This window comes from Dryobates pubescens (genome assembly GCF_014839835.1).
Source record: "Dryobates pubescens isolate bDryPub1 chromosome Z unlocalized genomic scaffold, bDryPub1.pri SUPER_Z_unloc_1, whole genome shotgun sequence".
Lineage (NCBI taxonomy): Eukaryota > Metazoa > Chordata > Aves > Piciformes > Picidae > Dryobates > Dryobates pubescens.
This window is the reverse complement of record NW_026530690.1, coordinates 55,284-158,708: the sequence shown is the minus strand read 5'-3', so window position 1 is coordinate 158,708 and position 103,425 is coordinate 55,284. Positions and strand designations below refer to the sequence as shown.

Sequence of the window (103,425 nt, the reverse complement as noted above, 5' to 3'; positions counted from 1 at the left end):
TTTCAGAGAGAAATTGCTCATCCTATACAAAACCATATAAACATGGATCACTGCTGACAGAATTAAGCAGGAAAATTAACTTCCATATCCTCTGTGACAAAATCCAACAAAAATCCATTAGCCCCCAAATGATCAATAGGACCTTTCCCTCCCCTCTATTGAAGAGAGCTACAGCTCGTCAGAGGGAGCAGAGTCCCCTCTCCTTAGGGCAGGCTTTCTCTCGAGCAGCACGCGCGAGTCTGGCTGGTCTGATCGCTGGGGAGGTGATCTTCGTGTTCTGGAAGGGGGGGAAGTGCCTGTTGATGGCAAGTGAAGTGTGATCTGTTAGTGACGCTGTAAGACGTGCTGAAGGCTGCAACCGAGTGGGCAAGAGGAGGGAAAACTGGGGGGGCACTTCTGCTGCTGTTCTGTGGGAACTTTGGAAAACAAACAAAGACAGACCTACTCAGTTGTTTCCCAGGCCAAATGAATTCATGTTTTAAAGGTAGCTCTTTGTCCATGGGTGTTGATGTGGTTGTTTCCAGAACAAAGGCTTTGCTTTAATACACAGCTGAGCTTGAGCTGCAGATTTTCTCCTGGAGAGTATTCAGCAGTGAAACGTTTCTGGATGAATGAGGTGTGCCTGTGCATCGACTGTCTTGTGCAACTGACATTTCAATCCAAAGTTACACCCTGAGACACGGTCTAGTGCTGTAACATTTGTCTAACACTTTGTCACCATTCTCTGAGCTGTACAAAAGCCTGCTCTGTTTCTGACTTGAGTAATGAACCTGTGTCCACCAAAGGATACGCCCCTGCACGTGTAGCTGCTGCATTCTCCCACTCCAGGTTAAAGCTCACAGAACTTCATTACTGAAATAAACTAATTGCTTTAATAAAAAAGAAGGACAATCTGAATCCAGAGCTTAGCTTAAGTTAAATATGTGTACAGCCAGGGCCTACAGAAGTTTCTCCAGCTGTCCACTGCAACGGGTGGTTGATTGTTTTTATGTAGCTCTGACTTCTGATGTCTGAACTCTGCTGCTGGCTTACCCAGAGTGATCCTTCTCCAGCACCTCTCAAAGGTTTCCAAAGGAATTCCAGTGAATCTTGGGAATGGGGACTGAGAAAGGATCCAATTATTAAAGCTTGGAAGCTGCCCAGGGAAAGGCAGGGGAATGCTTTGACTGTCTGCTTGTCTGTTTGCAGGTGCCCTCCTTCGTGGCACAGGAGCAGCAGGCTGGTGGGTGAGTACTTGCCCCCCTGGCAGGGTTTGAACTGACAGTGGAGTGTTGGTCAGCGCTTGTGGAGTTTCTGCTGCCAGAGAGCTGTGGTGCGCGTTGGTTAGTTCTGGGTTTGGAGCGTGGTCTGATGGTGCACAGTCTGTCAGCCTGGACAGGAGCTGGTTCACCTTCGAGGATCTTTACCCAGGATGCTTGAAAGGTAACTGTGTGAACATAGTAAAGAGAACATCACAGAGCTGTCACATCACTGACAGCTACCTGTGGCAGAAGAGTCTGTGGAGGAAAACTCTCCCTCCTCAAAAAGGGAATAATGATGTAAAGGCATTTTCTTATTGCCTTTAGGAACTGCTTTAGCTGTTTTAATCCCTGATGTTAAGGGTGAAGTGCAAGAGGCATCAGTTTCCTTTGACCCATATGCAGATCTGAAACCTGCCTGTGGTCAAGATGCTGAGCTGGTGTTCCTGGATTGCACTGTTTACCACTAGAGGTCACGGAAGCCAGTGACCTTCTTACCTAATGGTGAGACTGGGAAGACATTGTCCACATACCATGAGTTAAGTTTTGTCCTCACTCTAGCTCAGGTGGAGTCTTTCAGGTTCTCAGTGAAAATCTCAGTGGAGATTTTCAAGTTCTCTTTGCCCAGGAGGAAACATTATTACGGCTCTCAAAATGCAGCTACTTGAACAGCAGGAGGTATTTCAGTTGCGGTATTGCTTCTCTTGCTCGAGCCATCTCCTTTTGCAGGCTAGTCAAATCACAATTCCTGCTGGATTGGAGACACATCTTCCAGAGAAGCAGTAGGAGTGGATTTACCTTCTGTAACTCCATAAAGCTCTGTAAGCTACTGCCTCAGTAAAACAACCTTTCATCTCGAGAGTCCTTAGGCTGTCTCAAGCTGCAGAAGCCCATCTGCACTCTAACTCTTCACTACTATAGTTCAAGGCTGGTTTTTTATTACCTCTGTAGTTACTGCTCATGCATCAACTACTTTCCTCATTCTGTCAGCTCATTAACAGTTTTGGCAGCTCTCACATGCATGAGGCTTCAGGGCTGAGTTCACCTTGACACATATTCCTGACTGTGCTGAGTAGAAAGTGTTCCAGCAGTGCTCTTTCCTTGCACAGAATTTTAATTCGGGCAGAGCAGGAGCTGCTCCCTTTGTGGAGGGTGGCGTTTTGAGATCCAGGGCGTTTGCTGTGGAGAGGTTTATAGGCCCTCAGGTGGGGGAGGAGGGCTTGGTAATTTGGAGAGTTTGGGATTTGTTGGTTTGGTTGGTTGCCTTTTTTTTTAAGTTTGTTTTTTGAAGTTCAGTGATTGCAGCAGTCTGGGAATGAGTAACACCTCCATGGTCTGGAAAACAAGCAGTTAGTTAATTTCTGTGGTAGCACTGCTACAGTGTAGTCATACCGGGCTTATCTCAAGAGCTAATTAACAAAAAACCCAACCAAACAAAGCAAGCTGCCTCCCATCCTTGTTGCTGCCACACACAGCGAGCAGGAGAGCAGGATCCGTGTGGGTGGGTGTTGCCACAGCGACCAGCCTCCGCACCTGCATCTGCAGCAGATGCAGGGGAAGTGCCTAGGACTTCCCCAGCCCTTCCTCAGACAGAGCCAGTCAGTTGCCAGCACCCTGCTTTCATCCGTCAAGGGCAGCTGCAATTAGTATGAAAAGTCTTCAACCTGTTAAAAAATAACTGATCTGGTACTGCCTCTCCTTGAAGTGCTGTGATCTCGGGCTGAGGTCAGCAGGTCACAGCCAGCTCCTCAGGTTCCCCCCCGGGGCTTTTCCTGAGGCTGCCCTCAGAGGGGCAGGTTCTGAGCACTAACCCCACAGTGAGTACTGTCCATGGGAGGCACGGAAGTGCCAGTGCCAGGCCCACCTGCTTGCTGGAAAGTGGCTTATGTGGGACACAGCAGGAGAACCCTGCCTGCAACGCTGCATGGTTACCAGAAAGGTGAGTGAAAGAAACACTCCTGTGAGTGCACCAAGTCGGTTTGGACAGGAGAGCTGGATGTGCACATAGGTGTGGTCTCCACTGGTTGAAACGTGTAGCATTTTTGTCGTCCTGTAAGCTATGAGATGGGATGTTGTGTGTCAGAGGGGTTTAAACTGCTCTCCTTTTACAGAATCCACATCTGTGCACCTCACCTTCTTCCTGCTGCCTGAGCATTCATAGGTTTAGCAAGCAGCAGCATGGTTGTTTTGAGCAGCCCTAGGACTCCTTTAGATGCTCTCTTCATCTGCTGAGTTTCCAAGGTCTCTGAGGTTCTTTCTCCAGCCGTAATGCTTCTGCCCAGTGACGAAACACTGTCATTAACATCTTCCCAAAAGCTAACTTCAGGAAGGGGGGCGAGTGCCTCAGGCTGAACAAAAAGTCTGTTTCCAGTTCTCTGGCAAGCCCTCCTGTGTGGAAGGAGGCTCGTGCAGCTCAGGCCTAAGGAGCTGCCAGCTGGTGCTGTACTTGTGCTGGGTTAACCAGGGCCGAGGAGGAGGCACAAATGGGCACCCTGCTGTGGCAAGGAGTGGCAGCATGTTCCAGAGCATCCTTCTCTCTGTCTAGAGATACTCCCATCTGAACAGGACTTTGGAAACTGCAGCAGTTCACAAGGAAAGCTCTTAGGCTCTGGTCTGCAGTGCTCTGCAGCTCTGCTGTCTTCCGCAGAAGGCATGTGATTAGACAGCTCGGGTAGCGTTGGTCGGTGCAGCCACACGCTCTCTAGGGGGACAGCAGCAGTGTGCAGCTGCTGGGTGCAGGCACGCTGCTGTAAGGAGTTTCCCTCCATCAGACAGGGCACTCGGGTACTCGAGCCATGTTTCGTGGCACCCTTTGCCCTCAGCAGGCTGCAGTGGAACCCGGCCCGCTCGGAGAGAAGACTGAAAGCCAGGTTTGTTATCTAAAGGTTCCCAAGAGAAGTAACAGCTCTTTCTCAGCTAGTTCTATTTAAAGTTGTTTTCCTTTTAGACTCATTAGTGACAATATTTTCTTCGTGCTCTCATCTTGGTGCTAGTCAGTAGTTGCAATAAAGTTAATATATAATAATAGCTGTCTTGAGAATGATATTAGCAATATTTTTACATCTACAAGTGATACTGAGTCATCGGTGACAGCGGCTTCTCAAATTAGCAGATGGTGGCTCTATAAGAAAACATGTTTTCCTGCCTTGCTCCTCAATTTCTTCCCAGACTGAGCAAAGATAACTAGGTAGGAGCATCTGCTGGTGTAATATTTCCTGATAAACTCCATCTGCCTGCCAGATCTGAGGATGTTCACACTATGGTATCTAGGAGGTGCAGAAGGTGCGGTTGGAATTTTGATGTAGCATGCACTGCAGCTGGTTTTGCTAATGCAAGATGGACATTTTTGGACAGCTCTAAGAAGTGATCTAAAGTGTTGTGAGTAGAGAGATGATGCTCAGCAGCTGCCCTTGCTGCCCCGATGATGATCTGCCTGCATGCAGTGCAAAATGTCCCCTTTTGCCTCATCTGAAGCCAGGCCGTTCCCTGTGCGTTGGGCTTGTGCTGTACCCTGGCATTTGAACCTGGCCCGCTGGCATGGCAACCTAAACAGGGTTTAGGTCAGGCTTTGCTGTTTGCTGTGCTGCAACTTGCTCACGGAATCATTTTTACCCATCTCTAATGGACATTTTTGTTGCAGAATAGATCCAACGGCGAGGCACGATGAGGAGAGACTCGCAGCAATCAATAGGATTGATAAGCAAGCTTCAGCTTTGTTGTTCCACACTTCATTATTTATAGTCTTATACACAGCTAATTTTAGTCTAATTTAACACATGCTATTGGTTCCTCTCTAAAAGGTTACATCGTTTTCACTACTCTGTGGAATTTTCCTACTCAGTCTAATTGCTCTTTTTCCCAGCTCTTGTCTCCTCCTTATCTTGTTTGCCTCTTCTCAGGGGCAGCTTGGCCTCAGCATCCCAAGCAATCAGAACTTTTCCACAACTCCCACTCCATTGCTATATTTTCAACAGGAAGTCCTTCAAGGCCCAACTTGCACAGGTGTTCCTGGGACTCATGTCCTTTTTGCTTAAACCAATCCCCAACACATTTTGATAAGAAATAAGGCTGTGAAGGTACGTTCTCTCCCGAAATCATAAAGGGCTTTGAGGTGGCCCCTCCTGCCAGCCCCGGGTCAGCTGTGGGTTTGTGCCCACAGATGAAGGCACTGCTTGTGCCGAGGTCCCACAGGTGCAGGTGTTGAACACAGTGCCTGCTGAGGCTGGGGATGGCTCTGTCAAGTCCCGCTAGCAGAAGCTCTAGTTCCGGTATTCCTCCAAGTGCGGGAGGACCCCCAGGCGCACACAGAGTAAAGCTGTAATTCTTTCTCTTTAATTGTTCAGCTCTACTGCTAAATCCTCTTGGACACGAGGCTGGAAGCCCTCTCCCGGCCTGTGGCCGCCTGACGGCACTTGGCTGGAGCAGCCACCAGATGTCAACGTTCTGCTGCAGCTCCCTGTCCCCAGCTCCATCCCCCCAGCATCGCTTCTGCGGCTCTGGCAAGAACCCGGGTGTTCAGCGTGTGAGTTTGCAGCGCGGGACTGGGAGGGTTGTGCTGTGTGAGGAGTGCTTTTAAGAACTGCAGTTCCACTAAAACGACTCTGATATTAAAGATCTTCTCCCACCTAAATGCTTCTGTGGCTCTAAAATACCATGAACAGGAGGTCTTTGCACAGACAGACCCTTCCAGAGTGTCCTCAGGGCCACTGCTCCCAGGGCGCCAGCATCTCCTGCCCCTAGGTCACACCCAGCAGCCCATGAGAAGGCGGCAGTACGGGGGCTGGTGTGAAGCCACGGCTGTTGAGCCCACGGTGCAGGCAGGCGCTGGTGAGCGAGCTGGGGGCATGTGGAGCATCATTTCTGAGAGGCAAGGGGACAGAGGCAAAGGAGCCCAGGTCTGGAATGGTGGATTAGCCCCCCAGACAATGCATGCAGGTGCTGAGGAGCAGATGCCCTGTCTGTAATCTCCCTGAGCAGCCAGCCATTAATGCAATCTGATCAGGGTCTCCTCTTGTCACCAGTGCCAGCAGTGGACAGTGCTCAGCCACCAGGTTGCATGGGAGAAGCAGGCCGAGTTTACAGGGAGGTGACCAGCTCGGGGTGCGGGTGCTGCCACCCCATTTCACATCCCACAGGCAGACCCTTGCCACTGAGATAATCACCCTGTATCTGTATTTTTTATGTGAAACAAACCAAAACAGTCTCAGCACCTTCCTCTGGGTGAGGGCTACAGACACGTCCTCAGAAGCGTTTACAAAAGAAGCAGAGATGGGCGCAGGCTCCCCTCCAGCCAGGGTGCTGGGCAGGGCAGCACAGGGGCCAGCTCGGGTCTTGCTCAGTACTGTGTGGCGGATGAACCTGCTGCACAGGCAGCACTATTTGCAATCTGAAAGGACAGTGATAGCATTTGACTTTGCTAGGGAGGAATCCCTTACTCCCTGTGCCAACGGCAGGGAATTAAGCAGTTGGAGGAGTTCAGGCATCTCCGTATTTCCTGAAAAGAATCCGTGGGGAAAGCGATGTAAGAGCAAGGCTTCTGAGGGGCTTGACTTTGGGGTTTTTTATCGTTGTTGTTATTAACTGTTTCACATAAGCAGGATCTTGCCAATATGTCCAATATTCTGGATTTAATCTGGGGGTTTCACTCCACATACTCAGTGTTTAACACTCAAATGCAAACTGTGTGTGTTTCTCCCAACTCTTACCAGAAGTTTTGATCGAGGGTATTTCTGGTTTTGATTGGACCCATCACAGGGTTTGGGTGCCTGTTTACTGCTCCTGGAAGGCTTTTCACACAACTCCATACACTTCCCTGCCAAGAAACTTTCCTGACACTGAGTTTCTGCTGTTTTCCTCAGCCCGAGCCCCCTCCTGCCGTCCCTGAGCCCCTGCTGCTGTGCCATGCAGCTCCCACACAGCTGAGATCCCCAGACACCAAAACCCAGCCCCAGACTGGGCAGCAGTTTGTTGATCGCTGCACTTCTGGGAGGGTGTCCAGTAGAGATTATTCTTTTTCCAATACAAAGGTTATGTTGTTACACAAACCACATGGAATCTGTGTAATCCTGACTCATCTTCGGTAGCCTTTGGTGGTGGCGAATCAGACGTCCTTCCTCCAGCAGGAGATACCAAGTACCAGCACTGAGGTCTGGGATTGCTTGAAAGGCTCCCAGGCTGTGCCAGCTGCAAAGCAGCAAGCCACCTTTATTTTATTTTTATTTCTCCTTCAATTGCAGGAGGAACATCATGCACAGCTTGAAATCAGCAACACAGCCTAAGCTGCTGCTGCTGACACCCTCGGCCGCACGGACGGCATTGCCAAAAGAAAAGCAGTAGAAAAATCACTCTTGCTGGGAACAGTCCTGCACCTAACAGAGCTTCTTGCAGCTACAAGTTGTTTAACAGGCTGCTAGCTTCTTCTGATGACTTGTTCACAGTCCGGCTTGGGATGTTTTGCACTCCCCTTTATCCTCATTTTATTACCTACTTATTCGGTCTCATGGGGTAAGCTATAGAAAGGCAGCAGCAGAAGCACTGCTGCTGCCAGTACTGAGTGCCTGGTCAAACCCCCCTGCAGAGGGGCAGGCACACCTTGCTGCTGGTGACAGTGGGTGGCTGCATGTCTCAAGGCAGACTTGCCTGGCCCTAAGGGCAGCAGCGGGAGTCCTGCCAAGCAGGCATGTACAAGCAGGCTGCCTGGCCTGGGTTGAATTTCTCAAGCTTACTGGCACTAGGAGCTGCGCAGCATTCCCCAGCTCGACTGATAAAGTCTTCCAACGTCTGCTAAAGTCCTTCCCAAAGTAAGGATGCACCTGTGCCAGTTACACCTCTCCTCAGTCCACTGCTTGGCTTACCTAGCACAGCATCCTCTTTCACTTTGTACTTTCAAACTTGAGCAGGAAAAACAGGAGCACACAGCCGATGTTGGCCTCTGCTTGTGCAGATTTGCTGTGGCTCTGAAATGGCAGCAGAGGCCAAGCCTAGCAGGATACACTGGTGTAGAAAGACAGCATGTCTGTAGTCACCGTTGCCACAACTGCTGGCATTTGCCTTTTAGGTACTTAATTGCTTGAAGTGGTTTGGTAGGATGTCTACTCAAATACACAAATATTTTCTGTTCTGAGAAAACTAGAATTTGAGTGTTGCAAAAGTACTTCCTGTCCCTGTAGGAGAAGATACAGACAGCCTCAGGAGGTGCCCTGTGGAAACTTCACTTCTAACTCCTACAGGAGAGCCTCATGATGCCAGCCTGTGGACTCTGACAGCCGGTGAGCCAGGGAGTGTTGTACATGACATGACAGCAGATATTACAGTAAAAGAAAATCACCTCCCAGCCCTGTGTTTAGGTTCAGCTCTAGCCTCTCAGCGCTGTGTAAATGCAGGTGAACACACAGCATTCAAATAGCTGTTGATAGCACCATCTGCAAAAGGCTAATGGCTCATTCATTAAGCAGTAGGAGCCAGCACAGGCACAGTCTAATCGCATCTCAGATGATGAATAATTCAGAAATAATCCTTGTATACTTGAATAAATATCAGGAGGAGGAAGGAAAAAACCCAGTACATATGGCATGTTAAGGGAACAAAGCAGCCATTTTTCAGTGTCCCGGGCTGATGAGCTTTGTTACACTGGATGTTAATCACGCAGGTGGCTGATGTGTGGAGAGAAAGCTGACTGAGGCTTCCCGGCCCAGTGTTTGGAAGGTGTTTGCAAGCGGAAAAAGACCGTCGTGCTCGTGGGAGGATCCATTAGCCTCACAATCTGCAGTCTGCATGTGGGGCTGTTGTGTAACTTGCTGGTGGCACAGGGTAGGACTGAGTTTGTGAGGTGATGCCTGGGAAAACCCAGGTCCTGTTCTGGCCGTCTGCAGTGCTCTCCCGTGCTGCCGGGCAAACCGCTTTCATCGGTGCTGCCCCTCGTGCCGCTCCTGCCCGCACACCCACAGGCCTCTCCCCCATGGAACTGTTCCACGGAGGAATGCATCTCCTTTATTTTCTGCCCTTCCTCTGTGATACCTCACCGCTTCTCAGATACTCCCTTTCTTCCCTTTGGACTTGTTCAGGCAGAAGAGCATTCCTGCCACACGGACACCTCCCAAGAGCCGTGGGTGTAGGGCAGCAGAAAGGCCCTCACAGCAGAGCTTGGCACAGCAGAGATTAGATCCAGGGTTCTGGAGTGAGAATTGGGTGAATTTCAACTGCCCCATCTGCCAGCAGGTCAAGCCTTGGCTAGAAGCTGGAGCTCTGGAGCCCACCAGATGGCCAGGTGCCACAATGCTGTAGCACTTCCTTAAGTGTATCACAGGACAGATGTAGGTTTCAGTGTGCTGTCAGGCTAGAATTTATCTCTTGAGAAGTGGTTGCAAATGTCTGTGTATGCGCCTGCTTACTAGAATGAGAGACATCTTCCATTCAAATTCATCCTAGATGTGAATTTTTACTTATGTTAAGATGTATTTTGAGGATGGTTATAGCTTGCTCCCTACAGAGGTCTTTCATCATACCTCAGATGAGACCTCTTATCTTTCTAAGAGCAGTCATAAAGCTTTTAGTCTAAAATATAATCTGAGACATTTTAATAACCAGGAAGGGAAACTGATATTTTTTTCCCAAGAAAATATCTAGAGAATAGTAGCAGCAGTATCTGAAAAATAAGCTATTTTTAATGTTGAAGGCTCGAATGCAGTGCTTAAAGAACCACAGCGTACCAAGCCGAGACAAAGACAAGCCTTCTAAAGCGAGAAGCACAGGCTTCTGCTCTGCTCTGGTACCGGAAGCCTGAGAAAGCAACTGAAGTAACACATAGGGTTTGGCCAGAAGTTGTAAAACTGTGAATCTGAAACAGTAATTTATAAGTGGGAATATGGAACTGGCATTTGAATCTTCTTGCTTAAGGTAAGGATATTTACTGGCCAGGAAGGACATGTTTTGTTACTGAGTAAAACCAACAGACAGAGAGAGGACAACAGGAGCATCATTTACTCCATTTTGTACTGCCTCAGCCCACTTCCACATTCATCCTTGGCCCCAGCACATGTTAGTGTGTAAAAGCTGTGGGTTTAGCTGTTTATGTAAGCTGTACTTGTAGTTAATTTGTGTTTCATACAGTTAAAACAGATTCCTGCACAGAAAGTGTGGGATGAATATGCCGTGGTTTAGAGCTCTGGATTTCAAGACCCTTAAAATCCTTAAGAATTTAACCAGTTAAGAAGTTGTTACCACACACACGTTCAGCATTCCCTGCAGCATCAAAGTGTTTTGAATTGGCAGCAGCCCTTGCTGACTGCTGAGAAGTGACAGTAGGCTCTACTAGAGGTCCTTCTTCAAGAAAGAGAAAGGTGGGGTTAAAGACTCCTGGGTTCCTGGAGAATTAAATATCACCTCCCTGCTCTGTCAGCACAGGTCACCAGGACATCCCATCTCAGGGTTGTTCTGGAGTCCAAGTGGGTGGAATACAGTGGTGGTTCCACCTGTCCTGACTGAGACTCTCCACCGTGAGGATAGCAGTGCCAGAGGTTTTGCCCTGGCTGCTGCAGCCAATGGAGAAAACAGTAATTTCTTCTGCCACTGATTGTGGAAAGGCAAGGGCACCTCTATTTTGGTCACTCATCATCTGACACAGAAGAGCAAGTCCTAGTCTAATCTGGGTTGTCATCTCTGTATGCTGCCATGGAGCTTCTAGCCAGCTGCAACATGGTAAGGAAGTGCTTTCAGATAGAAACAAGAGCAGAGGCTCAGCAGTTGCAGGCAACCAGACCTGTCCTAATTCACCACATCCAATACATCCCGGTACAGCCCCAGCTGCTGAAACAGATAAAGCAAGGGACTCCAGTTCCCGTCTCTGGAAATGCTGGAGTAACCTAAACCCACCACTGGCCTCACAAGGAACTGACACTGTAGGGACACTTGCATGGCAACTGCCCCTTATTTTGTGCATTTGAACCAACAAGCCAAGCGGGGAAGAGCTGCCAGCCTGGCACTGCTCATAAATGATACTTAGAATGTTCTTCATTTCAGATTTTGCAAGTCACTTGTGGTGACAGACTTCTGCCACGGAAATGTCAAGGACACCTGGCTAGAAGGAAACCCAAGTAACTCTGCCTGAAAGGCAGCATGCACCAGGACCCTCATGCCATGGATAAACTGTGAACTCAATTAACATTTCCGGTATTAATACCAAAGAGGCAGCGGCCGTCTCCTTTACGGCGTTGTGCCAGCTGACCACGGCAACGCAGTGCAAGAGACGGGGCTGCAGTTTTCTTTTCTCAAGTCAGTTTACTGGTGTGAACAGGTGTTAGAAACATCATGGTCTGATTCTGCAGGGGGTGCGCAGGTTGTTCAGGGCCCTCCTTCAGCGGCAAAGACCGGTGCAGAGCACAAATACGTTCCTAGAAATGCCTGAACCGGTGTACTGCATTCAAATGCGGTGCAGCCGTCCGACTCCACAGTCGCCACCGCTGGCAAAGGAGCGGTTTGCGGGTGGTTAAGTGGAACAAGTTGGACTTTGTCCCTGCAGAAGTCCACGTGCCGGCACGCAAGCGGTCGGGGCCTGAGCCTGCCGCGTCAGTCCCACCAGCATAGCTCCCAGCGGGGCGTCCTCCTCCACAGGACAATGCGGTGGCCTTTGTGACTGCTGCCTTACTAGTGGGTTTGTAGCATCATCACTTCAACCAGGATACATAGTTAGTGCCTACATAGCCTGCAGAAAACCCAGCTTAGAACATAAACGGGCGTGTTACGTATTCACATGACCCAATGAAGTGACTCACATGTGAAACTTTACACTCTGGACGTAACATTGCACACTTGTAAAATATGCTGTTCCGAAGCAGAAAGGGAGGAAAATTCCTCTCAGAACCTGTAACAATGGCATCAACACCAGGTTGCTTCCTAGCAAACAAAAGGCTATTACCAAATCCGGCTTGTCACAAGAGGTGATGGCCAAAGCCACCAAGCTGTCTTCAGGAAGGATGTGATAATTTCATGTTCGCAGAATCATGGACTGGTGGGGATTGGAAGGGACCTCTGGAGATCATCCAGTCCAGCCCTCCTGCTACAGGAGGGTCACTGGGACCAGGCTGCCCAGGATCACAGTGTGCAGGTGTTTAGGGTCTCTCCACAGAAGGAGAGTCTGCAACCTCTCCGGGCAGCCTGGCCCAGTGCTTTGGCAGCCTCACATGCTCAGATGGAACCTCTCGGGTTCCAGTTTTCGCCTGGACACCACTGAAAGGAGTCTAGCCCCCTTCTCTTGACCCCTCTCACTGAGCTATTGGTAAGCATCTTTTATTTCATGAGGTTCAATAGCATCAAAAGAGGCCAAAATCCTACGGCGAGATTTGTTACGGGTTGCCAAGCGCTGGGATGGTTCATGTCCCTGAGGTGCTTGGTGGGAATGGTGACCCCCTGCCGAGGCCTGGCAGCCACACCTGCCCTAGCAGCCAGGGCAGCATCTGGCCCCCCGAGCTTCCAGAGCAGCCTACTCGCCGGGCCGCGCTGCAGCAGCAGCAGTAAAGCGGCTGAGCCGACAGTACCCTTCCTGTTCTCCTTTGTTGACCGAGAACCGAAACACGAGCGGCGGAGCCGCCGCTGCTCCACGGAGAGTGCCACCCTTCTCGGCCCCACAGATCTGCCTGCACCACTTAGGGGCTCAGCTCCCGGCGCACGGCGAAACCTTCTGTGCCCAGGGAACAGGACTCCCTTGCACGGCCGGGGCGAGCACGGAGGCGCGGCCCGGCCCCCTCCAGCCTAGCGCCCCGAGACGCAGGGCCTCCCGTGGGGCCGGCGTCGCCGTGCCAGACCTACGGCCCCTGCCGCGGGGAAGAGCCGGGGAGGGACTGGCACCGGGGCTGCCCTGCCCAGGCGCCCGCGGCGCCGCGCGCTTCCTGTCGTGGCGGGATTGCCTGGGCTCGGCGGCGGAGCAGGGAACCCCACCACGCTCCCCGGGCTGCGGGAGGCCGCGACCTGCACGGCCCCCGCGTCTGCCCGCGGAGCGCTCGGAGGCAGCGGCAGCCCTCCCCGCCCCCGGCACACTCCAGGGAGCCGTTTCACACGGAATCACACGGGAGCGTCTCCCCCATCTGTGCAAGCCGAGGCACCCCCACCCCCGCCTTCTCCTCAGTCCCGGCAGAGCCTCCCTGCCATTATGTTCCACCATCTCTTAGCCAGGCCGCTCTGCAGGCGGCCGAGGCGGCGCGGACCCTAGCCATGGCCGCCTGAGGCCGCCGGCCGGAGCAGCCGCGGCCGGGCCGCGGGCCCGCAGCAGGTGTGTTTGCATGGGGGTGCGGAGGTTGCATGCGGTGGGGGTCGCCTTCCAACGGCCCGGCTCGGCTCCGGCCCCCGCCTCGTCTGCGCGCAGGCCCCGCGGCGGGCAGGCTGCGGCGGAGCGGCCTGCCGGGCCTGCTCATCTCGGCGCGGCTTGGGCCGCTCCGGGGCCGGAGCGCTGCGAGGGCGGCGGCTGCCGGAGCCCCGCCGGCACCCGAGCACGGCGGCTGCCAGGGCCGGCGGCTTCGAGCCGAGCCGGCGCGGGGTTGGGGGAAGGGGGGGCCGGGCATCGCACGGACGCGGCCGTTCCACCGCCTCGCCCCGTTCGGCCGCTCTCCCCGCAGCTGCAGGGGCCGCGGCCTCCCCTGCCTGGGAGTCCCCCGCACATAGCGCGGACAATTCCTCCCGCCCGGGGCTCGGCAGGGCCCGCTCCGGTAGGGCCGACCCCAGGCCGGGGAGCGAGCGGGCCCGGCGGGGGGTGGGGGGCGCGGGCGCCGCGCTGAAGGGAGGGGGCCGCGGTCCGCCAGCGAGGTGCCTGGGGCCACGGCGGCCCGCAGAGGCGGGAGCAGCCCACCCGGGCTGCGGGACTGAGGGAGGGCCGGCTGCAGCCGCCTGCACGGGGGAGACGGGCTGAGGCAGCGGAAGAACATGGTCGCTTTCCCCAGAATGGGGTGGGGATGAGGGATGTGGAGAAAGTGCCAGATCTCAGCTCTCTCCGCAGGGGAAGGGGGGGTGAAGGGTTGTGCCCGAGACCTCTGCTAACAGTTACAGGTGCAGCCCGGAGAGCAGAGGGGCTGGTTGGTATAGCCTGGCGTGGCAGCTGGCTTGCAGGAAAGCCTTGCTGAAGAGCCATCTCACGGCAGACCCCGGAGAGGATGGGGCTTGGCGCGTAGGCGGAGGTAGTTACTGGTTTGGCCAGTGCAAGGGTGAGTAGCCAACACAGGAACGGGGTGAATGATGTCTCGATTTGGGGTGACTGTCAGCCATGCAGGAGAAAGGCCCTGGGTGGCAGAGGAAGAAGGGGGAGTGGGCCAGGATCAGAAGCGTCAGGGGCAAAGGTGGGCACGGAGTCCTGCTCTGGAGGGACTCTGGCACGGCAGGGAGCTGTGGCCCTGACGAGACACGGCCCCAGGAAAGCATGTGGGAGCGAGCAAACGGCTGCAGGCAGCAGCCATCTTTGCAGGATGGGAGCAGGCAGGCTGCACAGACCGTGTCCTGGCCTCCCCCGCAGCCCTGGGTGTGGGAAGTCGGCGGGGGGAGGCCAGGCGTGGGTCTGCAGCTTGCTGCTTTCCAGTGCCTCAAGGACAGTTGAATAGCCAAATAAAAAGAAAGAAAATAAATCATGAAGGCAGCGGCCGGCTCTGCTGCGAGGAGGGGGCGAAGGAAGGGTTTTGCAGGCATCTCGCTGCTGCGGAAATGGTTTCTGGAGGGGAGGGCGGTGCGCGTGCGGGGATCTTTGTGGCAGCGCTGTGCAGCAGGGAAAATGCCGCCTGGGCGGCCCCAGATGCACTGAGGAGTGGGGAGGGCGGCCGACCGGGAGAAGACCCTGCCTGGCCGCCCCACGGCCGTGGGCATGAGCGGGCAGATGTGACGCTGCCGAGCAGCCAGCCCTTGTGCTGTGGGGAGCAGGGTGGGGGGGCTGCCCTGGGTTAGCAGCCCTGCTCCCGGTGCTGTGGCCGAGCCTGCCTGGTGCTGCAAGAGATCCTATGAGGATTTTTATTGCGGGCTCTTTGTTAGCTACAGACAGGCACGCACACACACACAGCTTTCAGCCAGGTTGTGGGAGGTAAGTGGGGGAGGAGAGGAAGGGAGCGTGTGGGGTGGCACTGGGGACCAAGGGGGCTGCGTGGGCTGGGGCGAGGGGAGCAGGGGCACAGGGCTGCTGGCAGCCCCACTACCACAGAAAAAAAAAGAGCCCTTGCGATTTTCAGGGACTTTTTGGCAACTCAGCGAGGGTTGCCATAGCTTTTTATGTAGGGTGACCAGAACCGGCTGGAACTGGTTTGAGGCAGATCAGCTCTGAACACAATGCAGTCACTGAGCTACTACAGTGGGATAGCTTCCTCCCTTCATGGCAGCCAAAAGCAGAGGAGCTTGCAGAAAGATACCATCCCAAAACAGTATGTGAATGCACACTTTAGACACACAGCACTGGTATGTGGCTAATGTAGTCATAAAGGATTCTGTATATGAATGTACATATTTGCAGTAACTGAGATTACTTTGGCTTTTCATGCCTTTTTATGCTTAAGGAATGGGCAAGAGCTGAGATTTATGACCCTTATTAAAATATTTGTGCTTTGCAAGGGTGGGACACTGGTTGTGCAGTCTATTTTAAAACTAAACTAAATAAAATGAATTGAATGATTTGTAATTGTAGTTATGCTTGTGACTGAGGAATGCTGCTTTGCATGCTGTTTTATTTACAGGGTACTGTCTTGTGTTTTTCTTAGGAGGCGCTGGGGGCGGGGGGGGAGGCTGATGTGCCTTTCTGTAAGGCCAGAAGGAAACAATATTGTTGCAGAATTGTGCATAAAAGCATTGCAGAGATGCTGTAAGGCAAACCCGGTTTCCTTTTCTCCTTTTCTTTTTTTTTTTTCCCTTCTCCTTGTAGGCCTATTGACTGGGGCTGACTTTAACCCTTTCATATTTGCAGAAGTAATGCATCTGTGGCAGTAACTGAGCATTGGCTAAAAAAATCTTTCAGAGGTCAAGGTTCACAAGGTGAGATGTGGCGGCTTGGGTGTGAATGTAACAGTAGCATGAAAGTACGTGTATGTGAGAAGTGAATCTGGCTTCCGACGGCACACTTGGCACGTTAGCAAGGAGACAATTGTTTAGGTGTTACTAAAGAAATGCTATTAGCATCCTCCAGTTTTAATAGGATTAAAGCTGTTATTTGTGAAGACTTACTGACACCTTGGCTAAATACGGTCTTTTCCATGAAATATCCTTTTTCCAGAGGAAGCCTTTTTTCACCATGTAGCGATGGGGAATAGGCCTCTGAGTGACAATCATCAATTGCGGACCGCATGGCAGCAAAGGGTTCTGTGTTGCTACAGTATTGCACGTTGAGCGTTTGCTGCCTAGTTTTTGGAGGTTGCTGGTTCGGCCACGTCTGAGTAACCCGAGATTCTGACTCCTGCGTGAGGTCTGCAGTGTTCAATGTGTGCTTTACAGCCTCCACAGAAAGAAAGGGAGAATAAAGAACATGGATGGTGTTTCTTAACCTGCTGTAGCCCAGGGAGGATTTTGCCGTGGCCAAGCAGACAGGCATGTTTCAGAGGTCTGATGGAGCTTCAGTGGCTTTATTAGAGGCATGAATTACAGTAATGTGCAGTAATGAAGTAAGAGTAGGAAACCGGATGGGCAGCGCATCAGCTCCTGAGGGTTGACCACTTCTAACTCAAAGCAGTGGATAAAGGATAGTTATTTTTTTTTTCTCATCTGAAAAAAAGAAAAAAGTACCGAGGTTTGAGCTGGCATTTGTATCTTTCAGTGAAGGCTGAGGGGTTCAGAAAGAGGGGAAGAAAGAAGTGGCTGTAAGGAAAGGGAAGAACAAAGGCTGTTAGAGCTTACACGTTGGAACACTAAACATTTTGCCTTGGGGATTCTTTTGCCAGAGCTGCTACTTCCTATAACAGGAAATCAGCAGCTCTAGAATCTTGACCATTATGATCTGTAAAACAATCTGACCTGTTCTGGCTGCGTTAGCTGGTTTGGCAATCTGCAATCAAGATAAATATGGAGGCAAAACACTGAAAACCTTCTGCTGTAGTGTGAAATGAGGGTGTTTTCCTCTGTGCTCAGCAGAACAAAGTAGACAGTCTAAAAAGCCTTGAGAGGTTGTGGATTTTGGGTAAGTTGTATGGTGGCTGATGATAGGCAGGCTGCCTGCACCAGAGTGACAGTACAAGGCAGCCTTTTTATTTCTGACTGCAGTGGATTATGTAAGGTGTGTAGATATTAATTGTGGAGAAGTGAAAATAGAAAGCTAGTGTTCAGCCTGAAGTGATGGGGTTTGTGGGTTTTAATGCAGTTACAATGTGTGGTTTCTCAGATTTGATAGGGCAGTAAATAGCTTGTGTGGTGGAGGAAAATGCCTGATAGATCACTGCTGATTTCTGCTCAGATTCTTCATTGTTTGGATGCCGAGGGTCTATATTTGACTGCAGACATCTGTAGCAAAATTATGCTTGCGAGCATGAATTCTTATCGCGTGATAGGAACAGCATCTATTGCTGCTGCTGCTGCATGTTGTTTTCCAAGTGTCAGCTAAAATTCCTGTGCTACATGAGAGCACCTTTTAGATTTGGGTTTTTTATACCAGAATAGCAAGCGGTTTTAAAGGTGTAAGTTCCTGAATTGTAACACAGTTCAGTTTACCTGTTATGGTTGGAGTTTTGAGCGTGATGTGTACTGTGAATTTTTGTCTTTATCAGAGGAGGTTTTGAATTTGCAGGGGTTTTAGTAGCCTGTGAATAGATGCTGGAGTCCACAGTGTTGTTGGTGAGTTTAATTTTTTCAGTCTAATGCTGTTCGTAACTGCTCTCCAGCAGGAGGTTTGGGGGCTGCAGGCAGGCCAGCTTTCCAGCAGAGAATGCTTCTTAGTGCCGGGGAGTCGGTCCTTGGTCTCAGCAGTCGTGATCTCACTTTGCTCTTACCTTTCTTCTCAAGATGGAACGGCTGAGAGAAGCTAATGATTTATCAAGTGCCAAGCCTCTTTTGAATAAGTTAACTAACTTTGGTTTTCTTAGAAGTATGGCTGTGTGTTAAAATGGAAATGTGTCTAGAGTTTGCTGGGAACGTGTGTTTAGAAAGCCCCACCCCTGACCCTCACGTTTGAGGGCCTGTCTTGCTGGTGTTGCTCAGGCAGGCCCTTGCTGGCTGGCAGTCTGCAGCTGCTTCGTGCAGGGTTTGAGCAAGAATTGCCATCCGCTGAAAGAAAGGAGGACATTGAAGGAAGTAGGCAGGAAGCAAGTGCTGTTAGAATGTGATTCCAAGTTGCATTGAGCTGGGAATCTCAACCTTCTGTGCATTGCTGTTGTACATCCTGATTGTTCACCTTACTGCCCCAGCCCATTTACATAGAGAAGTACAAAATTAAGCTAGTTTTTTTTTAAGTAGAGCACAAAGAAAGGTATGAGACTTTACTTGCTTGTCATGAATTAATTTAGGAAGAAATTCTGCACAGAGAGAGTGATTGCCCATTGGAATGTGCTGCCCGGGGAGGTGGTGGAGTCACCATCACTGGAAGTGTTCAGAAGGAGACTTGATGGGGTGCTTGGTTGCATGGTTTAATTGATTAGGTGGTGCTGGATGATAGGTTGGACACAATGATCTTGAAGAGCTCTTCCAACCTGGTCCATTCCATCCTGTTCCGTTCCAATTTCTGGTTTAGGAGAAATTTAAGAATATTCTAGGCCCAAAATCCTAACTGTGTTTCTTGATAAATACAGGTTGTTTTCATTTGGCCAGCTGCAGACAGAGATGGTCTGTCCAGCTCCATATGGTGCAGGAAAGGGGATGCCTTGTTCATGTGCTGGCATATTCCTGTGCTGTGTGCCAGCCAAAGGCTGGTTTGTGGTGAACTTTGAACCAGTTGCATGTGCTCCCTTCCATAGCCTCAGCTATTCCAAGGTTGCAAAATGTCTGCTGAAAACCTTTTTGGGCTAGTGTAAAGAATGAACTTTGAAAATTCTTCTGCAACTGTTAACAGCAAGATTATGGCATCGAGCAGTAATGAAAAGCTACCATTTTCAGTTCTTGGAATGCTGGACTCAGAGTTGTTCTCCAAGGGTTCTTTGACAGACTGGGTGTAGAACGCTGAAATAGCAGGTCTAGGTTGTACCTAACCCACCCCACCCTTCACAGAGATGTTTCCACGAGGCCTGGTGTGGCCTTATCGATACTAGGGATGGCAAATGAGACCCTTATTCCTAGACATCAAAATGCTGCCTGGTGTGAAGGCTGTATTTCTGGAAGCCAGCATCTGGGTTGTGGCCAGTGCCAAGCCGTGGGGCCGCTGATAAGCGCAAAGGAACTGCTGTTTTTTGTGAATGCATTAGACACTGCCGAGCGTGGGTGAAGTGGCCTCCTGTGTATCTGACTTGCCTGCTGAGTATTGCAAACCGCACCGAGCTGTGATTTGAGATGTGGCTTTCACTTCCTCAGGAAGGTCTGGTGGTTGAATTAGCATACTGCTTTTGTCTTTCTGTCACATACTTAGCTTGCAAAGTAAATGCTTAAAAGCCTTAGCTGTAATTGCTAATACATGTGGAATCACTACCGAGCTGCCCAGGATCTCTCTGGTAGGCTGGTGTTTGCCTAGCGCTGGGACGTACGTCGCTGTCATTCTGATTGCATCATTTCAGTCTTCTCTACCTGATGAAATTCCTTGGCATACCAGTACAGGAACTTAACAAATACACTTTTATGCTGGTTAGGCTGATACTGCTCCCAGTGTAGGCATTGTGTTTCAGCATGAGCATGGCGATGTTAAGGCATCATTACATGTGTTTGGAAGCAAAGTAATTACATCAAGTGATAAGGATTTTGTTCTGGAATAGCATGTCTAACCGGGAATTTCCAGCAGTCTAACCATAACAGAATGGTTGTGACATATGGTTATACCAGAAGTGAGACATTACTGCATGCTAGGCACTGAAAAGTGGTGTCTCAATGCTCTTGTTTTCACATTTCTGAAAGGAACGCTGATTTTCATTGAAGAACATTGGCAAGAAATGTCTCTGCCCTAGAGAGTGAGCAGTGCACAACTGTACATACTACAAATAGAGGTTAAAACTGTAGGAAGAGTTTAAGGAAGGTAAAGTAGTGCAGTTGAGAGAACATGAATTCACAGGTAGATGAAAATTAAGAGTTGGGATTTTCCTGTTTCCTTAAATAATAAACAGACTTGCTGCTGAGGGGGGGCTTGTGATGAGCTGCTCTTTGGCACAAGTATGGAGTTAGGCATTGCCCATTGGAATGGGCTGCCAGGGGAGGTGGTGGAGTCACCATCATTGGAGGTGTTCAGGAGGAGACTTGATGGGGTGCTTGGTGCCATGGTTTAGTTGATTAGGTGGGTTGGATTGGTTGATAGGTTGGACACGATGATCTTTGAGGTCTCTTCCAACCTGGTCTATTCTATTCTATTCTATTCTATTCTATTTGGGGTATAGACAGTTAAGTGGGATTTGAAGGCAGAGGGTGGGAATTTACATACCATACGGTAGAAAAGATGAGGCTAGTACTGACAATCAAAGCAGCAGCACGTAGTCACCAGGCTTCTGGTTGAACAGTAAAGATTTGGGTGAGCAGAAGGGTATGTGACAAGAAGGAAAAGTTGGTCAGTCCCTTAAAGGTTAATAATGAAGTGAAAGAACAAAAATAGAACATGTAAGACCATGCTTGTAACCCACAAGCAATAGTTAGAAGCCTTCATGTCTAGGCTCCTTTTCCAAAGAAAGAAGAATGTAGAAAGTCAGGCACACATGCCTTGAACAACGTAAGAACCAACTCAAATGATCATGGTTTATCCCCCAGAACATAATTCACACCTCACGTTTCAGTAAGATGCTGATGCACGCATAGGGGTGGGCATTGTCACCAAAAAGGTTCATGAAATCATGAAGCCTGTTCAGAGTCTGCTATCTTAACACCCAGCGATACCTTCCCATGAGTTCTGTCAACTGCTGTTGAAAAAGCAGACCCCAGAAGTATCACTGCACCTCCCTGACCCATGTCTCTCTTAGCTGTGTAATTCCTATTGGCCATATCTGGAGTTTTCTACCTTCTACCTACTTTCATCATTGAATAACCAATATGCAAAATAATGCTTGAATTTTTAAAGACACTGATTTTCTTTAATAACTTGTCTCGAGTAATTCAAGCACCCTAAAGGTTGCAAATCTAGCAATAAGAGCAAAAGGCTTTTCCAGGCATTCCGGGAAACAGCATCCAGCCAGGCGGAGCAGCAAGAAATGGAGCTGGTCCATGGGATGGAAAGGGAATGTTCCAAAGGGAGACTGTCACCTGACAATGAGACAATACATTAGACAGAGTCAATCTAAGAACTGACTATATGAGCACCCACAGAACTAGGGGTGTGTAATTTCTGCATCATCTTTCCGTTGTTCTTCATAATCCATACTTCAAGTCAGCATTCCACTGAATTTTGTTTCTACCGTTTAGAAACTTTTAGCTTCTAAAACAGTTCTGCTCTGGACAAAAATAGGGAGGTGAGGGTCTTCCAGGTTGTTTCTTTAGTCTTTGTTCAGTCTGAGTGCTGTGATGACAGACCTTCAGTTCTGAAGGTCATCTTAATGGTAGCCCTCTAATGCTAGTTCTTTACACCTCTGTGTGTCTCTTTGGATACATAGAGCTTTGCTCTCAGCACTTTAAAAGCTCTCAAAGTAATTGCAGTTCCTGGAAAATCAGGATTTCCTAGGGAACCAGGAGATTGCCTCATGTCCTGTTCTGAAGTATTCACAGGCATCGCATTGGCCCAGAGAAGGAACAGACGAACAGCTTGTCTGGCAGCCAAGGTGTCAGCTGATTCTGGTGTGGGATAAAAAGCAGAGTTTTGTCCTTCAGGGAAAGAGTTACTGAAAGGTTTTTGGAGGAAGAGAGGAATGTGGCTTCAGAATTTGGCAGTTGTGGTGGAAACCATTTCTGTATTGAATCTTCAAATGGTATACTAGAATAGTGAGGAAGTGATGAGTAAAGGTCCAGCTTACATCTTTGCTCACTCGTTTGTCACAACTGGCAGTGTCTTTTGTCCCTTTTTGTTTAACAGATTGCTTTGAAACTTTGAGGAACGGGAGAGATTCTTCCTAAAGGCAGAAGTAATTCTGTTCCCTCATGCAGAAGAAACCATTCCATTCTCATGCTCTGGTAGAGCAGGGGAGCTGTTCCTTCTGCATACACTTAAAAGACAGTTGCAGCTTTTTGCAGCACGCTCTCTGTGGCTGCATGTATGATCACAGCTCTGCAGACCTCTGAGTTCTTTTGGGATCCTGTCTCCTTTTGGAATCAACCCATGTTTCTTGGGGAAGGACAAATGTATCTCCTTTGCCACACCGTTTTGCACTCAAACATGCTTGGATGACATACTGCATAAATGGGCCTTTACTTTGTTGATTGCTATTGCTGAATGTTAATTAAACTCCAGTATATGTAATTAGAGGAAGTTTTACAGTAGAAGACTTTCTGGTTCGTTCTGAGTGTACACAGTAATTGCAAAATGATACCTGTGAACAGATGTGCAGTCAGAGTGCAAGCAATATCTCAAATTACTAATTCGAGGTAATAATTCTCAGTTTAAAACTGTCAGTAAAGGCTTTGTTTGTGAAGGTTACATGGATTTGATGTGCTCTGGTCTCTGCAATCTTTTCCAGTTAATTCTTACAGGAACTTTCTTTGCAAGTGTTGATATTACTGATCCATGTGGGTTTTGTATTTATTAGACAGCTGCCTTTGTAATTGCAGCCCTTTCTTGAAATCCTTTAGGCAGAGGTGGCCAACCTAAACAAGAGGGTAGACTGAGGACCAGATCTCTGCAGGACTGTGCTTAAGTGTGATGGTCTTGCTTTGGTATAGGAAGGCATCTGCCACCACATGTGCTGAGCACCGTGAGTTAGCTCCTGGTAGTACTGCAGAGTTGAGCTGCACTGGTTGCATGTCTGGTGTCTGTTCTTAAAGCTTTATGCTCATTTTATCCCATTTTCTATTTTCAAATGCACAGGAGCTAGAAACATGCCTTTGAATAAATTAATTTAGAAATTTTATAACTAAAAATCCCCCCCAATAAAACCCAAAATATCAGCTTTATGAAACAATCTTATGACTAGAATGAAAGGACTAGGTTCCAGGCTGTGAAGCTGATGGGGGACTGCAGCTCTTGATGTAGTGATGTGGCTGTACGCTTGCACTGGAACACTGTTCCGTGGTTCAGGCTCTGAGAACGCTGCTTCAGAAGTGGCGTAGCACTCTTTGGCATGGCATGTGTTCACACCTGTGTGTTCTGTGCAAGACGGCTGTTAGAGCTTCAAATGCTGAGATGACTTTCTGTTTCTTTCGCAGATTTGCTCACAATCAAATACATGACCATGGGGGATATGAAGACCCCAGATTTTGATGACCTTCTGGCAGCCTTCGACATACCAGACATGGTTGATCCAAAAGCAGCTATTGAGTCTGGACATGATGACCACGAGAGCCACATCAAACAAAATGCTCACACAGATGAAGACTCTCATGCCCCGTCATCGTCCGACGTCGGCGTGAGCGTCATTGTGAAAAACGTGCGTACTATCGATTCTTCGGAAGGAGCGGACAAGGATGGCCACCACTCCACAGGCAACGGCTTGCATAATGGCTTTCTAACATCAGCAGCTCTTGATAGTTACGGTAAAGATGAAGGGAAGTCACTTAAAGATGATGGGTCAGCTCCTGATACTATGAAGGATTCAGCTTTCAACCAGTTTAGTCCAATATCAAGTGCTGAAGAATTTGACGACGATGAAAAAATTGAGGTAGATGACCCTCCGGATAAAGAGGAGATGCGTACAAATTTCAGAGCAAATGTCTTGGCAGGATCTGTATCTCAGCAGGAATATGACAAGCTGAAGGCACTTGGAGGGGAGAACTTGATTAAATCCGGAATCCCAGTTTCAAGTAGTATAGATAAAAATAAAGCTGCCAAAAGAGAGATGGAGACAAACTCTATGAATTTAAGCGTCTATGAGCCTTTTAAAGCTCGGAAAACAGAGGACAAGTTGCTAAAAGACAGTTCTGAGAAACTTCTTGAAAACAGGGTGCTCGATGGAAAACTGAATACTGAAAAGAGTGAAACAAATCTGGCCAGCATTTCACAGTCCAAAGCCAAGTCATCAGCAAAGCTTTCTTCGTGTATTGCTGCCATCGCAGCACTGAGCGCCAAAAAAGCAGCTACGGATACCAGTAAAGATTTACAGTCTCATTCAGGAGAAGCCTCTCCCTTACCGAAGGAGGTGACTGAAAGTCCCCGAGCTGTTGAAAAGTCACCCGAGTCTCAGAGTCTAATTGATGGTGCTAAGAAGCCATCTCTCAAACCACCTGATAGCCCCAGAAGTGTTTCAAGTGAAAACAGTAGCAAAGGGTCTCCATCTTCTCCTGCAGGGTCAACACCAGCAATTCCAAAAGTTCGCATAAAAACCATCAAGACATCTTCTGGGGAGATCAAGAGAACTGTTACTAGAGTGTTGCCAGAAGTTGATTTGGACTCTGGTAAAAAGCCAGAGCAGACTCCTATGGTAACTTCCATGACATCTCTCTTGTCCTCACCAACTTCTGCTGCTGTTCTTGCCTCTCCTCCTAGGGCTCCTCTCCAGTCCACAGTTGTCACCAATGCAGTTGCGTCAGCAGAGCTTGCACCAAAACAGGTCACTATCAAACCTGTGGCTACTGCCTTTCTCCCCGTGTCAGCAGTTAAAACAGCAGGGTCCCAAGTTATCAATTTGAAGCTCGCTAACAACACTACAGTGAAGGCCACTGTAATATCTGCTGCCTCAGTGCAGAGTGCCAGTAGCGCCATTATAAAGGCTGCCAATGCTATACAGCAACAGACCGTGGTGGTGCCAGCATCCAGCCTTGCCAGTGCTAAACTTGTGCCAAAGACAGTCCATCTTGCCAACCTTAATCTCCTGCCTCAAGGTGCTCAAACCACCTCTGAACTCCGCCAAGTGCTAACGAAACCTCAGCAACAAATAAAGCAGGCAATAATTTCTGCAGCAGCCTCACAGCCTTCTAAGAAGGTGTCTCGAGTGCAGGTGGTGTCGTCTCTACAAAGCTCAGTAGTGGAAGCATTCAATAAGGTGCTGAGCAGCGTGAATCCCGTGCCAGTTTACGTCCCAAACCTCAGTCCCCCTGCCAACGCTGGAATAACGTTACCGACGCGAGGGTACAAGTGTCTGGAGTGCGGCGACTCCTTTGCTCTGGAGAAGAGCCTGACCCAGCATTACGACCGCAGGAGCGTGCGCATCGAGGTGACTTGTAATCACTGCACGAAGAGCTTGGTTTTCTTCAACAAATGCAGTCTCCTTTTGCATGCTCGTGGGCACAAGGAAAAAGGGGTTGTAATGCAGTGTTCGCACCTGATCTTAAAGCCGGTCCCAGCAGATCAAATGATAGCATCTCCCTCAAGCAATACTGCGTCCTGCGTGCTCCAGAGCCCCACAGGAGCTGGCACACACACAGTAACAAAGATGCAGCCTGGCATAACTGGGACAGTCATATCGGCCCCGGCCAGCACGCCTGTCATCCCAGCCATGCCTCTGGATGAAGATCCCTCCAAACTCTGTAGACATGGTCTAAAGTGTCTGGAGTGCAATGAAGTTTTCCAAGATGAGACATCTCTTGCAACTCATTTCCAGCAGGCCGCAGACACAAGTGGACAAGTAGAGTATCATACGTTTAAGTTCCAATGTTTCATCTCTAAGCCTAGGGGACTTTGGAAGTGGTTTACTCTCATTTAGCTGTTAATTATCTGAACCTCCCTGATTAAAAGTATAAATGAAACCCACAAAAAGTCTTACAAGCAGTTACATAGTGAATGTCAACATTTGAAAAATAGTATTTAGAAGTATTGCAGGCCCTGAAGAGTGAGATTGACACTGGGTATTTTTGCTGGCATTTAGCATTGGCTTTCTTGCAGCTGAACATCTTAATACTGAAGTTAGTAATGGCCATTACTAAGAATTTGTAACTATTCTTCCTGTGCTTTGGAATTCGAGTATCCTGTGGAATCCACTTAATTGGCACCCTCATTAGCAGCCCTTCTACCAATCTGATAGTTTTAAGTGATTGGTTCTCCATTTGTCTCCAGTTTTAACTGGGCATTCCTCTCTTCTCTAGGGACTCAGGCAGGAGTAAGTGGCACACAGGACACGCACGCTGTTGTCTTCACAGCAGTGAACACTGGTGCTCACTAGCCGGTCTTGCTTGCTGTGTGACCATTCTGATGTTGGTTTTCCTTTCCTCTTGCCATTGCTGCTGCATTAAACTAACAAACCATTTTAAAATTCTCTACTAATGTATGTGGCCTCATCTGAGAAACACAGTGTGCAATGTATTCTATAATCCCGTAGGAGTTAAATTGTTAATCCAATGGTATCCTTGGGGCGTGCCAATTAAAAGGGATTCTGGTGTGTTTCAAAGCATTCAGTTGAGCCTGACGTTGTGGCTTCTTGCTACATGGGAAGCTGAAAATCCTGCAAACATAATGAGACTGATAAGACAGCCCCAGGAGCATTCCCAGGAATTGCACAGCAATGCACAGGATAAAGGTTAGGAAAAAATCCACTAGGGACAGAGGTGCAGACAGGTTCCTGTCAGCATTCACTCACTAACTTAAGTCTTGTTCTGTGGCTGCAAAGCAGTTGCGCTGCAGTCACCGCTGCAGATGGTGATGTAAAGAGATTTGATTGTGGAAATGATCTTGACTGTATGGATTATCAGGCTCTGCCTCAGCTCCTACTTTACTAACTTGTTAGTGGACGTGGCTGAAAGCATCCAGTGCAGTGCCATGTGAGTTTCAGTTTGTGCCTGCTGCCTATGGCAAGTTTCTTTCAGCTTTTTCTCAGTCGTCAGCAGAATGTAGTCCATCCTTAGATCTTGCTGCAGTTTTGAACAGGATGTAATGAGTATGTGCTGCACCAGCCTCTGGAGTTACTTAGGAAGCAGTAATTGGTTTCTAGCTAATTGCTTTGCTGATGCTTGTTGGCGTTGGAGTTATCCTCTCTTCCATCCTGTAGTGTTGTAGCTTCACTGCAGTGCCCAGCATAGAAAGTGCTTAACTGAACAGCTGGGAGAGCAATAGATGCTGCTTTCTTGATAAGTTATCTTTGTGCTTTTTTTAGTCCCAGGCATGGCTGCTGAAGAAAGTCTCTGTACAGGCATTTATCAATAAATGTTTGGGTGCTTTTTCATTTTTGGCTCCTTGAAAAGCTTGGACCAGCAGTACTCTTGACTTCTGTTTTCCTTCGTAGTGCTCAGCACTGGCTTGTTGTGGTAAAACTACCGATTGGGGAGGAAGAATACAGGAGAAGTTGGTTGAAATTGACATTTTAACCTCAGGAGGAAGGTGGAAACAAGAAAAATAAACACTTGGATTCTACAAGCAAATAATAGTATAAAAGTTGATATTTACAGCTTAGTATTCTTTCCAGTGTCCACCTAATTGCTCTTGAAATTGAAGCTGTCTGCTAGCTTGTGATTTCAGTGAGTCTAAGCACTGAGTTGCTGTTACTTGTCGTCTTAAACTCTTGTTCTAAAGGTAGAGTATTTCTTGAAAACTTAGTAAACCAACACTAGCAATTGAAAGATGTTCCCTATAAAGTTGTTACTTTGCTGTAATATTTTATTTCCATTGATATTCCTGTTAAAGGGAGTGGGGCCACTCACTGACAGGTGTCCTGGCTCAATCAAACGCTCCTCTACTTAGTGGGGAAAAAAAGTAGTAGTAACCCTGGGCTAAGGAATGTTTTTCTGATGTACAGATAGAAGTAGATTGCTCTAACAGAAACTACACAACTCATTTCCCTTCATACTTGGAGTTCTCGTGTATCTCTGTTTTCCACCCCTACCATTTTTAATTCTAACCCTTTGTTTTCCTGAAAAGATTTGGCTTTAAAAGCAGGCAGCTTTCTCAAGCTTTTATTTTGATATGAGTTGGAGTGAGAGAATTAGAAGTATTGCCACCTTAAGCCCAATATAAAATGGTGAGCAAATACGCTGAACGTCAGAATTTCACAATAGATTCTTCTTGTTCTTCTGTCCTCAGTTACAATGAAACATTTTACTGCACCCATCAAAACAGCAAGCCAGCGGCCTTAACAAGTGGCCTTCGTGGCCTTTTGTGTCAGTCTGAGTCGCCAGCGTTCCAGATCAACCTTGCAGGCTGCTCGCTGCAACATCAAGGAGGGAGGCTCAGCTGGGTTGGAAAGTTGTGTGGCTCTGCTGCAGCAGAGCATCCCGCTTCCCTTCTGTGATGCTACTGAGGAGAGGCTTTGGGAGCACTATAAACCCCTGTGTTTCTATTACCGGAGTCAGAGGCTGTTCTGCTGCTTTCTTAAGTAATCAAATAATGCTCCACATTCTGCCTATTGATGCCTAAATGGCAGGAGAGAGATTTTAGGAGTTGGACTGAAGCCGAGCAAAGGCAGCAAGCATTTTTCAAGTAGAGCTGTGGTTAGTCAGGATTTTGCCTTCAAGCCTGAGCTGAGGACCAAAGTTACCATCCCAAACCAGCCCTGTTCAGTTTGAAGGGCAGGAGTCATGCTTCTCGCCCCTGCTCTTTGGTCAGCTGAGGACAAATATTTGTCATTTCAAAGTCAATAGAGTGTATGTGTCTGAAGACTTTGTCTGGGATGGGGCTGTAATTGGGGTGATGGTTGAGAACCCCCGCAGAGAGCTGCCCGCTGGCACAGCCCTCCACAGGGGCAGTGCAGCAGCATCCCTGCAATCCACTCGTCTTTCAGGCTGGCAGCAGTGCTGGTATCAAACCCGAGTTTGAGCAATGCTGAATTTTCTTTGCCTAGCTTTCTTTGTGTAAGTGTTTTGCACTTTGCTATCTTGCTGTCAGGACATCTGAGAACTATGTTTGGATGGCAGCTGTGTTCAAACAGATCAGGCCACCACCTTCACAAAGTAAACCTAAGAAGTGAGCCATATGAGATGCACTTCTTGCTTCTGTGTTAAGACCGTAAGATGCTTCAAGTTAACATTTCCACTTAAAATTACTGGCTTTAAGGAAAAAAAATCAAAAGTATTTGCATGCACCCTCAAAAGAACATTAGCAGTGTTTGGGAACACGAATGGAAACGGAGTGGACAGATTCTAATATACTTGCTCTTAGAAGAGCAGAAATACTGGTCGCGTACTGAGGCAGCCAAGTGTCTTTGGACCTTGATACTAAACAGTGCTCCATTAGAGGGGAAAAAATACCATTTTTTTGCAGTGACTATAAAGGCTTTTTCCTACCATCTTTGGATTTGTTGTCTGTCTCCCGTTGGCTAAGTGGGAACCAGGGGCTTTTATTACTGGAGTAGTTGCAGATACTAGTAAGTCAGACTCCTATAAAAGCTGTTTGTAACACTGCACTATTTCTTCGACAGTGGTAGCTTTGATTCTGCTATTGCACGAGCTGGATCTTACTGGTTTTTGAAGGAGAGTCACTAAATTGAAAGAAGGGGGGGGCTTCTTGTGAAGCACCTGTTTTTTAGTAAGAAACTTTTACCATGAGGAAATAGATAGTTCTTCATTATTTATTTCAGTATTTCTGCATATATAGGTCAGTAAACAATTTATAATGCAGCTCTGGAGATCTTGTTCTGTTCTGTAGTCTTGCAACTCCACCTGCAAGATTTAGGGATAACATTTCTAAAACCATGCAAATCTCATCTTCAAAACCCACCAATGTCGTGAAGGATCTTGGTTTTGTTCATAAATCTTCCGGAGTCATTGGTGAGATTTGTGAGTCTCAAGTCAGAAGAAATGGTACTAACAAATTGAAAAGCCTTACAGAGTCTGAAGAAATGCAGTTGAGTTGAAGTCCTGTTCTGCAAAATTGGTTTTGTGTAATGACATACCAGAAAGTCCTGAGTCGAGTGGCTCTTGGGTGTAGGAAGCCTTGTAAGTCTTTCAGGTATCTGTAGCTGTCGCTGAGACGCGTGGTGTCTGGGTGGGACGCGGGTGAGGTATCCTAGCCTGAGAAGGAGACTCCGTGTGCTTCCTGCCCGATGATGTTTGCTGGGGTACGGGTATTGCCATAAGAAGTCTCCAGGAGTGACTTCATACATAAGTGCACTGAACTAAAACCATCAGGTTTGATTCTCAGGTGGCAGCTAGGCCCCTTACACTAGCAAGGTAATCTTGTGAGGCTCCTAAGCAAAATGTGTGTAACCCAGTGTGCCTCTCCCCTGGTCAGCAGCACGCAAAAGAGCTTCGTTGTGTCAGAACAGCCCAGAATGCCACCGTGCCTGGCGGCCGGTATTTGCCCGTCTGTCCTCCAGGGTTAGTCAGTAGGGCCTGCGTTTAGTACTTGCCTGCTGCTTTTGGTTCAGATCACAGTCACAGCATCTAACGTTTTATGTGATATCTTGCAGTGTTTGCCACAAGACGTTATGTATGGCCGAACCAAACCTTTTGTTTCATGTATTTTGGTTTATCGTTTAGAAGACATGCAATATCTGCCAGATGCTGCTTCCTAACCAGTGCAGTTTTGCATCACACCAGAGAATTCATCAGCATAAATCTCCATACACGTGTCCTGAATGTGGAGCAATCTGCAGATCTGTCCACTTCCAGACTCATGTCACTAAGAGCTGCCTGCATTATACCCGAAGAGTTGGTTTTCGGTCAGTATAATGATTACTTTTGTTGTCAATTTATGTATAATTTATGGTTTTAAAAGTAATGTTCCATTTTCATAAGCATTGTTTGTAGAATACAGCTTCATGGGTTTAAGGTTGTCACGGCAACAGTGCTGTTAGTACTACAGGTTTGGAATAAGTGCCACGATAGGATTCCGCTTTGTTTTGGGCATCTGCTTTTGTACGTTACTAAATCAGAGTATTAGCTAACTCATCCAGCCATGGAATGTCAGAATCGGGGCTTCACGCTGTAGAAGTTCTAGAGAATTGAGATCTATTTTCTTAATTTCAGGTTCTCTAAAAAAGCCCTCTTGATTTTTTTCAGAACATTGTATTTCAGACTCTTGCCTCTGGCAGAACAGTAATTTTCCATATTGACTGCGGAATTTACTCTCAAGATGGCGATGGGCTTACTGCCCCTGCCTGGCTGCTCTGTTCTGTGGGGAGTCAAGGTTCCTCAGCGTTCCATCACTTGAAAATTGCCTTTCTCATTCAAACAGCCTGCTCTTTTGGTTCTTCATTTAGTCTTCAGTTTGCCTTTTATTCTCAGGCTTCCCCGCAAGGGCAGTTCATTGAGACAATGAGCATGAGAGACATTTCGTGGAAATACTAAGTTTTGAAAGGCTCGGAAAATCAGTTTTATTGTAGATTTTTACTAGCACTGAATAGCAGGCAGAAGCAAGAGATCAGCTGAGCAGCCTGGACAGCCAGCCTTTGCTCACCATTCCTGAAACGTTTCCCACTTCATCCTGTTGGACTGGAGAAGAGTGATTTAAAATTCTACCAGTAGGCAACTTCTTGCCCCTTAAGGTGCTACCAGTTCATTGACTGGGATAGCTGAGAAGTCTTATGCCAAGGGAAGAAAGCTTTCTTATGGCATCAAGCCAGCTGCCCTGCCAGTCTGGTTCCAGGTTGAAACCGTGGCCTGACATAGCTCTCAGCATTTTGCACTTCTTTGGTTCTTCTCTGTTACTCATTTCTCCCAAGTCTGTCCTGCTGACGTATTTCTTACATCTATTCCCCTTCCCTCTAGTCTGTCTCTCTTGTGTTTGTACACAGAATCATCTTCAGGGATTCCTGGCCTGCCTGTTAACACTAGAAGACTCACTCATAAACCCTTCACAGAGAATCAAACAGTGAAGTTACTAAACATTTCAAGATGTATCATAACTATGTCAACTTATAATTTCTGTATGTGGTGTGACTAAAGCAGTAGCTGGGAAAACTAGTGTCTGTCTTCTTAGATTCCTCAGCATCTTCTCATCACCATGGCTCACTTGCCTCAGGAACAGCAGAACCTGTCCTGCCTTTCCCAAGGAGCTCTGAGGCAGTTCAGTTTCTTTTCAGTGTTTTAAGTCCCAGCAGCATCAGCTGAAAGTATCAGTCCTAAAGTTAATTGCATCCTCCCAAGGTGGAAACAAGAAAGCTGTTGTAGCAGCCCAAGAAAGGAAGGATCAGAACTGTTTTACCATACAGTGGTGGGTGCTGAGAATCTTTTGTGATGTTGCATCACTAGAGGGGATAGAGGGTGAGATAGGCAGCACAGCTCTCTAGAGGGAACGCGTTAGCCGATCTGTTAATGAGAGGATCGTGCTTTGTGCTGAAGAAGTGTTCATCTCTCTAGAAGTAGAGGACATCTTAACCACAAGGACCATTTCCTTGAGAAAATGCATTGGTAAGCAGAGGCTGGAGAGCTATAGGCATGATTAATAGTATGAAGAACGTAAATGAAGTTCAGGAAAGAAAGGATGACGTTCCTTAGAGGTGGGGTTCCAGAAGAAGGGGATTCTTGAATGCAATGTATAACTGTGTTTCCCTCTTTGTGTCTCTCATCAGGGCAGTAGAACAGGATTAAAAACCAATTTGACGTGTGTGATAACAATCACACCGCTGTGGTACATGCCACAATTCGATTTTGGGAAGGTGGAGGCCTTCTGTGTTTAACTTGCACAGTAATGGTCAGTAAGAGATTCCTTAATTGGGCAGGTCCTTTTGCAGTGTGTTCTTGGGTTTCCTTGGTAGCCTTTAGTAGGGGAGATGTGTGGCACTGGAAGGGACCGCTGTGTATAAGCATTCTTTTGTTCCAAGGTAATTCCTTTTTCTAATCATTTCCTTGTAGAGTAGCAGCGGAAAGGTCACAAATTTTCGACAGAGCAGAAGTATGTTCTTGAAGAACACTCTCAGAATTCCAGTCTGCTAGATGGATCTGATTGCAGTCGTCCTGAGTTTAAATTACTCAGGTTTTGTTTCTAAATCCACGTGCTGATTTGATTCCTTGTACAGAAATCACTGCCACTATGTCCTCATGAAATCTAAACAAGGGAGATGGTGAACGTGTTTTCCTTGCTGGTTTCTGTTTGGGTGACAGTTTCTGAATTGCTGTGGCATACCTTGTGCAATCCACTGCATGTGATAAAAATGCCCTGTGTAAAATCTCTACAAATTTGCAGAGGATTTCAGCATTCCTTTCCCAATCAGTAGAACGCTCCTCTGTTGCCCCTTCTTTCTGTTTGGTTGTCATCCATAAAGATGCGTGCTGACTTACCACTTAGGTTTTAGAATCAAATTGGGGAAGTTGCTTTTTCTTACTTTCTGAAATGCCAATCTCTGTGGATGTTGATTCTTAACTGGGTTATTTACATTGACAGCATAATGCAGTTCTATGCAGTGTGTTTATCTCTCCCACTTGCTGAAAACCCATGTTGATTCCGTTGCATTCAGTATTGCTTTGGGCTCGGCTGAACTGACTCTTTTCCACTCTCTTTGCAGCTGCGTGCATTGCAATGTTGTGTACTCTGATGTGGCGGCACTCAAGTCTCACATTCAAGGTTGTCACTGTGAAGTCTTTTACAAGTGTCCTATCTGTCCCATGGCATTTAAATCTGCTCCCAGCACACACTCCCATGCCTATACACAACACCCGGGTATCAAGATAGGCGAACCAAAGTAAGCAAAATTAATCTTCTGTTGCACTTGCCTGCGGTTTAATGACTTGTGAAATTGCATTCTTTCCTCTGCTTATGATCCTAAAAGTCACCTTTTGTACAGCCAGAGTTTGTCATCCTGTTGGTAACGTGGAGGTCCTGTAATGTTTTCCTGAGGTTTTAGCCAGCAGTTTATTTGGCAAAGGTCAAATTTCCACGAAGGTGGCAGTAGCAGCTCCTCAAACACCATGTGCTACGAGAGGGCAGCACAGTGATTGCAGAAGTCAGGCAGGCAGGCAGGTAGGTAGTGTGTTGCTCGCTCCTTTTCTTTTAGTCTGCTCAGCTCATCTGCATTTTTTACTGTGAACTAAGATAATGTGGTTCAAAAAAGAACTGCTGAGACTCATCAGGGCCGATGCAGTGATTTTCAGATTTTCATGACATCTGGTTGAAACTCTAGGAAACAAAATGGGTATTTTTTTCTCTTTCCTGCTCACAGCATTCAGAAGATGGGTCCTTGCAGTGCCGGCTGTTCCGAGAGGGGTCAGGATGGGTACTTGTGAGAGGCGGTTAAGGAGTGACAGTTGCGGTCTCTGGGCTCACCCTGAGCATTCCTGGCAGGATGCAGTTGTCTGCCAGGACCCTGCTCTTCTGGTCAGGAGCATCTTGCTTAGTGTGTGCTGGTTTTCCTGCAGGTTGTGTTCTCCTCTTTCTGTCTGCTAGGTCCTTTTTCCTCATGAGAGCTGTAGGGTTTGTGAATGGTGAGCTGGGTTTTTGCTTCCTTAAAACGATCGTGTCTCCAGGAGAGCAATTCCTGTGTGTTACTAAGTGAGAGGTGCCAGGCTCTAAACCTCTTCTAGCTTTGCCTCTCCAGATGAAAACAGTGGCATTTATAGAGCTCTTTCCAACCTGTAATCTCTTTTATCTGGACTAAAGCAGAGCTGATTCTGCTCTGTAGCTGGGAAGCTGTGCATAAACACAGTGGTTGACAGAAGATAGTAACAGAGGGCCTGGTTAGGACATTGGTTGCAGGGCCTTTGTTTTAAAGGTGTTGAGCATCCAAGGCTTCTGCTGAAACCAGTGAGAGCTGTGGCTGAAAATCAGACTTCAGATCTCATCAGTGTTAGCATGATGTCTTCGCATGGCAGGCTTGCTCCTGTCTTCTTTCTCCTCCATTGATGCAAGTGAAGTGCTGAGAGTGAAAATTCAAGGGTTTTAACTCCAGGTTGTTTCTCTGGAGTACATGGTAACCACGTGCAGACTCAAAGTAGAAAGCAGATGAGAGAAATAAGGTACCATGTAACACAACCAGATTTCAGAAGAATTTGCTTTGCCAGAGCTGCTTCTAACAATCTGAACAGAAGATTTATGCTTTGGGGTCTTACAGCCTACATGGCAGCGAAATTGCAGCAAACTTCCTGCGTCCGATACCGGATGAAAGTGTTTGTACCCAGTGGAAGTAGTACCCTCTTTTAATGGAGGGTGGCATCTTCAGTGAGGGGCTTTGAAACACCAGCACTTAATCTAACACTTGTTTCAGGTTCCCATCATTTTCAGCAGAGAAAACCCAAAGATTCCAGTCACTATCTGGGCAGGATACTTTGCATGTGAAAAGCACTGAAGATGTCTTGTCTTGTGCTTGAATCTGCACAACTGTTTGTGATCAGCCTCCTAAAAGAAGTATTTTGCATTAGCTGTATTTCCCTGTAGATGTGCTTAGAGCTCTAGTCGTTTTGATGACAGAGAGACACGTTTTGTGTATGAAGGACTGCTGTAACAAATGGTAGAATCCATAGCTGAGCACTCCTTTGAAGAAGTGGTGTTCTTCAAATGGGCCACTTTTAGCCCTTTAAGTACTGGAGTACTGGGATGAGTTTCCCCTACACCTTCTCCAGGGAGAAAAGACCCAGCTCCTTCCACCTTTGCCCACAGGGTAGGTCCTCCAGCCCTTTTCTCTTCTTCGTGGCCCTCCTTTGGTCTCTCTGCAGTCTGTCCATGTCTCTCTTGAATTGTGGGTAGCGGAAGTGGACACAGGTGTCCAGGTGTGGCCTGACCAGTGCTGAGTACAGCTGACAAGAGCGTTTCTCTGTTTGCAGGAACAGGGCTCACAGGGTGCATGGCTGTGTGCATTGCTGGAACTGTGTGATTCGCTATTACATTACAAGTGGTTGTTTCAGAACAGATACACCAAGCTCTTTGGTGCATGAAAAATGAAGTTTGTGTGCAGTGATTGTTAGTGGGTTGAGATTTAACACAGGGAAACGGATGCCTGTCTTGCCTTTCAACTTGATGAAGCTCTCCTGTAGCACACCTAAGATCCTACATGGTTCTTAAGGGAAACCAACCTTTAGACATGATTTCTACTTTCAGTCAGCAGTGTAACATCACAGGCATGGCACTGAGACACTTTTCATGGCTAATACCTTTTGGGTTATCGGAGAAATTCTTGTTTATCAAGCCAGGTTCTGGAAGAATGCTGTTCTGGAGCAAGTCCAGTAAAGGAGTGCTAAGCTGAGTAAGGCTGGAACGTCTGTTGTGTGAAGAGAGGCTGAGGGAGCCGGGACTGCTCATCCTGGAGGGCAGAAGGCTCAGGAGAACCTTGCTGATGTGTAAATACTGTATGTGAAGACATGAAGAAGAGGGAGACAGATTTTTTTTATTTCCATAGTGCCCTGAGACAGGACAAGAGGCAGTGGGCACAAACTGACACGTGAATTTGCACCTGAACACAAGAAGTGACTTTTTTTTCTGTCAGAGTGGTCAGACGTGGGAGCAGGCTGCCCAGAGGCTGTGGAGTCTCAGTCTGTGGAGGCATTCAAAACCTGAGTGGACATACTTACTCCTGGGCAGCCTGCTCTGGCTGACCCTGCTTGAGCAGAGGCTGAACTGCATGACCTCTAGAGCTCCCTTTCCTCATCAGTGGTTCTGTAGTCTTTTGTTCCCTACTTCATATTAAAAAGAATCTGAAGCACATAGTGGATCATAATGTACTTGATTAAATTATGTAACCCTGCAATGATAAATCTGTATAGTGCAGACCTGAAGTCATTCCAGCTGAGATCACTGTCTGGTTCCACCACAGGTGACAGAGAAGGTTTTCTCATTTTTCCTGTCTAATCTGGTTCTCATGGAAATACACATCATGAAATAACCAGGGAATTATTTCTGATTCTGACAGTCTCTAATTACACCTTGCTGACCTGTAACAGGTCAGCATGGCTTCTAGCTGTGGGATCGACTGCTCAGTAGCAGGCTCCAGCATGCTGGGATTCTGGATGTTGACAGTGCTCTGTGAGCAGTGAAGCAGAGGGTGGAAAACACACTGCCAGGAACAAGGCTGTGGTGCGGTCTTGAGCCTCGGCTTGTTTGCCTGCTTAGTAATAAGGCTTGGCACTCCCTGACTTAGGTGCAGAGTTGCTGGTGGAGATGTGAGACAGTGCTACAAGAGATAGGATGTCAGGGTCAGAAGAAAAATACTTGGTGCTCTAGGATCAGGGATTGTGTGTGGTTAGTACCAGCTCTCCAGCTTGTGACATTAGGAGCAGACTCACTGCAGAACTGCAGCAAGGAGATTCTTGAGGAAACTGTTTTGGTTTGGTTTGTTGTTTTTTTCATGGAGTGAAGTGGGCTGGCTGGAAAATCACTGCTTTAAAGTTTCTCACTGGGATGAGACCAAGACAGTGGAGTGTGCGTCCGTGCTCAGTAGCTCTCTGTTGAGGCCAAAGGACGTGATCCCTTCCATAGGGAACCCTTAAACAGGGCATCCAACAGCGCTCATGGGGAAGGTTCAGCTTCTCTGTGCTCTGTTCTGCTGACTTGCTGGGGCAGAGATCCACTGGCTTTTGTCACAGAAGTTGTCTCTTAGGATCTTGGTTAAAGCTAGTAGTGGGATTGGTGGGTTTATATTGATGTAAGGCACGTGAGGCAAAACTGCATTGTGGGAACCTCGAGTTTCTTTCTTCCCAGTTATTGTCAAGCAGCACAAGAGTGTGTAGGCTGTCAGAGGATAAATTTATCTTAGCTCATGTGAGAAACTGGGACCATGTGATGTACCACAAAATAATATTTGCACACTTAATATGCCCAAGTGTATTATGTTTCATTATTTCCAGTATTTGGACCCACTGAGTGGCTTGGACGCCCAAGTAACCTCCCTGTGCTCGTCATCTCGAAACAGTGCAGGGTGATCCTCACAGCCCCTGAACAATGTGCAACTGATAGTTACTTAGAGCGAGGTAGAAAGGACTTGAAACATTGATGCAGATAATGAGAGGGTTGAGGGTTCTGGCAAGCAGGGTTTGTCAGCTCGGGTGTTTTAATGGGCAGCCGTTCTTTAGAGCAGAAAGCACCCTCCAGCTGATGGGATGGGGTAGTCTGTTTTCACGGGAGGTGTGCCCGTCACTGCTCTCAGCACCTGCTGCTGGGTTTCCTCAGTTTTACTTCAACTTTTTGTGAAGTGCTGCCACTACTGATGGATTGGATTTCTCCCTCATCTGATGGTCTATGGCAAATTTCTTTGCACCTGTTCTTTCAGTTTCCAAGTTAAAGACTAGTGTAATGTTTCTGAAAGATTGGAAATACTTACTGTTTATAAATGGATGTATCAAGAGGTTGCAGTTTGAACGGCTAATCTTGCTACTCCCTTTAGTTGCCAGGGAAATCACTCTTAACACAATCTGGCACGCAGATAAACAAAACCAACATGCAACATACAGTTCAAACTGCATTCAGGAGAAGTGGTTACTTGATACTTTGCTTGAAGCATTTCCATCCTGCAAAGTTTCAGCTTCGGAGCGTTAACAGAGTCCAGACTTAGCATTCAGGAGGTTCAAAGCCATATACATTGCCAACTTTAAATTTATCTTGAAGTCAATTGCCAATTACAATGGAATCAATAAATCCCTTAAAACATACTGTCTTTGCTACCTGAAACAGGTATTTTGTCCTCTAGGTATAACGGGAGTTCAGGAACTGAAGACGTTTAACTTCCAGAGGATCCCGAGCAGCTGTTGGTGTTACACATGTGACTGGCATATGTTGTTGTTTTCTGGCTTGTTTACACATTTCAGTGATTTCCACCCCCCCCCCCCCTTTTTTTCTGTTTTTTTCTGCTGCTGCCATAGTTTGAAATTGGAGGATGTTTTGAAACAGTTTAATTTTAACTTGCAAGCAGTGTGAAATGATTGCTTAAACGTGACAGATCTTACCTGTGCTGAGAAAAAAGTTAACATCGTGATTCTTGCCAATAGCTCCTCACCGTGACTGACATTGTTTATTGTACTTCTGTTTTTAGAATAATATATAAATGCTCTATGTGTGACACTGTGTTTACTCTACAACCTTTGCTCTATCGCCACTTTGATCAGCACATTGAAAACCAGAAGGTGTCTGTTTTCAAGTGTCCAGACTGTTCTCTTCTATATGCACAGAAACAGCTTATGATGGATCATATCAAGGTGTGTAGGCATCTTCTCTTGTTTCATTCATAGATACCATTTGTCATGCAATGTATGCTGTGAGAAACACTGTGAAAGGGCAGAGAATAACAGGAAGACCACTGAGAGATGGAGATGTTGTAAATTCCAGGAGAGTGATCTGTGAACAATGTTCTCAAAGGTTGAAATGTTACATTTTGTACGTCCCCAGCTGCCTCTGATGTAACCACTAACTCGGTTTTTCTACATGAGTGTTGATTTGGGTGTACCAGGAATACCTCTGTGCATTGCATTCAATAGGTCATTCTATCAGAAGTCAGGTGTGTAGTGAAGTCAGTCAGTCCAGTCCTGATAAGTATTGAGCCTTATTCACAGGATTCTAAGTATTACTCCAAGTATTATTCCAGTTGTTAGGAGCTGAGGATGCTGAGCAGGTTGCAGAATCAACCCTTTGGTGTTGAGAATTCACCGGTGGAACCGGTATGTTTCTGTCGTAGCTGGTTATCGGTGTGTTTACACGTGCATGCTTTGAAGTGGGTTTTAGTAATAGGCTTAGAACTGAAGAAGACTTACTGTCATCCTTGCTAAGCATGTTCTCAAGAACCCTCAGTCCCCTGGCTGTAATTTGTTAGCTATGTGGAAAACCAGGCATCGTTCTTGTCTGCTAAAACTGTGGTTTTGTGTTTTGGGCTCAGCTATGGCACTTGTAGCCTCAGAAACCTCTGAAGTTTTGTGGAGAGCGAGGTGACAGCTCTTAACAGCCAGCTGGTCTGATAGCCAGTCTGAGACCTGAGGAGGAGATAGGGAAGGGCTGGCCCAAGGTGTTCAGCAATACAAGGACTGCATTTTTGCTTTGTTTCTGAACTAGTTCATATTTACTTAAGAATCATCTTATATTTATGCTCTTTATCTTAAGTGGTCCTGATGCAGCGATGCCAAGTCCTCCTATGTTCTGTTTTCTTTGATCAGTTTGTACTGCTGCCTTTTTTTTCCCTTTTTTAACTAAATTAGTAAATCCATATTTAGCAGTTTATGCCTTATCTAATTAGTTTCTCGGCTCAGGTATTACTGTAAAAGTATTGTTGTAACTGCATTTCACTGCTCTTTGAGACCTGAAAACTACTGTTTCAGGAGCATGATCCCACTGTAACTAGGGCCAGGAGTTATTCGTACATAAATGAGGGTTGCTCAGAATTCTCATTGTGAAATTATTCCCAGTTGCTTCCAACTTGGGCACTGTTTAATTCTCTTGGCTTTAGTGTTTCGTGCCAGTATTTGTACTTTCAACCAGTGCTATTTTAGCATGTCTCACTGTAAATGATTTGGCCATGCCTGAGAAGAAAATGAGAGGATCAGAACACACACGTGCAGTAGCAGCCTTGCTGCTTTTATCCAGGACTGCTGGTGCTGTTACCTTTAGGATGTGTGTACAGAAGGAGGGACAGCAGCAGCAAAGTATAAACTGGACTTCAGTCAAAGGGGGATGGGAAAAAAAAAAAAAAAGGATAACAATATAGACAGAAACAGAAAAGGTCTCAGGGACAGGACAAGAGCCAAGCAAAGGCAGGGCTCAGCCTAACTGTACAGGAAGTAGTTGCTTGGTATGGGTGAACATAAACCATCAAGGCAGAGAACATCTGGATGAAAACAGAACAGAAAGGGACAGAAAGAAGCTCAGGAAGAGGTTATTTAAACTACAGAAAATGTCCTAGAACAATTCCTGCAGATGTGAATGCTTCTTGTTGGCAGAAGGTACGTCTCATTGGCTTTCAAGAGCTCGCTACAAGAAAATGCCTAGCCGCTGGTAAGAGGAGGTGATGAAGGTCTGGGCTGGAGGTGTGACACTCCCAGTTCTGCTGGTGAGAGATGCTGGGATCACTGTCACTCCATGCTATGCTTTAGTGCTTTCTGTTTATTTTCAAACCAGAAATTAAGTTTCAAGTATTGTATTTAAAAGACACTAAGAAGGTTGAGGGCTAACATTTTACGTGCTGACACCTTAATCAGGGAGGGAATCTCCAGGTTGGTCTTCAGTTGTGTGGCAGTGCAGGAACCTCCTTCTCACCCCTACCCTGTGCTGCTTTCTTCTTATCCTGGTGCAACAGCAGCCCACTCCTTTGCTGCACAACTTCAGTTTGTTCTTAGAGCCAGCCAGTTGCTCCTGAGCACTTTGCATCTCAGGTTTTTTAATTGCTGGCTCTGCTGCTTGTGGAAGTTGTCAAATAGAAGCAGTGTTCTACAGGTCAGTTTGACATTTGCTGAGAGACAGCAAGTGGTCTTGAGAGCCACAGGACTCACAAAAGGATTTGATGCTGAAGTACTGTCCTGGTGTATCAAATTGCTGTTCTCCTCAGAGTCAAGAATGTATTGAATGTTTTTTGTTTCTGAGGTGACCTGTAGGAAAAATAATTAGGTTTGCAATGGCTGTGCACATCATGCAGGAGAGTTAGAATAAAGGCCAGTAGGTGAGATGAACACCATGTCATTGCAAGGGACAGGTCTTCAGATGTGAAAGGGACCTTGGTAGTAGATCCATGTTTAACAGTGTGCTCGTGTGCATGTAAGAGACTCGGACACACAGCTGAAGCCCAGGTCTTCCTCACCTAGTCAGTCTTTTGGAAGGTTCAGGTATAGCAGCATCTTATCACACTGGCTCTAGAAACTGGGGAAGGAGGAGATGGAAGAGTTCTTCCCTTCTTACTGACACTTTCCTTAAAGTCTAGAAATAAGCCAGTGATGAAGGGCCACTACCTAGGAGCTGCAGGGTGCTTGAGAACAGCTTGTTAGACACCTCTGAGCTCTTGGGGACCCTGCACGCTTTTGCAGCTATGGCCTGTTAGCAATGTAACCCTAGGGCAGGGTGCTCATAATGTGCCACAGTTTGTTAGTGAACAGACTTTCCTTCCTGGAACTCTTTAATCACATAGTTTGAAATGAGGATGCTCAACTAATATGTTAGGTAAGTAAAGCAAGAAACTAAACATAAAGCACTTCTTGAACCCTTTTTTCCTTCCTATTAAACAGCAGTTTAACCCACAAAGTTGGTTTGTTTGCTTTTGGGTTTGGTTTTGTTTGGGGTTTTTTTGGTGAAAATCTCCAGCCCCTGAAGAAGACTCCTTCAGCTGCAGATGGTGTCTCTTAGCATTGTGGGCAAGTTTCTCTTTATGCTAGGCCTTGCCTTTACTTAATCCTGTTTCTTTAAGTTAAGAATGTGGTCTGTTAATAGTATGACAGAGAATTAAATCGAGACTTCTGATTCAGAGATCTTTGCATTTTGTCAATGCAACTGTCTGTGTCTATGTTAGTTTTATACCTTTTTTTTTCTGTGCTCTCTCTTCTATTGTAGTCCATGCATGGAACTTTGAAAAGTGTTGAGGGGCCACCAAACCTGGGGATAAATCTGCCTCTCAGTACTAAACCCACAACTCAGAACTCAGCCAGTCACAACAAGGAAGATGCAAAATCTGCCAATGGAACAGAGAAGCTGGATAAGAAATCTCCTTCTCCCATAAAGAAAGCGGAGCCTAAAAAAGTCACTAATCTTGGCTGGACGTGTTGGGAGTGTGATAGGCTCTTCACTCAGAGAGACCTTTACATCTCTCACATGAGGAAGGAACATGGAAAGGTAAATGAATAATACTTGACTACAAAGAAGTAAATGAAACCTGAAACATGAAGTCACTTTTTTCCAAGTTCAGTTGTGGTTTTGAAATAATTCCTTCAAGTTCCATCGTTGCTCTTCTCTGTTCTTAAGTGTGTTTCATGCGTCTGTCTGGCTGTGTAGTTTTTGTCATTGTCTACATAGCTCTACTGAGAAAGTCCACATGCTCTTGCTTAACTGTAGGCTTCTTCACCCAGTACCAAAATTTCTTCAAGGTAGAAAGAGTGAAGGATGTTCCAGTATTTCATCCAAGTCATCTAATCTAATCCAGGTTCTCATTTCTTCCTTTGTGCCTTCTCAGTTCCTTCCTTCCCTTGAAAATTCTTTAACTGTTAAGACTCGGAGAATGGAGTCTGGTTTTATTGGTCCAAGGAGTACAAAGCAGTGTTTGATGTTACAGGTAGACGTGCTCTGAGGTTGAACCATCACTCTAAACTTGCACTTGTCGATTCAGCCAACAAGCCAGCAGAGTTGAACAAATGGAATTTTGTCATTTGAGATCATTTATGTCAAGTGGATTGAAAGCGACGTATGGCAGTGCTGTATTCCTGCACAGTCAGCAGTACGACAGCTCGATGTCCCTGCTGCCCCTGATACCTTTTCCAGTTAAATGACGTTAAAAAGGCTGGCAGAGCAGTGAAACTGGTCCTTGTACAGACCCTTACTAGCTGTGGCTGGGATAGATCTTGCAAGCTCCGGCCTGGTGCTGACATGCAGCAGCTCTCTGCTTCCCAGTCCTCTCTTTCGCTATGTCCCAGTAAATGTGGTCTCGTTCCTTCTGCAACTGGGGAGGAAGGAATGGAACTACTGCAGTGTGCCACACTGAAGGCAGAGAGCAGACCTGAAGGGTGGAGAGGAATCATCCTGAGTGAAAATCTGTACTTTTCAGGATGTTAGTATGCTACAATGAATGATAGCATGTTTCCAGAGGTTTCTGTGTCTCTCCAAATTACAGTGCTTATTTCTACAGCTGTTGTGCAAATGTATTCTGTTTATAAACATCCCATGGAACAGCTGAAAATGCTGTACTATGGAGTGTCATCCCTAATTTTCTTACGACAAATTCAAGCAGACAGCACCCAAGCCTGGCTGGCAGGAGCCTATTTCCATGTCTCTCCTTACCTGAAGTAACTCCCACTCCATTCTTTCCGCCTTTCTGCTGTCAAGAGTCTAGTAGCTATACTGCCAGTTCCCCTTGGAACGAAACACCAAAACCTAAGGATTATGTTTCACAGAACTACTTTTTTTCTGTTACCTCCCTCTCCTTTTACAGCTTTGGGGCATGAAAACTAGACAGAAGATCATGTGGCCTCCATTTGATTTCTCTAGTGGCTTCGAAAGACCATTTTTGCATTTCTGTCTATTGAAGTCACTGAAGAACTGTTAATGGCTTCAGTTTGAGCTTGGTGTGTGATTCCTGACGCTTCTGTGAGGTAGTGGCTGTACAAAAACGCCACGAAACACGTTGCAGTCCCGGCAGCATGCCTGCGCACCCGGTACTTATTAGTGCACTCTCGCCTGCTAGTCTAAATTTTAACACCCCAGTGTTTTTACCAGCAGACAAATAAATTGAAGAGCAGATGCATCTCACATTGACAAGATTCTTAAAAACAAACCAACCAAACCTCCATGTGAAACTGTCAGTTCAGAGTGAAGTAGAGAGTGATACCCAGTCTGACCACCTCTACAGCAGAGTGGCAGGAGGCATGTAAAGGGAGGTTGGCAACACACTGGTAATACTTTCTACATACTAGGTTTAAATGTGTATCTTCCTGTCTCTGATGTTTAATAACAATGTGCAATGTTACCTCAAGAACAACCCTTATTATGGAAACTTAGATAGTTGTTGCACTCAAATACTGGCCTAAATGAACAGGCATACAACTCCCAAGTCTGTCGGAAATGGGTGATGAGAAGCAGCTGCTGCATTCCTGCCAGGCCCCCCCAGTTTTGTTAGGATTCAAAACTGTATCCTTTATGGATGCATTAATTGTAGGGAGCCTAGAAAGGAGCGTAAGATAACAAAAGTATGCAACATGGGTCTAATAATTAATTCATTCATTCATAATCTGTGTCTCTGCAGAATGGGAAGTTCGAGTTCAGTGCTCTAACGTGATCGGTGCCGAAGGCTGGAAGCTTCGGTTAAGCAGTTCATAAGCTACTTGCAAAGTCCCATGTCACGCGTGGCAGCTCCACTGGCTCATCTGCAGCTGTTCCTGAGGCAGTGTAGCCATTAGGCAGAATATGAATATCAGGCTCATCACTTAGAGCATTAATGGGAGATGGATGGTTTTCGGTTCCTTAAGCATTTCTGTATGGCTTGAGCTCCTTACTATTTAGAATTGATTTGGTTTTTAATGCATATATCATTATTAATTGATACTAGGCACCAGAGAATGACTCATACCACATGAAAATGTCTGTGTGGGTTATGGTGCATCTCCACTGTTTAGGAATTTGTGACTCCCTCAGAGGGTAAGAATAAGGAAACCTTTGCTATGTAGTGATTTGGAAAACAGGAGCAGATCTTAGCTAGATTCCTCAGAAGAGTGAAGAAGGCTCCGTGTTCAGTGATCCAAGCGTTTAGCTTAATGGCCTCAGCTGGAATGGTAGAATAAAATGACATGATTTGTTTTCTTCAGTTTCCAAAAACATACAGGAAAGAACATATTGACAGCATGAAGGAAAACTGTGATTTTGCTGCTGGAGCAGGAAAAAACAATCCAAGGAACATGGATTTCCTTCTGGTTACTTGACTGATGGTATGGGGCTGTCCTTTGCTTTACTGTCACCTGGCTAGCAGGCAAGAGTCCTCTCTCAGACTGGAACACTTGAAATCTGGGCCTACACCATCCAAATTTCCTTTGGGAGGCTCCATTAAAATCCATTTCTTCTTCAGACCCAGGACACCTTGATTCTGGCAGGAATCATTATACTGAATGATAAGCATGGGATCCTGACTCTGGCAGGATTGTTGAAAAGTAGACTGAACCCATGGAAGGAAGTGGGAAAGCTGACTGGGAATATTTCCATCTCCTTACTCCAGTTTACAAGATGTGTCTATTGAACTGAGTTCTAGGGCTGATGTAAATTAAGGGACAGGACTGTGTGACTCATTCCTGTATGGAGTGAAGTCACACTTTGGGAGTCATTGTTTCTTCAGATACTAGAGCTCCTGTGGCCATGTTCAGCTGGAGTGACACTGATGGAGACCACTCCAGCTTTTCCATCTTCTTTCCTTTTCTTTCTCCACCCACTTAACAGGCTAAAATATAAACCTCACAGAATTCTCTCAACAGACGTCCCTCAAGTTGTCATCAGACCACACCTCTCATTTCCTCATGGCTTTCCTGAGCTCTGTTGGTGTGTCAGTATCTGTGACATTTTGCTTTGGTTCTTGTTAAGTGCTCATCACCCCTCCTCGTACGTGACTGATGAGCCCTCTCAGTCAGCAGCTGCAGGCATAGTTTGGTGATGGGAAGGGAAATGTCACTGTAGTGAGAGCAAAACCCTCAGCATACTGTCTTGACTGATGCAGAAATAACCCATTCATCTTCCACTGAAGAAATTTCACTTCATCCACAGTCTGTGACACCAGTTTACAACTGGTGACAGATGTGTGTGTAACTTGTGCTGATCACACTGCTTTGAAATAGGTCCAGGTCCTCTGGCTTCTGCAGTGTTGCTGCAGGAGCAGCCGGTAAGTGATGTTTCTTTCTAGTACCAAAACGTTCCACATGCGCACTGCTTTTATTGAGCTCTTCTAATTAACTCCTGTGGTTTTCTTCTCTTCTTCCCAAGCAAATGAAGAAACATCCGTGTCGGCAGTGTGACAAATCCTTCAGCTCGTCCCATAGTCTGTGTCGTCACAATCGCATCAAGCACAAAGGCATTAGGAAGGTTTATACGTGCTCGTAAGTTCTGCTTCCGTTTCTTTACAGAGTATAGACCAACAAAAAAAAGCTCTTGGCTGTGTTTCTTGCCTTGAGGCTGTGAAAAGGAGCGTAACCTTCATTCGGATGAGTCAGCTCCTTAAACAGGCCCCCAGAGAAGGCTATCCTGCATGCCTAAACCATGACAGGCTCCCGGGGGTGTGTACATCAGCTCTGCTATCTCTCAGTGCTTTCACAAGCAAATCTGCTGAGCTGAGAGTTCTCCAGTGAGTTCTGCACTTGGCTTTCAGTAGTCTCTCAGATACACAGTGTGCTCTTCCAGTCCACAAAAGCCAGTATGTATAGTGCTTTTCTTAAACACGAACCAGTGTGTAGTGTCTGAAAATTCTCAGTGATGTTGAGGTGGCTGGAGAGGTGATACATGACTGGCCAGAGAAATCCACGTTAATCATGTAAGATCTACAAACCAAACGTTCCGGTGTATCTCTTCATTCCTGGTTTTGTGTGTCTGTGTGCGCTGTGGAGCCAAGTTTGAGACTATGAAAAGGAAGCTACCACCGGCAGCCATTGTCTGTGGTAGAGATCTTAGCAGTCCCTTCTCTGTCACTGTGTGCCTTCTATTTTGTTATGGAGAACACAAGGCTCGGTGATGTGGAAGCCTGAGACTGCTGTGCGTGGCACAGCATTCCGACAAAGTGCTTTAGAACATCCTGTCCCACGCACCAGATTGTTTGTTTCTGATGGACCCTCAACTTGGGCTTCAGCATGCGTGAGCTGGTCAGCCCAGATGGTCTTGCTCTTGATATGTAACAAGTAGCAAATACCCGGGTTTTGTGTACCCTGAGCAGGAAGCTCGTTGCAGTTCTGTTTCCATTTCAGAATGATGCCTACAGTACTGTTGGTTTTATTTTGGGTTGGGTTGGGTTTGGTTTAATAAAGATAAATGAAACGGCGTTAAAGAAGTTAAAACCTTAGGAGGGAGACTGAGAAAGAGAGCACTGCAGTTCAACTTCTGCCCCCGCAGTTCATACTTGGCCATCCCTCCAGACACCTGTATGCTGTGTTACAGCACAGGGGTTCAGGAGGAACACGTTCCTGAAAGTGCACGAGATGTTCGGAAGTGATGCAGCTGGCTCGGGGCGGGGGGAGCAAAGTATGGGCTGTGAAAGAGAACTTTGTTCTGCTGCTTAGTTTGAGGCTGGAAGTGGGGCTGAAAATGAATTGCTAGTTCCAAGAAGAAACTGTATTTGGGTTTGAATGCAGTGTCATTAAGTGTCATTTGGAGCTAGCATTCATCCTGCATAGGAGGAAATTGCTTTCTCTGCAAAATTTAAATCAAGAAGAACTTTGGGAAGTCTCTAATAGAATGCACAGTTTGGTGGTCTCAGCAGAAATCCAAGAAACAGACTCAGGTGCTCCCAGGTTTTATTCCCACTCACACTCGGTTTCATTTTGGATGTTATCTCCAGATGACTTCCCATTTGCTCTGAATGTAAATTCTCAAAGACTCCTAGTTGTATTTTGTGATTCTGCTCATTTCCTTACAATAATTACCCATGTAATTGATGGTGCTCTGGTCTGGATTTGCTTTCTAGTCCTGTTTATGTTCTTCACAACAGTGTGACTTTTGTTAAGCATGGCCTGTTGGCCTGTACACTTCTGCTTTGTGCTCACTCGTGCAGGCACTGCCCAGAGTCCAGACGTACCTTTACCAAGCGGCTGATGCTGGAGAAGCACATTCAGCTGATGCATGGCATTAAAGACCCCGATGTGAAAGAGATGGCTGAATCAGCCAATATGGAAGAAAGGGAAGTCAAAGAAGACACAAAGGTAGTTACTGAGAAGATTAATCCAGATACCAAGAGCAAATTTTTTGTGGGCATACATTCAGGATCTTTAAACATGAAGGTAGTTTGATCTCAGAAAACCCTGATCATCTGCGAAGTAGAGCCCAGAAACAGGCTTTGATGTTTGGTCAGCCCTGGAGGGATCAGGCAGTTGGACTAGATGAGCGTTGTAGGTGAAATCTTCCAGCTGAAATGTTCTTTTCTGTTTTGCTGTTGGTGATGAGTGTTAGGAGGAAAGTAAAAATAGGTGGCAACACTGTCCAAAGATGCAGATGTTACCAGTACAAACATAACTGGGTTTTAAAATGTACTGTTGTCCTTTACATGACACTTGCAACCCAACACATCTCCTTATTTCAGTCTTAAAAATCTAGCAGGCTATGTACATTATCTTCATAAACATCATGGAGCATATCTGAGCTACCTAGGATACAGAAGATTCTTGAAGAGTATTCGTGTTGGAAGAATATCAAGGAGAATGTGAAAAAAAACCATCAGTTTAATTAGTTTAATTGTATGTGTCAATCCATCCTTTAGCAGGATGTTAGTTTGGTTATTAACAATCAGGAGATAATCTGTCAAATCAAATTTCAGCCATGAAATAAGTAAAATGGAGTTCCTGAGCTGCTGTTCTGTACCCAGCTGAGGTCTGGTTCTGTGCATGCTTAGATGTGGTTATGCAGACAAGTATTTATACAGCATGTTCAATGTTGTCGCTCTGTCAGAACAGATGAGACAAACTTCCCGTGCCATTCCTAGTAAGGAAAGCCCACAGTTTCCCAACATGCACAACATGCATTTGCTTCAATTATTTGAAATGTCCTGTTTATCAAAGTTGTATTGGAATCTACCAAGAGGAAGCTTGAGAAGTTTGCAAGGCACAGATAGTTACAAAAAGAACCTGTGGTTATTATCTGCCATTTGTGTCTGACTATAGGTTCCTAGTCCAAAGCGCAAGTTGGAAGAACCTGTTCTGGAGTTCAGGCCTCCACGAGGTGCCATCACTCAGCCGCTGAAGAAGCTCAAGATCAATGTTTTTAAAGTGCACAAGTGTGCTGTTTGTGGCTTTACAACAGAAAATCTTCTTCAGTTTCATGAACACATCCCTCAGCATAAATCCGATGGCTCCTCATACCAGTGCAGGGAATGTGGACTCTGCTACACATCTCATGTGTCCCTCTCCAGGCATCTCTTTATTGTACATAAGCTGAAGGAGCCTCAGCCGGTGTCAAAACAGAATGGGTCTGGGGAGGATAATCAGCAGGAAAACAAACCAAATCATGAGGATGAATCATCTGACAGTTCAGCATCAGACAGAAGATGTAAAGTTTGTGCAAAGACTTTTGAAACTGAAGCGGCCTTAAACACTCACATGAGAACACATGGCATGGCCTTCATCAAGTCCAAAAGAATGAGCTCAGCTGAGAAGTGATTGGATTGTTTGGGACTCAGAAGCCTCTCTCCACATTGGAATACTAAAGACATTTTTGCTACGGGAAGTTCAAGGTATACTTGTGTTAACAGTACTGTTCAGGAGGTTGCAATATATTCTGCATAAAAGTGTCCCCTTCACCTCATTGTCTATCCCCTCAAACCATTGAAGCAGTATTTGAGTTGACAAGAGTTTGTATATATTTAAACTAATAACTTTTATACTCTTTGTTATGTGTTTGTGTCTGTATCCAGTGGAAAATTTGGGGGTTTCTGTTTTGTTTCTGTTTTTTTTTCTAGTAAGTTTCTTTAAAACAGAGTTCTGAATACTGGGACAGTTCCTTGGGTTCTCTTAAACTGTTTCTTAACTGAGTGCTTCTGAAAGAAAGTTCAGCTAATGGAGGTGCATCAGAAAGCAGCACTTGGAAAGGCTTGGAGGGGGAAGCAAGTTAAGGGGAGATTTCAAATGCTGAGAACCTGTGCTTCTAAATATCTAAGGAAGTTTTTAAACTTTCTCTTAAAAATATGTATTTAGAAATCAAATAAAAATCCCCGCTGCGTGTTTCGTGCAGTGCTGGTTCTAGGTGGCACCATCAGAAAGGTGCAGACTCCTAGAACGATAAAGTGCTTTTGAAAAGTAGAATTGCACAACTCTCTGTATCATGAAGTGGTTTTTTGGTTTCTTTCTAGGCTGTCAGGTGCTTGCAGTCAAAGCTCAAACCGTTACAAAAGGGCCGGCCTGCTCCGGCCCCAACAAATCCGATGTGATTAGAGGATAGGTTGATGATGATGATGATGATGATGGCTTTCCTCATGTAATTTATTAAACACTATGTAGAGAAGCGAGTGCACAGCATTACGCATTTTCCTTTCTGGTTGTCGACAGAAGATGGTTCACCCTTGCTACAGGGGTTGGTCCTTCCCGGCTCTGCGTGCTAATGCCAAACATTCTGGTGCTCAGCGTCTCACGCGGCCGCCGAGCGGCGTGCCACAGCGGCGCAGCCGGTGCAGCCCTGGCTGCCGGCGTTCGCACGGGCCGTAGGAGGCGAGCCCAGCCGTTTCCCGCCCGTACCTGACACCGCTAGTTAACGCTTTCACCAAGGGCACGAAGGTACCGTGCTGTCCCTTTCGTACAGAGGTCTCTGTGAGAGTTATATTTTTGGTTGGGTTTTGCATTTTATACCTTGTATGTATCCCAAAAAATACAAATTTTGTACTTTTTTTTAAAGCCAATGGTGTATATATAGATAGCTGCATGATACACGGTAGTGATTGTCTAGTTCCTTACAAGTCTTGCTGCTGTCAGATGTTAACTATACACTATGTCCATTACAGCTGTATTGAACACGTTTCATATGTAAATAAATGTGGAGCATTTTGCCCCTAAAGATTTCTGAGATTCTGTTATTTATCATTAAATTTTAACAGTTTGAAAAATGGAAGTCTTTGAAAAAATAGGGATCCTTCCTGGCCACCTCTGTGCAAATTCCTAATCGCTCTGGAAATGGTGTTGTCAGAGACGTTTGTTCTGGTTTCCCTCTTCATCCTCATTCTTCATTTGGTTCGTTGGTAAATGCTTGTTACCCCACAGCTATTACTGGCCTATTGAGTGGTTATGAGTTACTTCTCCATCCTGGAGCACACAGCTGCCGTCTCAGGATCCTCCACTGTAATGTACACTGGTCATCACTGCCCTTTCCATTCAATGTATGCCCCTTGAACACTTGTTTGTTGATGTGCACTGTCAACTGTGCAACAAATGAGTTCTCACTATGCAGAATGGTGTTTTGTATAGAGTGAACAGATAATAAAAGTTAAATTTTCACAGCCATTATTAATACTTTTGTTCATTTTCCCTTTTCGCTGTCTTCCACCTGCAGGGGATGCTGCAAACCGGTAACTTATGTCGTTGGTGGTAGCAATCGATTCAACCTCATAAAACGTCTCCATGAGGTCAGAAACGGATCACTTGGGCTCCACTGTTTTGCAGTCACTCCTTTGGTTAAACACAGAGATAGCTAACGTTGCACATCAACTGCAGGAGACGGGTTGGCACAGAAATACTAAGGAAGGCTTCAGGGAGCATTTGGGCAGGAGAACAGAGTGTCACTGTCAGGCCTGGGGTTAATGTGTGGCTGCTTCACTAGGAAACGGCACAGAAATAAGACAGCGAGTGTGTACTACGGTAATAAAACCACAAGCCACTCAGGAAGGTTTTGAATGTATCCTCATGGGGACACACAGTTAACTTATCAGTGGGAAAATACCAGAAAACAGCAGCACAGGAGTCCAGAGTAGCCCAGCAAAACAGCATGGAGCTGGCCCTCTACATTGTGCACAGAGCCCTGCTGAGACACTCCAAAATGTTCTGACAGTAAGAAAAATGCCCTTGAGAAAGGCTGTGAGACCAGTGGGAAGGAACAATGAGCACAGGGAAGTGGGACACCAGGTCATCCAGAGCTGCCTTGTTCTGTGCGATCAACCCCATAGGAAGCCAAACACACTGCTGTGGGAAAACCAGGCTGCCGCAGCTGACCACGGGGCTCAGGGGAAGCAAGCATGGCACCCCTCGAGGGCCTTCACACCCATGAGCTGAGGGGACCCGTATGTGGCCAGCACAGCCAGCTGGCACAGGTCAAGTGCCCAGGCTGCACGGTAGCTGAATTACACCTTGTGGCGCTGTGTGTGAGGGTGAAAAGCAAGCTTCCGCCTCCACAGGAGTCAGAGGCCCCTGACTTTGGACTAGTCGCCTTAGATTAGCTGCCCCCACCGCAGTAACTGCTGGCAGATCTGGTCTGTCTCCAGACTGAGCGGTTCCAGGTTCCTGCAGTGTGAACATAGCATGGGCTATGCTATGCATAGGCACAGCAAGGCTACACACCTTGCTGCACCTCTGCTGCCTTCTGTGATTCTGTGAACTGGGCCAGAAATGCACATAAGTAAATGAAAGGGTGTGTGCTGCCCGGCACACGGCCCCGTAACGACCGCCATGCACGTCTGCCTCCTCTGCTTTCGGAGTTACTGGGCATGAGGCACCTATGTACTGCCCACCCTTGCATGGTGCCCCCAGCCCTTGCCTCGGTGCTACCCCCCTGGTACTCATGGGGCTGGCCAGCACTAGCTATGGGAGGCACTTAGCCCTGTCTAGGCCAGCCGGCCTTCCTGCAGAATAGGACAGCAGAAGCTGGATCTGGCTGACCACGAGCACTGTACTGTTTGTTTCTGGAGGGCATTTAGAGACACACAACTCAGCCTGCCAAAGACCCAAATGTCAGTGCTTAATGTCCAGGTATGGGTGGGGAATTCAGTAGGGCAGGCCTAGTGAGTTTTAAAAGGATTTTTATATAACCCTGACCTTTTCATTCTGTTAATACTGCCTTTCTCAGTACACCCAGCATACACACGCAGCTGCCAGCCCAATAACAGGACACAGTTTATTTAAAAACCTTTCTCAAATATTAGGGCAGTTCAGGAGTCAATTCTTTGTATTTGAATTTCAGATTACTACTCAAAGGTTATCTGACTGGGCTCCCAGCGGGATGAAGGGCGGGCAATGGAGTGAAAGAGAATTAAGTACAGAGCACAGTAAGCACAGCAGGTGCAAGCATGCCCAACTTACATCCCTGGGCATTGGGTACAAACTGGGTAGCTCTGTAGCCAGGGCTAGATGCAGAAGGAGCAGGGAAGAAGGAGCATTTCTTGTCCCTGAACATTTCTTCCCTTTGAAAAATGTGGTGGTTTGAAAAGACCTGGGAAAGCAAGGCACTGGAAATGACCCAGATTCATCCAGAAAATTAACTGGAGGCACTACTGGGGCACTACAGTTTTCTCCTCTGACCCCCAGGTTTCGGCTCTGAAGACAAAAAATATGCATTTGGAGCAGTAATGTGACTATTAGCAAAATAATCTTAGCATTGCATCCTTCAGAGATATGTCCTGTAATCTGATTTGGCAGAAGCCTTTATGCAGTTCATTTATTTGATATCCTCGAATTCTGCTGCTCTGTACTCTCCGACACTAACTCGCTGGGGATACGGATGCCCTGCATTATGCATGGTGCTCGCTCGGAGCCCATCCACCGCTCGGCTAGCACTGCCATAGCTCTGTCTGCAGATTAATATTGAAGGTTAAGTACACCCATATCTCCTGCTCTAAGTGACTGCTGCTTTCTCAGTTAAAATGCAGAGCGGTCCCTGATGGATGCAGTCATGCTGTAATTGGAGGAGCTACTGACTTCAGATTTCACTTGGTCATTGCATCTGCATACTGTTGCTGTTAGCAAAACAAACAGAGCCCTTTATAGAGAGAGAAACATCTCTTCATCAAGCAGCACCAGCATTACTCCAGACAGTTCACCCCATGGAGATGCTTCCCACACATGATCAGCTTCATTCAAGTAATACCAGGCACTTCCAAATGCTCGTGAAAAGTCAAGGCACAGCATCAAACAGCAGACTACCTCCACCAAACCCAGCACTCAAGGGTTCAAGTGCCAGCCCTGCGTGTAAAAACCAACTGACCGAACAAGCAAAACCCAGACCCATTTAGGTCAAAGCTGTGCACCTTGCCTCACTCCTGAACTGGGCCAGAAATGCATGTGAGTAAATGAAAGTGTGTGTGCCGCCCAGCGCACAGCCCCCGTAACGACTGCCATGCACATCTGCCTCCTTTGCTTTTGGGGTTACTGGGCATGAGGCACCTACGTACTGCCCACCCCAGCACGGTGCCCCCAGCCCTTGCCTCCATGATACCCTCCTGGTACTCATGGGGCTGGCCAGAACTAGCATTTAGCCCAGTCTAGGCCAACCTAAAGAGTTCTCACTGGGCAGCAGAGTTACTGTATTTCCTCTGTGCTTTACTCTGAGTGGCTGTAAATGGACTTCTAGGGCTTTCCCCATTAGCCCACGGTGTTCAGCTCAGGTGCAAGGTGCTCGTTACTCGCCCAGGACCAATAGCTTTAAAAACAAAGAGCTGCAATTCAGGTATTACATACACAGGTAGGACAAACGCCTGGATGTTTGTAGAGGGCTGCCCTATCAGCCAGAATGTCAAGAGCTACATTGTTTTCCTGTGTACCAAAATATTAGCATAATTTTCTAGCTGCAGAGCTCCAAAAGATCTACTGCACAAATATTGAAGTCAAACATCCAGAGTACAGGAAGATTTAAAAAAACAACATGTAACCTTTAAGAATCTAAATCGTCCAGGTGGCAAGCCAGCCACAGAAGCCATCCTAGCATCTGTGGAAAAGCAAGCTGCTAATATGTTTCCCTTCACTCCCTATGAACTCTGAGCGAGTACAAATGTTTTCTGAGCAAACAGCAAACTGACAGGCAATGATACTAGCAAAGACACTACAGCCTCAGGCTCGAGTGTAGGTTTGTGCCTCAAAGAATGCCACATCTCTCTGACCGAAAGCTAGCTTCAGTCCTAGCAGGTCTCAATGCGAAGCTGCCTTCTTGCTTTCTAGATTCTTCACACGCTGGCTTTGCTTTCTCCCTCTCATTGTTACAAAATCAGCTTTCATCATCTGAACTCTTTGGAACTTACAGGAATGCCTGTGTAAAGGGAATACTGGTGCCACCCAGGTCAGAAGATGAAGTATCTCATCAAGATACTGCCCAGCAAGTGTCCCTGGAGATTTCTTTCCAGTGTCTATTTGCCATTTCTGTCCATTCATAATACCCTTGCAGGTTCCTCTGTGATCTAATGCCACTGCTGTCACCGATAGTCACTCTTTTCCAGATGTTTGCTAGTAGAAAATCGCCATCTGCTTCTGGCAAAGTGTGGAAACACCTTTCCAGTTCTCCTTCAAATAAATCATTTGCTTCCATTTATCTGGGAATGTTTCCCTTTGTTCTCTTGTTGCCATCCCTGTCTACAGGACCCAGTCCTGGAAGTGGTGAACCTCACTGAAGTGTGGTTTGTTTCATTCCCAGGAAATTGACAGGCTCTGGGCAGTGTAACTGTTTGGCTGGCTGTTGGTTCAGGTTCAGTCAGCCCTTCCGCATGGGAAGTTACTTTTCAACGGGTGCTGGTCTGCTTGTGGAACCATGCGATGAACTGAACTTGGGAGAAAATGCGGCTTCAAAACACACCCCTCGGCATGTTTCCCATCTTTGTCTGGTATTTTTAACCTGGCAGTGGTTTTACATAGGTTGGCTGAAGATCGAGCTCAATGAAGAGCGACAGAAGCACGGGCACAGCAGCGCCTTGGGAGCACAGCGGAGCCACAGGGCACAGCGGAGCCGCCGGGCACAGCGGAGCCACAGGGCACAGCGGAGCCGCCGGGCACAGCGGAGCCACAGGGCACAGCGGAGCCGCCGGGCACAGCGGAGCCGCCGGGCACAGCGGAGCCCGGGCGCACAGCGGAGCCACAGGGCACTGCAGAGTCCGGGGGCACAGCAGCGCCCTAGCAACGAGCCACACCTTTCCTCTGGCATTACTGCTGGGAAGCGGCCCGAGAGCCCTCCCCGGCCCCCCCTGCTTTCTCCGAGATGCCTTTTTCACTGGCCTCAGGACGCAGGGAGGCTGTAACTGGTAGCTGCGTGTGTGCACCCTTCGTCCCCTGGGCTGGGGGACCCGCGCTGCCGCAGCCGCTTCTGATTAGCGCAAGCTCCTCGCGGGGTAGCCAAGCCTCGCGCCACGCGCGCGGCCTAGGCCTGTGTGCTCTTCTCTCCTGGAGGGCTGCACGGAGGCCCCCGAATGAACGCCGAGGCGCACATTAGCTGCCGATCCTAGCCGATCTCCAGCAGCTACTGGGGCTGCTGCCCAGTGCTCTCTGAGGCAGGTCCCACGGCAGACACGGACGCCCACGCCGCGGGCGGGGCCGGGGGCAAAGCCCATTCCCGCCCCCAGCCCCGGCCCGCCTTGCTCCCGCCCAGCGCCTCTCAGAACAGCGCCCCCTGCCGCCCCAGGCACCGCGCTGCTCCCGCTTGGCCCCGCCAATGAGCTGTGCACACGCAGCGGCGGCCCCGGGCACAGCTGCCGTGTCGCCGCCTGATCCGAAAGGCAGTGCTCGGGACACCCCTGTCGCCCCCCTCTTGCTCCACGGGCGGGTTTGGCTCGTTCCGCCGAGTCGTGGCGTCTCAGCGCCCACCCAGAACCCTGTCGGACGTGGCTCCGATCGGGCATCGGCAGGGACAGGAGGCGAGGGGCCTCCTCTCAAGGCTCCTCGTTGCGGCTGCATGCTGGGAAGTGCAGTGCCGGTACCCGCGGAGGCCCGCCGGGGAAGAGCGGGGCGGGCAGGAGGAGACTACAACTCCCGGGGAGCAGAGGGGCCGCCCGCGCTGCCGCCCGGCGCCGGCGGTCGTTGCGGCTGGTGGGCAGCGCCGGGGGTCGGGGTGTGTACGTCGTTCACCGTGCCCCCTTCCGAGAAGCCGCCTGGGGGGCGCCGGTAGCGTCCCGCCGCCGGCGGGGTGCGGCCCTGCCCGGGGGCCTGCCATGGACCTCTTTGGGGACCTGCGGCGCATGAACAAGCGACAGGTAGTGGCCGAGGCTTGCCGGTGCCGGCCAAGCCGGGGGCCCGGGGCGTGGGGCCCGAGGGCCGGGGCGGGATGCGGAGGCTGCTCGGAGCTTCCCAGCATTTCTGGTCCCGTATTTTCCGCCAGTGAGACGCTTGATAAGTGGAGCCGGGCAGCGTCGTTTTCAGCCGAGCTATGTTGCCAAAAAACCCCCCCAAAAGTGTGAAGAAGGCATATGCCCTGCTGTAACAGCTGTGGAGCTGGGGGACTTGGGGGCAGACAGTTAGACCGATTAGGAAAAGATTTTCCACGTAAGATGTTTCGGTCGGACGGCACCAGGACACAATCCTCTGTCATCTCTGCTCCCACCGCGCCTCTTTTTAAACAAAACTAATTGTTCAAAGTACAGAGCCTGCCACTACTGATCTTACGGCATTTCTTACGTGTGTTTTGAGTACTGATGAGCTCGGGTAGGACTCGGGGATATGTGATCACAATAGGTTTGATCATTAGATGAACAGCTTCCTAGATGTTCGAAGTTGCTGCAGGTAAGTTCATTGGCGTCTGGCGCTACAGGGAGTGCGGCACAGGTGTGAGGAGGCAGGGCTGGGGCACACGGGGGGCTGGAGCCTCGTGCTGCAGACAGGCTGTACAGGTGGTGTGCCAATATGCCGCTCTGCACCCGGAGTCCTGCTGGAATCAGTGTTTGGCATAAAAATCCAGCACTGTGGACTGTGAGTCAGCGGTGCATAGGAGTGGAAATTCTACGATCTGCTTCTAACTATCTCACAGTAACTTCTCAAAGCCGTGTTCCTGTTTCTTGCAGCTGTATTACCAAGTCTTGAATTTTGCCATGATCGTGTCTTCTGCCCTTATGATATGGAAAGGGCTGATCGTCGTTACTGGCAGCGAAAGCCCTATTGTGGTGGTGCTCAGGTAAGTCAACGGAAAGGCCAAATATTGGTTTGTCCTTTGTCTTTTCCCCTTCCTTCTTGGATAGATTTGGAGTTTGAACTCTGACCAACCTTAAGTACCGTGACAGTTACTTTCTTCTGACTCTGGTTTTGCACACTTACCAAAGGCTGCTTTCCTGATTGCAGTCTACTTTTCACTGAAGTTTGTAGAAGTAGAGATGTGAAACCTTTTAAAATCTTAAAGTCTAGGTTTGTTCACTCAGATAAACTACTCGAGATTACTTGTATGTATGTGTATAGCCACTTAGGGATAGTAATCCCTGGATAGATGTTAGGATTCCAGAAAGTTCATTCTGCTTTACAAAAAATACTATGACGTTTCTGTTGTCTCGTCAAGAAAATAAGTAAATGTGTAGCGCTTCCTGAAGCCACTGCACACTTTCCAGTCTATTTGTTAATTTCTCTCTTTTTTTGCCATAAATATATTCATTTTTGAATTGTGTTACAGTAAAACTCATGAATAAATGTTACTTGTGTGTTGCCTCTCTCTTGGTGGTGTCTTACTTCTGGTATAAAAAGAGCCAGTTCTGCAGGCCCCTCACTGCTCTTCAGATACCTACAGTTTAAACACCTGTTCACAGAACATTCAGTTCAATCTTGCAGAGATTGTGTGTGTGTCAGCAAGAATATAGGCAGGCAACAACAGTGTTGCAGTGGCAGTTGTCCATGTTACTGGTTGTGGGCTCTGGAGTCCTGCCTCAAAGGCTGTTACCAAAAGTGACTATGGCTGACTTTGAAAAAAGGCACAGATTTTCTGATTGCTAATAGCAGTCACTAATGTAAGCATAACTCTTGCTCGTGGTAATTGAACTCTTCCTATGTAGAGAAGTACTTCCTTTTTGTACTGGGAAACGTGTTTTGTTCCTTTTCTATGCACCTTTCTTTCACTGAGGCAGTAAGGAAGCCTTCCATAGGCTGCCCGAGCTTGCAACTTAACAGAGATTTGGGTTGTGTTAAATGCCTGAGGGGTGTTACTGAACAGGTAAAGGTACAGCTTTATGTTAAAATTGTGAGTTTACCATAAGAATTAATTGTTCTTTGTTTTCATGGTTTAATGCTAACAAACTCTCTTTCTGTTTGTAGTGGCAGCATGGAACCAGCTTTTCACAGAGGAGACCTGCTGTTCTTAACAAATTTCCATGATGACCCGATCAGAGCTGGTGAAATAGTTGTTTTTAAAGTTGAAGGCAGAGACATTCCAATAGTTCACAGAGTAATCAAAATCCATGAAAAGTAATGCAACTTGGCATTTCCCTTGTTTCTGTGCATAGTTCCCTTCACCATTACTTTCAGTTGCAGTTTAGTTGGGTAGTGTTCCATGAAAAAGGCAGCTGAGGATGTGCTGTAAGGTAAAACTCATCTCTAGAATGTCATCTGCCCTCGCCCTCAGTTCTGTGGCACTCTTCTTGAGACAGTGACCCCTGCCCCTCGGCGAAGTTACTCAGGTTCAAAGCAGGTAAACTGTGGCCAAGGAAGAGTCCAGTAACGCAAGCAATACCTGTAATGGATGCCAGCAGTAGCAATAGGTATGGGAGCAGAGTTTGCTTCTGTACTGACAGGTGGAACTGGGATTTTGGCTGTCAGATTCTGAAAACAGGTGAAGGTTCAGGTCAGAGCTGTAGACAGTCTGACAAGGGTGTGACCTTTGCTAACTGAAGTTTCCCAGAAGTGACTCATAATGAAAAAAGGGATTCTTACTCCTTTTTTGTGTCTTACTAGTTACAATGCCAGCAACAATTTGTGCTGAAAAGCAGCAGGTTGATGGTGTGGTTGTAGCTTCGTTGCATCTGTGGTTTTAACAGGCTCTTACTCCACAATTATTTTTTTGGGGGGGGGGGAGGGGGCGGGGAATGGAATGGAAAACAAAACCAAGCCAAACCAAGCCACAAAACAAAACCCCAGCCAAACAACAATCCCACCTTTTTATTATTCAGTATTTCAGAGTTAAATTTCTGTCCTGGTGAAAATGCAGAAGGCTGGACAGTATCCCTTTCGTGTCTGTTGTGATACTGCTTACATCAAATGACAATCTAGGAGTGTTTTACAAACATTTCTTGTTAAAATGTGTCAGTAACGTCTGTAATGTTAATGGTTCAATGCTATTTGTTCAGCAGGCAAGACAAGCAAACCTAGAAGTGAATGTTACCTAATCTCGTAGCACTTTTCATCTTCATTGTACTTTGCAGCTGTTACTGAGGGGTTTTTAATTAAGTGGTATTCTGTTTTTCATCTCCACGCCTTCTAGGGAAAATGGAAACATCAAATTTCTGACTAAAGGTGATAATAATGAAGTTGATGATAGAGGCTTGTACAAAGAAGGTCAAAACTGGTTAGAGAAGAAAGATGTTGTTGGAAGAGCAAGAGGGTAAGTCATACAGAATGACGGCTATGTTGTGATTAAATGGAGAGGGCGTGAAATGAAATCAGTTCTCTTGGTACAAACTGGATCTGGTGCAGCTTTTGAAGATTTTCTGAAATAAAATGCTTTACCTGGAAAAGTTGTTTTCCATAGTCCCCTCCATGATGTGGAGGGTGGAAGTGGAAAGAAAAAAAGACACACTTGATAAATAATTCTCCAGTAAGTACAACTTAGCCTTCTGATGGCTAGAAATCACTAGGGAATTATTTCTACATTCCACGGGAAATGTATGCAGAGTTTGAGCTTTGGGCTTTGTTCCCTTCCCCAGCTGAGATGAAGTCTCTTAAGATTTTTCTTAAATAACTTGATTAATTTTTTTTCTAAGAAAAAAAAAATCACATCTGCCTTGGGGACAGGTGTAAATGACTGTTTTACATTAAAACACTCAAGACTGAGTCACTTTGAACCATTCCACTGCTGTATTCAGGGGGTAATTTTACCTTCATCTTTGTCAATGACAGGTTTTTGCCTTATGTTGGCATGGTAACTATAATAATGAATGACTACCCCAAATTTAAGGTATGTATACAGACTTCTCGAATGGTTGAATTTAAACTATAGCAAGTAAAGATAGTTAGAGTCTGTTAATAAACAGATTTCTGTAGTTTGGCACCTAAATGGGAAATAAGCTGTTTTCTGGCCTGTTTGACTTGTTTGTTGCCTGGCAGAAGTTAGTATTTGTGAGCATTAGGAATTTCACAAGTTAAGTGAGTGCAGTTGTGATTCCTGTTTATGGTGAAGATTAATACATTTGAAATAGTCCTGTAACTCCACAGGAACACGCCTCTTAACCATGTGCTTGCCTAGAAGCTGTAGTGCTGGAGGGGGCCCCCTTTGCTCCTTCTAGGGAAACTGCTGTTCAGTTAGAGTCGTTCTGTGTTCTCTTCCCTCCTGCAGTATGCTCTGCTGGCAGTCATGGGAGCCTACGTTCTGCTGAAGCGGGAGTCCTAAGGCCAGCCCCTTTGCTGGCAGCAGGGGACAGAAAGTTAAAGAAACCTAATATATTTCAGATGCTTTCATTGCTGAGCACAGATACAAAACTGCAAGCTTTCCAACTGTCTAAATTGTACAAGTAACAAATAAAGCTTTTTGGCCGATGGTTAACCGTGTAACGGCATATTTACGTGATGTGCTGCTTTCAGTTTGCCTTCTGCTTGTTGGGAAGACACTACCCTGTGTGAAAACGGCTTGTGGTGCCCCTTGACATGCTGTGGTGGTTTTTCTTCAGTGCTGCTGCGTCTCAACCTGGTTTCCCTCCTGCTGGTTAATTTTTGTGCTTAATTACCTTCAGCATCCGTCAGCGCCCTTTCTATTCGTGCCCGTGCCAACTGTTTTTTTGCCAGCACTTGTAAGGACACATTTCTGGGTTGGAACAGGTAGTGAGCTGTAGGGGCTCAGTCAGACTTGGGCCTCAAGACAGTTGTGTAGACAGCTGACAAGAACAGACAAAGAGGAGTCTTTCCAATTAGGAACTGAGAGATGGACACTTGGAGATTTTGCCCTGAATTTGAAGCTTGCTCCTTTGTGGTGTGACAAAACCCAGCAATGGTCTGATTCTGAGAGGCCTGGCTTTCAGGGAATCTGTATGCTCTAGAATTGAGGCCATTAGCCATTCTGTTGTGATGTTCTCAGCTGTAGAACAAACCTAAGAAAAAGATTTTATGGGGCTTCCATAACACTGTAAATGACTGAAAGCACCGCACAGTCCTTAAGAAACATTACCAACTCACCTTCTGGTTTGGAGAGTTTCTTGTTCTATCGTATGACACCCAAACAGCGTTCAACGTAGAACTGATGTTTCATGTTAGAGCTTGCCTGGTAACTGCCCTATTTGAAATTCTGGATTTTTCTCTTCGTGCCTTCCCATGTCAGTGCTGTACCTTCAACAAAGCAGAACTTGTTTTCCTTCCTCGCTTTGATAAGGAACAGCGTGATGCTTGCTTTTCCCGTGGAGTTTTGTTACTTCTGTAATCCCTTTCCTCTACAAACCCACACTATTATACAACAGCGGCTCCTCTTCTGCTCTAACAGCTTTGTGCTCAAAAGCAGACAGCTGCTGCATTTCTCTAAGTAATACTACTTCTTTTGTGTCCCACTGAGTAGTTTTCATGACAAATCATATTGTGAAAATTACTTACTTTGTGTCAAAGTGTGTAGAAATAAAATTGAATATAATAAACGGCATGTCAGAATAATTTAGGTATCCTTAATGCAGACTTGCCCAAAGTGTACCATCACAGTTAGGAAAAACTAATTTTATTGCTGGAGACTCTAATGAGATTTTTATTATATTTTTTCATCCCCAACATTGCTGAAAGGAGAATCTGTTCCCATCTGCCTACCCCAGAGCAATCACAGTCTGGTCTGAGAGTGGGGTTCTGGACACAACCCATGTGACAAACTTGTCACGGTATTAGGGGAATTGATTTCTGTGTTGAGGAAATAGGGACTAGTACTTGAAGATGTCCCTGCTTACTACAAGGGGAGGTAGACTGTTTGACCTCTAAAGGTCCCTTCCAGCCCAAATAGTTCTGTGAGTCTGTGGCTCGGTGAAGACAGCCCTGTGACGGGGCACAAGCTCTGCCTGCACTTCACATCCCCGTACCTGTGCTCCATGACCGTGAACACAGCAGGGTCCCTTCAAGCATTTGGTCTTCTCCAGCAGGGCTCAGCTGGGAGAGCCTCTCTCTGGCCAGCAACAGTTCCTGAGAACTCAGAAACATAGATGCTTCCTGTTGGAGTTCTCAAAACACAACCCCACTGCCACAAACCCAGCAACACAATGGGCTGCTGCAGCACTCTTGACACGTGGAGTGTGCAACGAGCAATCGCTTCAGCTTAGCCTCAGCACTCCAGGTCTAGGACTTCCTAAACCGCAGCACAAACAGTAGCACACATCTCCAAGTGTGTTTATTAAGTGTTTATTACTTCATGTTGTCTGGCCCTCTGTGAAGTTGTAGGGAAATGTCTTCTGTTCTTCAGGGAACTGTTGCTGCAGAGTCCATTTCCCGGTTATTTGCAGAGTGCCTGCCCCGACAGCAGCTTTGAAGGGCCGGAGATTAGTCTGTTCAGCATCTCCAACATTTACAAAGTATTCCTCAGTGATCACACCCTGTTATTACATTGGTGATACGCTTAAACCGTTGTTTGTTCTGTGTCTGTGTTAGAGCTGCCTCCAATGTCAGGATCAGCACAAAGCCGGTGATGAAAGGCACACTATTTTTCTTTTACCCCTTTTTATTTCCATAAAACCTGCCTTCCTGATAGAACAATCAGTTGTCTGAAATGTAAAGGAAGCAAATTAAAGAGTGTGATCATGGTAACAGCATTTAAAACCCATGGTGCTGCCATGGTGTGCAGCAATAGTTCACTTGGCCGTGGGATATATCGTGGGATCACAGAACGGTCTGGGCTGGAAGGGACTCTTGAGTTGTCACTCAGCACAGAGCACACGCTGTCTGCGGCTGTACTCAGGGCTGCACAGTGAAACTTGTGAATGAGGCATGAAAATACCACTGCAAATTACACTAGAATGCATAATGAATAACTACAATAAAAGAATGAATCACATTGATCGGTAAAGAAGATGCAGTAGACTAAGAGGAAACAAGGGAGTCATTTAGCTCATACAGCAGGATACTCAACTGACTTCCAAAGCGATCACACTGGTTAGTTTGCTCAATAATTATGTTCATTTGCATCCTTGTAGCTTCCACTGGGGATCACTCCGTTCCAGTGGAGAAAGGCAGGCTGAAGGCTCTGGCAAGTTCCTCACAATCACCTCTCTCTTGTAAAGCTGTGAGCCACATCACTGTCACCTGTGATGGTAAACATGTGTGACAGTGGAAGTTAAACTCTGCACAGGATCTTCTATGTAATTGAGCTTCACCTTCGTGTGTGGTTGCTCCACAGCCATTGCTCCCACTCACAAAATACTGGAGTGTTTCTTCTTGTTTTGGTTTTTTTTTCCCCCATAAGCATTCGTGCAAATCTCTCAAGCTGTTTGGCCATTTCAGTCTACAGCACCTCTGGAGACATTTCCATAAAACGATAGATTCTTTTTAACAGAAACTACTAAAGAGCTCCTGCAACAGAAATGGAGCTGGGTCACCCCGGCGCCCTGGTCCAACACTCTGTGGCCGCAGCCTGCAGCCTTCCGGCAGCAGCACCCTTCCCACGGGCTCTGAGGCCCAGGGCCGGCTCGCCGGGGCCCAGGACGGGAGGATCGGTGGCGCACTATTCCCGGGGAAGCCCCGTCGAGCCGGTGGCGGCCCGGAGTGCCCGCGGGGGCGGCTGGGAAGTGTCGAGCCCCGCGACCTGCACCCCGAATCCTGCCCCGCGCCTGGAGCCTGCGGGGAGGCGCGCGGAAGACCGAGGCTGCCGGCAGCGGCCCCCTCCCCCGCCGGAGGCAGGACGGAGGCCTGGGGGGCCGGGGGCGGCCGCAGCCTCGGCCCCGTGAGGAGGCGTCAGGCGCGGGCGCTCCACTCGCACCCGGTTCCGACTCTGTATAAATGGGGGGCGGCGGCGGCGGCGGCGGCAGCGGCGGCAGCAGCACTTCGTCGAGACGGAGCCGGAGGCAGAGCCGGCCCGCAAGGGAGAGCGGCTCGGCATCGGCCCCGGCAGCGACAGGATGGGCGGAGGCGGCCCGCGGCGGCCCGGTGCGCTGCCGCTGCTGGCGCTGGCGCTTTTGGCGGCACAAGGCAGCGCGGCCCCGCTGCAGCCCGGCAGCTCCCCCGCCATCACCAAGATCTACCCCCGCGGCAGCCACTGGGCTGTGGGTAAGTCCCGGTGTCCCCGCCGCTGCCCGGCCACCGGCAGCTCCCTCCGCGCCCCGCCTGCCCGCGTCGCTCTCCATCCGGCTCGACGGCTCTCCGTGCCTCTGGGGACAGCGGCACGCCACCGCAGCCTCGGCCGCGGGGACAGGGTTACGACAGACTGACGTCCCACCGGGACCCCCGGTGCCGGTTGCTCTGTCCTCGCCGACGAGCTGCTGCCGGCGAGGGCCCCGTTGCCGAAACGGGGCAGCGGAGCGCGGATGCTGCACTGGCGGCAGGCTGTTCGGCACGGTCGCGTCGCGTTGTCCCGGGAAGCGTCCGCAGGAGCAGCACCCGCCGCCGGCCGCCTCCCGGTGTCGGAGGAGCCGCTGGTCTCTCGGCTCCACGTGCGGCGGGCGGCCCCGGGGCCGGGCTCCCAACCGGGTCACGGCGCGGAGCCGCCGGGCTTGTCCCCCTTGGCCCGGGCCGGTCCTGTCCTGCCGGCGCGGAGCAGTGCTGCCACGAAAGCAGCCTGCGCCCCGTTCGGACGGCGGTCCCCCCGTGGCATGTGAACCCGGCGGTTGTGTTTCTCACCGCTGCCTACCCTAGGGACACAGGAGCCCGGGCCCGAGCCCGAAGCAGCTGGACGGGACCCACCAGCTCCCACGGAGCCAACACGTCGGGGGGGGCCCAGTCCCTGCGGAGCCCTGGCCGCACAGCCGGGAGGATGCTCCCCTGGGGCTGCCGCTCCCCCTTCGTTTTCCTGTATCCCTCTTGGCAGCCTGGAGCCCGCTGTGCCTTCATGTCAGTAAATCTGGGTCTATCAGGTGCATCCAGTTCAGCTCCTAAAAGGGCACTGGTACATGGGTGTATCCCAAAGTTCCCACATCCTATATCAAGACAGGTAATGCCTGACGCCTACAGCTTCTCCATCTGCTCCTTATTCCAGCAGCTCTTATCTCCCGAGCTCCAGGCAAAATGCTTCTCAGCAACGTTTCCTCTGACAATGTAGCATAAGAGACAGAGGAACTTAACTGTGACACTGTGACAAAACCTCCAGTCCCAGCTGTGCTTCAACTTTGACATCACCTAACCCCTTCTCTCCATCCTGTCAGTCGGCAGCGATTTACGATGCCTGAACAATCATTTCTCTCCCCGTGTTCGTTAATTTCATGCTACTGTTGTGGTTGTTACAGGACACTTAATGGGGAAAAAGAGCACGGGAGAGTTTCCTTCTGTTTACGAGGAAGACAAGCCCCCATTTTCAGCCTTACCTGAGAATATCAAGCAGCTGGAAGACTATCTGCAGTGGGAAGAAATCTCAAAATACTTGCTGCGGCTGCTGGAAGGGAATGAAAACAAAAGCACTCACTTTTTAAAGGGGGGACTTCCCTGGTATGCCAGAAACAGCTGGGAGAGAGATGACACCAGCAGCTGGAAAGAGGTAAGTGAGATAAAACCTGTGTGAGCGCTGCCTACATTCAGATTTCGTTTTGCAGTAATAGGTCAGCTTCTGCTAATGTGGGTTGTTCAGAAAAGCAGCAGAAATGCATCTTGTGCACTAGTCATGAATGTCAAGTAAGGCTTGATTCCTGATCACAGATTGTCACTCACAAATTGGATGCTTTAGGCGTTATTTTGCTGCTGGCCATGATCTCAGCCGACATGAAGCAGATTTTGGTGTCTGGATTCCCCTCAACTGGCTTGGCTATTCCATTCTTTTATTTTCTGGCACTTAGGTGTTCTGTGCAGAATTCTTTTGGGTGATGCTGAAACCCAATAAAAAGGTTAATATGCCCCTCTAAAAGCATCGATGGGAAGATTTCTTTTGTCTGTAATATGATGTAATTACTATTCTTGGGCTAACTGCAGGCTGGTACAGTGAAGTCAGTGAATATTTTGAGTTTGCCTTGAATATGGGTCAAAGCATACCTATTAACTTAAGCCCCAGTGAAGTCCCTTGTACTGATGATGTGAATGCTGCCCATAGGTCTCTTTCTGGCTGTGGCCTTATGAAAGGGATGCTTATAATGACTGTGATTAGTGCTGTCTGAAAAGGAAACTGTCTCATCTTCAGCTCGGCAGTGTGCCGCTGTGTAATCAAATCAGGTGAACAAATACCATTACGCTATGTGTAAAGAGGGAAACATTTTGACTTCTAAAAGTATCTGGAAATAAATCACATCTACAAAGGCTGAGAATTGCCTCCAGTAAGTTGAATCATATCCATACCTTAAATTAAGATCCACTTTTTTATGGTCAGACCTTGAACATATACATGGAATAATGAGAGTACTGCCTTAAACACCCTGATTTCTTCAATGATTAGCAAAAAAATCATGGCTAGGATTTATGACAACTTACAGAAACTCGTGTTTCTGTAGAACCTTTCATTTCCAGCATTCAGCAGTTCCTTTGTCTCCATGCTGAGATAAAACAGAATCATGAGACCAGAAGGTAGCTTGTGCTGGACACAAGTATCTGACCATGTGCAGCCTAGATCAGATCTGTGTTGTTTTCCCTTAGCTTCAAAAGGTAAAAGCTCAGCAGCTGAAGGTTAAGCTATATATATTCTTGCGATCTGCCTTGCAGGGGGAGAAGACCTAAAGATTGACAGGAATATCCTTTAAGTTTTTGAGGGTTGTGATAACTTCCTGAGCATTTAAATAATGATAATCATTATTTTTTTATAAAGGAGACCTTGCTTACAGAAGTGGAATTCTGGTATCGATGTACCGTTCAGTCAGCTGTGTACACTGTGATACAAGATCCCGGGTGACTTTTGGATTTTGATTCTGTAGACTTTTCTGGATGCGAGGGGTTCCGTGTTGCACAAGCTGTGGTTAGACAACACCTTTGTGTAGCTGCTGCTCTACCACAGTCAACCAAGGTGTACAGGAAAGATGAACGTGGCTACCTGCCTGGGTGGAAGATGGCCAGGTAGAGACAGCTGGCAGTGGCGGCACAGTGCCTGTGAGAAGTTTGTGCTTGGCATTAAACAATTCTTCAGCCCCCTTTGTGTCTGAGTTTGAAAGAGAAGCTAAGGGACAGCACATCTACAGCAGGTTCTGTTCACTGTAAAATGGCCCGTTTGAGGTACTGAAACGTGGCCAAACCCAAGGTAAAGCGTGAACCCTACTGTCAGCTGATGGAATAGCTGTCCCGAGACCTTGTCACCATTGTCAGGGGCTGTAATTCCCAGAGACTGGTGTGGAGATGCTGACCGTGAGGGGTCTCTGTGTGTGCTGTCCTGTGTTCCCATCAGCCGAACGTAAGCAAAGACCAGCAGTGCTGGGAAGAAATGTGCTACAAGGACTTTGTTTCGGGGGTTTGTTCAAATTTAGCTGATTTAATTTTCAATTTGTGTTTTAAATTTAAGATCAGAAACCCCCAAAGCTAAAGGGCTGCAGAAGTGAGCACAGAGGTGCACGTCAGGTTGCTCAGTTTAGGGCCTTGCTTATAGGCTCCGGTTCGTTCAGGGCCCTACGCCCTACTCAGGCTCACATGGTGCTGCCGGACACTTCTCACGAATAAAAAGATTCTTGCCAAAAGACACCCAAAAGTACTGAAGTGCTGTAGCACACAGACAGCCAAAAATGCCGAGGAGATGAGCAGAATAGTTCTGGCAATTAGGCTTAGGGTGAAGGACTTGAATGACCACCTTCTTATTTCAGTTAGCACCAGGCAGATGAAGGTGTTGCCTGCTCTGTATTCTGTGAATAAGCCACAGATAAAGTAGTTAAAGATCAGAAGGGAAATGCCTCCTGCAGGTTGGACTGGGAGGAAAAGTAAGTTGGAAAATAAGCTTTAAATTGCTTCTGGGGCTTGTCTTTCTCCCACTGATAAGGCACTGCATAAATGAGATGGCAGTCAGAGCTATTCAGGAGGGCAGTCGGTTATTCCACTAACCAAGACAAATGAGGGCTGTTCTGGAAAGATTATTAAGAATGTGTTTGCTCTGTGAGTGCACGGAGCTGGTACGCATGAGGCTTATTAGCTTAGTGAATGACTTTCTTCACAACGGGTCCATAAATAATGCTTTTCTCCTTTTATCAGATGATGGATTATCTGTTTCAAGTTGTGAATATGAAAGAGAGTGCTCCGAGCTGAAAGAAGGTCTCTAAATTGTGAAGAAATGGAATACTTTCCACAAGAGACTATATTTCACAAGCACTTGCTTGTATCAGATAATCAACAAGGTCTCTTTTCTGTAAACAAGATTTCCTTGGTGTCAAATGCCTAGATACTCATACTCTCGTGTGTTTCAGAAATGACTAAACTCTACTTCATTTTCAAGGTTGCAGTTTCTCACTTGAATGGCTTCGATATTCATAATTGTCACGGAAGGGTCTTCCAATTAATTATGTGACTCACCTATCTAATCACTAAATCTCCAAGCTGCGTGGCATTTCAACAGTTGCAATAAACAGTACTGATGAAAGGCTGAGTTTACACTTTTATTTCAGTTGATAAAATGGAAACTGGCTGTGCCACAACTGGTAACAATGAAACAACAGAGTGGTTCGTGATCCACTGAAGGTCTTCTCCTCCTTCAACAGCTCCCCAGTCTGTCATTTTTTCTGATAGAGGGAAGCTGACCCTGCCTTCTGCAGGTATGAATGGGACAATTCCAAGCATGCTATGGACTTCCACAGGCCTTCTGGTTTGACTCAGAGGAGGTGTGGCGGTTCAGCATGCTCCCATCGCCTGTTAACACAGGTCCCGTACTGTTGCATGTCCACAAGAAACCAAAGGGAGATCATTGCCCCTCAGAAGAACAAGCTTGTAACAGCTCTTGTGGAGCTTCAGCGCACCATAGCCAAGCAATGCTCCTTTGCTCAGCTGTAGTTCTCTGTCCTGAGCAGTTACAGCATCAGAAGCCCAGACAAGGAGATAACATCTTGCCATCTTTCCTCAAAGGAGCACGCTCTCAGTCCAGACTGTAAAGACAACAGGAAGCATTCTTCCATGAATGGCTCAACACAGAGGACATCTGGATAAAGAGGTAGCACTGCTCAGCGCTAGTAAAGCCACCAGTACTGTGCCCAGTTCTGAGCATTCTAGCACAAGAGGGACATAGACAAACTGGAGAGTCCAACAAAGGGCCATGGAAGATGATTAAGGGGCTGGAGCACATTTCCTAGGAGGAAAGCCTGGGGAAAAGCTGTCTCAGAGGGTCTCACTGATGTGTATAAACACCTGGAGGGAGGGTGTGAAGAGAGGGCCAGGCTCTTTCCAGTGATACTCAAACACAGGGCCAGGAGCAACAGGCATCTCTGAATGCCAGGAAGCACTTTGTCACCATGAGGATGGCAGTGCACTGGCACAGGCTGCCCAGGGGGCTAGGTGATGGAGTCTCCCTCCTTGGAGATACTCAAACGCCATCCGGACATGGTCCTGTGCTCTGTGACCCAGCTTAAGCAGGTGGTCAGACAGGTGACTTCCAGAGGTCCCTTTCAACCTCGGGCGTTTCATAGATGGGAGAGCAGACGAAGGGATGAGTCAGTCAGACGCACGGCAGGGCACACCGGGGCGCTGCCCCTCCCAGGCAAGCTGAAGGTCCGTCCCGACCTCACATCCACCGGGCTGGGACAGCTGCCCTGAGCACTGGCGCTCTCCAGGGCGCAGAGCTCCACCGCTTCCAGCAGGTGGCGCCCTCCGCTCACGGACAGACCGGGAGGGGCAGGAGGCGGCTGCGGCGGGGCCGGGTGGCGTGTCGAGGGGGACGGGCCGCCTGATCATTCGGCCACGGGAGCTGGGCGCTGCCGCTGCTCACCGAGAGCGTTGCCGGTGCACGGCAGCACCGCCAGCAGTCGCTTGCGCCGGGGAGCGGCCGGTGCTCCGCGGCGGGCAGGGCCGGGGGCTGCCCCGTGCAGAGAGAGGCGGCGGGGCACACACGCCCTCGCCCGTGTCCTTTTCTTGCCAGAACCGGCACCGCACCTGTGCCCTAGGCGCGGGCCTCTCCGGGAGGCACGCGTGGCAGGGGCCACGTCCATTCCCTCCCCGCCTCTGCCGGTTCTGCCATTCTGATCCCGTCTCCCGTTTCCGAAGGTGGCAGCTCGGAGCTGACGTGCCCACAGCAGTGGTAACCTGAGGACTAGCGGATGTCCGAACGGCTGCCTGGCAACCTCTCATTCAGCCCCTCAGGTCTCAGCCAGAGCTGTGGAGGAGAAGGCACCACAGGGCCGGTTTGTGGGACCTGCATGCTAGCTCGTAGGCATTTTGAGTTCCAGGGTAAGGCATTCATCCCAGCGGACACCCTCGCCAATGCCAGCCAAAGGGACTATCCAGTGTATGTAATTGCTGTCCCGGGATTTTTATAACTTAAAAATGCTTGGGCTTTTTTTTTTTTTTTCTTTCTGATTTTTGCCTTTCTCTCTGACCAAAATAAGAGAGGCACCAGATAAAACTGCTTCAGAAGCTGGTTTTGGTCTTCATGTGGCCAAAGCCACTGCAGCGACTGATCTTGGGTAAGTCATGATTCCGTGTGCCTCAGTTTCTCTGTGCTTCAGTTTATCTGCATGTTAAATGGGACTCCCCTATCCCACAGAGGCGGCATCAAATAAGCCATAAACAGCTGCAGTTTTGCCTGTCACACTAGCCATCCTGCTTTGGGGTTATGCTGCAGCCAGCATTTGAGCAAGAGCAGGATGCTGGTGAGCCAGTCTTCCCGAGGTGCCCTTTGTTTAAAAGCTTTTCTTTAAACCCAGCATCCCTGCATTGACATTCTAGATTTGCTCAGAGGCCTCTTACTCCTTGCACCTGCGTCTTCGCTGAGATGGAGTCGAAGGGGGGGGATATTTGCCGTACCTGCCCTGGTCAGCAGCTGGGACACCATCCTCTTTGTTTACTCCAACACACCCGTCTGGATCTGTGGCCAAAAATTCGGGTTTTACCTCTTCTTGCCCCCATCCAAATTTCTGCTGTCTCCATTTAGACTCTCTCCTGAATGTCTTGCCTAGATGACTTTAACAGCATTTCTACACAGAAACGAACATTTCAGAGCTGATTTCTTAGTGGGGCAGCTATGTCATATGACAGAGGGACGACTGCCAAAGGGCAGCCAATTTTCACATCGTCCATTGGCAGAAGACAGATGCTCAGAGACAAGAGACGCTATTCATTCTAGCAGGAAAGCTGGTAATGTTATCGGAGTGACCGGCACCCTGGTCTAATTATTTTTGTGTTCTGCTGTCGTTTGTTTATTTTATTTACTATTTTTTTCCTGATAGGGGATTGTAAATGAGTACTCTCTGGTCGATAAACTGCTGAAGACAGCTGATAAAGTTCCAAGGTTTGTAACACAAGGCATCAGTGACACAGGAAGATGCTGACTGCGTGGAAGGAAGAACCAGTCCCCAAGCACTGTAGCTGAAGAGAAACCCCTTGAATTAGGCTTTGCAAACATCCTGGTTCAGCCCATTCACCCAGTGAAATACATCAGGGAAGGGAAGGCAAAAGAGCTTCTAACTCTGGCTGCCCTCCCCAAGGTCTGCTTGATGGTAGCAGACACAACTTGGTTTGACTCCCAGCAAGATTTGCCCCTCCTCACTTGTCGTTTGCCCTGTGTTGAGATGGGAGGTGCAGTAGTCCCAGGAGCAAGGATCTGTGCCCATGGAAGGGTAGCAGTTTTTTCCAGCAGTCTTTTTGGGGCAGACCTCACCAACTGCCCCATATTCAAGATACTGAGCAAAGACTAAGTTAGTTCTTGGGAAAACTCTAAGTTTAAAGTAGTTACATCTTCACCTGCCAAACCCCACACACTTCTGTGAGTAGCTGACAAACCCTGTCCTTCAGGCCCACCTCCCCAAAAGGTAGCATGCCACAGTTAGCATAACAACAGTCACTGTCTGCAGTTGTCTCCTTGCAAAGGGGTAAATGTCTTAATATGTGAGCTGGCAGTCTTTTATCTGTATTATTCTTCCTTAGAACTTCAGATGTTGCAAAGAAGTCAAATGCCGGCACTAAAAATACTTCCTTGCTAATACCGTTTAAACAAAAAGAGAAACATCGCTCAGAAGAGGACAGGCTAATAGCCTTAGCAAAGTTAGAGTAAAGAAGTGGTTAAGGATCTAGATGATTTAATCCAGTTTTAAGAAAAGGGTTTACAGTCAGCAATTAGATGCTGTTTAAGGAATTAATCACTAATGGGTCATTAACTCTGACTGCTATCGCACAGTTAACAAGCCAAGGCAGGATTATTAGACTCAGCACCCAATTAAGAAGAAGATATTTACAACAAAATGAACAAATGAGCTTTTAAAATGGAATGAAATAAAGTGTAGGCACATGGAAGACTAGAAAGGAAGACGGAGGAAACAAGAAAGATACAAGTTTCCATGTGCCTGTCCCCTTATTTGAAAAGTATTCGCCTGCCTGTGTCCACTTGTGCTTAACTTGTTAAAATATTTATCTTTAGCAACAAACTCACAGCTTTCCTTGAAAGACATGACTGCACACAGCTCATCCATTGCAGGCTCCACGTGTGCGATGTGCAACGAAAGACCTGCTTAATATGTCAATCCAAGAAAATCATCATAGCTTGGCAGAGTCTGTCAGGTTTTGCTTGTAGGTGTTGGATCAGGAGCTTAGTAAAAGTGAACGGGTGTCTTCAGCTGCTGCTTCTGTTGTCCTGTCCTGGTGCTTTCATCTAGTGTTAGTCTTTGGCTAGCCCAAGTAACCCAGTGCCAGTGCCGGTTATGGCGCTGGTCAGCAAGTCACAGAGGTCTTTCCAATGGTCTTACAGGACACAGAACTGGAGGCAGACAAAGCTCACCTGTGAAAGAACCACTGGAATAAGGCCTGAAGCAGTAGAGTTTTTGTCCTCCTCTCACGCCTGAAGTTTACTCAGGTGTCCTTACTGGAAGTTGGCAAAACATCTTCCTGGTCCTGACAGCACTTTTTTCCTGACGGCATGGCACTCTCTTTGCCAAGGAGAGCTACGTACTGGGGAGGCTGGGCACCCCCATGGGCACACATACGGTGGCCCTGACAGGTCCAAAGCCCAACGGGAGGGTAGGGTCCAACCAGGGCTACCTCCCCACAAATCGGTGGGGACCACTCACCGGCCTTCCCTGCACCTTTTTGCACCAGCACAGCTCAGGAAAGGGAAGCCTGGGCACACGTCTGCTCTGGTCCAGCGGCAGGTTGGGTCCGCAGGGAGGCCGGGAGGGAGGAAAAGGCATTCCAAACAGAAGGACTCCTGTTACTATCTGTAAAAGAAGCTCTCCAGACAATAGCTGGGGGCTGCTGTGGAGAAGGCTGTGAAGGGATGTTTAGAAACTGCTGTCTAAGGTTAAAAAGCTCTCTGAAGGGGAGCCGCACAGGGCTGACATGCTTGTTTCTGACAGCGTGCTCAAAAGGGAGGCGCAGATTGTGAAAATATAATTAGACGCCAGCCTTTGTCTGGCCACAACGAGTGGGAAATGGTGAAAGGAGAGGTCTCCCAGTCTGCACTGAATCACCCCGAGACACAATGAGGCCGCTTGTGCATCCTTCTCTCTTCCCTAATGAGAAACGTTAATTGCCACAACCTCCAGAGTGTGTAGAGTGCCCCGTGCCCAGCAGAGGAGAAGGGGTGTTTCATTACAGCTTCTCAGCCCCCTTACAGCCAGTAACGGAGATAATGGAAAATAAAGATGCCGCAGTTTTAGTTTCGGCAGCTTGGCGATGGGCACTGGGTGGGTGAGGGAGAGAGCACGGCTCAGCGCCGTGCCAGGCACTGGGCAGGATGCACCCGGAGGTCCGCAGACAACTCTGGTCACCAGCCCATCAGCTACCACCCATCTCCTGTGGGCAGCTGGGCTGTGGGACCATGGGGCCCTGCAGCACCTGCCAGCCCCCTTATTAAGGGGTAGCAAGGGCCAGCAGACCAGCACCAACCCCAGCCCACTGGCGCAGGGGTGGGCAAAACCCATCTGAATGTGGGAGCTCTGTGCCTGCCCCACAGGCTGCCAGGCCCTGGACCCCTCTCATCGAGCTAGGAACCCCAGCCTAGAAGCACTCACAGGCTGTTTAGGCAGGGTCTTGCTGCTGGAAAGGGAGGGAGGGCCCACAGCCAGGCCTGTCCCACTCCTCTGCCCATCACACACAGCCAAGGGTCCATCCAAGTGGCCCCTTTGGGTACAGAAACACAATGCAGAGCCTCCACGCAGTCGTGCCATTTAATGGTGCAAAAGCAGAAAGCCCTCCCCGGGTAACGCCGGCCTTGGTTCCCAGCCACCTTACACAGCTCTTTGCCCTACTGCAGCTTTTATTGCAACTAAAGTGTCCAGCCAAGGAGAGAGAGCAAAAGAGATTTTTTTTCCCCCTAAGCTATGATTAGGGCACTCATTCTGCAGGGCAAGTGGAAAAGGAAATTAAAGGGACCACAAAATACAAAGCAAGTCAAGGCGTAGGGGACAGGCTGGTTGTGAGGGACAGCCTTCTCTTGCCTGGCTATCCAGGGGAGCCAGAGCAGGGCAAGGGTGTCCCTTGGGCATCCCAGGACCAGCCTTCCCAGTGGGTTTCTCCCAGGTGCTGAAGAGGGAGTTCAGATTGTCTGCCAGGGTTTGCCAATGGACTGGATGTGCTCCTTGGCCTTCATCCGCAAGGCGGCAATGCTGGTGTTGCGCGGGTCTGCCTCGTCCAAGGGGAACTTGTCCACAAAGGTGGCCCCGCACTGGTAAGGCGGCGGCGGCCCCATGGCACCCAGGGGCTGCAGAGCGTGGGTCACTGCTGGAGAGTTCAGGAATGGTGGTGGCGTATAACTGCTGGGCAGGCTCTGCGGTGACGCCACAAAGCCGGGCAGGCTCTGCAGGGCTGTGTTGCTGGGCACAGGTGGGCTGAGCCATGTCTCCAGGGGTAGGCTGCTGCTGAGAGGACCCATGGGTGTTGCCTGCGGCGAGCGGTTGAAGGAGAGGATGGGCGAGTCCTGTAGCTTCATGGAGGTCACCTCCAGCTTCTCCTGCCGCCTCCACTTGGCCCGTCTGTTCTGAAACCACACCTGCAAGCAGAGCGGTGTTAGCTGGGCCGCAGGGCAGCCCTGCCATCCCCACGCTAGGCACGGGCTTGCTCCTGGGTGCAGAAGTACACACGAAGTGGAGCAAGTGAATTGTGACAGAGCAGCAGACAGTGGGCCGGGCCAGGCTGTGCCATGCCATGCCAGGAGCAGGTTCCCTCGCACTACCCCGCAGGTCCCACATCCCAGAGCTCGGTGCGAGTGGAGCCAGGGAGCCGTGGCACAGGGAGAGCCCCGTGGCGAAGCTGGCCCGTCCTACCCACCCATCATCGGTGCACGGCGGCTTTGGCTGCCCCGGCCCGGGGCACGTTAGTCAAAGGGAGTGGAGGTGGCAGCGCGCCCGGGGCGGGCGGGCGGGTACCGAACGGAGAATGGCCCCAGACTCTGCGGTGTCCCGCCGGCTAGCTCAGCCCGGCCCTGGGGCCGCCTCGTCGGGGCCATGGGGGCGGCGGCAGCTGCCGCCGCGCCCGGCGCTCCAGCGCTGCCCCGCACCGGCCGGGGACAGCCGTGCCAGTGCCGGGCACGGTCCAAGGGCCAGGGGGGCCGAGGCAGCAGGGCCGTTAGCGCGGTGGGGCGGTGGTGCTTCGGCCACCGGAAACAGGGACTACGCCGGGCCGGAGTGCGCTGTGCTGTGGGGGGTTCCCAGCGGCGGGCCGGGTCGGCGTTACCTGCACGCGGACCTCGGGGAGGTTGACCTTCATGGCGAGTTCTTCCCGGCTGTACACGTCGGGGTAATGGGACTTCTCGAAGGCGCGCTCCAGCTCGTGGAGCTGGTACGTGGTGAAGGTGGTGCGGTTCCGCCGGTGCTTCTTCTTGGGCTGCTCCTCGTCCGACGGCTTCCCCTCGCCGCCGCTGCCGGCGGGCAGCTCGGGGCTCGCGCTGCCGGGACAGAACGGCTCTGCGTGGGGAAAGACAGGCGGTCACCGGGAGGGCGATCTCTCCGCGGGGCCCGCCCGAGGGCGCGGAGGAGAACCCCCCTGCCCGCGATCCGACGCCTCTCGACCGCCTCGCTCACCCTGGAAGCGTTCGTCGCGGCCCTGGGGCTCGTCCAGCGGCGCCTCTCCGGGCATCTTGGGCAGGCACTGCCGGGGCCCCCGCCTGTCCACCTCCTTGGCGCCGCCGGCGCTGCCGTCGGGCGGGAAGGGGCTCAGCAGGCCGTCCTCCTTGGTGAACCCCAAGATGGCCTCGATGCTGTGCAGCCTCGACGGGTTCCCGCCGGGGCTCCGCGCCGCCTGAGCGGACAGTGAGTAGGCGCCCTCGGCCATGGTGAACAGGGCGCCGGGCGGGTGCATGGGGCGGCCGGCCCGGGGCCCCGGCGCGGCGCTGCGGTCCCGCCCGGCCCCGGGGCGGCGCGGGCAGCTCTGGCACGGAGCCGCCGGGCGGGCTGGCCTCCTTGGGGCGGGGGAGGAGTGCCGGGGGGCGGTGGGCCAGAGGGAAGGCGAGGCCCCCGCGCCTCTCCGCCATAGCGGGGGAGGCAGGGCGGGCATCCCCCGGGCCCCTCTGCACACCCACACCTCCCCCCGCCGGCCGCCCCGCCCCGACCCCAGACGGCGACGGGCAATGCCATCCGGGGCCCTTGAGGCGGGGCAGGCCAGCCCCCAGGGCTGGCCGAAGCCCTGGACCCTGCTGAGTCCCGCAACCGGAGCCCCGGCGCCGGGGACTACTGCCCGGGCCGAGCGCCGTCGGAAATCGTCGTGGCACAGGCGGCTGCCGGAGCGCTGGGTGCGAGGAGATCGACCCGGCACGGCAGTGCCTGGGACGGCGGGAGCCGCCGGAGCCGCTTCTCCAGAGAGCGGCGGATGGGTCCTGGAAAGGGAGCTCCCTGGAGGGGCCGGAGGGGGCGGGAGCCCCGGGGGGCCTGTGCCAGAGGACGGTGGGTGCCCGGGCTGGTGCAGTGCGCTGTGCCGCGGGTCTCGGAACCTCTCAAAGTTCTCGTCCTCGACAGCTCGCTCGCACTTTGTAAGTGCGTCGGTTACATCGGCGGCCTCCGCCGCTGCCGTGCCGGGAGGGTGCTGCGGCGCTGCTCATTGTCGTAGAGTCAACCCTTCGGGGGCAGAAGCTGGTGCTGTGGTGCCCCGCCCGGATAGCTGCCCGGTGCCTTCACAGCCAGGCTTAAAGACAAGGTGAGAGTGTGTGCAGGCTTTTGGGGAGGATGGACTCTGGAGACATTTGAAGGAGGTGGGTTCAGCTTTTCATCCTGCGCCAAACCCGGGGAAAGCGCTAGGCAATATTTCTGAGGAAACTTTCCGAGATGTTTGTGTAGGACAGACCCTGTGAGAAGAGCTGATTCTGTGAGCCTGTGCCCCACACCGTGAGTGGGTCTGGGAAGTCTGGGGTTAGGGCATGGCTTCACAGAAGATCTACGAAACGCTTTTGGAGGTAAGGCAGAGAGCCGAATGCCGCACCTCGCTTTGTTCTTGGCTTGGTGGAGAGCATGGACTCCGAACGATACTGACCAGGCAATGGCATCCATCACACCTCCTGCCTTCGGCATACTCCTTCATGCATTAGTAGTAGTCCCGATTTTCCATCACCCGATCACTGTTTATACTAGCACTTGCCAGTTCCTCTGAGGCACCAGCTATCTTCTCTCGCAGCTAGTTTAAGTGACAAACACAGTAACGTGCAAAGTGGTTTTCAGCCTGCACTTTGAAGATGCTTCCATTTCAAGCCTGAGGAGACTGCATGTGAATGAAAAACAACACTGCCTCTTCCTCCAGATGTGTTAGCCAGTCTAATAAAAGGTGTGACCTCTCTCAACAAATCTTAATTTCTGCTTCCCTCCCAACACCCTGACAGGATGCATTTTATCTAGATTTTTTCAGAGGAATTACCTCAAAACGAAGATTGGCAGTGCTTGCCTCTGTCAGTGCCCACACCTTTTTAACGTTTATGGTCTGGTGTTCCCCGGTTAATTCTTTCTGGAAGTGCTTAGGTTTTCCTTCTAGCTCCAGGTGAGGTTTACCTTCACTGACCGTGTCTGGCGGGGTGGGGATTGGGGCCGAAGAACGCAGCCATCCGTTGGCAAAGAGGGATGAGGCCAATAGAAGAGAAAAGAAAAGGTTAGTGTGGCTTTTGTGCACAATATGAAAAGCAAGTCAATACCATTGTAGGGGCACTGGAGGGTACTCAAAGCAATCAGCCAGGGGCTATTGTGCTCCTTTAATCTACATGTGTATTTCCCAAGAACTCTATTAGCAAAGATGAATGAGCTGTGCAATGTCCCTAATTTCTTCTAATTTGGAGCAGGGGTTTTGTGGCACTCAAAACCAGCACAAACCATGTCTGTCCTTCCAGAAGGCCTCGGCAAACCTGGGAATGATTTGCTTGTAGCAAAAAAAGATAGCGAGGTGAGCCGAAGGAGCAAAAACCTTTTAGCCAGTAAGTGCTGTAAAGGGCAATGGGTCCTGGCATAGATGCTGCTTGTAGGGCACCTGTCAAAATTGCCAGATACAGGGACAAGACTGGCATTTTTCTTGTTCATCGCAATGCAAATGTACAGCCAAAAAAAAAAACAACACAAAAACCCCCTTGCATCCCAAAGCAGGGTGCACCTCATACACGGGGCATGGAAAGCCTTCCTTCCTGACAGAGAAGGATGGGGATGCCTTTTCCTCAGCAGTTGATTATTACAGGTACATTTGCCTTATGGAACTGCATGTGTGACCCGTGAAAATTCAGCGGGACAATTGGGATTAAAACAGAGAATATTCAGTAGGGGCCAAAATAGGTGGAATTTGTTCCTAGCCTTTCCAAAAGATAGCTCCCACTCCCCCACCTTTTCCAGTCTTCTGCAATGTATTACTGCAACAATACTGCTGTGATTATGTTTGGAAGCTAACAAACATCCTCTGGGTGGACAACCTTTAAAGTGCAGCTGTCTGCTAGACCTCCTTCCTGTGCATGCATACTGAAGACTACTGATCTCGCTGGTGGTGTTGAGGCGCATGCATGGGCTGTGGCTCTGCACAATGAAATCGGCAACGTAAATGCCACAGATTCTTGCTTCTTTCCTCCTGTCTTTTCTTCATGTCAGGCTGTAAGAATTACTGCCTTGCAGAGGAAGGCAGAGCATGTCTGCATTTGAAGCTGAAGTTACTCTGCAGGTGGGACATCACCCTCCAGACCAGTGATGTGCGGCAGGGAGCTCCTCCCTGAATGATAAACAGGACTTTGGAGGTCAGACAGCAAATCGACAAGGTGGCAGGGGGTAATAAAAGGGAGAAATCTTCACCCAGTGGGAACCTGTACCCTGCTGCGGTTTGTACACTCTGTATCGTCAACAGGTGGTTAATAACTGAGAAAGAAAATGCCTTTGCCTTTTTTTTTCTTCCCAGAAACTCGTAAGTGTGCAGTTTAAGAATCTTCTCAAAAACACAATGTATGAGGAAGCGGCTGCCTCCTCCTGTCACTGCATCACACCTTGACAGCCACCTCCTGCTTTTGCTCTGGTGACATTTTTCTTCACCTGCCCCTTGGAGTGTGTGTTGTGTTACCTGCACCGTGGTGCTCAGGAATCCTGCAGAAAGGGCTGGGCAGGCCCAGGGCAGCTCAGTGCCTGAGCCTCTGTGGAGCCTGCCCTGGCTGTGGGCACGGAATCAGCTGTGGCTTCTCTGGGAGCCGGGCATCCCTTTCTGGGTACTGAGCAGCATGGGCCGCGTGCAAGGGCTCCGGCGCTGCAGCTCACCCTGCTCAGCCGTGCCTCTGGAGGGAGGGAGTCGAGGTTCATGCTATAAGGCTATATTAATGCAATCCTTCTTTACTTGTTTTCCAATTAGCCTAATTGAACTCGGATTGCTTAAAAGTGGGCACTAGAGACATTTATCCTGATGGGATGACGGCCTTGAGCTCCAGCGATCCTATTAACTATAAGAACCCAAATCCTAGGTAGGGGTAGGGTCCATCCAGCAGTAGCTCCCATGTGACCTAACGCTTTAATCTGCTCCTCCTCTATGCAGCACACACGTGCAGGCAAAGGCGCGCACACAGGCATGTACACACATGCACACGCGCAGAGGTGCATGCACCTCTGCACACAAACGCATCCCCATGGACACAGACCAGCACACACGCACACACAGGCACTTGCTGCCTCTTAAAGTCCCAGCAGGCTCAGGAGAAAGGTTTAGTGCAAGATGTTGGAGCAGAGTCAGTGTGCTGCCTGTCTGCCTGCCCACTCTGCTCCAGGCTCCTCCATGATCTGTCCCTAGGGCTAAGCGTCTCTAGAGCGGCATGCCTGGTGACTTATACTCCATGTGGCCCTGCCACCTCCTACCTACGTGCTTCCCTAGGCCAACAGCTGGTGACTTGAGGACAGGGACAGTGAGTGCTGCAGGGATGAACCACGCAGGTGCTGGCAGGGCACAGGACAGCCACCTCCGATGTGGTGGTAATCAGGCTCCCACTGAGGGCAGCACAGCTCTGCCTTGGCCATTGTACTGCCCTGCATGGGGGACTCTCAGGGGCATCTGGGACAATAGTGTCGGTCACCCGTGGGGCTGTGACTCACTGTGCCCCACTACTACTGTGCACAGCCCGATACCGACTCCAGGCTGGGTGCAAACCCCAGAGCCATCACCCCAGGGAAACTCCAGGAGTTCAGGGCAGAATTCATCACCTTCTGTGATGTAGCCCAGCTCTGCCCCTCCAGACTGAGGGTTTTCAAGTCTCTGGCTCTAACAAAGGCACCTAAGGCAGCCCACTCCCCTTCCAGCAGCAGATCAGCGTGGCTGTGGGCAGCGGCAGGGCTGGGGAGGTCCCACACTGTGGTTTGGAGGGACCCCAGCCCACAGCCACCTCCCAGCCCCACTTGCCTCTGCCACCCCTGGCATTTTTTGGGAATCTCATTAATGGCTTGTTTGGTGATTCTGGCTGCACTTTCTCTCTGACCCTTAAAACTGTGAAAATGCTGATCCTGTATGTGCTGACGAAATTAATTAGCTCCTTTAAACCACCAGATGCTTTCAGGAAGTCCCAGGCACATTTTAATTCAAAGGTCGAAAGTCTTAGGCTTAGGTGAGACAATTCAGTCTGTAAAGCAACAGAACAGTATGGAGACACCTGCCAGATGTGTACAGATACAGAGGGAAATGGATTGATGCAAGAGAAGGGAAGGGGAAAGGGAGAGAAGAAAGAAGAGACGAAAGAGTGAGAAGACAGAATAAGGAGAGAAGGCAGGAGAGAGGTGGGAAGGCAGGAAGGACGAGAAGGAGGGAAGGAAAAAAAGGAAAGAGACAAACCATACTTCGTGCATTTATTTGTTTAAAATGAATATTTTTCCTTGATTGGGTGGAGACAGAGAGAAAGAGACTTACAAACCTGTAGGAAGGTGCTACATGTATTCATTTGCAAATTTTGTTGTCAGGCTACCTTTTGGAGAGCTGACAAAGTCCTTCATTTCACAGAACACCTGAGCCCCTTGGGCGCAGCACTGTGTGCATCCTCCCTGTGCAAAGGCTGTACAGCGGTTGTGTGGCTTGCTGTGCATGACAGCTACTACGGCCATGCAAGTGCAGAGACAGTCTGACCCCCCAGTGCCTTGACCACGAGACCCTGCTCCACAGGCCTGGTGGAGATGATCTCTGCCAGCCCCATCACTGCCTGCCCAGGCTGCTGGTGGCCCTGGCAGCACTGCTGGCTGCAGCAAGTAACCATCCCTCAACCAGCCAGCTGCTCTGTGCGAGGCCACAGTCCTCCAAGTGTTAGCCAGCATCACCTCTGCTTGTTGGGGAGTGGGAGGCAATCAGACCAGTGTCTGCCGAGGGTTTCCCCAGGAAAAAACTTTGAACAACAACAACAACAACAAAGAAGAAAATCTTGCCTGGTCCTTAATCTAAAACCACTACAGGGGATCCTGCCTGTCTCACAGGCTCAGCCAGATTCAGCACTAGTGAAATCTGCTCATTTTCTCAGGGTTTAGGTACCCTACCCTAGCATAATCTCCCAGGTGGGTTAGATTTATGTTCAGCCTTGTATGGAGATAACTCCTGGAATAAATGGCTCCTTTTAGCCTATACAAGTGATTTGCTGGTACCCCAGTCCCCAGAATTTGGCACACATAGCCAAGCAGAGGGCCACTGCTGTCACTCGGTGTTTGAACTGCATTTGGAGACTGAGTGGCTGTGAAATTAAAGCAGCCTAAAGAGATTTCTGCTGCTGCCTGACCATAGCTTTCTGATAGCTGCCAAGCCTTGTTTTCCTTCTAGTCCACATTCAGTTCTAAATAAGAAGACAATTTTGTCCCAAGCTGTAGAGTTATATGGCTTCACTTTTTGCCTTTTGCTATATTTAATACAGAAAGGGTCAACACTTTTTTTCTCTTTTTTTAAATATAAAATCCTTGCAGAAAAAATCAACATCTGAACGCTGAGTTTGGGTCAAATGTTTGAAACAGGCCTGGATTTTCTTTAGAAAAGATATGGATTTCTTTCTGAAAGCAGCATTAAATGAATGGTCACCTGTATGTTATGCGTCTGCAGCACAGTTTTGCTAACAAAATACACATTTAATAGCATTTTGATCACTTTGACAAAATGGAAAAAAGGCACATTTAGCTTTTTTGAAGCCATATTTTTTTCCATGGGGAAAAATGTCATGTTAAAAAATGAGGATCCGTTCTAACTTCGCACTAAGCAATCGCAGCACATAAATGTTGACCCCTCCCCGGGGTTTTAAAGTCTCTCTCTCACTTTTCTCTATTTACAGTTAATGCTCTAGAGCTAAGTGCACCCCTCTGCCTGCCCTCACTCTGCAGCACTGTGGGACGAGGCTGATTTCACAACCCCCGGGCAGAGCTCTTCTACATCACAGAACATTTCTGCTCGGCTGCCTGTTTCATTTCGGTGAAGGTGGCTTGTGCCTTTTCTTTGATTGCATCCATGTCCATATTCTGGAGGTTTTGCAGCTGTCCCAGGATAGAGTCCTTGTCCTCTTCCTCCACTTGATCTTCTGCCACCATCTTCTGAAGGTCTTCTGGCAAACCCACATCATCTCCAGCCATCTGTATTTGATTCTCATCCAGCTCACTCTGATACAAAAAGCAGACAATAAAAACAGCACATGAGAGTATTTCTGCTGTCCCAGGATCTACCCACAAGCCTGTTTTGTTTGTTTGTTTGTTTTGGGGAGAACTGAAACATACGCACAGATTTTCCAGTCAAAGGCTTTAGACGCAGAGGTTCCCTCAGCCCCCATACAAGTGCTAGGATGTTGCAGGCGACGTCAGTTACAGAGAGTTCCAGCAGTGTCAGAACTGAAGCCCCCCGTGTCACTTGCTGTTGTGGAGATCTGTGTTGTGTCAACTGTGGCAACCTGCTGATCCTGCAGGAAATCTGCCGCAAGTTTTCTTGCGTCCGCTGAAGCCCTGCTGCAGCGCTGCCGCAGCTGTCGCCTGCTGTGCCGTTTGGTCAATAAAGCTACAGCTTTAGAACAGCCCTGTAGCTGCCTCTGCCTGTTCATTTGCTGGTGGGTATTTTTAGGTATCAGCATTAAACTGAAGCCTTCCTGAAGAAAGGTGTGTTAAATCTAGGGCAGAATTACTGGGGAAAGGGTCCCTGTCTTCCCCACACCGTATCTGTAAGCTGTGTCTGGGCCTTGGGTTGGTATCTCTGCGTTGTGCTTAAGTGCAGGGGCTGCCTGGCAGCAGTGCTGCAGCGCTGGGAATAGGAGGACTTGGACAACAAAAGAGAGGATGGAGGTTGGATGTGGGTCTGAGAAAGCAAAAGGAGACAGCAGAAGGAACCAGTTAAGCAATTAAAAGGCTGAGATGCAACAAGGGCTGCGCAGGCTTCCGCTGAAACGCTGTCAGTAGGGCTATGTCAACTTCTCAAACAATGGTGATTTTGTTCACATTTTATGGGGAATTCGGATGGATCCAGAGCTTAGAAGAAGAGGGTATTTTGACACAGTTCACACATCAAAGATAAGCATTAATGCCTCATTCCATCTCCAAAATGAAGCATGACAGCAGCAAAGGCCTGATATGAATAAGCAGCAATGCTGACAGCAGGAGGTGTTTTTGAGAGTGAGAGGGGTCCTGGGTTTGCATGAATGAAGGCAAGAATGAATGGAAGGATGTATCTGGGCAGTGTCTGTGTAGTTCCAGGCCCTAGCTAGGACAGGCAGGCTGGGATGCTTGACTGCTTAGCCACTATTTACTCTTAGGTCTATTTGTGTTCTATAGCTGTTATGAAAACACAGAGAGGTGTATCCTGGTTGTTGCTACTTCAAGGCCAAAATGGGTGACTCCTTTAGGTAAGGGTTGCTGCTACCAGATCTGCAGCAGCTAGAAATAACTTCCCAGCTGGCAGGAGTATTCCTTATTGATTGTGTAGCAGGAGAACATCTGTTACATTTTTAATCAGCAGGTGATGGCTGCTGGAGGAGTTGACCCTTTTGAAATTCTCTCAAGTAGCAGTAGGAGATGATAAAAAAAGACACTGGGTTAACCACAGGAAAAGTCCCCCCTAACCAGACAATCACATGTGTCCTTTTCTTTAGAAATGTTTAGAGTTTAAGACGTAATCACTGCACACTGCTGCACATGATGTGAAGAGAGGCCCCCACAGCACACACAAAGGCCACTTTGCTGATGTGAACACGCTCTTGCACGGAAGCTCCCTGTCCTACTGAAGCCTGAGATGTGATGAACAGCACCGTTTGGGGCCTCAGAGCCTTCTCTGACCAAAGAAGAACCTGTTCAGATGTAGTCTAGAGCAGTACAATCCTGCCCAAGTCACCTGCCTCTACTTACTTGGCATTTAGCCTGTCCTAGTATGAGCTTCAACAGGGAAGAGCTCAATAATAAGCCAAAGAGCACAGAAGATCCTGTATGGCCTCATCTTCTAAAAGTTGACAGATCTGGTTCTGTTCCTTAGATTTTAAATGGAAATTCAAATCAATTCTATGCCTCTATAATCAAGTTCCTGATTTGAGAATAGATTAGACTAGAATAAACCAGGTTGGAAGAGACCTTTGAGATCGTCTCGCCCAACCCATCACCATTTTACCTGCTGTTCGGTTGTTTGGCTTTTCCCCCCTTTTTTAAAGCCTGGTGGAAAGAATGTACAGCTTGTTTTCCCACAAGGGAGGACTGCGAGGTTTTCCTACAGGATGCTCTTCAAGCCAGGCTAACGCTGCTAGTGTCCAAGTCCACCGTGAGCCTGCAGCTCCAAGCACTCACTTCTGAAGGTCAGAGACAGAATGCGGTGCTGGAAATGCACCATGCCAGCTAGCTGCAGGCAGCAGCTTGCAGTTGGGCGTGAGCAGGGTGTGCAAGGTTCCTGCTATTCCAGCACACATGCAGCTGGGGACTGTCGCTTGCCCAAAGGCAGCCACGGCTCTGGCAGTGATGGAGGCGCTACTCTACGTCAGATGCACCCTGCTTGGACTGCAGAGAGCATTCGAAACAGGCAGACTTCACGGACAGGTCATGGGCTCCAACAGCCTCATGTGGAATGCCGCTCTGGACTCTGCCAAGCCTGCCCTGGACTAGATGATGACTCTCCTGACGACTTGAATGTCTGTAGTCTCCAGGTCTCTGCAAGTGTTCAACCACCCTTTTAGGATCTCTGAGAACAAGAAGCAACATCTATTCGAGTAAATTAAATATGCCTGGCATTGGTCTCTTGCCCCAGGGCCAGCTGGCCTGGAACAACCCACTGCAATGCTATTGAACTCTCTCACCCTACCAAACAGGGTGGTCCCATCTAACTGCCTATTGGGCATGTCTGTTCTAACTCCCAAACAGCCCCTGGGAACTTCTTGGGAGGGTGCCCAGGCCAAAACTGGGTCAGGCACCATTCTGACAATTCAGCAGTCCTGGTGATGTTCTTTGGCCCTGGTGATGCATCTGATGTAGCCAAGCTCAGATCTGTTTCGTTGCAGATGGAATGTGGTGCAAAATTCTTCACACGTACGTGACATACAGGTGTAAGCAGGAAAGAGACAGTCTCAGCATCTGTTTCTGTGAAGTCTGATTGATTGCAAACAAAAGTGATCAAAGCTCCCAGGCCACTCCGCGGGGCAGCTGAGCCATCTGCCTGCAGTGCTGTGCACAGTTTCCTGGCACCTTGCTCTCCCTGTACTGGATTCACCTTGGGCAGGTGACTCCAGCCCTGATCCTCCAGCTCAACACCTGTAATGCCCCAGTTACCTATGGAACCAAAGCCCATCTTGCCTTGATCTGTAAGCGGGACTTTCGGGCAGCAGCCTCATGCTGATCTATGCCATCTGACCGTGCTGGTACCTCACAAGTGTGAAAAGCCACAGGCTGGAACCACCAGACTGCTCCCCCACAACCACACACTCTTATCCTGTCCTTTCACAGAGATCACAGTGTGGAGGCTGATTTACACTCCAGCTCTCAGGGCCTCATAGGCAGCATCAGTTCATTGCCCAAAATGGCTTAAATGAAAATCCTTCTCGCCCTCAGGGCCCAGAGACCCCATTTCAGCTTATGTGAAGTCCCCAATTCTGCCCTAAGCTAGGTTACCGCTGTGCTGGTGCCAAGGTGGTGCCCTGCTGAGCCTGCCTTGATGACAGGCTTTCCAGGATGGACCATGCTTTGCCTTCCCTGGCAATCACCGGGCTGTCGCTGGACCCTGCTGTCAGCCCCAGCTCTTTGCTGTGTTCAGAGCCCATAGGACTGTGCCTGTGGGTGAGGACACTGCTGCTGCTGGGGTCTCTCATTGCCTTGGTCTGGACTTTCTCAGGGAGCAATCCTGATCCTGCTGCCTGCTCACATCCACTTTGTCACTCCGTTTTTCCACAGTGGATCCACAGCTGTTTCAGTCTGGCCTATCAAGAAAACAGATCAGCAAAAGAATTCTTCAAGCTTGCCAAATACTTGTTGTCAGCTTTTACTCTGAAGCCTGCGGGCACTGAAGAGCCTCTCCTGAGACAGGTTTCTCCTTCTGCTTGGTCTACATGCATAGCTAGAGGTTATGTAATGGCTGCATACGAGTAAAAAAACCTTTTAATTCTGGAATAGCAATGTTCATTGAATCAAGTCATAACAATGCTCACAGCACAGGAGAGCAAGACCTGTTTGAGATGAGGTGATGACATGTCCCTTTCATAGTGAGCTTTGCTTTGACTGTCTTCAGCAGCACTTGTTATTGGAAAGACACCTGATAGTGCCTGAATACTCTTTCTCTCTCAGTATCAGTGAATCAAACCATCCTGCTGGAACTGAGAGCCTTGTAGAGCAGTGTCCACAGCAGTGCTTTGACTAGGGGAAGGGATCCACCTCCCTGATGACATAGTCCCTTCCTGAGGCATTAAGAATTCAACAGAACCCCTAACACTTGCATGGAAGAACAGTGTGGATGTGGCAACCCTCTGACAGAGACTAGCGGCATTTGAGCTGACGTGGTGGATGCACGTGCAAAGCAGTGATGTGAAAGGGGCCCGTGGGGCCAGGACGCCATGCTGCAGATGAGGTCTTTGGACAGGTTGGACAGTCCTGTGGTCAGATGTTCCTCTCCTGCATCACAGGCACTATTACCTCAAGCCTCTGTGCTTAGACCTTGCAGAGGTTAACTGTTTGCTGGATCCTGGCTCAGGAAAAAGGCAGTGAGTAAGTGAAGGAGTTACATGTGGTGCTTTTAGATGACAATATTTATTTATGCACTGAATACCCCAAAGATGAAAAAGTTGTCTGCAGATCAAATGTCTCATGGCTAAAAGCTCCTGATGACAAACCTAAGTTGACAATTCAGTTAATAGGATTAGGTTCATTAAGGGACTGCTTTCTCTTATAAGTCTGGCCCAGATTGCATGGAGCTTTAGATTTTGCACTGAAAAGGGGGCCCTGCCTAGTTCTGAATTTCATGCTTTCATTTACAATGTGTGGTAGTCATTGATACTGGTAATATTCAGGCTTTCTAGTCCATACTAGGCTACCTGGAATGACTTTGGTTTTTCCAACTAATTAATGTATTATCACAGGTCTGAGAACATTTTGCTGCCATAAAGTTGTATCATAGAGCTGACTTTTTTCAGAGACATACAGCATGCTCACGATAGTTTCATTTTCTTCCTGATGTGGCATATGTTTTCATGAGGGCTGATGAAAGGAAAGTGGGCCTCCAACCAAGAAATGCTATATAGTTAGCTACAAAGGCAGAAAAGCGTATCCTGCAAGGTACACTTGCAACCATAGCAAAGCAGCAGAGCTGATCGTATGCTTAGTATCTTCTTTGCTGACTTAGAGGGCCTCTCCTACTTTGGCAGCAAGTCTTCTACTGTTACACTGAAATGACTGAAATTTCCCTCCCCCCACCCCCTCAAGAGCACTTTGTGTATACCAGATTTCAGACTCAGATGGAGATGGGGCAGATCACCACTGCATACTCTTGGGTGCTATGAGGTGACAGTATGCTTGTCCAAAGTCATCCCAGGGCCTCTGTGGAGACCTTGAACACCATCTCAGAACTGAAAGCAACACTATGGATGGTAAACTTTCACCATCACAGAGAGACACCCACTGCCACCGACCTGTAGTTTAGAGTTGGGCACTTAAGTGTCCTGAGGCATTTACAACAACCCCTTCTTCAGATGTAAATCTGGGACCTTGCAGAGTGTGTTGAGGCTGTGAGGAAATGCTGCTCAGCAGCTGGTTTGGCATACGCCTCCAAAAGGCAAACAAAGCCTAATGATATTTTACCACTCAGGTGCTAATGAAAATGCTGCTGTTTAGAGATTTAGGCCTACAATCCAATCAACCACTTAAAATCTTACACTTCTTTTTCTTCCCCTCCCTCTCCCTCACCCCCCCAAACAATCGTTCTGCAATTAGCTTTGCCCTCAAGATATGTTTTCCTCTTTCTTGTCACTGTGCTGAGCACCCACAGCCTGGAACAAATGGTGTACTGCAGCTGGTGTATAGTACCCCTACCTATGACACTAACTGTACACGACCTGTGTCTCTCCAGGCATTTCCCTTTCTCTTCCAGATGGATATTCCATCTGGAAGGAATCTGAAGCCCCAAAAGAGACCAAAGTTCAAGCGTGTCACCTTGATAATCACCTGCAGAAGTCTCATTGCATTTAAAGGGGTCATTTGAATGAGAAACTGTAGGTGTAGGCTTCATTTTTAAAGATGTAAACCTCTGCCTTCAGTAACAGAATCACAGAATCACAGAATACCAGGTTGGAAGTGAGCTCAAAGATCATCTGGTCCAACCTTTCTAGGTGATGGTGTAGTTGAAATGAGCTGGCCCAGCACCCTGTCAATCTGAGTCTTAAAACTGTCCTGTGTAGGGGAATCTACTGCTTCCCTTTGGGAGATGACTCCAAGGTCTGACTGTTCTCATGGGGAAGCACTTTCCTCTGGATTCCAGTGGACATCTCCCCAGCAATAACTTGTCCCCATCACCCCTTGTCTTTTCTCTTGGACTCCTTGTGAAAACAGTCTCCATCCTCCTGGTAGTCGCCCTTTATGCCATAAGGTGTCCCCTGAGATGTGTCTTCTCAAGGATGAGCAATCCCAGTTCTCTCAGCCTTTCCTCATGTCAGGGCTTCCAGTCCTCTGGCCATTCTTGTCACCCTTCTCTGGACACTTCCCAGCCTGTCAACAGTCATTTGTACAGGGGGGACCAAGACTGCAGGCAGTGTTCCAGGTGTGGGCTGACCAGCGCTGAGTAGAGTGGGACAATGACTACTTTGCCCCAGCCGGTGGTGCTTTGTTGATGAGCTCGGTGTCGGTTAAATTCTGCAGCTGCGTGCTGCTCTGGAGCTGCGGCAGCTGGGAAGGTGCAGGCAGAGCCCACGGGAACCGGCAGCTCTCGCGGGGCAGGTCCGAAGGTACCGGGCTGGGGCGCTGCTGGGACGCCCAGGAGACTGAAACGCGAAGGGCCAGGCGGCGGTGGCTGTGGTAAGTCCTTTGTCCTTTCGGAGTGGTTACTGTAACTTCATTCACTTCGAGTCTGCTTACAGGAGCTTTGCTCAGGAGGGACGCGTTGGCGGGGCAGGCAGAGGGAGCTTAACTGAGGTTTCTCCGCTAGGTTTCCTCCCTTGCTTGCCCCGCACCCGGTACCTGTCTCAAAGATTCTACTTACACCTGCCTAGACAGCTCTTCCTTTGCTCGGAAAGGCAGGCAGTAAGGGTTTGGTCATCAAAGCCGCGTGTTCAGCGTTAGGGAAAACACGTTTTTCAGCCCCGGTCCTGAGTGGCACAGATGGGACCGTTTTATCCAGGCCCCAGGGTTCACTCGCTTTCCATCCAGACTGTAACTTGCCTTCAGGGTTCAGGCGAAGGCTTTCCGGAGGGGTGCGGTGTGAGGAGCGTGGCACTAGAGGGCCTGTCGCGGCTCGGGGCTAGGAGCAGCGCCGGACCAGCGCCGTGGTAAAACTACAGGGTTTGCAATTTGCGTTTCTACTCGAGAGTCGCTTTCTGAGCCAGGGTGACATCGTTACACGTGTAATTGCGTGACTGCTGCATCCTTTCCTTCCGGCGTTCCTGATGTTTCAGTAAGAAATCCTTTAGACAGTTCAGCAGAGATGGCTGCAGGTGCTTTGGTGTTCGCTTGCGCTTGCCACGGAAAACGGCAGCGCTGAGTTCTGTTGCTCGTAGGTTGCAACTTTTACCATTCCTCAATCGTATTTTCGTTTCTGTGACTCTATGCGCTCTGTGAACCTGACGCTAAATCTAAACCCTGGAATGGACTGGTGCTGGGGTGTGCTCTGTGGTGCTAGAATGTCATCACTTCTGTCATTAAGCCACTTGACAGTCCCTAACGCAGTTCTGCTCTGAGCCCACTAGTCCCTTAGATTCCATAACCTGGCATGATTTTGACAATATCTAAACATTCTGACTATTGAAACATAATAGTGGTTTTTCTGTCTATCTATCTATATCTACACACACACACACTCTTAACTACAGTAGCTATTGGAAATCTTTGCTTCCAGGAAAGAACACCTTCACAATGTGATGGTGGGTTTTTCATTAAAAATATTATGAAACACTTCCCCCCACCAAGCGAAATGTGGTTGCTTTTAAGCCCTGCAAAACACTGCAATTAAAAATGAATGTTTGCAAAGCCCTTTTCCTGATCATCATCTACTCCAGTGGTAACTTTGGGTCATGGGGTGGCTTTTATAGCGCAACATTTAATTCAGTTAGAAACAGTATTTGGGTAAATGCTGAAGATTTTTCAGGTGGTTGGTGAAGTGCACAGCCTGAGCCAGGATAACAGCCACCTTCTGGTTTAATTCCTAGCTTCGGGATAGCTCATTCCTCCTGCAGGTGCTAGAAGATGTGATAGGGATTTCAGCCAATCCCTTCACAATGCCTGTGCTGTTACAGAGCTAAAATCACAAGACATGAGAGCTCCTGGGCAGATTTTTCCCTCAGTTCTCCTTTGAGCTGGGTCCTAACAAGCTAAGGTGCCTGCAGGCCTCAGGTTGACTCTTGGTTCCTTGCTGTTTGGTAATCTCCGTGACAGTTGCCCTGAGCAGTTATGAACGAAGTACCCTGGGGCATTATGAATTTGTTAGCTGACCATATCTTAAATGTGTGGAACTCGCTGTTGAAAGGTCATTTCCTTACTGCTAGTTAGTATAGACTAAAACGTGGCATGGTTAGTTCTCAACCTTGACTAGGGCCATCATCCCAGGATGGAAGGGTCTGGGAAATACAAGCCCTATACTGATAGAATATTTTAATTACACTTGATGTAATAATCAGATTTCTGTCTACCTGGCTCATGCACACAGGGTCAATAGGCTCTTAGCTTCCTTGAAACCCATTGGAGTCCAGCCCCTGAATACCATCTTGCGACCAGAAACAGTCTGCAGAAAATTCAAGCTTCAAAACTTTTTTAATAGGCAAGACCTTCAGTACAGGCTTAGTGCTAAAGCCTGTACTTTGACAAGCCTTTGATAAACAAGAGTTTTGAAGTGAAATCCCTGAAAATGTGAAAGATAATCAGCAAATGAGAAGCAAGTCTTCCCTCTAAACCAAACACCGGGCTGTCCTTGTTTGTATCCGTGTGTTTTCGACAGGAAAGTACCATCAATGCAAACACTAACTATGCTTTCTGTCACTACCCACAAGCTATTGCAGCTGCTGTCTGCTTTTAGCAAACTTCCAGATTTCTCTGCTGCTTGGAGGATCTGCTGTCTGTATTCTGGTTTTCCTGGGAATGTTTGACAGTGTCAGGAGCACTAAAGAAAACGGAACAGACAGTTCACTTGCACGCTGTAGAAGGCAGTGAAAATGACCCTTTGGAAGTCTAGCATAACTCAAACACTACTTGCGGAGAGTTCTAAAGGGCTTTGCCTATAGCTGCTGTGTGTTGCTAAGACTGTGTGTTGTCAGATACAGTCAGGCCAGTTATTCAGCCTCTCCTGCCGCCTGTTCCTGATCTGACAGCACAGAAAAGGATTATGAGAATCTTAGATCCATCTACCGAGCAGAGCAAAAAGGGTCTAAGAGAGGCAGTCACCAGGGAAAACCATGGCTTGGGCTCCTCCATTTCTGTGCTGAGCTGCAGAGGGATTTTCCCCAGGCAACTCGGCACGTTCAGAATTCTGCGTTGCTTTGTCGCTGTGTTTGCTGTAGCCTTGGCCACTGCGCTAGAGGAGACCATGGACTGCAGGCTTACCTTTGGGAGTCTGTACTTCTCTCTCAGATGAACCCTCAGACAGGCTCGCTCTGCCTTTTTGTGTGCAAACGCCGCATCTCTTTCCATCCTGGAAATGGGAAAACAATGTTTCTCGAAGTGACTGACAAAATGTGGTCTTTCAGACTGAACCAGCTGCTCAGCTGTGGAAAGCTACATACAGGAGTTATTCACTCTGTTACAGAACTTGTCCAAAGGTACAAAATGAGCGATACCAATAAAGCGATGCTGGGGGGGCAGGCTACCTGCACCCTAGGCTTGTTCTCCAAATAATTCCTCTGTCTTGTGAAGAATGGAGAAGGCAAACTCCAATGTCTGGAGTCTGGACCCTGCTGTCTGTTATTGCTGACTCTAACAGCGAGTAATACCAATGAGCAGAAAAGGAAAGTTATGCTTATTCCTCCTCTCTTATTCCACTGGGGCACTTAAAAAGGGGTGACTGCCTGCTAGTGCTGCTGTTCTACGAACATGACCACCTTCTGGGATAAGAACACACACATTGAGTGTCAGAATGGTCTTTCTAGGTCAGACCAAAAGTTTGCCTATCCTAGTATCCCATCTCCAACAGTAGACGGAGCACGAGCATCCTGTATCAAAACTGCTCAGCTTCCAAAAGTCAGTGTAGAGTACTGGAGCCCAAAACTGGCCCTACATCATTGCTGTTAATAGCCCTGGATGGCCTCTGTCACCTATGAATTTTCCTGGTCTTTTCTGCAACCATTCAGAACATCCTAGGGCAATGAATTCCACAGCTCCCCTGTGTGGAAAATTTCTTCTTTTACCTGTGTTTTATAAAATGCTTTCACTAGATTTGCAAAGTGGTCAGTGGGATTTGTGGTTGCCTTACTTGTGTATTTATCTTCCAAATGTATTTCCTCAAAGATTTTTTGGTAACATTTGATAGCCTTCACCTTCCCCCCCCCCCCGCCCCGAGAAGCATCGTTGTAAATGTTCTATGGCAAAACTGGTTAACTGGTTTAATTCCAGTATAGATCTTTTGTCACATAAAAGCCACTTGCAGGATAAAATGCTGTTTTCCCTCTGCTTCCATAAATGAGCTGTTGGGGTTTTCATCTCTTTCTCTCCAAAACAAACAAACAAAAAAATTTCACATTAACTGGAAGCTCTCTTAGACTTCTTTCAGGCAGTCATTGATGGGAAGCGTGGAGGTTTGTGAGTTTGGTTTTTAGCCCTCTTTCTCAATCTTCCTCTTCTGTTGCCCTCTCCTCCAGAGGAGTTGTTAGCAGCCACAGCAGGCATCAGGATGTGTTCCCACAGGGCATCACTACACATCTCTTTAGGTGTCCTGTGGGGCTGAGGGGCAGGATTTTCTGCTTGAGTAGATCTGGGCTTCTTGCTTGTCCTGGCATCAGGAGGACACTTGGCAAAACTCACTTGGCAAGCCTTCCAGCATTGCCTGAGCTTGCACCTTTGTATTCTGGAGGCTCTGGTTATGCCCTGCAACACGAAGCTCTACAGGAACAGGAAAGCTGTGTGTGAGCGAGCTTCAGATGTTCCTATTGTAGTTTCAAACCGTACTTTTAGAAGTATTCCTGCACCAATTTCTCAATACCTGCCACACTTGAAAACATGATAGGAATAATTCCTTTCCCAAGAATTTCCCTTATCCTAAGGATCCCCTTTTCTTTTGGTCTCAGTAAAGCATCTTCCTGCTGGTAGGTGATTATTTCTCTTTCTAGTATCCCTTGACAAAATGCACAGCAAAACATTGTGCTTTATTCCAGACCAAATGATGCCCGTTCAAGGTTTTATGATGGAAATGGCTGCTGCTAAATGCAGACCTGGATACCTCAAATTCCATCAGTCATTAACCTTTCACCTATAATCATCTTACATGAAGGATTTACACAACCATTATGTAATTGACCATTAGAGGAACAGATGCATTTGAGGTTTAAAAGTCCATCGTTTTGTTTATAATTATGCATGATTTGAACCCCTACATGTGAAGCCCTTTATTTTACTTCTGTTTTGATATTTAAACAGAGCGAAGTGGTAAAGATTATGATCACAGGGAAAATGAAGCCCAGGTTTAAAAGTTCTGCTTTATTTAGTAAATTTTAGAAAAAATAATTGAAAATGCAGCTACAAAAATTAACAACCTTAAAGCCTTTTCCTAGACGAATATCATCCCATTTAACTTAGTGCTCATGGCTTTTTTTGTGTCTGCCATAGTAAATGTGGACAAAGGAAAAATATGTATTGAATGTGTACCCTACATGGAGTTCCAGGAGAACAAACCATACACCTTTTAGAATTAACTCCTGCACTACAAACAGCTTTGTACTCAGAAAATTTGGGCAGACAGAGATCAGCTAGGAATGAATCCAGCATATCAAGGTGTGGAGGCAGCAGGAAAGTGTAGGAGAGAGCTGCAGGATGAGGGGAAGGGGGAACACAGGACCTTATCATTTCCAGTTGGTGAACTTCTACTTTGGAAAGTCTCTTTAGCAAAGAGTCATCTGCTTTAAAAGAAAAGGGAAGAGAGCTGAATAGCTGGCTTTTTTTTGGGCTATTTCATCTGCACAAAGGTACCACGAAGCAGCCCCATACTGATAATAAGGGAACAGGTACTCACTTCTCCTCAACCATTTGCTTTTGATATTCCTCATACTCCTCTCTGGTCATTCCTGCAGCTGCTGCTGGATCAGAAGGAGTGCTTTCTTCTTTGCTTTCTTCCCCTCCACCTCCAAGTCCCAAATTCTTTACCTGGTTGCTCAACATACTTTTCATTAGAAAGGCCATCTTCTCGAGGGGAAAAAAAAGGAGCTATAAGCAAACAGCTACGAGAAAGCCTAAGCGAACAAAAAATGTTTTCAAACCAACAGTTGCAGGCGGGAGAGTTTCTACAGCCACGTCAGCTCTTCAAGGGCACAATGCTAGTGAAACGTGAATGCCAAAACCAGTTTGTCAGCCATAATCTGGATTAAAGAGTGAACTCCTTAATATCTAGAGGCAGATGGTTCAGATTACTCAAAAAAAAAAGTCGTTAGATGAAGCTACCTACTTTTTATATTAATACTTTAAGCTAATTGTTCATAGACACACAAAAATCAATCGTGGTGTGCAGGAGCGTTCAGACTTTCAGTCTTGAAACTCTCACAGAGACAAAAACGTTTCCCGGAACACGACAAGTCTGAATTCAAAAGAAGGTTGACCAACAGCCATAGCTCCTGGGCAGAAAACCCTTATGGATTTAAACAAGCAAATGAAATTTGAAAACTGGAATTCTTCATTAAGTGGCACCCCAGTCCTTGTTATCTGCTGGACAGAAGATGCATGCAATGGTTTTAGTCCATCCCCTTCTCGTGTGGGCGGTCTGTCCCACAGACGAGCAGGGTGCGGCTGTTCCTTTCTTTTCAAGAAAGCTATCGCCAAAACCCCAAATAACATCTTCCTATTTTTCATCCCTTAGGATTTATTTCAACTCTTCCCCAGGCTGTCTCTGGCTGGGTCACCACTTTGACAGGTGCTGCATAGAACACCTGGTGGGGGGAACTTAATCTTGAATGGATAAAGGAGAAATGAATCCGACCTGTCTCTGTTGGCTGTAACGCAGCCTTAGTATCTTTTGTTTGTGGAGTGCTCATGTAGGTCCTCAGCTTTGAAAACTCGATTCCCATCGTTCGCCTCACCCGGTCTATCCAGGTGAAGATGTGCAGGATCATAGACTGTTTTGGGAAAGAAAATAATCTGCTAGGTCTCAAAAGTTGGTGATGTTGGGTTTTGAGCATTTATCCCACTCCAACTGACTGCGCATGCCTTCATGAAACATTCTGTAATTTTCATTATCTAAATGGGCCTCCCAGGACTCTCATAATTTCACTGAGAGATGGGAGGATTCCAGCTTGCCTAATGCCTTAATCTGTATTAGAAAGGCTTCTAATTAAAGCAGACCTGTTACTATTAAAAACAAACCAAAAAAAAGAGGCAGGACATCCTGTAATCCTGGATTATTACTGATTAAACTTCAGATTTCTTTCTGAAGTAGAGTATCATTCAGAGGCATGACTTCCAAATCACAACAAAACCACTTTGATATCCTACAGATACCTAGAGAGCATCTTTCTTAAACCAAAGTTGGTTTTATTGATCACTGTGTGCTTTCAGAACTATGCATAAGTTGAAAGGTGAGCAAACTTTTACACCTGACAGGAAAGCTGACAACCAGCTGATGTTGGAACAGTACCAGAATAGTAAAAAAATCCCATACCAAACACAGCAGTTGCACACCCAAGGAGAGAGACACACACACACACACTCTCTGACTTGTTTTGGGTAAGCAAGTTGTACTCTGACAAACAGGAGCAGAGTGCCCAGGTGAGAGCAATTTATTTGAAGAACTTCAAAGATACAGGCAGTCCTCAGCTCAGAAAAATGATCTGCTTTGTATACTCAGAGCAGCCACCAAGCAACTCTTTGTGCTCTTAAGAGACTTAGAAGCTGACAGCTTCACATTTGACCCCAAGTGTCTGATGCTCAAGGCAAGCCTGATGCTCTTACACAAGCTTTTGAGAGTCCCTCTTGCATGAGACTGCAACACAGAGGATATAATACCTCCCTCTCCCCTGCCGCCAGGATGAATGTGGTCTGGATCCAGCATATCTTTCTCACTGATTTCAAGATGTCAGTGAGTGTGTATAATTTTCCCTTGTTTCTGTTCCTTTTTGGTGGGTTGTATAGGCCTATTCACAGCACAATTTTCATTAAACAGAAACAAAAAAGAGCCAGAAGGTAGGTAAAGAGGGAAAGAAGACTCATTGGGGTATTGCTTTGTATTGTGGTTCATAAAACCTCCCTTCCCACTGCACCAGTAATAGCCAGGCCCATTACCAAAGCATCTTCTGCAAACGACTGGATTTTAACACACTAATACAAGTTGCATTAATAAATGCACAACTCTGCATTTAGAAGCAGGATTGCTGAGAGACCTCTTCGGAGGCTCTGTGTCCGAGGACAAACTCTGTGTAATTGCTGAGGAGCAGCTAGGTCGAGGCATGCAATGAGGCAAGCGCTGTCAGTCTCGGATTTCTGGGCACAGGTGCTGTCAATTCCACTATGCTGTCACCGGGTTTTACATAGTAAAAATACACTGATACTCTATTAGTTAGCAGCGTGTAACCAACCCCTGCAAAATAGTATCTCCTCATCTGTAAAGGTGTAGCTGTGTCCTGGTATTCACCAGGCATTAATACAACAATTTTCAGCATTCTATAGAGACCTTGCACTCTGCTTTGGAAGGGTTGTAAACGTAGTCTGACTCCAGCTGCATGCTGCCACTTTCTCTCCCTCTCCCCCCCCCCGCCTTGGTAACCGTGTTTAGCATCAGACTAGTTGGGTAACAGTTGGACTTGATGATCTTAAAGGTCTTTTACAACTGGAATGCCTCTCTGATTCTCACTCTCTTTCCTACAGGCAGAGCCTCAGCCTCGACTGCTGTTAACTCTCCAGGATCAGGCAGAACTGAGCCCAGATCTCAGCGTTCAAGCTCTCTGAACAACAAAGGGGTAAGGCATGCTTGGATTTCATAGGCATGTACCAAATGAAAAGACACAAAGCTTATTAAAAATATGCATCTTTATTCAAATAAGGTTATCTCTGAACTCCAAGTGTCAATTTACATTAGTCAGAAACGTAGGAAAATGTCAGCTGTTTGAATCACAAAACCCCAACAGCAGGCAGTCTTCAGTGTTACAGCAATCGATGCATCGATAAATGTCAGATTTTCTTCAGACAGGAATTTATGAACCATGTTGTGAGTTTGACAGTTGAAAGACTTGGGTGGGACTTTATTTAACAGACCCTGACCAGTACAATGAGATTCTCCTGGCACTGCCAAATATTTGCTACTTATCCACACTTCAAATACAATTATTAGACCTGTTCTTCCCCATATTGTCAAACTGGACTCCAAGGTGTCCTCTCCTCCTAGTCCTGAAATTTTCTTCGGCAGGAATCAACCGCACGATCAGTGTTGAAAGAAACTTCTAGTAGCCACACATAACAGGAGGCTACACTGACTGACAAATACTCTTCAATTCCAAATTTGTTGCTACTACTTCAGCAACAAACAGGACAAAAGTTGAGCTGGGCCGTTGGGAGCTTTCCTTGGGTCCAGTGAGTGATGAGGCAATTATGGAAGCTCCAAGGAGAGAAGACTGAAACGAAGCACGAAGCAAAGTTAGCACTTTTTGGATGTTACGCTTTAGACCCTCTGGTCTCTAACACCAAAGTTTCCCAGTTGTGCACGCAAGATGTCAGATCTATGAGCAGCATCAACACACGAGCTGAGCTTCACGGGAGGAGACAATTGTAATTTTCCCCTAAGCACCATCCCCGGCCTTCTCTTCTTCCTAACAAAAGACACAGAGTCATGGGCTGCTCCACCTTTAAAATACAGTTAGGGCTGGATAATTCACAGTAACAAAAAAGAGAGGCTTCCAACTGCTATTAGAGAGCTATTCCTCATTATGCCAGGTACACGCATTGACTCAGCAAAATGCAATTGCCAGCCTTGCTCTAGAAAGGGTTTTGCAAAGCCTGCTGTGTAAGAGAGTTCGGCTTAGGTGTTGCATTGATGCAGGAAGGCTTGCAACTGAGCGGAACAACACTGTACGTGTTCAGAATGATTTAAGAAAATACATCAATTTAGCTAGAAGAGTCAGGGTTCTAATAGATTAGACTCAAGGCACCTGTAAATATTTGCTGGTGTTGAAAGAACTGAATGGATGAACTCCTGTTCTATTCTGGCTTATTTAGAAAAAGCTTTTTTTCATCGTATTTATCCAGCAAGACTAGCTTGAAGCTTTCTCCCAGCAGTACAGCAAAATCTGCTCAAAGGTAGTAATTAATTTATACAGCTTTATCACTTACAGTGTATCACATACTGTAGCTTTGTAAATAGGTCTGTAAGTGGTGTTGTTCTATGGGTACAGCACAGATCCACTTTTTGGACACTAAGTAATAAAATACATTGCATAGATGTATCATTTCTCCAAACTGACAGGCACAATACTGAAGTGTTCTGCATTACAGCAAATTTGGCAGCATGTGTTACACTCGGAGAGCACACTGTAGAAATGTAGTAGTAGCATGCCAGATTCCAGATAGATTCTGTAGACTCAAACAGGTTGGTAATCAAGTGAAATATCCTGATGCATTTGTGCATTGTAGAGAATATTAAGAAACCATCCCACCCCATTCTAACTCTACAAGCAAACAACTCAAGGACAAAGTTACCACAGATATGTAAACAAGGCAAAATGAATTAATTTCGCATTCCTAATTTGGGCTATCTGCTTTGTTTCTTTCCTGAAGTAAATGTTCACCCGATGAGCAGTATCAAAACCACACATTCAGTCTTATGCTTTTGAGATGAAAGCAGGAATTGACGCACGGTACTGGTTCTACAACAGCTGCAGGATTTGAAAACGTGTCTGAAGCAAAAGCTTGTGGAAAAAAAAGGGTTGATAATCAGTACCTGTAGCACAGAATACTTGCCATGCCAAGATTTAAACCGTCTGTATTTGATAGGTGAAAGACAGGACAGCTTTACAAAAGTGAACACTAAACAAATCCTTGATAAAATCAGATGTGAAGAGGTATAAAACAAGGGTACCTTTGCCGACAAGGTTCCCCAGTCGCCAAACTAAATTAGGGTTTTGAAACTACAAAAATGAAATCAGTCCCACAATATACTTGAAGTTACTTCTTCATGGTTTCCCTCACAGCCTAAAGCCAAAACCCAAAATAAGGAGCTAGGACTTTGCCTGTTCTCTGTGGTTTGTTTTCCACATCAGGCATCGACAGTCAGACTGTTAAAAGCCATCTTTGTGTCCACAGATCACAAAGTGTTTAAACCTGTATTCCATGACAAGTTAGAATTAACTGTAATTCTGAAGCCGTTACATCCAACTGGTGAAGAAAATAGAGAAGAACACTTGTCTGGGGTCTGGGTTTTTTGGGGGAAAATAGAAAATTGGGTCTGCTTGTTACATTTGATTATTATTTTTTTTAAAAAAAAACTCGTATGTCAGGACAGGTACTGGCAAAGCACTCTGCACAAACCACCCATCTGCAGTTCTCATGAACAGCCACCAAGCCTGGTGTTTCAGTTTCCTCATCTGAAATCTTAACAGAAGAGCAATATGGCATTTGCCGTCCAGTATCTACGAGAAAGCTGGAGGAAAACCTAGACCTCGATAGGGTCTGCAGTCTTCCCCTGTCTAGCATTTTCTCTGCTGCTACTTGTTTTTCAACAGTTTAAATGAGAACTCCTTTTGTTTAACAAAATTCAACAATTTCCAATTTTAAACACTAAAATTTCCCTCGTGTACAGGAATGTAGATTTTCTGTGCATACATACTGCTGTTATGTACACACAACAGGTACAGGTCATCAAAAGAACTTTTTGGCTGCTGCTTCTTGTTGACTTCTGAAAGAAAAAGCAGAGGAGAGTTCATTAAGTATTTATGGTATAAGACTAGTTAACTGTTTTAAATATTCAGTATTTATTTGGGGATCAGAAGATTGCATTCCTTGTCAGCAGAGACTTAGGGAAAGCAAATGTATGTGGTGTCACAGAAACAGGACAGGAATTTTTGTGTTTACAAAGTCACTGGTAATGTCACTATAGCTCCAATTTCTAACAGGCACAGAAGGAAACAAAACATTCTGGACAGAAGCCAGAAACGGAAAGAACATCTGAATGAAGCCTCTCAGTATCTGATTGGCCTGAGGATCATCGCAGAAAAGGCAACACATGCAGCTAAGCAGCACAAGAATTTACATGACACGGGATTTCCTTTTCCCTCTGGCACTAAAACATATTTCTTCTCTTAGTGGATACAGATACTGTGGATCAACCACACAGCTGCTACGGTTACAAGGGCATCAAAAAGAAGTGAGTCCAGCAGAGGACCTCAAGGATGGTGGTCAGAGCTGAAGCATATGCCTCAAGAGGAGAGGGGGAGAGAACTTGGCTTGTTCATCCCGGACAAAAGAAGGCTTCAAGTGAGGAGGCAGGGACAGTTTCACGACAGAAAGCAGACACAATAGTCAAACCGCAA

The 103,425-nt window shown here is 48.0% G+C and overlaps 6 protein-coding genes across 17 annotated transcripts in view; 3 read left to right on the top strand and 3 right to left on the bottom strand.

The window, feature by feature from the left end:
• Positions 1 to 13,246: 13,246 nt before the first annotated feature.
• On the top strand, positions 13,247 to 50,869 carry ZNF532 (zinc finger protein 532). Of its 11 annotated transcripts, none has more exons than XM_054179292.1 (11): positions 13,247 to 13,500; positions 14,265 to 14,425; positions 16,114 to 16,223; positions 23,583 to 25,936; positions 30,714 to 30,895; positions 33,680 to 33,856; positions 39,128 to 39,290; positions 42,616 to 42,894; positions 46,732 to 46,844; positions 48,506 to 48,653; positions 49,608 to 50,869. In XM_054179292.1, the coding sequence occupies exons 4-11, from the start codon at positions 23,603 to 23,605 to the stop codon at positions 50,100 to 50,102; spliced, it is 3,891 nt and encodes a 1,296-aa protein (XP_054035267.1). In that variant the 5' UTR covers positions 13,247 to 13,500; positions 14,265 to 14,425; positions 16,114 to 16,223; positions 23,583 to 23,602; the 3' UTR covers positions 50,103 to 50,869. The 11 variants fall into 11 exon arrangements, with proteins under 11 accessions (XP_054035267.1, XP_054035271.1, XP_054035275.1 ...); XM_054179293.1 differs by lacking the exon at positions 13,247 to 13,500 and adding an exon at positions 13,588 to 13,933; XM_054179300.1 differs by lacking the exon at positions 16,114 to 16,223 and having other exon boundaries at positions 13,405 to 13,500.
• A 6,512-nt stretch (positions 50,870 to 57,381) lies between these two features.
• SEC11C (SEC11 homolog C, signal peptidase complex subunit) lies at positions 57,382 to 62,548 on the top strand. Its single transcript, XM_009907208.2, has 6 exons — positions 57,382 to 57,586; positions 58,391 to 58,500; positions 59,622 to 59,771; positions 60,784 to 60,903; positions 61,419 to 61,476; positions 61,855 to 62,548. The coding sequence occupies exons 1-6, from the start codon at positions 57,545 to 57,547 to the stop codon at positions 61,906 to 61,908; spliced, it is 534 nt and encodes a 177-aa protein (XP_009905510.2). The 5' UTR covers positions 57,382 to 57,544; the 3' UTR covers positions 61,909 to 62,548.
• Positions 62,549 to 65,469: 2,921 nt separating this feature from the next.
• GRP (gastrin releasing peptide) lies at positions 65,470 to 70,169 on the top strand. The gene is made up of 3 exons (XM_054179270.1): positions 65,470 to 65,735; positions 66,908 to 67,155; positions 69,768 to 70,169. Exons 1-3 carry the CDS (start codon positions 65,588 to 65,590, stop codon positions 69,819 to 69,821), a joined length of 450 nt encoding a protein of 149 aa, XP_054035245.1. The 5' UTR covers positions 65,470 to 65,587; the 3' UTR covers positions 69,822 to 70,169.
• Positions 70,170 to 75,635: 5,466 nt separating this feature from the next.
• RAX (retina and anterior neural fold homeobox) lies at positions 75,636 to 78,203 on the bottom strand. 2 transcript variants are annotated; one of them, XM_054179275.1, is made up of 3 exons: positions 77,726 to 78,203; positions 77,391 to 77,608; positions 75,636 to 76,695 (listed from the first exon to the last, which is right to left on the bottom strand). In XM_054179275.1, the coding sequence occupies exons 1-3, from the start codon at positions 78,195 to 78,197 to the stop codon at positions 76,243 to 76,245; spliced, it is 1,143 nt and encodes a 380-aa protein (XP_054035250.1). In that variant the 5' UTR covers positions 78,198 to 78,203; the 3' UTR covers positions 75,636 to 76,242. The 2 variants fall into 2 exon arrangements, with proteins under 2 accessions (XP_054035250.1, XP_054035249.1); XM_054179274.1 differs by having other exon boundaries at positions 75,637 to 76,695; positions 77,379 to 77,608.
• A 6,244-nt stretch (positions 78,204 to 84,447) lies between these two features.
• On the bottom strand, positions 84,448 to 97,182 carry CPLX4 (complexin 4). Its single transcript, XM_009907207.2, has 3 exons — positions 96,936 to 97,182; positions 94,319 to 94,406; positions 84,448 to 84,736 (listed from the first exon to the last, which is right to left on the bottom strand). Exons 1-3 carry the CDS (start codon positions 97,100 to 97,102, stop codon positions 84,509 to 84,511), a joined length of 483 nt encoding a protein of 160 aa, XP_009905509.2. The 5' UTR covers positions 97,103 to 97,182; the 3' UTR covers positions 84,448 to 84,508.
• A 5,492-nt stretch (positions 97,183 to 102,674) lies between these two features.
• LMAN1 (lectin, mannose binding 1) overlaps positions 102,675 to 103,425 on the bottom strand; it is a 13,765-nt gene continuing 13,014 nt past the window's right edge. The window contains exon 13 of the mRNA XM_054179272.1: positions 102,675 to 102,791. Within this exon, the coding sequence (XP_054035247.1) occupies positions 102,755 to 102,791 (37 nt within the window). The 3' untranslated portion in view covers positions 102,675 to 102,754. The remainder of the gene's footprint in view (positions 102,792 to 103,425) is intronic.

What these genes read in the sequence shown, in the direction of transcription:
- RAX (XM_054179274.1), bottom strand. Translation starts at nt 78,197, where the DNA reads ATGCCCGCCCTGCCTCCCCCGCTATGGCGGAGAGGCGCGGGGGCCTCG. An exon ending in CCGCGACGAACGCTTCCAGG is followed by an intron (nt 77,609 to 77,725) that starts GTGAGCGAGGCG and finishes TTCCCCACGCAG; the next exon opens with AGCCGTTCTGTCCCGGCAGC. An exon ending in TCCCCGAGGTCCGCGTGCAG is followed by an intron (nt 76,696 to 77,378) that starts GTAACGCCGACC and finishes CTCTGCTTGCAG; the next exon opens with GTGTGGTTTCAGAACAGACG.
- GRP (XM_054179270.1), top strand. Translation starts at nt 65,588, where the DNA reads ATGGGCGGAGGCGGCCCGCGGCGGCCCGGTGCGCTGCCGCTGCTGGCG. An exon ending in CGGCAGCCACTGGGCTGTGG is followed by an intron (nt 65,736 to 66,907) that starts GTAAGTCCCGGT and finishes TGGTTGTTACAG; the next exon opens with GACACTTAATGGGGAAAAAG. An exon ending in ACACCAGCAGCTGGAAAGAG is followed by an intron (nt 67,156 to 69,767) that starts GTAAGTGAGATA and finishes TCCTTTTATCAG; the next exon opens with ATGATGGATTATCTGTTTCA.
- CPLX4 (XM_009907207.2), bottom strand. Translation starts at nt 97,102, where the DNA reads ATGGCCTTTCTAATGAAAAGTATGTTGAGCAACCAGGTAAAGAATTTG. An exon ending in AAGCAAATGGTTGAGGAGAA is followed by an intron (nt 94,407 to 96,935) that starts GTGAGTACCTGT and finishes TCCCATTTCCAG; the next exon opens with GATGGAAAGAGATGCGGCGT. An exon ending in AGAAGTACAGACTCCCAAAG is followed by an intron (nt 84,737 to 94,318) that starts GTAAGCCTGCAG and finishes TTTTTGTATCAG; the next exon opens with AGTGAGCTGGATGAGAATCA.
- SEC11C (XM_009907208.2), top strand. Translation starts at nt 57,545, where the DNA reads ATGGACCTCTTTGGGGACCTGCGGCGCATGAACAAGCGACAG. An exon ending in GTTGTTGGAAGAGCAAGAGG is followed by an intron (nt 60,904 to 61,418) that starts GTAAGTCATACA and finishes TGTCAATGACAG; the next exon opens with GTTTTTGCCTTATGTTGGCA. An exon ending in ATGACTACCCCAAATTTAAG is followed by an intron (nt 61,477 to 61,854) that starts GTATGTATACAG and finishes TCCCTCCTGCAG; the next exon opens with TATGCTCTGCTGGCAGTCAT.
- ZNF532 (XM_054179296.1), top strand. Translation starts at nt 23,603, where the DNA reads ATGACCATGGGGGATATGAAGACCCCAGATTTTGATGACCTTCTGGCA. An exon ending in CCGCAGACACAAGTGGACAA is followed by an intron (nt 25,937 to 30,713) that starts GTAGAGTATCAT and finishes TTTATCGTTTAG; the next exon opens with AAGACATGCAATATCTGCCA. An exon ending in TGAGGAAGGAACATGGAAAG is followed by an intron (nt 42,895 to 46,731) that starts GTAAATGAATAA and finishes CTTCTTCCCAAG; the next exon opens with CAAATGAAGAAACATCCGTG.